Source organism: Rattus norvegicus, chromosome 9 (genome assembly GCF_036323735.1).
Source record: "Rattus norvegicus strain BN/NHsdMcwi chromosome 9, GRCr8, whole genome shotgun sequence".
NCBI classification, from domain to species: Eukaryota; Metazoa; Chordata; class Mammalia; order Rodentia; family Muridae; genus Rattus; species Rattus norvegicus.
In genome coordinates this window covers 56,264,389-56,408,567 of record NC_086027.1, presented here as the reverse complement: position 1 = coordinate 56,408,567, position 144,179 = coordinate 56,264,389, and the positions used below count along the sequence as shown (strand labels likewise).

At 42.0% G+C, this 144,179-nt stretch overlaps 2 protein-coding genes and 1 pseudogene across 8 annotated transcripts; 2 read left to right on the top strand and 1 right to left on the bottom strand.

Annotated features, from left to right (window-relative positions):
• Positions 1 to 33,198: 33,198 nt before the first annotated feature.
• Positions 33,199 to 33,873, top strand: LOC134480288 (developmental pluripotency-associated protein 3-like; annotated as a pseudogene).
• A 2,108-nt stretch (positions 33,874 to 35,981) lies between these two features.
• On the top strand, positions 35,982 to 55,335 carry Nemp2 (nuclear envelope integral membrane protein 2). 3 transcript variants are annotated; one of them, XM_039084132.2, is made up of 9 exons: positions 35,982 to 36,183; positions 42,654 to 42,769; positions 45,188 to 45,419; positions 45,536 to 45,608; positions 46,677 to 46,770; positions 47,457 to 47,571; positions 49,548 to 49,773; positions 52,523 to 52,699; positions 52,852 to 53,324. In XM_039084132.2, exons 1-9 carry the CDS (start codon positions 36,090 to 36,092, stop codon positions 53,108 to 53,110), a joined length of 1,386 nt encoding a protein of 461 aa, XP_038940060.1. In that variant the 5' UTR covers positions 35,982 to 36,089; the 3' UTR covers positions 53,111 to 53,324. The 3 variants fall into 3 exon arrangements, with proteins under 3 accessions (XP_038940060.1, XP_038940061.1, NP_001128114.1); NM_001134642.1 differs by having other exon boundaries at positions 36,075 to 36,183; positions 53,182 to 55,335; XM_039084133.2 differs by lacking the exons at positions 47,457 to 47,571; positions 52,523 to 52,699; positions 52,852 to 53,324 and having other exon boundaries at positions 49,548 to 49,767.
• A 2,783-nt stretch (positions 55,336 to 58,118) lies between these two features.
• Positions 58,119 to 143,416, bottom strand: Mfsd6 (major facilitator superfamily domain containing 6). 5 transcript variants are annotated; one of them, XM_006244898.5, is made up of 8 exons: positions 142,987 to 143,126; positions 121,720 to 123,311; positions 92,040 to 92,137; positions 64,910 to 65,071; positions 63,995 to 64,093; positions 62,544 to 62,824; positions 60,469 to 60,493; positions 58,119 to 60,323 (listed from the first exon to the last, which is right to left on the bottom strand). In XM_006244898.5, the coding sequence occupies exons 2-8, from the start codon at positions 123,258 to 123,260 to the stop codon at positions 60,313 to 60,315; spliced, it is 2,217 nt and encodes a 738-aa protein (XP_006244960.1). In that variant the 5' UTR covers positions 123,261 to 123,311; positions 142,987 to 143,126; the 3' UTR covers positions 58,119 to 60,312.
• Positions 143,417 to 144,179: the final 763 nt, after the last annotated feature.

The window sequence follows — 144,179 nt, the reverse complement described above, 5'->3', positions numbered from 1 at the left end:
CTCAAGGCCAGCCTGGTACAAAGCAAGTTCCAAGTAGAGAAAACCTTAAATTTAGGCATGGCATTACATGCCTTTAATCCAAGCATTCAGGAGACATAGCCATGTAGATCTCTGAGTTCAAGGACAATCTGCAGAGCAAATTCCAGGACAGCCAAGCTAGTCAGTGTGAAAGAGTTGGAAAAAAGAAAGCTGCTACTGATGTAATAGAAGAAGGAGGTATGTTTCAGCTCCAGCAATCAGCAGAACTTTGGCAACTTTGGCCATGTGACTCTGGACTTACAGTCAAGAGGAGAAGGAAACTACTGGGATAATTGATGCTGGCCAGCTGGAGCTAAGAAATTAGCAGTAATTAAGAAGAGACAAGAGCTGGTTTCCATCCGTGCCTGGAGACGACCCTGTGCCACAGTCAGGGTTTCTATTCCTGCATAAACATCAGGACAAAGTACCAAGATGGGGAGGAAAGGGTTATTCAGCTTACACTTCCACATTGTGGTTCATCACCAAAGGAAGTCAGGACTGGAAATCAAGCAGGTCAGGAAGCAGGAGCTGATGCAGAGGCTGTTACATAGTCCCCTGGCCTGCTCTGCTTGCTCTCTTGTAAAACCCAAGACCACCAGCCCAGGGATGGCACCACCCACAATGGACTGGGTCCTCTCCCCTTAATCAATAGTTTGGCAAAATGCCTTACAGCTGGGTCTCATGGAGGCATTTCCTCACCTGAGGCTCCTTTTTCTGTGATAACTCCAGCTTGTGTCAAGTTGACACAAAAAGCCAGACAGTACAATTATCCCCTTGTCAACTTGACACACAAACACATCACTATTAAGCTCCCACATTTACTTTCCTATTCATCCCCAAGATCTAAATAACTTTAAGAGTCTCATAATCTTTACATATTAAAAGCTCAATCCCTATAAAACATCTAATATCTTTAAAAGTTAAGTCTTTAAAATTCAGCCTTTTAACTGTGAACTGCACAGTCACAATCAAAAGCAAAATCGAACTCCAACTGTCCAATGTCTGGGATCCACTGACAATCTTCTAGGCTCTTCCAAGGGCTTAGGTCACTTCTGCAGCTCTACCCTTTTTTAGAACACACCTTGTCTTATAGGCTCCAGAGGCCTGTACTCCACTGCTGCTGCTGTTCTTGGTGGTCATCTCATGGAACTGGTATTTACAAAACACTGTTGCCTTCCACTGCAACTAGGCTTCACCAACAGCCTCTCGAAGGCTCTCTACATGGTGCCAAGCCTCAACTACTTTGCATGACTCCTTCAGTTCTGAGCCATCAACTGCAACTGAGATTCCACATTCACCAATGGCCTTCCTTGGCTTCTCACGGTGCCAAGCCTTAGCTTCTTTTCATGACCAATTCATGCCTTCAAAATCAGTACCACCTGGGTGACTCATACACATTACAAAGTCTAGCCACATCCCCAAAGTACAACCTTGGCTATCTCTGGAACAGACTCTTTGTGCTCTCAGAAAACACTTCCCAGAAGATTTCACTTCAATGGTTCTTGTCACTTATTAATCACCACTAATTTCTCAGCTCCGGCTGACCAGCATCAATTGTCCCAGTAATGCTAAGGTTTTGCTTTAGTAGGTCTGGTATCTTGTTAATCACAGCTGATTTTTCTTCCCCAACTAAGTAAAACTACAGAATCTTCACAATCAAAACTGCAATAGCCCTGATGATAGTCTCCAATCTTCCCTCTGATATTTCACAAACCAGGCCTCTATCTTCTGCACTGTTCTCAATGTTATCATCCAAGTTCTTAACATCCCAATGGCTCTTCTAGCTTAAAGTTCCAAAGTCTTTCCACAGTCTTCCCCAAAACATGGCAAGTTTGTCACAAGTATACCCCACTATGCTGGTACCAATTTGTCTTAGTGAGGGTTTCTATTCCTGCACAAACATCAGGACTAAGAAGCAAGTGGGGAGGAAAGAGTTTATTCAGCTTACACTTTCAAGTTGCTGTTCATCACAAAAGGAAATCAGGACTGGAACTCAAACAGGTGAGGAAACAGGAGCTGATACAGAGGCTATGGAGGGATGTTACTTACTGGCTTGCTTCCCCTGCCTTGCTCGTCTTGCTCTCTTATAGAACCCTAGACTACCAGCCTAGGGATGGCACCAACCACCATGGGCTGGGTCCTCCCCTCTTGAATACTTGTTGAGAAAAATGCCTTACAGCTGGGTTGCATGGAGGAATTTCCTCAACTGAGGCTTCTTTCTCTGTCATAACTCTAGCTTGTGTCAAGTTGACACACAAAACCAGTCTGTATGTTTCCTAACATAAAGAAAGAGATGCCTATAAATATACAAGAGGAGTACAGAACGCTAAATAGATTGAACCAGAAAAGAAATTCCTCCTGTCACATAATAGTCAAAACACCAAATGCAAAAAACAAAAAAATATTATAAGCAGTAAGGGAAAAAGGTAAAGTAACATATAAAGGCAGACCTATCAGAATTACACCAGACTTCTCACCAGAGACTATAAAGCCAGAAGATCCTGGACAGCTGTCATACAGACCCTAAGAGAACAAAAATGCCAGTCCAGGCTACTACATCCAGCAAAACTCTCAATTAATTCAGATGGAAAAACCAAAATATTATCCATGACAAAACTAAATTTACACAATATCTTTCTACAAATCCAGGTCTACAAAGGATAATACAAGGAAAACTCCAACATAGGGAGGGAAACTACACCCTAGAAAAAGCAAAAATATAGTCTTCTTGCAACTAATCCAAAACAAGATAGCCACCCAAACATAATTCCATCTCTAACAACAAAAATAATAGGAAACCACTATTGGTCCCTAATATTTCTAAATATCAATGGTCTCAATTCCCCAATAAAAAGACATAGACTAACAGACTGGATACGTAAACAGGACCCAGCATTTTGCTGCATATAGGAAACACAGTTCAGTGACAAAGACAGACACTACCTCAGAACAAAAGGCTGGAAAACAATTTTCCAAGCAAATGGTCCTGAGAAACAAGCTGGAGTAGACATTCTAATATTGAGTAAAATCGATATTCAACCAAAAGTTCTCAAAAAAGTTAAGGGAGGAAAGATAATCATCAAAGGAAAATCCACCAAGATGAACTCTCAATCCTGAATATCCAAATACACTCATAAAAGAAACTTTACTAAAGCTCAAAGCACACATTGCACCTCACACAATAATAATGGGAGACTTCAACACCCCACTCTCAGCAATGGACAGATCATGTAAACAGAAAATAAACAGAGACACAGTGAAACTAACAGAAGTTATGAACCAAATGAATTTAGCTATTAAAAACAATGACTTCATGAAATTCATAGGCAAATGGATGGATCATGAGCAAGGTAACCCAATCACAAAAGAACACATATGGTATGCACTCACTGATAAGTGGATATTAGCCCAAAAGCTTCAACTACCCAAGATACAATTCACACACAACATGAAGCTCAAGAAGAAGGAAATGCAAAATGTGGATGCTTCATTCCTTCTTAGAAGAGGGAACAAATATTTTCACAGCAAGAAATACGGAGACAAAAAAAAAAAAGAAATACGGAGACAAAGTGTGGAGCACAGACTGAAGGAAAAGCCATCCAGAGATTGCCCCAACTGGGGCAGACACAAAACCCAGACAATATTGAGGATGCCAAAAAGTGCGTGCTGACAGGAGCCTCATATAGCTCTCTCCTGAGAGGCTCTGCCAGAGCCTGACAAATAGAGGTGGATGCTCACAGCCAATCATTGAACTGAGAAGGGGATTCCCAATGGAGTTGTTAGAGAAAGGACTGAAGGAATTGAAGGGGGTTGTAACCCCATTAAAAATACAACAATATCAACCAACTAGACCTCTCCCCTCCCCCCAGAGCTCCCAGGAACTAAACCAACATCCAACGAGTACACAGGAATTGACCTATGGCTTCAGCCTTATATGTAGCAGAGGATGGTCTTGTCAGGCATCAATGGGAGGAGAGGTCCTTGGTCCTGTCAAGACTGGAGGCCCCAGTGTAGGAGAATTTCAGGGTGGGAAGGCAGGAGGGACTGAGTGGGTGGGTGGAGGAACACCTGCATAAAATCAGGAGAAGGGGAATGGGATAGTGGATTTCTGGAGGGGAAACTGGGAAAGGGTATAACATTTGAAATGTAAATAAAAAGAAATATTCAATAAGAATGTTAAAAAAAATAGAAGAGACCAGAATGACTGAAGTGAAATCTGGGATGCTGTGTTCCAGAGATATCCAAAGTTGTACCTTGTGCTACAGCTGTACTTGGTAAGAATCACTCAGGTGATATTTATTTTGAAGGCATGAAGTGGTCATGAAAAGAAGTTGAGGCTTGATACTGTACGAGGCCATGGAAAACCACTGGTGAAGGTGCAGACTCAGGTGTACTTCATGGCCCGGTACTGAAGGGGTCATGCAAAGAAGTTGAGGCTTGGCACCATGAAGAGAGCCTATGAGAGGTTATTTGTAAAGCCTAGATGCAGTTGAACACCCCAGTATACTGGAGATGCCAGTACTATGGGATGATCACCAAGAATAGCAGCGACAGTGGAATGGAGTCAACCAGAGACTAGATTGCTGCAGATAGCAGAGCTGGAGAAGTGACCCAACCTCTTTGGAGGAGCCCAGAAGATGATGTGTGGATCCCAGACATTGGAACAAGAAGCTGTGAAATTGAAGTTGACTTGGAGACAGTAAGATGTTAAAGATGTCAGAGCTGTGGTCTACCTGCCGAGGAAAGCTGCTAACAGAGGGTGGAACCAGTCCAGGAAAAAGAAGTTTGTTGCAGTCAACAAAGATGAAAAAAGAGTGGAAATCTGTAGACTACTTTGACATAAAACATCGCGATGCAGAGTTTGGTGTTTTCCCAGCTAGTTTCCTGTCTTGCTTTGGGGATTACAATTAAGTGATTGAATGAATCTCAAAAGAGAACTTTGTACTTTGTTGAGACTGCTATGGGGACTATGGAAGTTGGACTATGTTTTGCATCATGTTATATTTAGGTATGGCCTCCAATAGACTCATATGTTTGAACAAGACTATGTGCGACATGGAGTGGAATGTGGTGGTTTAAGTATGCCTAGCCCTGCGAGTTGCACTATTTGGAGGTGTGGCCTTGTTGGAGTAGGTGTGGCCTTGTTGGAGGAAGTATGTCATTGTGGGTGTGAACTTTAAAACCCTCCCCCTAGCTGCTTGGAAGCCAGTCTTATAGCAGCCTTCAGATAAAGATGTAGAACTCTCAGCTCTGCCTGTACCGTGCCTGCCTGGATGCTGCCATGCTCCCACCTTGATAATAATGAATCTCTGAACCTGTAAGCCAGCCCAAATTAAATATTGTCTAAGAGTTGCCTTGGTCATGGTGTCTGTTCACAGCAGTAAAACCCTAACTAAGATAGGCAATGACGTGCCCCTAGAACTGCTGATGAAGTGATCAAAAGAAAACCATCACAGGACACAAGGGCAAAAGATCATGTTCAAATGTGCACACAGAGTTTAAGGTGCTAGGAAAACTCAACAAGCAAGAGAGATCAAACTTTCTGCTTCATGAGAACTTCTACAGGGCTCTAGGAAATGCACGATGGGGCTAGATACGCATCTTTCTGTTTCTTCAATGCCTCAACGAGGGGGGTGCGGTGAAACCTCTCTCTCCTGAATAATCTTAAGACCCTTAGGGTTTCCAAGCTCAATTTCTTTTTCCAAAGAGCAGTACCCCACCACACACAAACTAAGAGGATTATCTTAAGAAGTAAATAAACTATAGTGTGTGCAAACAATATAAAAGCAAGCCCTTTCTTACACTGCAAGATTACTATTTTAAGATTCTTCTTATAAACTGTTTTACATCAATATCTAAGCAGAACATTGACTGAACACTTACTTAGGTTTTGTTGTTCGTTTGAACTAATTCTAGGAAACAGAATTTTCTGTCTTTAATCTACCAGAACTCGACTGAAGGAATACCAGTTAAACCTGTGTTTGCTTCCTTTCTGCTGGCACTGTGGCTTCAGTCTAGGGCCTCATATCTTCCTAGTCCTCTGTTACTGGCCTACAACCTTGGCCCTCCTTTTACTTTTTATCTTGATATGTGCTTTTACTAGGTGCCCCAGTCTGGGCTTGAACTCATTTGTATCTCAGGCAGACCCTTAAGTAGGCCCCTTTCACTTTATTTCCTAGTCACTATAATCACAGGCCTCCTGCTCACTGGGACAGATTTTGTTACATATGTTTGGAGGATTTCATAACATTGAGAATATATTCTCCAACTCCTGTTGGAGTGACATAAGCCCATCAGAGTTTAGGAAGTTAATAGCAAATCACCACTTCCATTTCTTATAGAAATACAGTTTTTTTGGAAAATATGGTTTCAAATCTGTTTAGATGGTCCTACAGAAATGAGGAACAAAACATTTTTAAATGACAAATCTTAAAATTAAAACACACATAATAATTAATTACTGATAAAAATTCTGACTCCCATTCCTGACCCAAGAGGAACCTGCCTAGTGTCCTCTGTGCCCTCTGGATACAGGAACCTAGGAGTAGTCAGGGGCAAGAAACTCCCAGTTTTTGCCTACACCTGAGCAGAACCAGTCCCACAGCTCTCTGTACCCAAATCCTTTGGGGAAGAGAGCTGGACTCTCAGAAGTGCATATAATCCTGAGAGCTCAGAGGAGACAACTACTTCTGCTAACATTCCTGGCCCAAGAGGAACCTGCCTAGTGCCCTCTGGGCACAGGAACCTAGGAGCAGTCAGGGGCAGGACCTTTCTGGTTTCTGCCTGTGCCCAAAGCTGAAAGCCAGTCACCAGGAGCACCAACGCACCTGAGAGCAGAGGAAAGACCAATTCTTCTGCTCCAAGCGACCTACATGAAGGCCTCAGAACACAAAAAACCAGGGGCAGTCTGGGACAGGCCCCTTCCAGTTTCTGCCTGTGACCGGAGCTGACCCGGTCCCACACCTCTCTGTACACAAATCAGACTGACAGAAAACAGGTCTATAGGAGTGCTGACACCCAGGCTTACAGGAGGGTTAAGCCACTGTCAGAAACAGCAAGACAAGCTAACAGAAGAGACAACATGATGATGAGAGGCAAGCACAGGAATCTGAACAACAGAAACCAAGACTACTGGGCATCATCAGAACCCAGTTCTCCCACCAAAGCAAATACTGGATATTCAAACACACAGGAAAAGCAAGATTTGGATTTAAAATTACAACTCATGTGGATATTAGAGGACTTTAAGAACAACATAAATAACTCCCTTAAAGAAATACAGGGCAACACAGGTTAAGAAATAAAAGGCCATAAAGAGGAAACACAAAAATCCCTTAAAGGATTACAGGAAAACAAAACCAAACAGGTGAAGGAATTGAAGAAAACCATCCAGGATCTAAAAATGGAAATAGAAACAATAAAGAAATCACAAAGGGAGACAATGCTGGAGATAGAAAACCTAGGAAAGAGTTCAGGAGTCACAGACACAAGCATTAATAACAGAATACAAGAGATAGAAGAGAGAATCTCAGGAACAGAAGATACCATAGAAAACTTTGATACAAAAGTCAAAAATAATGTAAAACGCAAAAAGCTCCTTAACCCAAAATATCCAGAAAATCCAAGACACAATGAGATCAAATCTAAGGGTGATAGGTGTGGAAGACAGTGAAGACTCCCAACTTAAAGGGCCAGTAAATATCTTCAACAAAATTATAGAAGAAAACTTCCCTAACCTAAAAAAAGAGATGCTCTTAAACATAGAAGAAGCCTACAGAACTCCAAATAGATTAGACCAGAAAAGAAATTTCTCCCATCACATAATAGTCAAAACCACAAATGAGCCAAACAAAGAAAAAATATTAAAAGCAGTATGGGGAAAAGGTCAAGTAACATATAAAGGCAGACTTATCAGAATTACACCAGACTTCTCACCAGAGACTGTGAAAGAAAGAAGATCCTGGACAGATGTCATACAAACACTAAGAGAAAACAAATGCCAGCCAAGGCTACTATAGCCAGCAAAATTCTCAATTAACATAGTTAGAGAAATCAAGATATTCCATGACAAAACCAAATTTACACAATATCTTTCCACAAATATAGCCCTACAAAGGATAATAGACAAAAAACTCCTGTACAAAGCTTATGTTCAAGTGAATCAAGGACCTCCACATAAAGCCAGATACATTCAAACTAATAGAAGAAAAAGTGGGGGAAGAACCTTGAACACATGGGCACTGGGGAAAATTTCCTAAACAAAACACCAATGGCTTATGCTCTAAGATCAAGAATCAACAAATGGGACCTCATAAAATTGCAAAGCTTCTGTAAGGCAAAGGACACTGTCATTAGGACAAAACAGCAACCATCAGATTGGGAAAAGATCTTTACCAATCCTACATCTGAGTAAGGGCTGATATCCAATATCTACAAGGAACTCAAGAAGTTAGACTTCAGAGAGCCAAATAACCCTATTAAAATGGCGTATAGAGCTAAAGAAAGAATTCTCAGGTCAGGAATATCGAATGACTGAGAAATTCCTAAAGAAATATTCAAAATTCTTAGTCATCAGGGAAATGCAAATCAAAACAACCCTGAGATTCCACCTCACACCAGTCAGAATGGCTAAGATCAAAAACTCAGGTGACAACAGATGCTGGTGAGGTTGTGTAGAAAGAGGAACACTCCTCCATTGTTGGTGGGATTGCAGACTGGTACAACCATTCTGGAAATCAGTCTGCAGTTTCCTCAGAAAATTGGACATTGCACTACCTGAGGACCCAGCTATACCACTCCTGGGCATATACTCAAAAGATGCCCCAACATACAGCAAAGACATATGCTCCACTATGTTCATAGAAGCCTTATTTATAGTAGCCAAAAGCCGGAAAGAACCCAGATGCCCTTCAATAGAGGAATGGATACAGAAAATGTGGTACATCTACACAATGGAGTACTATTTAGCTACCAAAACCAATGACTTCATGAAATTCATAGGCAACTGGATGGAACTAGAAAATATCATCCCGAGTGAGGTAACTGAACCACAAAAAAACAAAAGAAAGCAAAACAAAACAAAACAAAACAAAAAACATACATGGTATGTACTCACTGATAAGTGGATATTAACCCAAAAGCTCAAATTACCCAAGATACAATTCACAAACCATATGAAGCTTAAGAAGAAGGACGATCAAAAAAAAAAAAAAAAAAAAAAAAAAAAGGACTACCAAAGATTGGGTGCTTCAGACCTTCTTCTTAAAAGGGGGAACAAAAATATTCATAAGAGGCGCTATGGAGACAAAATTTGGAGCAGAGACTATATGATCATTCAGAGCCTGCCCCACCTGAGCATCCAGCCCATATATACACAGCCATCAAAGCTAGACAATATTGGTGAAGCCAAGAAGTATATGCTGACAGGAGCCTGATATGGCCGTCTCCTGAGAGGCTCAGCCAGAGCTTGACAAATACAGAGACAAATGCTAGCAGCAAACCATTGAACTGAGAATGGGGTCCCTATTGGCAGAGTTAAAGAAAGGATTGAAGGAGCTGAAGGGGCTTGCAACCCCATAAGAACAACAATGCCAACCAACCAGAGCTCCCAGGGACTAAACCATTATCCAAAGAGTACACATGGACAGACCCATGGCTCCAGCTGCATAAGTAGCACAGCATGGCCTTGTTGGGCACCAATGGGAGGAGAAGCCCTTAGTCCTGCCAAGGCTGGACCTCCCCAGTGTATGAGAATGTCAGGAGGGAGCAGAAAGGGGGTGATTTGGGACAGGGAACACCCTCTTAGAAGAAGGGTGAGGGGAAATATATATACATGTTGTACAGCAATTCTCCAAATGTATAAGGTGCAGGATATTCTAAAGGAAGACTGAAGTGGAAATACTTTTCTGGATGTGTCATATGATCCAGACTCATGTGATGTTTTACTGAAGCAGACCTGAGAGAGGTCACGTGATGTTTGTACAGAGTATAAGTAGGACTCAATACAGAGTGACAGGTGCTTGCATAGGTTGCGATGTAACACTTTCTTGGACTGGCTTATTAGCTGATCTTCCTTGATTGAAAGAGTCACAGCAGAGAACGTACCCTGGTATTCCTACTGGCTCCGGTGGCTCCCACCGACTCGTACGGATTTAGCAGAGGCCTAGCTATTTCTGCTGGATGCTGTCTCGTGCTGCCACTGCTGATTCATGTTTCATGACAGTATTTCAGCTGGACTACTCTTACCCTGACAATGGAATTTGGATGTGCCCCCCAAAGAACTACTTCTAAACAGATCCACACCCCCTTGTCCCATTTACCATCTTTTATCCCTTCCCTTTGGATGGTGCATTAGAAGAAGGGTTAAAGCATTTGGGAACCCTGAAAAGGTAGGTTTTGAAAAATCTAAGCCTACAGGAGATTCATGTAGACTCGGTGAGCAGACAACTGAGTAGTGTCAGGAAGTCCCTGAAAGGGACCAGATGCACAAGGCAACTCCTTTATCAAGGGTATAGTAAGCACAGCTAAGAGGACTGAGATCAGGGGACTGCCTGGGAGAGTCTCAGATAAGCTAAGCTACCAAGAAGAGACACTGTGCAGTTGAGCTGCCTGTAAACTGCAGTGAGCACCAGGGTTTCAGCTTTTGTGAGCTGTCCCCCATGATGGGTTGGGGTTTTGATGACGTGGTTGTCTTTGAGGTGTCCCTACTCCTAGATATAATTTTTTCACCCATACACTAGCCAGGACCCCCCAGAAAACTTATCGGGCCATGGAAATGGACTCCAGTAGGATTGTTACTTTGATTTGCTGTTGGTTCTATATCCATGGCGAGTAGTTCATGTCTCATCAAGAACCATATCACATAACATCATGGTCAGTATTTATGATAACTTGCTTACAAGTCATCCACACAAGCTTCAAAGTGCATGCCAGTGAATAAAAGCCACTGCAGCCACAGTGTGAGTTATGACTTGAGTCCCATCAGCCCCTGAGCAGAGAAAGTTGGCAACATAAGGAAGCTTGATAGAGTGACAGACTTGAGTACAAAAGAATGCCCAAATAGCAATTTTGAAACTTAGGCTTTAAAACCAAAGCATATGGGGTTTGCCCAACCCATCATTTGACGGTGCAAGCAGTCCTGTTGTGAAGACTGAAGGGATTTAAGCAATCTGAACGCCATGAGACCACCTTAGAAACTGACTCGCTAAATTCCTTCTTGAATGTTGCATGACGATCAGTGACCAACAATACTATAGGTGAACCATACAAAAATAAGAGAGCACTACTTAATGAAGTCCAGATCAAAATAAGAGAGGTAACTGGAACTATAGCTCAGGGGTAGAACAGAAACAGGGCATTTCATAGGAAGCAGCCAATAAAAGAGAGAATTGGTGAAGTTAGAAGAGTTATCAATAGCAGCGCATTTCCAATAGAAATTCCCAAGAACCATTTCCATATAAAAACAAGAAACAAAGTTAGAATTGAGAGCAAATCTTTTACAGCAAAGGTTTTTGCTGCGGGGATGGTGGTGGTCTGTTGTTTTTCTGTATTGGAGATAGGAACAGGGTTTCTATGTAGAAGAAGATCACTGAAGGAGACATGGAGAGTGCAAACTCATCTGAAGGTCAGCAACCAGTGACTTCTCTACTTCAGAACTGAGCGTTCTAACTTCTGGGAATACTCAGGACCATGGTGTGCCATCTTCTTACTTAGAAGCACAGCATGCCAGGTAGGCTGCCTACCAGGTCATGCCTGCTTTTTTTCCCCCTACAGATGGGCAAAAACTATGTTCACTGTATGAACACAAAGGGATCATAACAGCATGCACAAGATCATCACAAACTCAAGCCAGACAAATATCCCAGAATGAAGACGGTAAAGTGGACAAAGTCCTATCCGTAGCCAAAAAGCTATTTATAATCAGTACTTGTTAAAAAAGGGCCAGTCCCAAGCTAAGGAGTAGATGGCCAATGTAAATCAGATTTCATGTTTTCACTGTTGTTGTGCCTGCTTGCTTTTTGTTTTTGTTTTTGCCTTTTTTTTCTTATTTTTGACTTTGTTTAGTTTATTTTTATTTTTATGTGTCTTGGAATTTTGTCTGCATGTATGTCCACGTAAGGGTGTCATATCCCCGTATCCTGGGTTACAGGTGGGTGTGAGCTGCCATGTGGGTGCTGGGAATTGAACCCGCGTCCTCTGGAAGAACAGCCATTGCTCTTAACCACTCAGCCCTTTGTTTTAAGTTTGTTGACATGAAGTTGGATGGTTTGTGGGGGAGTATCTGGGAAGTGTTGGGGATAGGAAAAATATAATAAAAATATAGTATATGAAATGATCAAGAACAAAATTATTTAAGAAAAAAAGCAAAAACGGGGGGGGTATGTTTTCACATGATGCAGATCTAGTTCCTCAATAAAAGGTGGGGTGTGAGTGAAAAGTAGATGAGAAACTGAGGTGCCCCATGTAGTTATGCTGGGAGCAGTAATTTGTGTATTGTTATTTTGGCCCTTCTGCGTGAACAATGTGGCATAAATTCACTGAATCATTATGGAATATTCCATCTACTATGATTTGAGTGTTTGTTTCCACCAAATTTGTATGTTGACATAGTAACCTATGCAAAATGCCAACAAGCAGTGCCTTTCGGAGGCTGAGGACAGCTTGAGGGCAGAGTCATTAAGAACAGGATTAGTAGCCTCCATAGAAGCCCACGGGGACTTGCTTATCACTTCCACCACATGGAACACAGACTAAGCACCAGTAAAAAAATAGATGGGCCCTCACCATATACATAATCTATTGCCCTGCCTTCTTGGATTTGTCTCTAGAACTGTGAAAGGTGAGTTTTAATTGATTATAAACTAATCATTTTATGGCATTTTGTGATCAGAATCCAATCTGATTAGAATACTAATCTATGATGTCCTGGTTAAGTTAGATTCTTCATGTGGAGGCAGAGAGATTCAGATTTTAAAAGAGCAAAAAGACAAAAATAAAATAAAACCTGTAAAGGGGTTGGGGATTTAGCTCAGTGGTAGAGCATTTGCCTAGCAAGCGCAAGGCCCTGGGTTCGGTCCTCAGCTCCAAATAAATCAATAAATAAATAAATAAATAAATAAATAAATAAAAAATTAAAAATTAAAAATGTAAAACATACATACTCCTGAACTTTAATTAGAAATATCAGTCTATCCATTTTACCTGTAAAATTATATCTACATCCACTTAGTGACAGGCAGAGTCTCAGGTACAATAGCCAACCGAGCAGTTAAGAGTTAGCATCTGGACTGTAGACTTGGAATTGTATTAATATTGCTCACTACAAAAAGCAGAACTTTGGGAGAAAAGACTCACACATCTGAGGCAAGAAGCATACAATAAACTTGAGACAATTGATGTGAAAAAAGCCAGCAAAATGTCCTAAGCTATGCCTAACGGAACTGGAAACCAACTCAAAGGTAGCCCTTCAGCCCAAAGATGTGACATTTTGAACTTTATGGCAAAGCTGTTATTGAGAGAAACCTTACAAAATATGTCTTAATATGATTTTAAGAAACAAAGGATTGTTCAGCTTCTGTGGAGAAATGTTATTACCTAAAAAATGAGCATATATGAGTAAAGCAATATTCTGCTATTGAATTGTATCACTAGTATTCAAGTGATAGGAGATAGTCTCCACAGACTGATTCCAGCTCACAAGTAAAAAGAGACCGGAATTTTAATATCATGATTTTGCAGCACTCTGTAATGCATCACAGAAAGAATGTTAGCCAGGTGCACTTGTCTCCTGATCAAAGAACCCACCTTTGACATTCATCTGGATTCTCACCTTGGTGGGGTTTAGAAACACCAAGAAAACAAATCTCAGTGTGTGTCTATAAGGGGGGAAATATCTAGATCAGGTTAACTGAGATGGGAAGACATGCACCCTAAATCTAGGTAGTTCCACTCCCTGGTCCAGGGTCTCAGGCTGAATGAAGTCGACACAGTGAACTGAGCGTTCGCATTTCCCTCGTTCTGCTTCCTGGTGTAGATGCCCCATGGGCAGCAGCCCCTCCTGCCAGCACAACCTTCCCACCATCTTGGACTGTAATCTGCAAACTGTGAGCCAAAATAAGCTTGCCTTTCTATAAGCTACCTCTGTTGGGCATTCCGTCAGAGCAACCAGACCAAAAAAAAAAAAAAACAAAAAAACAAAAACAAAAAAAAAACAAAAACAAAAACAAAAACGTAGATAATAATTACCCTGTAGTTTTCAAAGAGGTAAACCCTAGATCTAAGCTCCAGTGTCCTGGGGAAGATGGACTTTAATTGCCTAGAAACTACACATATGGTGGCTGCAGATCTTCAAAATATAAAAGAAAAGGGAACAGAGAAAAAGTGGATGAAGAATGTGAGATGCTTGTAAACCATACAGATGTTTAATGCATAAAATGTGGTGTTTGTGGATGGACTAGGGTCAGCCAACTCTAAAGACATGTATAGAGGTGATGCCTAATTTCATCCAGCACCCCTCACGAGCCTTGCGGAATAAGGAAAGGTTTGCCACACAGCTCAAGGCATTCATGGGGATTCTGCAGGAGCTAGAAAACCCTGTTTCTTGATTCCACTGCTTCCTGCAAGAATGGCTGCCACACAGTAGCACATTGGAGTATATATTTGTTTTGTATAGCTTTCGAAACCTATTTATTTCACAGTAGATATAGAGATAAAACAGAATACAAAGCTGTTTAGCATAAATTATAGCTGTCACAATAACAGGAGAAAGTTTAACAAGATTCTCATGTGTATTACTCAAGATAGAAAGTGGTGAGGGCTGGGGGTGTAGCTCTGTGGCAAAGATCTTGCCTAATACCCTGTACGATGCTCTAAATTTAATCCCCAGCACCTATATTATAATGTGCGTGTAGCATAAGATAGAAAACTTTAAAACGACAAAAAGGGACCACGGAAAGCAATGAGGGCAGAAAGTATTGTAAAGCAATTCTAACATAAGCAATGTCTTTCCTTTCATGTGGCCTTAACTTTTTTTTTTTTATTAACTTTTACACAAAGGAATAAATACATCTTTACGAGATTCCATAACTTGCTCAGGATGTAATCTTTTCCTTTCTAGGGCTGTGGCTCAGAACTTGCCTCCCACAAATCTCTTGGTTCCATCCCCTGAGCCACTTACAAACACACAAGATCTCACCAACCATCATACTCAGAAGGATCACACAGAAGGGTCTTAGGTTTCTGGTCAGCCAGACTCTGCCTCAAAACAACAAAACAGAACAAAGAAACAGACAATTCTTTGACCCCTTTGTAAACTTGCTGGAATTATTGCTGAGAAAAATTGAGTCTTAATATTTAGATAGTTTGGTAGGCAAATGATGTTTGTGTGTGGGTGGGAGCTGGGGCGGAGTGCTACCAGAATCCGCAGTCAAGCTGTGTGAGCATGTTTCCAGGACACACCTGCCTGTGGTTAGGAGGGACAGATTCTAACATGCAGAATGTGTGTTTCCTTGTTATTTCTTCTGTCTTTGGCGTCTCAAGGGCTTCTTGCCAATATCATTTCAAGTGGAGAATGAGCCGGTTAGCCGAATGTGCTTGCGTTCAACAATCCATACTACTCTACCCTGCCTCTCCCCCCATTTCAATTTTCTTTTCTTTTCTCTTCTTTTCTTTCTTTTTTCCCCCACAAAATCTGCTTTTCCCCTTACTCTCCATTTTATAACATACCCTTGTTGGTCTATTTTCCCCCTTCTGTTCACTATAAGAATATAAAATATCTGCTACTTACAGGGTGGAATGATTCAGAATAAAGGTGTTATACTGACGACATACTAAAGCAGATCGACTAAAAGAAAACAATTCATGTAGGGGCAGCTCTATTTCGATCCAATTTGTAAATTTGAAAATAGAAAATACATTTGTTAAAGTTTAGTACCCTGAGTACAATTTACCCGTGAAATTTACACCAGAAAATTTCAGATTGCTGTTTTTTGAACATCTGTGCAAGCTTTTGGGAACTGTCAAAAAGTCAGCATAGGACCTGTTCCAGTTTTTTCTTCTACAAATTTACTTCCCACCGTGTGCCTAGTAACTATCTCCGTAACTGTTTGCAAGGATAAGGGCTGGTAACTTGCCAAAAGGAGGAGCAAAGGGAACCTGCTTAAATCAAGATGAAAGTTTCTTATTAACAAGATAGGCTAGAAGTTATTCTAGTTCTTTAACATCTGGCCACAGCTGAATGATGGATGACTCATTATCATCCCCTATGGAAGTAGTTTGCAATTAATGAAGAGAAAAATCTTAAGGACCCAGACCAACAGACTCAGTGGTTTGGACAAAGCTGGAAACATCCTGTCCTAAATATGGTACTTGAAAATTAAAAAGTCATCTTGCCTTAGAGCTGAAAGTAACTTCATTGTTTTAGATACTTTGTTGCAAAATATGTTACTGGTAGCTAGAAATATTCCTGATTCATGTAGATTTGGCTGATAGGTCAGAGTCACACCAGGAGACTGAAAGCAATTGAAATTATTAAATGTATTAAATGATAACTACCATTATTCCTTATCTAATTTCACAGACTTTGCTTAATGCTAACAAAATCTGTTTAATTTCAAGTAGGTAAGCATCATAGGGAAATGCAATTAAAAATATTAGAAGTATATTTGGAAAATTATACCGTCTATTTCCCATGAGTTCTTTGAAAACATGATTAATCTAGAAATTATTACTTTGTTACTAGAACAGCTAGAATAGATGGACTCTGCATTCAGTTTTCCTTACAGAAGAGTAGAAATATCATGGTTATAAATTTTTCCCAGTAGCTACTATTATTTTCTTTGACATTCCACTCCTACGATCAACAATAATGTAACAAAAGAAACGAGAGAGTACATTTGTAACAGCTCCGGGAACTAGCTTCATGCAGCACAGCAAGTGACAGCAATATTGGAAGTGGGGGCTCTTGAGGTCAGAATTTAGGAAGGGGAAAAAGGAAAGGAAGAGAAATACATGGGGTTAAAGTAATACAATCTGAGATGAATACATTGGTCTCTTTTCCCAGACTCTGCCTACTCCTCTTTAAAAATAGTTATTTTCCAAATATACATGAAAGAAAACAGAATTGTCTGCATAGATTGTGACCTCCAGGGATTTTCTAAAGTGAAGTGTCAGTGAGAGCTAAGACCGAAGATTTCAGTGTTTCAAATAATTTGAAAGGTTCTTGAATCACAGGCAAATATTCTTAATTGCAATGAATGTCAAATAAAGGCAGTTAAGAAAGGAAACTAAAGAATAACTGTTGTTTCTAGCGGATTCTGAAGGAAAACACGTTTGAAATATGATCCACCTACTTAAATATAAATCATTTAAGTGGAAGTTACCCAGTGGGAATGTACTAGGTTGAAGAAAATCATTAATTAAAAAAAAGGTTCCTAAGGGGATGTTGTTGGCAAAGAAAACTTCCCAAGTCTCCTTGGGAATTAAGCAAAGAGGACTGTGTATTGCCCAGGTAGAAACAATCTAGGACCCCAGGTCCAGGGAAAATATATTTTGTTTAGTGCAATCCTAAACGCACTGTAATGTACTGACATCTTAGCCCAGGAATGATTGGTGGACAGTTTTCTGTTTCCCAGTTCCTTAATTAGACTCACAAAATTGTAACAACTCAATCTTCTCCTGTTTGTTGCTAATGAACACATAATACTTTCCCCATAGATACCGGTTTCGGCCATCACTGTCTACTTGCCAATCGCTTTTTAAAGATTGCTTTCCTCAGAGTCTTAAATGTATGTAGACTGCCAGGCAATGCAGCTGAGCAGGATTTAGCACTCCCCCCACCCCCAAATGGCAGCCCCCTCTCCTGGGGCTATACAACTGCACATGCCCCCATCTCTCCTACACACACAGACACACAGACACACACACACACACACACACACACACACACACACACACGAGAGAGAGAGAGAGAGAGAGAGAGAGAGCGCAGTAATAAATACTTCCTTCGAATGCACAAGTGTATCACTCACACTGAAATTCCCACCCCTTTAGCTTTGATACAACTCTGTTGTTACAAAAACTACTGTTCAACTTCAAAATATTCTCCATTTTGTGTATCCAACAAACCAATGCCTTTTATTTTGTCTTTTTCTTTAGGGGCCTTGGGAAGTCTTTTCTCCTTTCTCCCAAAACTCCTCTGTGTAGCACGTGACCTCAGCCTTCTCACAGCCATCTCTGCAGAGGTCCAAGTCTTTCCTTATGGAATAACGCAGTGGGACTTTTCCTGCATACCTCTAGTTCTAGTTCTATTGAATTTTTTATAGAAGCTAAGTGCAGGCTTCTAAATGATTTCTGACATGAGTTAAAATTTTCTTCTGATTCATAGTGACTGATTAAAACCCTAAGGCAGTTATAGAAAATTAGTTATAAAGAACGAGAACTCTAGAAATAAAACTGCTGAGGTTGAAATTTTAATTATCTTTTTTCAATACCCATGAGAATAGTCTAACAAAATTAAAGAATGTAGGTCACCAACAATACTTTCAGATCTTTATTATTTGCTACTCTTGTCCATCCTTATGTGCCCTCTTAAAGCAACATTCATCACATAACTTGTAATGGTTTAGTTGTGGTTACTTTTAGTCTCAAATTCTCCTAATGCAGTCCAAAGATGAAATATCTCCTGATAAGTTCCGTCCTGAAGACTTGACTCTTGACACACTAGACAAGAGTCCATCTTGTCTCCAGTCCTTTCCTGTCAGCCTCGTTGGACTTCAGGGCTCCACAGCCAGTCCCACTGCTGTGATGCTCTGCCTCATCTCTGGTGCAAGCAGCTGATCTACAGACCTTTGACACCATGACCCAAAATGAAACCACCCCCCTTTACAATTGTTCCTCTCAGGCATGTGTCACAGATACCTATTGTCGTGCATGATACTTGCATGGCTTAAAGGTTAGCTTCTGACTTTGCATTCTTTGGGGAACTCAATCAAAATCACTGTCCATGGAGATCTGCTGGAGTTTATTACTCACACACCAACACCATTATTCTCAGTAGCATTCTAAGAAAGATGCCCACTTCATCTATAGGATTCAGATCTTCCAAAATGCCATCCTTCATTCTGGTTTACAGAAGGGAAAATGGTCACAGGTAGGACCCATGTGCACAAGCAGCCAATTTAAGAGGGATCTCTCTCTCTCTCTCTCTCTCTCTCTCTCTCTCTCTCTCTCTCTCTCTCTCTCTCTCTCTCTCTCTCACCCTTTCTTACCCTTCCTTGTCTCCACCATCCCAATAAACCTACTCCACATGAAAAAAAAGAGGGATATACTTTGTCCTGTAAGATAAATCTTTTTTGGATAACAACTTACAGGCTGGTGGTAACACCTAGTTACAATACAATGTGCTCTGGACAAGTTTGATGATGGCTGTAACTTCAGATTTCTAACCTTCTCTGAGGGGCAACCCTTTTGTGTTTTCTAGCCCAAGTCTAAAAGGTAGGTAAGCCTGTTCAACACCCCACAAGACTAACCAGAGGATTCTGCAGGTACCAAGATTTATTTTATTTTATTTTTGTTTGTTTGCTTTATTTAAACAACATAGCTCAACTCCTAGAAAGAAGAACAAAGTTAATTTTATTTTATTTTTTATCTAATTGCTTTTATTTATTTTTTTCATCTTTATTAACTTGGGCATTTATTATTTACATTTCTGTTGTTATTCCCGTTCCCGGTTTCCGGGTCAACATCCCCCCTAACCCCAACCCCACCCCTTCTCCATGGGTGTTCCCCTCCACATCCTCCGCCCATTACCGCCCTCCCCCCAATAATCACGTTCCCTGGGGTTCAGTATTGGCAGGACCAAGGGCTTTCCCTTCCACTGGTGCTCTTACTAGGCTATTCATTGCTACCTATGAGGTCAGAGTCTAGGGTCAGTCCATGTATAGTCTTTAGGTAGTGGCTTAGTCCCTGGAAGCTCTGGTTGGTTGGCATTGTTGTACATATGGGGTCTCGAGTCCCTTCAAGCTCTTTCAATCCTTTCTCTGATTCCTTCAATGGGGGTCCCATTCTCAGTTCAGTGGTTTAATGATGGCATTCACCTATGTATTTGCTGTATTCTGGCTGGGTCTCTCAGGAGAGATCTACATCCAGTTCCTGTAGGCCTGCACTTCCTTGCTTCATCCATCTTGTCTAGTTTGGTGGCTATATTTGTATGGGTCACATGTAGGGTAGACTCTGAATGGGTATTCCTTCTGCCTCTCTTCTAAACTTTGCCTCCCAATGTCCTCCCAAGGGTATTCTGGTTCCCCTTTTAAAAAAGGAGTGAGGCATTCACATTTTGGTCATCCTTCTTGAGTTTCATGTGTTCTGTGCATCTAGGGTAATTCAAGCATTTGGGCTAATAGCCACTTATCAATGAGTGCATACCATGTGTGTTTTTCTGTGATTGGGTTACCTCACACAGGATGATATTTTCCAGTTCCATCCATTTGCCTATGAATTTCTTAAAGTCATTGTTTTTGATAGCTGAGTAATATTCCATTGTGTAGATGTACCACATTTTCTGTATCCATTCCTCTGTTGAAGTGCATCTGGGTACTTTCCAGCTTCTGGTTATTATAAATAAGGCTGCGATGAACATAGTGGAGCACGTGTCTTTGTTATATGTTGGGGCATCTTTTGGGTATGTGCCCAAGAGAGGTATAGCTGGGTCCTCAGGTAGTTCAATGTCCAATTTTCTGAGGAACCTACAGACTGATTTCCAGAAAGGTTGTACCAGTCTGCAATCCCACCAACAATGGAGGAGTGTTCCTCTTTCTCCACATCCTTGCCAGCATCTGCTGTCACCTGAGTTTTTGATCTTAGCCATTCTGACTGATGTGAGGTGAAAGCTCAGGATTGTTTTGATTTGCATTTCCATTATGACTAAGGATGTTGAACATTTCTTTAGGTGTTTCTCAGCCATTCGGCATTCCTCAGCTGTGAATTCTTTGTTTAGCTCTGAACTCCATTTTTTAATAGGGTTATTTGTCTCCCTGCGGTCTAACTTCTTGAGTTCTTTGTATATTTTGGATATAAGTCCTTTATCAGTTGTAGGATTGGTTAAGATCTTTTCCTGATCTCTTGGTGGCCGTTTTGTCCTAACAACAGTGTCCTTTGCCTTACAGAAGCTTTGCAGTTTTATGAGATCCCATTTGTCGATTCTTGATCTTAGAGCAAAGGCCATTGGTGTTTTGTTCAGGAAATTTTCTCCAGTGCCCATGTGTTCGAGATGCTTCCCCACCTTTTCGTCTATTAGTTTGAGTATATCTGGTTTGATGTGGAGGTCCTTGATCCACTTGGACTTAAGCTTTGTACAGGGTGATAAGCATGGATCGATCTGCATTCTTCTACATGCTGACCTCAAGTTGAACCAGCACCATTTGCTGAAAATGCTATCTTTTTTCCATTGGATGGTTTTGCCTCCTTTGTCAAAAAATCAAGTGACCACAGGTGTGTGGGTTCATTCCTGGGTCTTCAATTCTATTCCATTGGTCTATCTGTCTGTCTCTGTACCAATACCATGCAGTTTTTATCACTATTGCTCTGTAATACTGCTTGAGTTCAGGGATAGTGATTCCCCTGGAAGTTCTTTTATTATTGAGTATAGTTTTAGCTATCCTGGGTTTTTTGTTATTCCAGATGAGATTGCAAATTGTTCTATCTAACTCTCTGAAGAATTGGATTGGTATTTTGATGGGGATTGCATTGAATCTGTAGATCACTTTTGGTAAAATGGCCATTTTTACTATATTAATCCTGCCAATCCATGAGCATGGGAGATCTTTCCATCTTCTGAGGTCTTCTTCAATTTCTTTCTTCAGAGACTTGGAGTTCTTATCCTACAGATCTTTCACTTGCTTGGTTAAAGTCACACCGAGGTACTTTATATTGTTTGGGTCTATTATGAAGGGTGTCATTTCCCTAATGTCTTTCTCGGTTTGTTTCTCTTTTGTGTAGAGGAAGGCAACTGATTTATTTGAGTTAATTTTATACCCAGCCACTTTGCTGAAGTTGTTTATCAACTTTAGTAGTTCTCTGGTGGAACTTTTGGGATCACTTAAATATACTATCATATCATCTGCAAATAGTGATATTTTGACTTCTTCTTTTCCAATCTGTATCCCTTTGATCTCCTTTTGTTGTCTGATTGCTCTAGCTAGAACTTTAAGAACTATATTGAATAAGTAGGGAGAGAGTGGGCAGCCTTGTCTAGTCCCTGATTTTAGTGGGATTGCTTCAAGTTTCTCTCCATTTAGTTTAATGTTAGCAACTGGTTTGCTGTATATGGCTTTTACTATGTTTAGGTATGGGCCTTGAATTCCTATTCTTTCCAGGACTTTTATCATGAAGGGGTGTTGAATTTTGTCAAATGCTTTCTCAGCATCTAATGAAATGATCATGTGGTTCTGTTCTTTCAGTTTGTTTATATAATGGATTATGTTGATGGTTTTCCGTATATTAAACCATCCTTGCATGCCTGGGATGAAGCCTACTTGATCATGGTGGATGATTGTTTTGGTGTGCTCTTGAATTCGGTTTGCCAGAATTTTATTGAGTATTTTTGCATCGATATTCATAAGGGAAATTGGTCTGAAGTTCTCTTTCTTTGTTGTGTCTTTGTGTGGTTTAGGTATAAGAGTAATTGTGGCTTCGTAGAAGGAATTCGGTAGTGCTCCATCTGTTTCAATTTTGTGGAATAGTTTGGATAATATTGGTATGAGGTCTTCTATGAAGGTTTGATAGAATTCTGCACTAAACCCGTCTGGACCTGGACTCTTTTTGGTTGGGAGACCTTTAATGACTGCTTCTATTTCCTTAGGAGTTATGGGGTTGTTTAACTGGTTTATCTGTTCCTGATTTAACTTCGATACCTGGTATCTGTCTAGGAAATTGTCCATTTCCTGAAGATTTTCAAGTTTTGTTGAATATAGGTTTTTATAGTAAGATCTGATGATTTTTTGAATTTCCTCTGAATCTGTAGTTATGTCTCCCTTTTCATTTCTGATTTTGTTAATTTGGACGCACTCTCTGTGTCCTCTCGTTAGTCTGGCTAAGGGTTTATCTATCTTGTTGATTTTCTCAAAGAACCAACTTTTGGTTCTGTTGATTCTTTCTATGGTCCTTTTTGTTTCTACTTGGTTGATTTCAGCTCTGAGTTTGATTATTTCCTGCCTTCTACTCCTCCTGGGTGTATTTGCTTTTTTTTGTTCTAGAGCTTTTAGGTGTGCTGTCAAGCTGCTGACATATGCTCTTTCCTGTTTCTTTCTGCAGGCACTCAGCGCTATGAGTTTTCCTCTTAGCACAGCTTTCATTGTGTCCCATAAGTTTGGGTATGTTGTATCTTCATTTTCATTAAATTCTAAAAAGTTTTTACTTTCTTTCTTTATTTCTTCCTTGACCAGGTTATCATTGAGTAGAGCATTGTTCAATTTCCACGTATATGTGGGCATTCTTCCCTTATTGTTATTGAAGACCAGTTTTAGGCCGTGGTGGTCCGATAGCACGCATGGGATTATTTCTATCTTTCTGTACCTGTTGAGGCCCGTTTTTTGACCAATTATATGGTCAATTTTGGAGAAAGTACCATGAGGAGCTGAGAAGAAGGTATATCCTTTTGCTTTAGGATAGAATGTTCTATAAATATCCGTTAAGTCCATTTGGCTCATGACTTCTCTTAGTTCTATAAATATCCGTTAAGTCCATTTGGCTCATGACTTCTCTTAGTCTGTCGACATCACTGTTTAATTTCTGTTTCCATGATCTGTCCATTGATGAGAGTGGTGTGTTGAAATCTCCCACTATTATTGTGTGAGGTGCAATGTGTGCTTTGAGCTTTAGTAAGGTTTCTTTTACGTATGTAGGTGCCCTTGTATTTGGGGCATAGATATTTAGGATTGAGAGTTCATCTTGGTGGATTTTTCCTTTGATGAATATGAAGTGTCCTTCCTTATCTTTTTTGATGACTTTTAGTTGGAAATTGATTTTATTTGATATTAGAATGGCTACTCCAGCTTGCTTCTTCTGACCATTTGCTTGGAAAGTTGTTTTCCAGCCGTTCACTCTGAGGTAGTGTCTGTCTTTGTCTCTGAGGTGTGTTTCCTGTAGGCAGCAGAATGCAGGGTCCTCGTTGTGTATCCAGTTTGTTAATCTATGTCTTTTTATTGGGAAATTGAGTCCATTGATGTTGAGAGATATTAAGGAATAGTGATTGTTGCTTCCTCTTATAGTCGTATTTCGATGTGAGATTATGTTTGTGTGCTTTTGTTCTCTTTGTTTTGTTGCCAAGACGATTAGTTTCTTGCTTTTTCTTGGGTGTAGCTTGCCTCCTTATGTTGGGCTTCAACATTTATTATTCTTCGTAGACCTGGATTTGCAGAAAGATAGTGTGTAAATTTGGTTTTGTCATGGAATATCTTGGTTTCTCCATCTATGTTAATTGAGAGTTTTGCTGGATACAGTAACCTGGGCTGGCATTTGTGTTCTCTTAGGGTCTGTATGGCATCTGTCCAGGATCTTCTTGCTTTCATAGTGTCTGGTGAGAAGTCTGGTGTAATTCTGATAGGTCTGCCTTTATATGTTACTTGACCTTTTTCCCTTACTGCTTTTAATATTCTTTCTTTGTTTTGTGCATTCGGTATTTTGACTATTATGTGACGGGAGGAGTTTCTTTTCTGGTCCAATCTATTTGGAGTTCTGTAGGCTTCTTGTATGTTCATGGGCATCTCTTTCTTTAGGTTAGGGAAGTTTTCTTCTAGATTTTGTTGAAGACGTTTACTGGTCCTTTGAGCTGGGAGTCTTTATTCTCTTCTATACCTATTATCCTTAGGTTTGATCTTCTCATTGAGTCCTGGATTTCCTGTATATTTTGGACCAGTAGCTTTTTCCCTTTTACATTATCTTTGACAGGTGTGTCGATGCTTTCTACGGAATCTTCTGCTCCTGAGATTCTCTCTTTAGAAAGAAGTTTTAACTTCAAACAATAGACAGCAACAATTCGTTTGTTAATTCCATTTAGTTCTTTTGAGAGGAAAGCAATTACGTGTCATTGTGATTTTAATTTTTCAAGCCTTATTTTTAATGATGGTTCTTAAATGTTTTACCATAGTGGAAAAGAGAGAATATGAAGGGAGCAGAGTGGACCTGTTTAGAAAGGTTCTTTGGAGCAACTCCCCTTTTGTTGTCTGGAAATCAGCAGTTCAGTTCACTCACAAACACTTCAGGAATACACCAGCAGGCCAGTTCAGTACAGTCCAGTTAGCAGGGACAGCCAGGCCCCAGCCTTGGCTTGAGTCAGCAGGAAGGACCCAGAAAGACACCAGGAGAAGTTCCCCACTGCTGTGCCTCTCTCAGGAAAGCGATGATCAGTGGAGATGCAAGACCCATAAGCATTGCAAAGCTAACTGTACCAGCAAGTCAAGTTCTGTCTCTGTCACTGTTCTTTGAGTCCTATTTATAGCCTCCTATTTCTGTCTTCCACGTGCCTTGCCTCGGCACCTGCATCCAATCAGCCTGAGTCTGCAGAGACTGCAATACACCACTAGAAGGTTTTTGGTGCACTTCTCTCTACGGCATCTCAACAAATGCAGCTCAACTATGCAATGTAAGGTCGATCAATACATGTGTGTTGTTAGCAAAGAATCCTTTATCACATGTCTTTTCTTTGTTGTAGCAGAACGTCCTCTCTCCTGTGCATGCTTCAATGAAATGTTCCTTCAGGAGTCCACTTTAGCCTTTCACACCTGTGTCCACCTTAATGAAACGTTCCTTCACATGTTTGTCTAAGCAAAACACACCATCCAACCGACTTTCCAAAGAACCCTTAAGTTTCCACTTTTACATGATGGTGCCGGGGAACCTCAGTGTCCTTCTGAATCATGATTCAATCTCTCTGTATTTCTTCCCTCTGTTTGGTTCACTGCCATTCCACAAAAGATTATTACGGAAACAGCATGGCATTAGTGAGAGAAGACTAGCCAAGCCTTGGGTACCAACACAGATAGAGCTGATTAAGTTAGATTTGTATTAGTTACTTACTATTATGTAACAAATAACTCTAAAATCTTGGCAGGTATAAATAAATGCTTATTGTCTCTCAGAGGAGCTTGGCTGGTTTCGAGCTTAGGATTTTTCAGAAGCTGCCATCAAGTTTCAGCCAGAGATGAGCTCACCTCATGCAAACTTTCCCAGAACTATGGACTTAGATAGGTTAGGTCTTTGTTCTTGTTTCGGCAGTTATTAGGGTCTACATGCTGCTGAATTTACAGCCTAAATAGTACTTCCCTCATGGAGTCAGTTGTGCTAAAGTCTGGGGCCTGTTATAAAAGCTTGATGTGCTGCACAGGTATTAAATACAGGACTTACTCAGTATGAAATTCGCTATTGTGAACATCTGGGTAGAATTATATAAATAATGTACCCATTGAGCCATCTTCTCCAGCCCTACTTACATGTCTGTTAAAAAACTTGCCCCAAGTGTAAGCCTTGCCCCAAGGCTTACAATATTTTTGTTAGCATACAAAAATAAGTTTCAATGTGACATTTTCATATATATAAATATATAAATATGTATATATTTCATATATGTAGCTATACTGTTTTTATTTCCCTTCAAGCTCCTCATTTCCCCTGATCCTTTCTTACTGTCCCCACCTTTCCTTTAATTCTTTCCTTTCTGCTTTAATCTCACATATATTCCACTGCTTGTTCTCTCCACCTTCAGCCTTTAGACCTCTTTCTCCTTTCTCATAGTCCAATTGTCCACTTCAGGTCATATATATGTTTATAAAAATTTCCATCTAGATTCTGCTCATCACAAAAAGAAGAGTTGTCTTTCTCAGTCTGGCTTCCTTCACTTAACATAATAATCTCCAGTTTCATCCATTATCCAGTGAATGATATGATGCCATTCTTTATTGCTGATGAAAATTCCATTGTGCATATGTAAATTTTATCCTTAATCACTCATCTGCTGATGGAAATTTAGACTGGTTTTACATCTTGGTTTTTGTGAATAGTGCAGCGATAAGCAGGGGTGTGGCTCACTAGTTTAGAGTTATTAATGTATATAAACAGGAGTGGTATCGTTGGATCATAAGGCAGTTTTATTTTAGATTTTCTTTTGAGGAACTCCATGCTGATACCTATGGTAGCCCACCAATTTACACTTCCACAGCAGTGAATAAATGCCCTTCTTTCCCTACACATTTACCAGCATTTTTTGGCATTTTGTTTTCAAAGACGGCCATTCTTGAAAGGATGAGATGGAATATTCAAGCTTTTGCTTGTAATTTTCTAATGGCTAATGTATTAGTTGGTGTTCTCTAGAAGAACAGGACTGAAAAGTGAATACACACACACACACACACACACACACACACACACACACAAGGTGGTGGGGAAAGAAGGGTTTATTAAAATGATATACAGACTGTGGTCAGCTAGTCCAACAATGCTCAATAGGAAGCCCAAGAATTCAGTAATTCCCTAATTCAAACAGAGGGGTCAGCAGCTTCTGTTCATTGGTTGGGTGCACATATCTGCATCTGACTCTTTCAGCTGCTTGTTGGGTCTTTCAGAGGGCAGTCATGCTAGGTCCCTTTTTGTGAGTGCTCCATAGCCTCAGTAATGGTGTCAGGTCTTGGGGCCTCCCATTGAGCTGGAATCCACTTTGGGCCTGTTGCTGGACTTTCTTTTCCTCAGGCTCTTCTCCATTTCCATCCCTGAAAGTTCTTTCAGACAGGAAGAATTATGGGTCAGAGTTTTGGCTGTGGGATAGCAACCCCACCCCTCACTTGATGCCCTGTCTTTCTGTTGGAGATGGGCTCAACAAGTTCCCTCTTCTCACTGTAGAGCATTTCATCTAGGGTGCCCCTTCCTTTGAGTCCTGAGAATCTCTCATTTTCCAGATCTGGTACATTCTGGAGGGTCCTCCCAACCTCCTTCTCAGAGTTTACCTGTTCTCATTCTTTCTGCTGGCCCTCAGGGCTTCAGTCCTTTTCCTCCCACCCAATACCAGATCATGCTCCCCTTTCCTCCCACCTCCATCCCTTTTCCCTCCCTTGTCCCTCCCTTCCTCCCCTTTTGTGGTTACATTTTCCTCCCTCCCAAGTGGGACTGAGGCATCCTCACTTGGGCCCTTCAGTTTGTTGACCTTTTTGAGTTCTGTGGACTGTATCTTGAGTATTCTGTACTTTTTTTTTGTCTAATACCCACTTATTAGTGAGAACATACCATGCATGTCCTTTTGGGTCTGAGTTACCTCACTCAGGATAATATTTTCTAGCACCATTCATTTGCCTGCAAGACTCAGGATGTCCGCATTCTTGATAGCTGAGTAGTATTCCATTGTGTAAATGGATCACATTTTCTGTATCCATCTTCTGTCATGGAACATCTGGGTTGTTTCCAGCTTCTGACTTTCACAAATAAGGCCGCTATGAACATAGTGGAACACGTGCCCCTGTGGCATGGTGGGGCATCTTTTGGGTATATTCCCAAGAGTGATATTTCTTGGTCTTTAGGTAGATCTATTTCCAATTTTCTGAGGAACCTCCAAATTGATTTCCAGAGTGGTTGTACCAGTTTGCAATCCCATCAGCAAAGGAGAAGTGTTCTGTAGTGAAAAGCTGGAGGAACCTGAGGAGGAGGGCAACCCTGTAGGAGGACCAGCAGTCTCAATTAACCTGACCATCAAGATCTCTCCAGACACTGGATCACCAACCAGGCAGCATACAGCAACTGAGCTGAGGCCCCCCATCATGGAGAAGGTATGGAATGTGAAACCGTCAGAGGGTGGACCGGTAGGGAAATAAAATCTGAAGTGTAAGAATAAATTAATGAATTAAGAAAAAATCCACCATCCTGTAAAATCATAATGCACATGACATGATAAATCATACATTATATAGTTACCCAATTTTTGTTCTTCAAAAGCTTAATTCAGTTTTGAAAAGTGGATTATTCCTGTTTTCCCAACCCAAACATCTGGTTTCCTCACCAACATAAATTTACAGCCTTGCACAGTGATGTTATGTTTTATAAAGGCTCCAGAATATGGGCTCCAGAGTGGTTAGGGGCACTTTAACACTTGCAAATGACCTGGCTTAGATTCCCAGCAAGGACATGTTGGGTCATGACCATCTGTAACTCTAGTATCCATTGCCTTCTCTGACGTGGCATGCTAGTGGTACACAGACACATAGGCAAGCAAAACATTCATATATGTATAATAAAATACATAAATCTTAAATGAAGAAACAAAGCTTAAAAAATAAATACATTTAAGGAAGTAATGGTTTAAAAATGCAGTAATTGTTCAGTCCATGAGGCTTGCTGTCTCAGCTTGTCTTTAGTATACACGGGAATCCAGAAGAAGTTACAATTTAATGCCAGTAAAGAGTGGACTTGCCATGGAGAGCAAGGAAAGAAAGCAAAACTTCCTCCTTTCATGTACTCTTTAAAGGCTGCCAAGAGAACTTGTGACCCAGATAAAAGGTGTATTTTCCCATCACAAAAGATCTGGATTAATACGTTATATTCTCACCTCAAACGATCTGGATTAGAAGTGGGTCTTCCCACTTCAAATAATTAATTAAGAAAAAATCCTTCACAGATGTACCCAGTTAACCCTGGACATAGTCAAGTTGATAACCAAGAACAGCTATCATAAGTCCACATCTTGTCAGCTTGACACACAACCACATCATTATGTCATAATTAATTTCCAAAAAAAAAAAGATCAATTGCGCCTAACATGATAGAACTATTCCACATACAATTGCAATGTGGAATACCAGCTCATCATTACACCTAACATGATGTTATACATGTAATATCCCTGGTACAAACACACACACACACACACACACACACACACACACACACACACAAATTTAGAATTGGTGGCTATAAACCACTGAACTGAGAACGGGACCCCCATTGAAGGAATCAGAGAAAGGACTGGAAGAGCTTGAAGGGGCTCGAGACCCCATATGAACAATAATGCCAAGCAACCAGAGCTTCCAGGGACTAAGCCACTACCCAAAGACTATACATGGACTGACCCTGGACTCCAACCTCATAGATAGCAATGAATAGCCTAGTAAGGGCACCAGTGGAAGGGGAAGCCCTTGGTCCTGCTAAGACTGAACCCCCAGTGAACGTGATTGTTGGGGGGAGGACAGTAATGGGGGGAGGGTGGGGAGGGGAACACCCAGAGAGAAGGGGAGGGGGAGGGATTAGGGGGATGTTGGCCCGGAAACCAGGAAAGGGAATAACAATTGAAATGTAAATAAGTTACATTTTTTTATCTTTATTAACTTGAAATACTCAAGTTAATAAAGATAAAAAAAAGAATTGGTGGCTATATCTTTTGAGGTACATTGTTTTAGTATGTCAAACTTATATATGATAACCACTGATGTTCTCTTAATTGATGCTGTATCACATGTTAAAGAAATAGACGAAACCCACAAATATCTGTACAAACACATTTTAATAAAATAAGACAAAATAATCATGTATATTTCTGCAACTGTTAGTGTGGCCTTGGCTGGTATTTATTAGTACTTTCCTCTACCAAGCATTTCCTCCAGAGATGTGACACTTTGTCATTCACTATTTTTCCTGGCAGGTATAACTTCTAAAGATTTCTGTTTAGCCTTTCCAACCATAATAGCCCTGACTCCACCAGTCAGGGAACCCCTGGGGGAATTCTGCCAACTCCATCTACTTCAATTATGCATTCTAGGACTGGAAAAATAATCACAGGATGAGTTCAAGGACCCACTGGACCTACTGCCGAAACCCCATTAATCACCTGCCCTCCATAAGCACTTACTTTAACTGGAGGGCCACAATGTTTCTTGGGGTCTCCTAGAAGAATGAGCATCAATTCAGAACCAGTATCCATTAGACCCTCCAGTGTACAGTTACTCTTGGAAAAGACCATAGTTCCCTCTAGGAAAGGACTGGGAAAAGTTAACAGTAAAACTCTCAGGTAGTGTATCAAGGTCCTTCCTCAGGGCAACCTAGTTGCAACTTTATTCAAGGAGTTCTGGGTTTGCAAACCGACTGAATTCTGAAAATTGGTTCAACAGGCTGAGAGTCCCTTTTGCCACAATCCAATGTAACCTTTCTTTTATTTGTTTGAGGTTTTTTTCCTACCTAAGTAGATTAAACAAAAGTGCAGTATGCTTACCTATTTCTTACCTGAAAACACCAGGACTGATTAAACAATACCAGATGTCCATACAACTCATGAACATACCGTAAAACTTATTCTGCCTGCGCTGACCATTATAGGTCAGGGCATTATGGGTAGCTCTTTTTCTATGCTGCCCATTACAATATAACTATGATCACTTTGACTTCGGCAATTCGGTGCTGCCACATGGCCCCTGCTATATTGGAGCCCGGTTAAACCCACCGCGTTTACATCATCCAACTGACCAACGGTGTCTCCAACTCTAAGGTCTGGCATAAGGAATAGAATGACGACAAAATGCTCCTAATGCGCCCCTCTCAGCATCTTTTGTCTTATAACATCAATGAATTGCATACCTTATGGGCCTTCCCATTGAGAAAGATTAGGATTTGCACAGCGTACCCACAGTACCATCACAATTTCCCAGGGCCTTCGAATCTCTTCAGTAAGCCAAAAGGAGTCAGACATTTCCAATTCCTTTTCAGTAGGCCATCTTTTGGCACTGGCTCGAGCCAACCATTTGAACAAACTTTTGACACTTTTTAAAAACTGTACACGCTTCCATATTAAACCTACAATCTCCACTCATATCAATAAACTCAGCCCAACCCAGTTTTACATTCCTTCCACCATTATCCCACAGCCTTAAAATCCATTCCCACACATATTCCCCAGACTTGTGAACGACTTGGCAAATCATTAAGCCCTTTGGTAGTATAGAGCACTTCCTCAAGAACTACCTTCTACTTCCCCTCTAGAAGCCTACTTTGCCTTAAGTCTAGTTATGTCTGGCTTAAGTCTAAAGGTGAGTTCCCAAGGGACATCAATATTGTCTTGGCTGGCATTTTCTTCAAGGAAAGTCACTGCTTGTTTAGCAGACAGTGGAGGATTAATTTCCCCAGTCAACAGCAGAAAAGGCAATGCTTCAGTGGTGGAGGTGGGAGTACATCATCCGCTTCCTCAAGTGATATAAACCCCTAAAAATCTGAGGGTCCAAAGTCCTCCCACACATTTCCATCCCACGTTACAGGATCCCATTCTTTACCAGTTAATGCCCCACTTTAATGGATGATGCTCTCCAAGGTCTGGAATTGAGTTATTGCTATAATTCAGCCCATCTTAAACTAAGGGTTTTGCATTTGAGATCTGTTGTTTCTGGAGAGAAGATTCTTTCCCAGGCTACACTTAGAAACCTTTAGACTATTTACACACCTCTCGAACTGATCATCTTTCCCACCAGTTCACTGTTGTCACAGTCCATACTCTGGTAAGGTAGAAGTTGCTTAACTTTATCATGAAGTGTATTTATGTCCTTTGTCTGTTTATCCAGAGATGTTAGGGGTAGCCAACCAGCATCTTCACTGCCAAAAGTTGTATATACAAAGTCACCAAATCCGTTGCCTCTCATAATTGGTGAATCAGGATAATCAAATGTGTTTGTCTCCTCAAGTTTGTAAATAGCTTACACCATGGGATTTCAGTTATTCTCCAAGCCACTAGGAGAAGCATCGATAACTGGAGATGCTTTGGTAACTATAGATGTTAGCAAATTGGAAAGCTTATTTCAGATACTTAAAAAATTTATGTTCATCCTTATATACTTGCTTTTGTTGCTTTATAACCATTTCTGGTACCAAAAATCTGTATTAGTCAGGGTTCTCTAGAGGAATACAATTGACAGAATGGCTCACTAGGTGGCGTCTAGTTCAACAATTGCTGTTTATTAATGGGAGGTCCAAGAATCCAGAAGTTATTCAGTCTATGGGGATGGATGTCTCAGTTGGTCTTCAGGTAAGCTCTAATAACAGTAAAGGAATGGACTTAGCAAGAGGAGTCAGGTAAAAAGCAAAAAACAAAAAACAAACAAACAAACAAACAAAAAAACAAGCTTCCTTCTTCTATGTCTTTTATATACCTTAAAGTCAAGGGTGTGGCCCAGATCAAAGTGGATCTTCTCACCTTGAAAGATCTGGAGTAGAAATATGTCTTCCCACTTCAAATGATTTAAGAAAAAGTCCTCATAAGTGTACACAGCCATTTGGATTTTAATTAATTTCCAATGTAGTCAATTGACAACCGAAAGTAGCTGCCATAGCCAGGGATATTAAATATTTATTGTCAATTTATATTTTTACCTTTCGAGACAACCTACAAGACTCACTTCATCTCTACTAGTTGGGGCTTGGGTTTAGGGCTTTTCAAACACTAAGCAGTTTTGTTCTGAGATAGTTTTTGGGTCTTCTGCCCACCACCATGGAGAAGCCATCAGAGAAAGTTGACTCAGCTGTGGACCCAGAAACCCCTCAGACGAAAATGAAGAGGACACATCCGCTGATTCAGAAGTCCTACAACCAGAAACACTAATAAAAGTCATGAAAACGCTAGCCCTGAACCCCAGTGCCAAGCGGTCAGCACATCGTCGCAGCCTCCGTCTCCGGATTCAGAGAAGACCTGTGGAGAACAGAAGTGAAAGAATTTCGAGGGAAGTTCAAAGCGCCTTTCCCAAGAGAAGGGTCCGCAAGTCTTTGTTGTCCGTTCTGAGAGATCCTATAGCAAGGATGAGAAGACTTGTTGGGATTGAGCAGAGACAACACAGGCTGGAAGGAAATGAGTAGAAAGGGAAGAGTGTGCCATTCAGACGTTACTGCACCTTCTGTTTGGATTCATGTGAATGATTAAATTTATCCAAAGATTGGAGAACTAGTCAAAGCATTCTGTGAACTTTAGAAGCCTCAAGCCCAGGGCTGAGAGGCAATGTAACTAGTATTTGGAGTAGTTTGGTTTAGAAGGTAATTGGAATAGATCTCTGAATTTTCTAGTTTGCAGAAACTTGTAATAAAGGCAAGTTTATTACCTTTAATAAATACCCAGACAGATTAGAATGAGCCGTTGGAGATGGGGGATTTTTTTTTTTTACGTATGTATGTGTGTGTGCACTTGTGATGTCCAGAGCTTGATGTGTGCTACCAGCCCTGCTTATTTCTGTTTGAGTCAGGTCTCCATGAGGCCTAGCTGGTCTCTTAACTCCTGGTCTCTTTACTCCTGGTCCTGCCTCTCTGTTTTCCAATTAGGCTTGTCAACAAGATCTGGAAAATGCTTGTCTTGATTTTGTATTTGTTCATGCTGTGTAATAAATAGAACAATTGGTTGATATATTCCTAAATTACACAAAAAAAGAAAACAACCTACTAAATTCATCTACCAATTTAGTAATTAGGTGGTTTTGTTTTTTAGAGAAGCCCTGTAAACAGTACATCTCTGCTTGTTCTCTGTCTACTGGAGACAGCTGTGAGAAAGTAAATAGTCATTTGGTCATGTGTTTCTTTCCGTTGCTTTCCTTAGCACTATCCCAAATTAACCAAACCAGATTGAACAAAATTGGGTCAAAAAGTTGTATACTGAAGGGACCCAGGGAAAATGGATAAAAGAAGGATTCAAATAATGATGGTTTGTTTTTAAAATCATCCCCTAGTAATTTCTTAAAGAGAAAATTCTGAGCTTTTACAGCCACATAGTAGGTATACATATATATGGGGCATTTGGTTAAAAACCTCCTTTAGAGAATTCAGACATTCTTTCCTATTTAAACCTTTAAGAAAAATTGAAGCTGGGCCATTAAAAAAAATGATTTCTATTACATTGAACTTATTGCTGTTAGTGAAAGACTGGAGGAATTAGCGAAAGGAACACAATTCTTATTCTAGCTTCGTGTGCTCAGAGGAAAGTTAAATAAGATCTCGTGTAGCCAGACTAGCTTTGGATTCCGTATGCCACTGAGGCTCGCCTTGACCCATGATTAACTATCTCTCAAATGGTGGGATTACAGTCCACTGCCACCACACCCTTCTTTCCTGTTTCATGTATAGAATAGTAAGTCACATTGAAAGGTTTCCAGAGACCAAAGAAGGCTTGTTTGTAACATAGAACTATCTTGATTGTCAGTATTCTGTGAGTCTCTTTCTAGGAGAGAATATGCTTTTGTGGTTGGTGGCGGCTGTCTCCTCTTCCAGGGTGGTTTCCTGTGGGGCATTCCAGTTTCTCGGATACTTCTGTTTCAGTAGGCTGGCTTCAGAGTATTGCCATCTCTGCCAGGCTGGTTATGCTTAGAACACTCACTGCATCTTTGAATTTTTTGAAATACAACCTCGTTTTTAAAAGAAGGTTTATCTTTTAATTGAAGTGTATGGGTGCTTAGCTTGTGGATATGTCTGTGTACCATATGCCTGCAGAAGTCAGAAGAGGACAGTGGATCCCCTGAAACTATAGTTGCAATATGGTTGGGGCTGCTGCCACGTAGATGCTGGGAACTAAAACATGGGTCCTCTGGAAGAGCAATAAGTGCTCTTAAGCACTGAACCATCTCTCCAGATCTCTTTTAAAGTGACCCTTTATTAATAGTGAACCCTTTTGCTTTTTGAAAGGTACTGTGTTCATGAGCTTAGATACAATTTATTTAAGCATCAAACTTCCCAATTTTTTGCTATTTTATAGAAAAGGGAGAAAGGGGAGGGACAAACAAACAAGCCAGGCTTTTATTTAAGTGGGGTTTGCTGGTCTTATTTCTGAGAGGCTGCTTGTGAAAGGCCTGCCTTTTTGGGTGGCTGGCACCAGAACTCTGAGAGCCCTGCCTCTGTTTTAAACTGCCCGCCAACTCTGCACGCGGGCGCTGGAGCAGGAAGCAGGAAAGCAAGTGAGTGCCCCCTGGAGGCCACTGGGCGAGTCGCGCGGAGGACCGCGGAAGGGCGGGGCCGAGGCCGGCTCCGCCCCCGCTACTCTTACCTCCGTTTTCCCGCCCAGGGTCCGCTGCGCCACTTCCGTTACACTGGCCGTGATGCCCCCCGGGTCGTGGTGGCTGGTGCTTTGGCTGCCGCCCCTGGCCACGCTGCCAGCGGGTGCGGTGCCCCAGGAGGAGGCGGCAATGTCAGGTAACCTCGGCTCCGGGCGGGTGGCCTCCCTTCGGGGCCGCAGGGTCACGCGTGGGCGCGGCCAGGTCCCGCCCCTGTCTGTGGGCATCCGGATGCTTCAGGATTTGATTTGTTCAGGATCACACCACTGGACACCCGCACAGTTGGCCACTTGGCTGCAGATTGTGTGTGAAACCTTACATTATCCGTCTCCAGTAATCTCATGAAGGATAGATAAAAGCTTCAGAATGAAACTGGGATTCTGTTTCTGATTGGCTGCTGTGACTTGGGTATCTGGTCATATGCAAAATACTGTTGCTGCCTCAGTATAGAACCCGGTGCTTAGGAAGCCTCTGGGAGCTGCTCAGACTGCTTGGAGGGCTTAAGATTCTGGCTTAGAAAGTTGTAACTGCAAAACGCAGTCTCCAGGAGTTTCACATTTATTTCTACCATTCATCATATCCTTTAAAAGATCACTTGTGTGTAGTCTTCATTACATGGGTCACTCATAGACTCAATGGAGACTGTCAAGATAAAAACTTAATTGGATAATCTCCGGACACCAACAAACCCAGTAGGGTGTCCAAGACTGAAACAGAGAATGGATGTTCAGTGAGCAGTTATTAGCTTCTCACATACCTTGCAGCGAGTTATACCGTAGGAGACTGTGGTCACCTTCTCGTTGGACAGGAATGTGTTGGTAACTATTCTGTGCTATGCAGGGCTGAATTGCTCGAAGTGGAGTGTCTTATACTGACTATCCATATATGTCCATTTTACATGCTACAAAGCAAAGACTTAGCAGTGACTATGATAGGTACTTGGGAAAATATAAAACCATTTGAGGAGGAGGACGCCTGGGCATGACAGCAGACTAGTAGAAGAGATGCATTGTTGTAGGGATGCATTTAGAGCCTTGGGCTGTTGGGCAGTTGTTGGATTTAACATATGGAGGCATATTCTCTATCGATAGGCAGGTATTCTTTATAGACCAGAGTTTTCTCATCAGTAAAATGAGATTTCAATATTTTCCTCTCCTTTTATTTGCTTCAAGGAACCCAGTTTTTCCAGTTTTACTGCTATTGAAATGGGTCACGTTATGGTCCTAGCTGGCTTGGAGCTTTCTATATAGACGAGGCTGGCCTTGACTGTTCAACAATCCTGCCTCCACCCACCCAGGGGAAGTGTTTACAGGCCTGTGCTGGTGCACCTCGCTCAATAGTCCTCAGTTGTGTTAAAGACACGTGTAAATGTTCACCAGGACTTTTCTCTCTGAGATGTGTAAGATACCCAAGTGATGATAAAATTGCAGTTTACAGCTGAGAAAAATGGCAACTTCTGCCTTGCCATTCCAGATATTCCTTAAATGCAGGTAGGAAGGGGTCACTGTCCTGTAGTGTTCGGTGATCAGCTAGGCCTAAGAACTGCTGTTACTGTGAAAGCTGTGGTTTTACAAGGAGCTTGTGATGAGACAGTTGGACAATAAATGTTCACACTCACAGGAAATGTATTTTTTTTTAAAAAAGCACTGCAGGTGACTGCCTGAAAGCCGTACATTTCCTGTGTGTGTGTGTGTGTGTGTGTGTGTGTGTGTGTGTGTGGTGTGCATATTATATATCAGAGCAAGAGATTTATAAGTCAGAACAAGAGCTAGACAATTATTAAAATTCAGTTATAATTAAATATTTTGGAAAAAATGATTTGAACTTGCATATTTCTACTTTGAGAGATGTTTTACTTAATATTTTCAGACCTTGGTTGAGCCCAAAAGCTTGTATCCTCAGCAAGTGAAACTGAGTGTAATGGAAGACTGTGGTCCTTTCTACCACAGAGTAGGAGCTGCGATAGCATGGGGTCAGGGGTTGCCTCTGATGATGCCAAAGACCCTTTCCAACTCTGAGAATGTGCTTTGGGCATGGACCCGCTGCCATGGCTTGAAGAGCCACCATTTTGAGGCCAGCCCTCTGCTACCCTATTTGTAGAAAAGGCAGATACTTGTCATAGGAAACAGGTAGTTGTCTGAGGAAGAGAAAGGACAAATCAAGCATGACCCTGAATTTGAAAGCAGCAGGTCAGATCCATGGGAAATGGCTTCCCATGTTTCCACTCCAGCAAGAGGTCATCTCAGAGTCACGGCCTGGAGTTCCTCTGCGGCAGAGAAAATGTCTGCTGAACGTAGAGTCAGACCTGTGTATGTGCGTTAGGATGTGCTAATTTCGGTTCCCTTCTCGAGATACTGGAGAAATAAAAATCAAGTGTTATATTTAGGTTAAAAACAGCAAACTGGTGCTGGTACAAGAGAGATGTTACCTTATCTAGTTTACAGCTTTGAAAAATGTGAATCTAACAAAATACCAAGAAAAATACTCCATCTGGACCCATTCATCGTACTTGAACTCCCACAAGGAAAAGGAGTGGTTCAGTGAGGACCGCTGCAGTGCTCTGTCATGTCTCATGTGTTCCAGTTCTCGCTGCATTAGCGGACTGTTTTCCCGGGGTGCAGACTGGAAGGCTAGGTTCCCGGGAGGAATGCCGATGAAGTACTTTTTTTGTATATGGGAAGTAGTTTACTCTCTGCTTGAGAAGTGCTTGTGGTTTTCAGTTCAGAAGACACGAGAAGTAGCCTTAAGTACTGCCTGCTCCTCAGGTTTTGACTGAATATGTCTGACTAAACTTTTAAAGCTAACTATACTGAGGCATTAAGAAGCTAATAATAAGGAAAGCATTAAAGGAGTCATTTGCTTCTTAACCAAGCAGGGAATGCGAGGCGTTTTTAAAGACGTGTACAGCAGAGCTCCTATGTCCCTTCTGTGTCCTCTCTCCCACACGGAAGCAGGACAGCTAAGGATTCACAGTGAGTAATAATACAGCAATAGGACAGTATGCTCAACAGCTACTTGAGGCTTATGAATCATTTATTTCCGGAAGTTTATACTTTAATAATTTGGATCATGGTCGACCCAAAGTAAATGAGATAGTAGAAAATAAAGCCACAGAAGTAGGGGTGGGGATACCACTGTAGTCCCCACACTACATTAGCTGAATTTTATAAGCCGCATGATATTTAAAGTGAACCGAGGGATCTGTCCCATTGGTTCACACAAACCTGACTTGAGGCCTTTAGTGAGGTAAGTAATTAATCCCATCTGCATGTTCCTTAATCTGTTGAAGACAGGGGAAATCCAGAACAAGTTCTAACCAGGAAGTGCCTTATATACCCATTGATGTCCAAACCAAGATTTGTGCCACTTTTTGGCCTCCTTAACTGGGAGGAACAAGAAAGATAGTCCTTAGCCAGAGGCTATTAAGTGTAGCCAGCGTTACTCTCTAGTTTAGGGTACACTGGTGATAAGAGGGAAGAGGGGTGTAGCCTATGCCCTGACACTTAGCTCCCTTGCTTCCTAGGCTCTGGATGGATGGCATGGGACAGGCTGAACACAGAGGGAACCGCAGGGGAGGTTTCAAGGCAGGGCTCAGTGCACCTCCTCTTGTGCTGGCAATTCTTCAGGGAAATTGGTTGTATTTTCTCTGGCTGGGCAGTGCTTGCTCAGGTAATCCTCCAATCCTCTCAGATTGCAACACACACGACAGTGACAGGCATTTTGAACGCTTCGGGATTTAGTAACGCCATAGAAAGTAAGATAAGAAGTGCATGCGTAAGGTGGATCCTGTGCAGTCAGCAGAAAGTAGAGAGGCGTACCTGGGTGTGCATGCTCAGGCACGGCTCAGACCAGGCCCTCCAGAGAAGGGTAGACAAACATCCCAGCCATTGACAGATGTGAGCCTTCACAGCATCTGGGGCGAGGAAACTGCAGTACAGGGAGACCTGAGGCAGGAGTAAGCTGGTCCTTTGAGGTGGGTTGGTGGGTTGGTCTGGCAGGAGCCATCGCAAGAGAGAGGAAGAAGAAGTCATAGAGGTGCTTGGGCCTGTCTAAAGGAGGGTAGATTGTGTCTTGGTGACAGAAGTGATTAGAGGAATGCAACGGACCCCAAGTGAAGTTTTCAAAAGATCTGCGTTCCCGTTCAGAAGAATGGTTGTGGAGGGAATAGTGGGGCTATTTCTGGAAGAAGGGAGACCACCTAGAAGGCCGTTAGAGGAATCTTAGGTGCCAAACAGACGTGACTTGCATTAACAGAAGCATTTGTTCCCAGATCCGTGCTATGGCACTGTATTCACGGGCACCATCCTGCTTTTAGGAGCTACAGGTACCCAGTGACTTAGAAAACGGCCTGTGAAAAGCCTTCCTTTGTCGATAGCCTTTGTTTTCAGTCCTCACAAAAAGATGCTTCTGCCGAGCACGGACACAAAGTTTTATGTGGGAGTTCAGCCCTTAAATAGTGGGGCTTAGGAGAGTTACAGGGAGAACCCTTGGCAGCATCTGAGAAAAGCCCTCCTAGCATGAAGCGCTCCTAGTGCTAGACTGCCAATGAGGATTTGTACAAAGTTCTGGGGCTGTGTTAAAGAGCTTGCGATGTGGGAAGGCCAGGCCTGATACCTTCCATTCTCTCCTCTGTGGCTCAACAGGTAGGGCTTCCAAGGCGTTTCATTGTATTCTCACAGCTGCTCAAGTACTTCCTGGTTTTACATTGCATTCTTTGACCTCTTTCTTTTCTATAGCTAACTGCTTGTATCAGACATCCCTAAGACCGTTCCTTTCAGCAAGCTGCCCTTGGCCTCGAGCTGCGTGCGTCTCAGTTGTACCCAAGAATGCCTCCAATGTGGCTGTCTCATGTGTTCATGGCACTGGTTATGCTGTCTTCTTTGGGTTCTTGTGTATAGGCATACCATGCAGGAATGCGTGGTTAATTTTTGGTATCCCATGTTTAATGATGAGTTTCTCAAGGGTTCTCTTACTGCTTTGCAATCTGCCTCCCGACCTAGATTCTTGTACTTTCGGTTCAGACTGTTGATGAATTTAAAGTGTACACATCTCGTCACTATGTGAAGAGGAAGAACAAAGGGACTCATCTGTCACAATAGAACATCCTGGGTCATTATATAACTGAACTGTCACTTTAGTACAGCTGTTTCAAGGAGGGACTGCACCTGTCCTCACTTCAGCCTGTCACAAAGGATATTTCAGGCCAGGGCAGGTACTTGTTGAGCTTTCTCAACCCTAATCTCCAAGTGGGTATACTGACCAACTAGTAGCTCCTGGTTACTTTGTCTTTCCCTGACTTGGTTATAACAGTTTGCCCTAACTTCAATTCAGGGTCGTCTACAGATTTCCTTCCTGTGCTTTGAATAGGGCAAAGGGCTCGTTTCTCTATGGACCTGTGAGTACTCCGAGCTCCTGCTTCCTATTCCTGAGTGGTATTTCCTGTTTGACACACTATCTTGGGTTCCAAAGAACTTAGTTCAAATTCAAACCCGGCAGCAGTCTGAGAAGAAAGATGAATCTTATTTTTAAGTCTTTGTTACATATTAAGTCTTGTAACATTTATCCTATTAAGCTGTAGTAGAGGACCTGCCCCTCCCCCATTGCATCGCTAAATACTACATTAATGTTGTTTGTGTACACACTAGTATTTACATACCCATATCCTGCTCCAGTCAAATGTCTTCTTGGCTGCAAACCTGTCCATCGTCTTTAGAACCACCAGTGAAAACTGGAGGGATGGGCATCTTTGCAGAATTGGACCCATCTCCCATTATTCTCACAAACTGACTTCTACATCAGCACTTGGATCTGGGTAAGTGCCTCACCATCTCCTCATTCACCAGATACCTTCATCTCCTGCATCCGCCGAAGCTCCAGAGCGTGTTGATTTGTCTTCCTGGGAGCTCTTGAATCTATTCTTCTTCCGTCCTCAGTTTATAGCCTAAGTCATTGGGTCCTCTTCGTACTGTGGGACCTGGAGTTGATAGAAGCCTCATCGTGTTGTGCCCCTGCCTGGTAATTGGTGCTTGTTCTGCCCACACTTTGCTAGGCAGCTTCGTTGAGCCCTTTTGAATGTCATCTGTTTCCTACCAAGTCCCTTATACTTACCTGAAGCCCTTCTGTGCTCTGTTCTCACGGTGAAGTGCGGATTCCTTATGAGGAAGGGTCTAGCTGGTTTACCTTGAGCTGCAGCTGTCCAGATGTCCCTCAGTGGAGCCACGATGGCTTTGCTCATCTTAACACTGTGCACACTTGTCATCTGTTAGTCCTGACACTGTCTTATGCTTGCAGCTTTCCTTGAGTCTTCTGCTCGAGTTTCTTTCCTAGGAAGCTTCCCTTAGCTCTTGCCATTACTTTAGGACGAAACATGTTTAGCACAAAACATCCGTGCACGTGTGCTGCTCAGTAGGTGACGTAACAGTGTTGACTCTGAATGGGACGTTTTCAGTAGACACCTGCTAGATGGGGAAGAGCAAAGGACCATAATCACCATGTAGAATTTCTGGTCATGAAATACTAAAAACTATGAAAATCTCCCTTTGAGCACATTAAAAAAAAGATTTTGGAAAACTAAATATTTAGGTAACCCTTTTATTTTTTATCTTTCAGTTCCAAGATGTAAATCTCTGAAGGAAACGGACTTAATTAAAACTTCTGTGTCAGACTGCTATTGCTACAATCAACATTCACAAATAGAGTGGACATATATGTGGTCAACTGTGCAGGTTAGGACCTGCTTTTTTATCATGACTTAAAAATATGGAATTAAAATGTACCACTCCGGGATTTAAAAATACATTTTATATGGCTTTATTTATCAAGTGAATTTATCAAGATAAAAGCTAATTTGATGGGCATGCGCTGGCTCAAGGTGGACTTATGTGGGAGAGGACATTAATTCCTTTTTATATCTACTCAGGCCCTCTCCTGACCATTCCAAATCAATATGCCATCTAAGTCACTTGTTGTAACCCCTTCAGGGGTCGCCTAAGAACTTCAGAAAACACAGATATTTACATTACTATTCATGACAGCAAAATTACAGTTATGAAGTAGCAACAAAAATAATTTTATGGCTGGGAGTTACCATAACATGAGGAACTATATTTAAGGGTAGCATCATTAGGAAATGTCTTGGTTAAAGTTACTATTACTGTGTTGAAATACTATGACCAAAAGGCAAGTTGGGAGGAAAGGGCTTGTTTATTCAGTTTATACTTCATAATTGCTGTCCACAGGAACTCAAACAGGGCAGGAACCTGGAGGCAGGAGCTGATGGAGGAGTGCTGCTTACTTGGCTTGCTCATCCTGCTTTTTTATAGAATCCAAGACCACCACCCAGAGATGGCACCACCCACAATACACTGGGCCCTCCCCCATTGATCACTAATTTAGAAAATGCTTTACAGCTGGATCTCACGGAGGCATTTCCTAAGCTGAGGCTTCTCCCTCTCTGATGTCTCTAGTGTGTCAAGTTGACACACAAAAGCAGGCAGTCCTTGAAGGCTGAGAACCTCTGAGCACATGATCTAAGGGAGTAATTAAAAGCGACAAGCAGCTCTCACTGAGAATGGGACACTTCAGACTTCAGAAATGGGAATCACCTAAAGGTTGGCTGGGGAAGGAGTGCTATATGCTGTCAGCCCATACTCTTCCTAGAAAATAAGATGTTTGAGGCTTATGTGGTTTCTTGTGCTACCTTGCCTGTATCTTGTACCTTTTCTCCAGGAGCTCTTGGGACATGAAAGCTGCAGTCCTTCATACCTCACATTTCTCCATTCATTCATTCATTCATTCATTCATTCATTCATTCATTCATTCTGCGTTCAACAAACGAGTTCATAACTCCAGCACCTGCTTCCCAGCTTTCTTCTTGCCTGATGCTCCTTCTACTTCTTTAAGATAGAAGTAATCTACTTTAAAATTGGGGAAAACATCCTCTGAGGAGGCAGAACAGGAGGCGGAAAGATTGTAAGGCCCACATGGGATAAAAGGCGCCATGGAAGCAAGGGCTTCTAGCCACAGCAGTATTGATGCACTCACAGACTGAGGCGGCACACACAGGGCCTGCACAGGGGAAGCGAAGTGAACACAGGCCCCCATGTCCAGCTGAGAAGCTGTCTCCAGTTGATAACGTCACAGAGGAGAAGTTAGTTCTCTCCAATGAAGGGTTACCAGATGTGCAAAGCACACTTAAGGGCAGGCCATGTCCAGCAGTCGGTGGGCAATGCAAAACAAAGCCAGTGGTATTTTTGGAGTTTTTAAAATTTTTTACAGGTCTTTTGCTTCTATGTCATGGTCTCCAGCTCTGTGTTTTTATGTGAATTTATGTCTCTGCATCTGATTGTATTTTGTGAGCTTTTTCTTGGGGCACTTTTTCTGTCTTTCTTTTTTTTAGTTAGTTATTATTACTTATTTTTTGCAGATGCCTGTTTTCTAACGAGAGGAAAAAAGGGTGTGGATTTGGGTAGGTGGAGAGGATGTGGGAGAAGTTAGGGGAGGAGAAACCATGATCAGAATATATTGGGTCAGAAAAAAAATATTTTCAATTTAAAGAAATGTAAAAACTAAGATTGAGGTCATAAAGAAAAAGAAAAAAAAAAGTAGAAACTATCGTGGCCCAGCTCTTTTCTCAAAAGCCACCCACGTGTGTGTCAGCACTGGTAGGCACACTCACTGTCTGTTAGGATGAAGTATCTGTGCCCTGGATTGCACACACTTCCAGCTGCTCGGGTCCAGCCAGCAGCGCTCCTCTCTGCACCAGATGACTCTGCAGCCTGCAGGTGTCCCATGCTCTGTAAACACTCCTTCAGTCAGGTGCTCACACTTACGGCTGCTCAGCCAGGGTCTCTAACACCTCCGTGTTGCTAACTGTGTGACCTCAGACTTGCAATCCATTGACTCAGACTTCCAAGAGTTGGGACTGCAGGCACATGCACCACCACACCTGGCAAACCATGCACTCACTCACTGTGAGCTGGACGCAGGTCCGTGACGTCCCAGCCACTGGGGACCACAGCCCAGTCCTGTGCACTGTGGTATTTTCCTCAGCCAACTCTGGCTTCTTACTCCTCTACTTGTGTCTTGAGGTGCCAAGGGGAAGGTTTTGAATCTTCCTGGATTGATCCATTCCTGTTTTGTAGGTGACGGTTACCAGCCCGGGCCTGCTCAGTATTGTGTATATCACAGGAAGACATACTTGCCAGCACACAGAAACCATTCTATCTTTTCTCAAATGTGTGACTCACAACTTTTGGACAGCAGAGGAGGCTAAGGAGGTGACCATAGTCTTCAGTCCATACGGAGAGACTGTGTGCTTCTCTGTAAAGCCTGTTGGGAGTTTACTTACCTATGCAGTAAGCGTGAATCGAAATGGTAAGTCTGTCTTCATCATAGTTGCTAGACATTTGATGAGTCGACGTCCCTATTCTTTCTGCAACTTTATATACTGACACAAAGCATTGGTTGTGTTTGTTTTTTCTATTTTCCAGTTGTGGATTTCAGACTCTTCCTTGTGTTTGCGACAGGCATTTTCCTTTTCTTTTATGCAAAGACCTTGAGCCAGTAAGTGCCCTTTGTTATATTTGTAGTGATTTAAATTTAAATTCTGATGTAAAAGTCTATAGGTTGCTTGTGACTCTGTGCTAAATATCTGCACATTGCTCTGCGTTTGTGGTTCTTCTAGGATTTACAACTGACAGGTCTGGAGGTAGCATTTGAATCAACTTTAGAGACAGTGGTAACTCTGTGACAGATAAGTGCATGGTACTTATTTGCACTTTTGTTTACATTATTTTACATATATACGCATAGGTGAACTTACCTTATTGCTATTATTTCTTGGTTACAGAACCCGTAGCCATTGCCACTGACTTGTTCTCCAGAGTGCCGGTGTTTGTGCCCATGTGCTCTGACACCAGTGCTAGCTGTCGATTGAATTAATTTGCCTCCTAGCTTGGTGGCTCTGGTGTAGGATATTGGCTATGACAAATACTTGCTTCCTGGATAAACACGTTACCCTGATACTTTGTTTCTTGTAACTTATCCTATAAAAACCACTCTCTTCTCAATATTTACTTTTTAATTTGCCCAGGCTACTTAATACCAATATTTCTGCATCATTCTTATCATTGTTCACTTTTGAGCTTTTCCTATGGCGTGGTCAGGTATGTGTAGTGTTACCTGTCTGCTTTTCTGACTGCATGATGGATGTGCAGCAGGAAGAGGGAAGCTCGGAATTCAGGCCCTACGTGCTGAGGAGCTGCTGCCCTGACTCCTCCCGGCTCACATGAGAGCGCTTTAACCTCTTAATATCTTATCTGAAACATTTAGCCGTGGGTATCTGGGAGTTCATGTGAAGCTCTCAGGCAAGTGCCTGACATGTGACAAGTACACGGTACTATTGGATGGCATTTTGACTACAGAAGACAACTTGACATTCCATAATAGTCATTTACTGAAACTTTCAAGTGCTGATTTCAATTTTAACTATATGAGATGTGATTTGAGCTTTTCTTTCTTAATATTCCGTACTGGCTACTGTTGCCACATTGAGCTTTATGAACCTTTTTCAGTGTTTATTGCTGAAAATGCTGTTTGATATTTATGTGGCTTTTTTCTCTGTCTCGACAGAAGCCCTGTTTTCTATTACTCTTCGGGTACCGTGTTAGGTATTCTAATGACTCTGGTCTTTGTCCTTCTGATGACTAAGAAACACATCCCGAAGGTAGGTCTCTTATATGCAAAACTGGATGCAAAACGGGAGCCAAGATTTTACGGATATGAAAAATTACCTAATTCAATTATGCTCCTCTGCTATATAAACTGACCTTAAAATGTGTCTGTTTCTGAAAAGTCACTTTTTACTTATTAGCAATATATAGGATTACATTAAGTTTGGTGACATTTTCAGAACTGTTTTGTGAAATGTATCTAGGCAGAATGACCCTGAGTCCCTGGGGCTTTATATTCTAGTGGTACTACATCTGGGCTTTTTGTTCTTGTAGTCCCTTCTCTATACCTTCAATAAAATAATGCTCCAAAGAATAAATAAATATTAATTCAACTTTAAGGTTACTCTGATTCCAACTCTAAGTAGCAGCGTTGTTTTGAGATAACGATGTCCTTTTTGGTAGAACTCTCCAACTTCAGTGTCCCCGATAGCCACCTAGGGTCTTGTCTCCATGTAGACTCTAGCGGTGAGGCCTGAGCCTACCATTAAGCTCTTGTGTGAACGTGGCTCTCCTCCTCCAAGGACCTCCCTAGAACAGTGAGACTCTGGTTTAGATAAGCACTTGGTTTAGGCTTGACGTAGACCTTTCAAGCACAGAGAGTGTATATGTTTGCTTGCTTCTGTTTTTATGAAAGTGAATGAATATGTATATTGTGTCGTTTATTTTCTTCCACACACAGTATAGCACATTTGGGGCGCTAATGATTGGTTGTTGGTTTGCTTCAGTTTATGTTTTGTGCCAGTTGATGGAAAATCTGAAGTGGCTGTGGTGTGGAAACAGAATATATGTATTAGGTAGGTAAACACACAGGAACTTCCTGTCCATCGGCCAGGCTGAGAAGTGCAAGCAGGGGCTCCTGACCGCACACATTTGCATTTGATTTAAGGAAAGGCGCTATTAGAATAATATTTTATTTCATTACCATAGTTGGTGTTTGAATTTGTTTAGATCTCATTTTACACTACTTTCCTTTATAACCGTTCTAATTTTTCTGTACAAATCATCAAAAGAGTAAAAATACTCGAGAATTGTGGCTGAATCTTAAGTCCATCTAAGCTGCAATATAAAAGGTCCTTTAAAAGCTGGCTCTCCTCATCTCTCAAATTTCTTTCTTTATGTATTCTGTATAAAAAGTGGAAAATTATTACTAACGAAACCGGACTTTCCAGAAACAGAGTGGATTAAAAATACCATTTAATTTCCTTGTTTTATGTTATAGTTTCTTTCATTTTGTCAGGAAATCATGGGAATTGCAGACCCATTAACATCAGATTTCACATATTAAGGGTAACGTTATTAAAACAAAAGCACTTCATTCTCGAACACTTTCTTTTTAGCCTATTTTCCTGTTATAGTAAATATTTATAATGTACTCGTAACATGGAATCGTCCTATAAGTTCTTTACTGTGTGTCTGAAAAATAAGATCATTTTACTATGTAGCCAAATAACTATTACTCATTGTTATTAGTGCTGGGGGTTGGACTCAGGGCCTCGTGTATACTGTGTATACTCAGCATGTGTTGAACACTGAGTCTATCCTTAACCGCACTCTTGGATGTTAAAGATTAATAATTGCATAGAATCACCTATGCCCAGGTCATAGGTTTCAAGTTACCTGTGCTGGCTGACTATATAACCTGGACGCTATGCTGAGCCTTCTGCTCCCAATCCATCATAATTCTCCCTCGCCCCAGTGCAGTTGAGTTTTATTACATATAACTTTTTTTTTTTTGGTTCTTTTTTCCGGAGCTGGGGACCGAACCCAGGGCCTTGCGCTTCCTAGGCAAGCGCTCTACCACTGAGCTAAATCCCCAACCCCTACATATAACTTTTTAAAAGTAATTATTTATTTACATTCCAAATGTTGCCCCCCATCCTGGTTTCCCCCTCCCAGAGTCCTTCACCCCTCCCTCTCCCCTTTGCCTCTAAGAGGGTTCCCCTCACCCCCCACATGTCTCTACAGGATTAGGTACATCCTCTTCCGCTGAGGCCAGACAAGAGAAATAGCCCCATCATAGCTTCTTTCATCACAGAGGTGTGCTGGAGAAGCCGAGTAAGACATCCTGTGAAAGTTCCAGATTGATGTGGGGCCCACTTTAAATTTAACATATCCCTCTTCAGTATCTACTGTAAATAAGAAACTGAATTTCAGATTTGCTTAGAAACAAATTGAGCACTTAGGGTGGAAATCAGAAGTGACTACACTTTCGATCTGGGAGCACTGGAAACAAAGTATCACATGTAACGATGGACGGGCATGGCTGGCAAAGGGTGACTGACTGGTCCTGGTAACATTGCATTCTCCTTTTGTGAGAATTAAAAATTATATACAGGGTTTATAAGCGAAGTATGCTATCCTTTGGCTTACTTTTAATCAAAGCGCCTGTCAGGCTGGACAGATAGCTCAGTGATTTAGGGTTCTTGCTGCTCTTTCAGAGGCCTCGAGTTTAGCTCCCAGCACCTGGATTGGTTAGCTTACAACTGCCTGTAAGCCAGTTCTGGGGTGCCTGACGTCTTCATCTGGCCTTACCACTTGTACATGAACACACAGAGAACGATAACAATAATGATTTGTCTTTAAAAGCCAGCCGGTGAGCTCAAGTCAGGAACTAATAAGCTGTAGATACTTTTTTCAAAAATCATTGAATAAAGGAAACATTTTGTTCGTTTTCTTAATTTTTGAAGTCAAAGTTAAGTGGTACTGTCAGGTTTTCCACCTCAGTTTTCAAGCTCAGGTTTAACCAGTTGCCCTTCTTCTGTGTCTCTAGGCTATGTCTTGGTTGTCGGACTTTGTAGCTTTTCCGCCTGTTACAGTCGCGGGCCTCCTGCTGATGAGGGGAGCAGAGACCTTCTGATGTGGGCACTGAGGTTCCTCTCCCTCGTTCTTGTCTACACTGGTATGGCCATCTCTCAGTTTGCCTATGCTGTTATGATCCTGCTCCTGCTCTCCTGGACTCGGCACTATCTACTGAGAGCATTCAGCTGTCTGAGGTGGTGGGTATCCTTTTTCTATGGCTAGCAAATCTGACATGTTGAGTTCTGGTTTAATTTATTGTTTTAAGAGATACTTTTGGTTACATCTTTACAAGTAATTATGGGTTTTTTTGGTTTTGGGAATTTGTTTTTGTCTTTGTTTTTTATTTGTTTGGTTTTGGTTTTTTGTTTGTTTGGTTGGTTTTCAAGACAGAATTTCTCTATGTAGCCTTGGCTGTTCTGGAACTCACTTTGTAGACCAGGATAGCCTCAAACTCAGAGATCCACCTGCCTCTGCCTCCTGAGCGCTGGGATCAGAGGTGTGCACCACCACTGCCCAGCCAAGTAATTATGTTTAGTCTGGAGGTTTCACTTTACAAGAACAGGCGGAAAAAGAACTGTAAGCATTTTCTCCGTCTCCCTTGAGTTACAACACCAATCACCCTGAGGTTAGAGCTCACTAAAATCACTGACAGAGTTGCTTGGGCCCTGGGTTGCATAACATTTCTACCTTTATTATATCTTTATTTCTTTTCATTGGAGCCAATATCGATATAATAGATTTAATTGTACTCACAAGATAAGAATTAGGAGGAAATGTATCCTGGATGATTGGAAGGAGTTAGTCAGTTCATTTTTATCAAAGGCTCGCTTTGTTTTAGGTTTTAAATGAAGGCTTTAGCCTCATGAAAATACAGAAAGAGCAATAAGGTAACCTCTGCTGACCCAGTACTGTTGTGTGTTTCCTTAGTCTATACGTCTGTGTCAGGTACACAGATGGAGATTGTCCTGCTCTTTCTGACGTATATTGTAGAGATGTGGGTGTGCAATTATATATCAGCTGCCTTTCAAAAGAAAAGAGAGAGAGAGAGAGAGAGAGAGTGTCTGCCATATGTTTGTGGGTACTCAGAGTGGCCAGAAGAGGGCGTCAGGTCCTGTGCGGCTGCAGTTACAGGCAGTCGAGAGCCACCTGACATGGGTGCTGAGACCTACACTGCAGTCCCCTGGAGAGCAGTCGGCATTCTTAGCCACAGAGTCATCTTTCCAGTGCCAACCTTAATGTATCTGTTAAGTATGAAAACAGCTCGCTCCAGTACTAACATGTTAATCCAGGAAGGACTTGCTTGAAGAGATATCATTGGGTTAATTCTTAAGTAATGACCCAGCATGGTCTTGAACAAATGTGGAGTGCTTTCCTGACAGAGAAAGGCCATGGAAAGCCATCATCAGGCAATAGTGCTGTCAATACAGTGCGTGAGGTGTGCTCTGGCCGCACTGGATGGGCTCACTGAGAAATCCAGCCTGGTTCTGCGCGTGGGGCTTTAACGTTGTGCATTTCCATTTGTTCTCTGACTCCCGTCCAGACAGAAGATATAAACCCGAAAGTTTGGACCCCAGCAGGAGCAAGGCAGTGGGTGGCCAATAGGACTATGGGAAAGTCTGCACTGCACTCCCATTACAAGGGCAGCATTTAAAACGAGCAGGAGCAGATTGTTGCTATTCGAAGATGTGGATTCTGCTTTCAGATTTGATAATCAAGGAAATCTGTAAATGTAGACTGGAGCGCAGATGTAATTCTTGCAGTGTAAATGTTGGCGGTTAATCTAATAAAAAATAAAAAATTCACCTGAGAGACACAGACCAGAGAAGGGATGTCTTGACTTTTGGATCACACTGTCTAGCTTGCAAAGAGCTGTGTATGTGTATGTTAATAATCTATAGGAGCCGTGCTTCTGATGAGGATACTGAGCAGTCTGTGTAACTACGTCGTCTCATCTGCTCAGTGACTAATGACGCAAGGATTCTGCTGTCCTGTCCATGTGACTCAGTGAGGTGGAACCAGGAAGGGATTGGCCGAGTTCAGGCAGTGGGGACACCCTCAAGCTGGGTTATGCTCCAGTGTTCTGGGTCAGAGCCTAGGTTTTCCCTGTAGGAGACCTGGCTAGTTGTTCAGAAGAGGAAAAAGAAGCAGCGTCACTGGTTCTTCAATCCAGTTTGTGTGTGTGTGTGTGTGTGTGTGTGTGTGTGTGTGTGTATATATATATATATATATATATTTGAAGTCAACTGCACACAATTTTAAGATTCACTGATGAATGTATGAATGTTGCACAAATGTTACTTGGAACCTTATCACAATATGTCTTTATTAGCATCCTTAATTTCTAAAGTACAGATTGCTCTAGTTTTATGATAACTTATCTCTTTCCTGACCAGAAAAACAACATCCAGTCTCTGGGTTCTTGATGTGTATGTAGCCAAGGAAGGACTAATTCGAGTTCTTTTCCTCAGCGGATCCTGTACATCGCCTCCTCTCCGTGTCTGGATAATTAGAGGCACCACCACTAGATGGGAGTGCTGTCCCACAATTCCAGGTTCTTAGCACTGTAGTAAGGGTTGTACATCCCCGTTGGTATTCATAAAAGGACACATTGAAAGCTTGCCAAAGGAAGTCAGCAGGCAAAGCAGGAAGTCAGTCTTCTTGTCTAATCGTTTGATTAGAAATCACTGATAAAAATATAATCACCTTTCAATTAAAAATTGATTCTCAAAGGCCTTAGGCCATTGCTATGGCGGTCAGAGAAGAGAAAAGCACAGTAGGCTCACCCAGCCCATTCCTTACCCCTCAGTCATAGAAGGACTGCGGGAAGTACAAGCTTCCCTACAAGGAGTTCGCAAGTATTACTGTTGGCATCTAAGAGGTGTATTTATGTATATTATAAGGATTGATCTGAGCAGGAAGCTGACAGCCACATGTCCTGTGTTTTAGGAAGGTGAGGCAGTGGTTTGCAACACGAGCACTGGTGGTGAGGTATCTCACTGATGATGAGTACAGGGAGCAAGCGGAGGCCGAAACAGCCAGCGCTCTGGAGGAACTGCGCCAAGCCTGCTGCCGGCCCGACTTCCCTTCCTGGCTAGCTGTCTCCAGACTCCAGGCTCCTAAAAAGTAAGTCCCGCCCTGGCCACGGCTCGTGTTTGAAGTGATTTGAAAACCATGCAGGGTCTGCAGCATACTTTTCCACTAGAAGCAACCATTCCCCTTGGTCACACCTTACACCAGAATTGGGGGAATTCTACTTCCTGGCTCTGGCGTGGCAGGAGAGGTGCCAAGGTCTTAGGTCTGTGTGGATCCGAGCAAGGCATTGACAGTGGAACTCGAAGAACCCACTACACTCAGAAGAAACAGGGAAGAGGTGAGGGAATGGCTCGGTATTCCCTCTGTCTGATGCGTAAACCTGCCCACGTTTCCACCTTCCCCCGGCTGTCCACAGGTAAATCGCATCAGCTATTCCCTGTACAGGTTCAAATGCCATCCTCGGCTGACACAAATTCAGATTTAATTAAAGGGGATAAGTAGGGAGGCACACATCATCTTTCAGATAAACCTTTGTGACAAAATTGACTGTTTTTAAAACAAAATTTTCTTAGGTTTGCAGAGTTTGTTCTTGGAGCGAGCCACCTGTCACCGGAAGAAGTCAGCACACACGAAAAGCAGTATGGCCTTGGAGGTGCCTTCCTGGAAGAGCAGCTCTTTAGCCTGCAGACTGAGAGTCTACCTGCAAGCTGACTTCATTCTGAACCGGAAAGCAAGTAAAAGGCCAGGCTCTGATTGCAGCTGGGTGGGGCCCAAGCACTTCAGAGAAAAGTAAACCATGCAAGTAAGGAAAAACTCATTTGCACAGGAGAGCCTTACCGTGGTGCTGTGAAGACTGAAAGCATCGTTGCCACAGGCCCTGGATGAAGACCTTCACAGGGACAGTGGAAACCTGTTCTTTAGGACCAGTAAACGGGACCTGATCCCTTCCCTTCGTCAGGCACTAACTCCCCTCTGGATGCCTGGGAGCTGGCTCAAGAGGCTGCATTATTGTCATCCCTCCCAAACCCCCAACCTGTTTCCTCAGTACCAATGCTTTCTACGGTGAGGTTCACGTGATAGTAGGAAGTGCTGTTGAAGGAATTCTGATGCTGGCTCTGGTTAACTCAGAGTCACATGTTCCCCAGGTTCCTCAGTCTCCAGGCAGTGTGGGTCTCCTAAAAGGCAGATGTCATGCACAGGACTTCTAACTTACTAACCACTTTTCATGAGACTAATAATCTTTAAAACACAGGTTTGGGAATGCTATCGATGGTAGAACTTAGGTTTGAGTCAGGACAGAAGTGTCATGAGCAGCCTTGGCAACACTGCAGCCCTGGTGAATCTGGGACTCACTTCTTCACATTTAGGTTCAGAGCCTTCTCCATTCAGCCTTGGTCTCATGGCCTTGGTGCCTCAAGTTTTGTTCGTTTTGGTTTGTTTTTTGTTTTTGTTTTTTTTTTAAGCAACACCCAATTAGCTATAACTGTGATTAAAAAGAAACATTTCTTAGGATTATATTTAATGTTTTGATAAGATTTTATATGCCGATGGATTAAAATTTTAATTACTTCTTGTACTTTTTATATACTGAAATTGAAGCATGGAGGCATTTGTGACATTTTTGAGATTTATTTTTTTAAAACTTATTATATATGTTTGCAATGATTCTCACAAAATAGATTTGTGATATTTCTGTTTTTTTAGAGAGAGCAATGTTTCTTGATCCAGGGTAAACTCCAGGATGAAATGAGCTACTGACTGTGCTTTGAGCCCGAGGAAAGGAGCAGAAACACAGCCGTAAGAGTTGACTGTAGCAGACAGACATTCTGTGATCCTCTGAGAATCAAAGTCAGGTTGTTTTATCTTTTGTAGTGTAATGATAAAACAACCACAAAAACAGAAAGCGTGAGAGGAAGTGGGACAAGACACAGTCTTGGTCTCTGTCATCCCCTGACAGTGGTGCTGACTTCGGTACTTTCTAGATTCACTCTCAAATGATGCTGTCTCTGTGAAGCTCTGTGTCAGTGTTTCTGCCCCTGCTTTTTGACAGATATAGAATATCCGGAGTCTTTTTCTTTTTCTTAGAAACTTCACTCAGTTCAATCTGTGCCTTTACATGTTGTTGGCTTTAAAATGTCAAAGAATGGGGTCTGGAGAGATGGCTCAGTGGTTAAGAAGAGCCTTGCAGAGGATCTGAGTTCAGTCCTCAGCATCTGAGTGGCATGGCAGCTTGCAGCCATGTATAACCGTAGTTCCAGGAGATCTGATACCTTCCTGTGACTTTGCTAGCACCAGTCATGTAAGTGTTGGACATACATACACACAAGACAAAAACACGTGTAAATAATGTGCTTCTGTTCATTTTGAGAACTATTCTGCCAAAATAGACAGGTGTTGTAACATTCTGTCACAGCGTAATCTGGTTTTCGTTTTTTAGTAACTGTATTTATTGGCGGTGTATCGGTGCTGTGCACAGCCATGCTCACCTCTCACTAAGCAGTTTGTTTAGAATGTGAGCCACCAGGACAGCCCCAGCCTTCCTGAGCTGGCAGGGACCGCACTGTGATTACAGCTCTCAGCAGCAAGCCAGTGTACCCACAGAAAACAGCGCAGTCTTTCGGGATGCCGTTTTCCATGCCTATCTTTGGAAGGAATCATGGATCTGTCAGATTGTTACATGACAACTGTGAAAAGTTAAACAATTAAAATATTTCTGGTAAAATGTTTGTTGGGTTTGTCGTTGGGCTCTGAGTCGGTGTGTATAACAAACACTAATCACAATTCTGATGCCCATCAAGCAGTGTCCAGTCCTTCCCTTCCGACCTTCCTCCTCTTTCTTAAGTTCTTTAAACTCATTGACCATTCAGTCAATGACTGCCCCTCTCAGTGGCCGCTGTGCCTCACGCCTTCATCGGCGTGCACGTACGCACAGCAGAGCCCTGTGTTGTGCCCTTGCTTACAGTAGATGCCTCTCAAAGGCATCCTGTTAAAAACAAGTTGAACTGTCTAACACCACATGTGTGGGTGGCCATACTTAAATGTTTAAAAATCACATCATTCAAATGTTATTCTTAAAGGGTTTTAAGACACAGTTTACAAGCACAGAGTCACTTTGTGGATTATAGTTATATCGTTTGCCAATAATACTCAGGGCTGGATAGAGAAGTGTCCATGTGATAGGAAAATATTGAATTTATGTCTTTTTAAAATATCTGGAAATTTAGGAGATTACATTTTTTGGAATATCTGATGGACTGCACACATACTGCACACGTATCTGAACACGTACACAGTTTAAGATCCAGAGACAATGTTGATAAAAAACAACCCAAATAGGGCCTCACACTACCCTCTAGTTGGTGATTCCCCACACTGGCTTTTCTGTCTAACCGGAAGTGGAATCCTACACAGAGATAACATGGGATGTTTGCCGAAGCCTGCAGCAAGACTGGAGTCTTCAGTTGGCCCTGTGAGCAAGCTACCTTCACAGACTCCCCACTGGGTGGCACTGCATGGTTGACTTTCATTCTCTAGACCTATCTCCCATTAGCCAATCTGCAGTCTGTTCAGTGTTTCCCAGCTGGCAGAAGATAAAGACACTGAGTCTCACATGACCCTCAGATTCTGTCTCCAAAGACAACACCTGGGCCTATCAAGTCTCTCACTGAAGCCTCAGCTTTATACAGGAGGCCTCAAGCCCATATAAACTGACAGACTTCTGACCCCAGGCCCACATTCTTGACCCTAGCACTATGAGGTTTCCAAGCTGCAGTGTTAAATCTGGGACTAAATTCAAGCCATAATGGGGCAAGTGTGTTAGTGGCCCAGAGCAGATGGGACTCAGGTGAGATGTTCACCTGGGCTGGCTCACATTTTCCCAGACAGCAGCAATTTACTCCCTTTTGTAAGCCACAGCTGGCTCTGCATAAGCTATGTGATTTCTGATTTGAAAAAATCTTTTCTTTCAACCCTAGATCCTATCCTCATATAAGCATCACTTTCCCAGACGTCCATTGGCTTAGAAGTTCTACGTCAGGGAGTTTTAAAGCTTGGTTTAAACAGTACAGGAGTGGTTTGGAGTTTCAAGGGTAGCCTGTGTCTTGTCTCAATGTACTGAGGGATGTCTGGACAGGAAATTGCCCTCTCCTGTAGTCATCTCTCATCATCATACCCTCACCTTCACAGAACTTAGGGAAACAGAGGCCCCGTGACTTCCCATAAGTGAGGTCTAGTATAACTGTTTGCACCACAGGAAGTAGTTTAAAGTTAGAAATCCAATTCCTCAGACAGTAGGCACAGAACAACTCTAAGAATCACAGGAGTTCACAACATTAATACTGGGACAGCAAAAGTAGTGAACCTACAATCTTCTCAGGGGGTTTTATTGGGAAGGCTATTGCCCAGGATGCTGATTTGAGGTTTTAGGGAATATCTAGAAACCAAGAATAGAAACACACATGGGGTTGAGGCACACACAGCTCAAGGCTGAGCTCTCTATGTCTTGTACTACAATGGAAGCCTTCCCTCCCATTAGGAAGGGAAGGTGGTAGGCAGGGCTCTGGTGTTAGCAAGATTTGAATCTGTGTCCTGTGACCATGATCCCATAACTTAAGTCCTATTGGCTTCAGAATCCTTATATTTTAAATGAGGAAGGTTATGTATACCAGGTAGGGCTTTTTTTTTACACAGTGTTTTGTCTTTTATTTCATTCAAAGCATTTTTATAATCTAAAAACACATCTTTGAAGAAATATAAAAAAGGAAAAGGAAAGATCCCCTATGATAGAATTTTCCAAAGGAAGATACCTATTAACATTGCTTGCAGAAATAGGACTGACTGAATAGGATATGAAGTATCCCCCAAAAGTTCATGTATTAAAGGCTTGCTGGACCCCTGATGGGCTTTAGAAAAGTGAACAGAGCCTTCTAGCTCTGACCTAATCAATGGCCTCTTTGATAATGTTTACAATATGATGATATCACTGTGAAGTAGGATCCAGTAAAACTAATAGATCATTAAAACTGTGCCCTAGATGGGCTTTCCCTTCTCCCACCCACTTCTCTGCTTCCTGTCAGGTAGGGCTTTTTTTAAGCCAAATGATGTAACCATGGATGAGCTTCCCCTTTTGTAGCTGTTCTACTTAACATATGCTGAGATGCATAGTGCTTAGGGGTTCCATGAGGAAGCTGCAAATCCCCTGGTGCTAGCTACCTGCCTACTTCCTGCCACCAAGGTCACTAGGATGACTAAGTAACAATTTCCTATCCCTCTGGCTCTTTAGGTGTGCTGGCCTTTGGAATGTACTATCGCTCTGCTTAAGGCTTAAGAATAGTCTAGTCATTAGAAGTGAGCCAGCTTGGGTCCGCACAGAACTCTAGGCAACATACTTACTGTTCCTGCAGGCAGAGGGGAACAGGACAAAGCATTGTGGGAATGATTGCCGGCTTCAGCTTTGACACCGGAGTGTTTCCAGGGATCTCAAGAGAGGTTATAAAATTCTCGAATCAAGTTTAATTGGAATTCACTTTAATAATTTTTAAGTGACATATGGCACTGTAAGGACAGGAAGGAAAAAGTCACAAAGTCCACAAACTCGTGAAGGTGTCAGCTCAAAAGGCTAGAAGTCACTGCACTGTTGGATCGACGCTCACAGTAAACGTTTTGTAACGAAGGCATGTTGAATTTAGTGTCATTCATTACAGAGCAGAGGGTGTTTCTCTTATTTGGTCACGTGTTTTTCACTTAAGAAATATTTTAAAAATGGTATTCACTTTTTATTTCAACACGTTCACTGGGCATCTCCAAAACCAGCAGCTTCTCAAAGAAATCAACCAGGATTGTAAACATAAGATACAAGGTTCTGACTCCCAACACTCAGGTTTCGCAATCCACATACTGTACATTCATAGGTGGGGCTCAGTCTGTCTCCCACTTCGTTTCTGTAATTACACGAGCATAATAAATACATCTGATTTTAAAGGTCACTTAAAATGAGACATGAGGATTGACAGTACAGTACCGTTCAAGTGCAAAAGTAACCATTTGCGCAACTGTTCCCATCGTTCTAAGCTGTGTTTTGTGGTGAAGCTAGACATCCAGATGTAGAACGATTCCTCCACATGCAGAGACAGGCAGCACTGTCGCACTGTACAGCTGATCCTGTCTCCTACGTCAGAGGCAAGGGTGACCTTCCGTTTTGAACCATTCTTGTGTTCACCCTCAATGTTCACCCACAGTATGACTGACCCTAGTTCAGCCACAGTAGCATCCACAGGAATCCCCAGGCTTCTTACAGCCTCTGCTTTCCTTCTAGGAGCAAGCTCTACATGCAATCACCCAGACCTCCTATGTCTGTGGTGTTAACTGGTGTAGTTGTAGCCCAAACCCGCAGGTTTTCAGTGTATGACTACGGTTCCAAGGAGAATGTGCTAAGATTCATTTCTTAAGTCTTTAGAAAGTCATTCTTATTCTCAGAATTCCCATTCCTGGCTTCCTATTTACTCCTTCACAATCAAAACAGACCTGCTATATAATTTTTAAACATCATGTCCCTCCCCCAGGCACTTAAATCTCATCCTGCTCTTTGTAAATAGTACTCTTTAGCTTAACGCTTAGGAATCCGATGAGTAGGTCTTTTTTTCCCCCTTAGCTAATTAGAACCCAAGTCACTGTAAAATATAGCTGCAGAGGTTGCTAAGGAGCTGCTTAGTAAAGCCTTGTCTGTCAAGTCTCAGGATACTGAGTTGGTTGGATTCTTTGAAATATTCTCTCACTTCTGCTCATTCTGCCAGCCCATTGCAACAAAGACATTTTAAAGCTCAACTCAATATGCAGTAGTCCATAACAGCTATGCTTCCCAAAGAACTATGCTCACCATATACTATATGCATATAAAAATATATTTGCTAGAGATGTGCAAAGCTCAGTGAAACTTTGAACTTTTCTAAACAACAACAACACAAAGCGTACATTCTACTAACTTCCATCCGGCTCCCTTTTCAATGCGTCTTATAATTTTTAAAATGCTTTTTCTTCAAGACAAAACTATAGATATACTTTTTTCTTCTCGCTTTTCACTAAGAACCCAATATTCAGAATAAATAATCAGAAGATGGGGAGGAAGTCCCTGTTTACCTTGAGGCCCTTTCATTCACCCAACTTGGTGTGAGTTCTGCTTCTCACCCTTTCACCTTGCCCAAGAAGTTAGGTCAGACCCAACTAACCAAGAGCGGGGGCTCCTTCTCAACATTGTTCTATGTCTCTGCAGGCCTGTGGAGGTTTCCGTTTTCCTTCGACACATACTACAGCTCACATGTGCAGGCACACTTGCAAGGTTGTGTGTGTGCGTGTGTGTGTGTGTGTGTGTGGTTCCGCAGTAATGAATGTAGATATTTAGAAGCATGTGCGTTACAGTGTTCCCCTTGCAGAGGCATGGTCAGGGTTGGGGTCTCGCCCTCTATCCTGGCTGAGGTGCCTGGTGCCATGCAGGGTATGAGATGACCGGGAGCCCTCAGTGTTCTCCCACAGTTGGCTGAGTCTGCTGTTGTCCACTCTCCTGTCCATGTGGGGTGGCACTAGGGTGAGCAGGGCTGGACTGCATTTGAGATGCTGCTGTGTCAGGGGATAGCTGGTTTCTAGGTGAGTCGGAGTGAGTTTCATGTGGAGCACATTGGGCTCCACCAGCTGGAGAGACTTGCCGATTCTCATGGATCCCCTGGAAGGGAAAACAGATGTTCTGTGGTATTTGAGGAAAAATAAACCCAATCATTATACAAATTTTCACACAGCAAATGTGGGGCGATCTCTCGAAGAGCCCATGTTAGGGACCGACGCATGAAGAAATAGGAGAGACATCTTACCTTTCATCTCCTTTCCCATGTGCAACTGCCAGAGCCGCATGAAAAGCACAAACACTGTAAGCAGACACACCTAAGGCTAAGGGAACATCTTTATCTGTGTTCTTATCACTGCTAGGTGAACAACTTTACATTTACACATACATCGCAAACATTTACTGAGTGCCCCAGCCCTGTGGCAAGTTACCCGGCAAAAGCCATGGGATACCTGATACTGGGAAGGCCATAATATTCAGGAGCCAGGAGTCACTGTACAATAATCAGTAAACAAGGACCCTCAGCCTCAAGATATCTAGGCAAAGAATGACTGTGACAGTGAGGCCTAATAGTTAGGCAAGATAGAGCAGGGGCTGCACACAGGTCCGTGAAGCCAATGGGTGGTGAACTGAGAATACCCACCAGCACAGTTAGTAAAATGCCACACTGATTGTACAAGTCAGGGAACACAATTTTAGGTTTTTTTTCCCTTCTGAATTGATGCTTGTTCCTATTCCCTATTAAAATTTTCTCTTTCATTCCTGTGACTCTGAAATGTAATTACCTCACGACAACACTATCCCATACCTGCTGCTAGCTATTAGTAATTTTAACTCCCACCAGAGGGAAGAAAAAGCAAACTTCAATGCTGCACAGGTATCTGTAAAAATGAGGAGGAACTCACAAAGTACGGAGCATTGCCTCTCCTAGGGCGCAGGGCATCCTTTCCCTGCATCCCCTTCCTCCTTTACACTACAGAAGCCTCTAGTGTTCCTCTGTCTCATCCCCAGTCCTGGCTCGACGACTGACTGTGCTGGATATGAACAGAGTGGCGTGCCTATGGCTAACGGTGAAGTGTCAGTTCAGTAACACTATGCAGAGACTTTACAGGTAGTTTATAAAGCCGAGATCAATGAAGATAGTTTGACAAAATTGCCTTTTCTTTTATGAAGCTTTGTTTTTAGTTGGACTTCTGTGTGTGCGTGTGTGTTGGTAGATGGATACCCGCGCATGAGTGCCATTAGATCCTCTGGGAATTGAACTCTGTGCATCTGCGAGCCGCCTGTCCTGGGTGCTGGGAAACCACCTCAGGTCCTTTGCGACAGTAGCAGACCACTCCTGGACCTCTCCGTAATCACCAGCAGTTTGTCAAATGTTTAAAAAAGAAATTACTCTTTATTTTCCCTCTTCTTTTTCCTTTTGAGACCCCTTTTAAAAATCACATTTGTTCGTTCGTTTCTTTTATTGTAGGTATAAGTGTGCATGGAGCGGGTATGGAAGTTATGAGGACAACTTGTGGGAGTTGGTTTTGTTTTTCAACTATTTGTGCTCAAACTCTGGCCACCAAGCTTGGTGACAGGTCTATTTACCAACGTTTTGCCTGCCCTCCTCTGGGTCCTTTTAAGCTACTGTAAATATAGAGATGACATTACTTATCAAGAAGATGGAAAGATTGATCTAACAAGGGAGTAGATTTATGGCTTTATCCAACCTGTTCACAGAAGGCACATTCCTTTTCCAAAGTCAGGGTACGACTTTATTTATATAATTGCTGATTTTATCAGTACCATTTGACTTTTTTTTTTTTCAGAAAAGCCTTTAGGAATAAAAAAGAACATGCCTTTACTTCCCAAGTGAGGCCTCTCAGAACCACACTTTACTAAGTAGGGCCAGACAGAGCCATATGAGACGTAGATTAGTGGGTTAATTTAGCAGCTGTTTACTGCACTCTGGGTACATGTAATGGTCTCCCTGGAATTCAGAATTATACAGATTAGTAAACACAGTTTCTGAAAGCAAGAGCTGCATATTCTGGCTACAAATAGTATTTTTCTACCCCTAAACCGTAAGAGAAGTATGCAAAGCTAGGATAGACCTACCTTTCTTTGTTTAAACAGAATTATAAACACCTTTGTGAAGCCTTGCAGAGCTCCACAAAGCACATTTTCTTCCTATGCTACCTGGGAAACACTCCTGGGACAGAGTGATCCCAGGCCATTGAAATCCTTTGCTTACGTGCCTGTTTTTCTGTTTTCCATGTGTTCTGATGAACAAGGTGGGAGTGACAGTGCAGGTGCCACCCTAGCCCAGCAGAGGGTTACCTGTAAAGGTTGTATCTCAGAAGCGCGGCTGTCTCTTGTCAGTCGCATCAGCTCTTTAACTTGGTAGAGCGCATAGACAAAGGTTACCCAAGGAGAAGAGCTGACCCCCCAGGCAGGTTTGTTCACATCTTCCTGCTCTTCCTGGTGCTTGGTTTTTTTGGGCGGAAGTCTGGCCTCAATGTGTGGCATGACATCTTCTGTCTGTTGCTGTACCAGGTCGATAGTTGCTATGGGAACAGGACTAGAGGGAACAGGAATCCTTTCTGCCAACATCGTCTTATCTAGAGAGAAAAATAATGTTAAAATGACTTTTGAGGGGTTGGGGATTTGGCTCAGTGGTAGAGCGCTTGCCTAGGAAGCGCAAGGTCCTGGGTTCGATCCCTAGCCCCGAAAAAAAGAAAAAAAATGACTTTTGAATTTTCTACCTTTAAAGGAGAAGATAATCCTGACATGGTAGTGCATACCTAGAACCCCATACTCCCAGCCGGAGACTGAGAACCACCACCACTGGCCTTTGTCCTGTGCCACTCAGTAAGATTGAGACTCTCCTCTGAGGTTCTATGACAAGCAATGTTCTCCCTTACTACAGCATCTCGGGCAGCATAGAGGGACCAAGAACATTTGCCTTCTATTGGTTTACACTTTTCACCAAAAGTTTCATGTCACCTGACCCATGTCATCTACAAATTACATTTGCTATAACCTCCCCTCTTTAGGTTTTTTTTTTTTTTAATCAGGATAGAGAGATGTTTTAGATGTTAAAGGCTAGGCTTACAACTAAGACGTCAGATAATTGTGTTATTTATTTATTTGGTGTGTGTATGGTGTTTGTGGGAGTGACACAGAACACACGTGAAGGCCTGAAAAGACAACTTGAAGGCATTGACTCTCCTTCCATGGTGTGGATCTGAGATTGTTGTCAGGCTTAGCAGCACCTGCTTCTACCTGCTGAGCTGTTCCCCTAGCCTGCCTTCCCCCTGTGCATGAGGGCTTTAACAAAGGCATTCCTGTCAGGAGAAACACTCATAGACATATTTTAACGAAGGTAAAGGCATACAGTTTACCCTATTCCTGAGAGTAAATTACCACAGCCTTATATGTATTTGCCTTAAATCTGCAATCTCTTAATAATTCCAGGGAGGTTTGAGGCCACCACTTCCATAACACTTGCACTCTTACAGAAAACAAAACCGAGAAACCGCAATCAGCTCGGCAGCCAGTCTTCTCATTATAGGAGGTGTGCCATCTCTATCATGAGTTCACGGGGACACCACTGAGGACATGTCACCTGCAGGCCAGCTGTTCACAGTACAGCAGGGTTCTTGGGAAACCACCGAGAAAGAGGCAGGATGGTAAACTAAAGCCAGTCAGGCCTGCACATTAGAAGCCTGGCCTCAAACCCTTAACCTCCTACGCTCACCTCCAAAGATGAAAAGAAAGGAAATGTTCACCTTCTTCCTCATCAGGCACTGCCAGCCACTGGATCAGGGCGAAGAGCAGGAGGATCACCAGGCAAGCCATGCCAATCCCTCGGAAGGTTGCAGCAGCCCCTTGAAAATAAGCAGAGCAGGTCAAATGGTTATTCCCAGAACTACAGAAACCTCCCGCCTTACACAGTCTAACACGGGGCAAAGGAAGCACAAGTTTGCTGAACAGAGTCAGTGCCCTTTTCTTAGCTGCCTGTATTGGGAGACTGAAGTACTGGTTCTGCTCGGCGAAGGACTGTCTCAGTCACAAGGACTGTCTCAGTCACGTCCATCCCTACACGATACTCAGTGCTGTCTTCATGATGCCTCTCTACCAGCTTGTTAAGGAACAGTGCTGTTCATCTGCAGTTGGGCAGCAGATCTTAAACAGTGCTATAAATTCACACAACCCTGGGTGCCTTGCACAGAGGACCAAGCAGTCAACAATCCCAGAATGATCTGACTGTCTCAGCCCGACTCAGATTTCCAACAAGAGGGCGAATGAGGCAGATTGACCGTGATGCAGAGACACGGTGACAAGAAGAGTGGATAGTGAGGTCTTTCTGAGTGAGGATGACGGATTTGGTTTCTTTCTTACCATTGCAGCAGGTGTGGGGTCCTGGACTCAGCTAAGCCATGTGAGTGTGCTGACTCATTAGTTTGGCTCCTCTGAGGTTGATGTAGCATTTCATCAAGCCATTTGCCAGAAGACTGAGCTGCGAATGTCTTCGCAACCTAATTTTCTGCAATTACCTAAATGGCTTTAAACCTCTTTACAACCTGAGCGTGTGCTTTACAATTATGATGACCACGCAATGTAAAGAGAGGACAGGAATACTGGTATAGTTGGGGGGGAAAAACCTACTTTTCCCAAAGGATCAAAAGAAAAATCATTCTTACCAAAATAATTGACCAACACGCCTCCGATCATGGCACCACATCCTCTCCCCAGACCCAGATGAAGGCCTTGCAGGATTCCTTGTGCAGAAGTCCTCAGCTCAGGGGGGACAGCAGCACTGAGGTAAGAGATGCACGCTGCCCAGATGGCTGCGTGCGTGACGCCTACGGAAGAAGAGCAGGCAGGCGTGAATGTCTGCTTGGCACTCCTTGGATCACACTTATTTTGTGACATGAATTATTTATTAGACTAGGGATCTATTATAATATATAGATATACTATGCATAAGTGTAAACATATAGGTCAGTAGCATTAGGGACAGTGACAGTGTTGCAGCATTAGGCACACCCACAGTGTTGAGCATCCATCACTGTTATCCATCTTTGAATTTATCATCCTAATGAAAAGCATCACCCTTTATCCCGCAGGCCATTCCCTAACAAACAGCCATCTTTCCATCCCTGTGACAATCACTGCTCTGGATCTCATACGAGTAGAATCAGAACAGTATCTGTCCTTTTTCTGTCTGGCTTGTTTCACTTAGTATGATGTCTCTAAGGTGTGTCCACATTGTAGTATGTGTTCTGCCTCTCCCTCCTTTGACACACACCTTGGATGTACGCATAGAGAAACCACGCTGTGATGGAGCTGGAAACATTCTCCCTGCCTTTTCAGGTCCCAAAGGGTGCTGTACAAGTTGCCTGGACAGGAACTGTTAATAGCTGTACCCAGCTGTGAACTCTGTGATCTACAAGTCCAACCTTTCAGGTAAGATGTGCCCACTTTTGCAACAGCGGTACCACTGTTGTGAGGATAACAACTGCTTTTGGTTTGAATTTAAGACCTTATCCAAAGGAGGAACCTGGTTAGAAAGAAAATGCAAACACATGGTTGGGAAGATCCCAGATCTTAGTGTTTAGCTAAACTGATACAGTGTCAACCTGGCTCTAAATATTTATATTTATACCAATAGAGAAATACCACTATGGTGCTTAATCAGAGAAACCTTTATCCAGTGAATGGTAGTGATTGAAGATTATGGCTGTAGGAAGTGCTGAGAATAAGTGATAAGTAAGCCCAAAATAAGACATTTATACCACCCTTGCCAAGGTTTAGGGAACACTACAGAAGAGGGGAAGGAAGGAAGGAATGTGGAAGCAGATGATAGGGGGCAGGGCCGCAGAATGCTCTCCTCTGGACAGGCCACAGCTATAATGATCATGAACTCACAGTGGTCATGAACACAATGCTTCTGCACAGGCATGAAACCTCTCATGGGTCAAGAACGGAAGGGAGGGCTCAGAGGGCCCACTCCTTACGCCTGAATGCTTGCTACGGGCAAGAATCTGGCAGAGGGGATCCTTGACTGCAGTTCTGCAGCTACTGATGAGCCTTCCAGGTCAACTACATAGTTCCAATCCAACCATAGGCCCCCTATTCCATCTCTCTCCCCACCAAAATAATTTCAGTAGGTCACAAAACCCAAACCGAAATTTGTGAACCTGGGAAAGGGGTAGTAGTAGTAGAGACAAGGTTTGATAGGAGGGGGTTGAGAGCCACAGGGGGGACAATGTAATCAGAATACATTCTATACATGCATGAAATTGTCAAAAACAAAAACTACTAATATAAAAATGATTTTCTGTCCCTTTAAAGACTGAATTATAGCCCATTGCACACATATACCACATTTTGTTCCTCTGTTGATTGCATCTGAGTTGTTTACACCTCCTGATTATTATGAATAATATTGTTTAAATATTGATATTTAAGTAACTTCAAGTAACTACTTACATGCTGGTGTTTATACAGCTAGAAGTGGACTTTCCAGTCGGGTGGCATTCATTATAGTTAATGTTTTGAGGGACAGCATTTACTACAGCAGCTGTACCATCACACACACACACACACACACACACACACACACACACACACACACACCAAAAATCTGCAAGTTCTCCTAACCAGAACTTTTTAAAACCCTTTTCTTCTAAGTAGCAATCCAAATTGCTGTGTAAAAACAGTGTCCGCTATGCTTTGGCTAACAACCCTGACAAGCAGTGCTAAGCACCATTAGGTGTTATTGGCTATCTGAATATTTTTTGAGAAATGTTGACTCCTCTTCTTGGCCCTACTAAATAAAAAACATACCATCCTTGGGATTAAAGGAATGTGCAATAGAGGGGTTTGTGGGGTCTTATGTAATATTTATCCCTCAACTGAGCCTGATCTGGCCTCATGTAAGCAACCTTAAAAGTAAAGCCCAGAATGACTTCACTGTTTCCAAGTAACTATATCTCAGAAATAAATTTGTATTTACAGGAACGCAATACATCCTGCCCTGGAAAGGTGAATCTTAATTCCGAGTCATCTGAGCTGAGAGTGATTAAGGAGGCCCATGGAAACAACAATGCCAACCAACCACAGCTTCCAGGGACTAAGCCACTACCTAAAGACTATACATGGACTGACCCTGGACTCTGACCTCATAGGTAGCAATGAATATCCTAGTAAGAGCACCAGTGGAAGGGGAAGCCCTGGGTCCTGCTAAGACTGAACCCCCAGTGAACGTGATTGTTGGGGGGAGGGCGGTAATGGGGGGAGGATGGGGAGGGAAACACCCATAAGGAAGGGGAGGGGGAGGGGCTAGGGGAATGTTGGCCCGGAAACCGGGAAAGGGAATAACAATCGAAATGTAAATAAGAAATAACCAAGTTAATAAAGATGGAGGAATAAATAAATAAATAAAGGTTTCAATATCCTATATGTTTTCAATATCCTAATGCTCACAATTCATAGGTCTAAGAAGTGTAAATCGAAGCCCCAAGTTTATAATTATCTTAGGTAGATCAAAGAAAACTAAATATTAAAAAGTACTTATCATAAATATATCTTAACACATTAAAGTTCCATTTTCTCAGACCCGGTGAGAGAGAGACCCAACCGCCTGGTCAGGTGGGCACTCCTGAGGCTGCAGAGCGGAAGAGACCACCAACACTGCTCACCCCTGCCCACATCCCTGGCCCAAGAGGAAACTGTATAAGGCCTCTGGGCTCCCGTGGGAGAGGGCCCAGGAGCGGCAGGACCCCTGTGCCTGAGACACCGCCAGAACCTGAAAGAAACAGACCGGATAAAGAGTTCTCTGCACCCAAATCCCATGGGAGGGAGAGCTAAACCTTCAGAGAGGCAGACAAGCCTGGGAAACCAGAAGAGACTGCTCCCTGCACACACATCACGGACGCCAGAGGAAAAAGCCAAAGATCATCTGAAACCCTGGTGCACTGAAGCTCCCGGAAGGGGCGGCACAGGTCTTCCTGGTTGCTGCCGCTGCAGAGAGCCCCTGGGCAGCACCCCAGGAGCGAACCTGAGCCTCGGGACCACATGTAAGACCAAATTTTCTGCTGCAAGAAAGCTGCCTGGTGAACTCAAGACACAGGCCCACAGGAACAGCTGAAGACCTGTAGAGAGGAAAAACTACACGCCCGAAAGCAGAACACTCTGTCCCCATAACTGACTGAAAGAGAGGAAAACAGGTCTACAGCACTCCTGACACACAGGCTTATAGGACAGTCTAGCCACTGTCAGAAATAGCAGAACAAAGTAACACTAGAGATAATCTGATGGCGAGAGGCAAGCGCAGGAACCCAAGCAACAGAAACCAAGACTACATGCCATCATCGGAGCCCAATTCTCCCACCAAAACAAACATGGAATATCCAAACACACCAGAAAAGCAAGATCTAGTTTCAAAATCATATTTGATCATGATGCTGGAGGACTTCAAGAAAGACATGAACACACTTAGGGAAACACAGAAAAACATTAATAAACAAGTAGAAGCCTACAGAGAGGAATCGCAAAAATCCCTGAAAGAATTCCAGGAAAACACAATCAAACAGTTGAAGGAATTAAAAATGGAAATAGAAGCAATCAAGAAAGAACACATGGAAACAACCCTGGATATAGAAAACCAAAAGAAGAGACAAGGAGCTGTAGATACAAGCTTCACCAACAGAATACAAGAGATGGAAGAGAGAATCTCAGGAGCAGAAGATTCCATAGAAATCATTGACTCAACTGTCAAAGATAATGTAAAGCGGAAAAAGCTACTGGTCCAAAACATACAGGAAATCCAGGACTCAATGAGAAGATCAAACCTAAGGATAATAGGTATAGAAGAGAGTGAAGACTCCCAGCTCAAAGGACCAGTAAATATCTTCAACAAAATCATAGAAGAAAACTTCCCTAACCTAAAAAAAGAGATACCCATAGACATACAAGAAGCCTACAGAACTCCAAATAGATTGGACCAGAAAAGAAACACCTCCCGTCACATAATTGTCAAAACACCAAACGCACAAAATAAAGAAAGAATATTAAAAGCAGTAAGGGAAAAAGGTCAAGTAACATATAAAGGGAGACCTATCAGAATCACACCAGACTTCTCGCCAGAAACTATGAAGGCCAGAAGATCCTGGACTGATGTCATACAGACCCTAAGAGAACACAAATGCCAGCCCAGGTTACTGTATCCAGCAAAACTCTCAATTAACATTGATGGAGAAACCAAGATATTCCATGACAAAACCAAATTTACACAATATCTTTCTACAAATCCAGCACTACAAAGGATAATAAATGGTAAAGCCCAACATAAGGAGGCAAGCTATACCCTAGAAGAAGCAAGAAACTAATCGTCTTGGCAACAAAACAAAGAGAATGAAAGCACACAAACATAACCTCACATCCAAATATGAATATAACGGGAAGCAATAATCACTATTCCTTAATATCTCTCAATATCAATGGCCTCAACTCCCCAATAAAAAGACATAGATTAACAAACTGGATACGCAACGAGGACCCTGCATTCTGCTGCCTACAGGAAACACACCTCAGAGACAAAGACAGACACTACCTCAGAGTGAAAGGCTGGAAAACAAGTTTCCAAGCAAATGGTCAGAAGAAGCAAGCTGGAGTAGCCATTCTAATATCAAATAAAATCAATTTCCAACTAAAAGTCATCAAAAAAGATAAGGAAGGACACTTCATATTCATCAAAGGAAAAATCCACCAAGATGAACTCTCAATCCTAAATATCTATGCCCCAAATACAAGGGCACCTACATACATAAAAGAAACCTTACTAAAGCTCAAAACACACATTGCACCTCACACAATAATAGTGGGAGATTTCAACACCCCACTCTCATCAATGGACAGATCATGGAAACAGAAATTAAACAGTGATGTCAACAGACTAAGAGAAGTCATGAGCCAAATGGACTTAACATATTTATAGAACATTCTATCCTAAAGCAAAAGGATATACCTTCTTCTCAGCTCCTCATGGTACTTTCTCCAAAATTGACCATATAATTGGTCAAAAAACGAGCCTCAACAGGTACAGAAAGATAGAAATAATCCCATGCGTGCTATCGGACCACCACGGCCTAAAACTGGTCTTCAATAACAGTAAGGGAAGAATGCCCACATATACGTGGAAATTGAACAATGCTCTACTCAATGATAACCTGGTCAAGGAAGAAATAAAGAAAGAAATTAAAAACTTTTTAGAATTTAATGAAAATGAAGATACAACATACTCAAACTTATGGGACACAATGAAAGCTGTGCTAAGATGAAAACTCATAGCGCTGAGTGCCTGCAGAAAGAAACAGGAAAGAGCATATGTCAGCAGCTTGACAGCACACCTAAAAGCTCTAGAACAAAAAGAAGCAAATACACCCAGGAATAGTAGAAGGCAGGAAATAATCAAACTCAGAGCTGAAATCAACCAAGTAGAAACAAAAAGTACCATAGAAAGAATCAACAGAACCAAAAGTTGGTTCTTTGAGAAAATCAACAAGATAGATAAACCCTTAACCAGACTAACGAGAGGACACAGAGAGTGCGTCCAAATTAACAAAATCAGAAATGAAAAGGGAGACATAACTACAGATTCAGAGGAAATTCAAAAAATCATCAGATCTTACTATAAAAACCTGTATTCAACAAAATTTGAAAATCTTCAGGAAATGGACAATTTCCTAGACAGATACCAGGTATCGAAGTTAAATCAGGAACAGATAAACCAGTTAAACAACCCCATAACTCCTAAGGAAATAGAAGCAGTCATTAAAGGTCTCCCAACCAAAAAGAGCCCAGGTCCAGACGGGTTTAGTGCAGAATTCTATCAAACCTTCATAGAAGACCTCATACCAATATTATCCAAACTATTCCACAAAATTGAAACAGATGGAGCCCTACCGAATTCCTTCTACGAATCTACAATTACTCTTATACCTAAACCACACAAAGACACAACAAAGAAAGAGAACTTCAGACCAATTTCCCTTATGAATATCGACGCAAAAATACTCAATAAAATTCTGGCAAACCGAATTCAAGAGCACATCAAAACAATCATCCACCATGATCAAGTAGGCTTCATCCCAGGCATGCAGGGATGGTTTAATATACGGAAAACCATCAACGTGATCCATTATATAAACAAACTGAAAGAACAGAACCACATGATCATTTCATTAGATGCTGAGAAAGCATTTGACAAAATTCAACACCCCTTCATGATAAAAGTCCTGGAAAGAATAGGAATTCAAGGCCCATACCTAAACATAGTAAAAGCCATATACAGCAAACCAGTTGCTAACATTAAACTAAATGGAGAGAAACTTGAAGCAATCCCACTAAAATCAGGGACTAGACAAGGCTGCCCACTCTCTCCCTACTTATTCAATATAGTTCTTGAAGTTCTAGCCAGAGCAATCAGACAACAAAAGGAGATCAAAGGGATACAGATCGGAAAAGAAGAGGTCAAAATATCACTATTTGCAGATGACATGATAGTATATTTAAGTGATCCCAAAAGTTCCACCAGAGAACTACTAAAGTTGATAAACAACTTCAGCAAAGTGGCTGGGTATAAAATTAACTCAAATAAATCAGTTGCCTTCCTCTATACAAAAGAGAAACAAGCCGAGAAAGAAATTAGGGAAACGACACCCTTCATAATAGACCCAAATAATATAAAGTACCTCGGTGTGACTTTAACCAAGCAAGTAAAAGATCTGTACAATAAGAACTTCAAGACACTGAGGAAAGAAATTGAAGAAGACCTCAGAAGATGGAAAGATCTCCCATGCTCATGGATTGGCAGGATTAATATAGTAAAAATGGCCATTTTACCAAAAGCAATCTACAGATTCAATGCAATCCCCATCAAAATACCAATCCAATTCTTCAAAGAGTTAGACAGAACAATTTGCCAATTCATCTGGAATAACAAAAAACCCAGGATAGCTAAAGCTATCCTCAACAATAAAAGGACTTCAGGGGGAATCACTATCCCTGAACTCAAGCAGTATTACAGAGCAATAGTGATAAAAACTGCATGGTATTGGTACAGAGACAGACAGATAGACCAATGGAATAGAATTGAAGACCCAGAAATGAACCCACACACCTATGGTCACTTGATTTTTGACAAAGGAGCCAAAACCATCCAATGGAAAAAAAGATAGCATTTTCAGCAAATGGTGCTGGTTCAACTGGAGAGCAACATGTAGAAGAATGCAGATCGATCCATGCTTATCACCCTGTACAAAGCTTAAGTCCAAGTGGATCAAGGACCTCCACATCAAACCAGACACACTCAAACTAATAGAAGAAAAACTAGGGAAACATCTGGAACACATGGGCACTGGAAAAAATTTCCTGAACAAAACACCAATGGCTTATGCTCTAACATCAAGAATCGACAAATGGGATCTCATAAAACTGCAAAGCTTCTGTAAGGCAAAGGACACTGTGGTTAGGACAAAACGGCAACCAACAGATTGGGAAAAGATCTTTACCAATCCTACAACAGATAGAGGCCTTATATCCAAAATATACAAAGAACTCAAGAAGTTAGACCGCAGGGAAACAAATAACCCTATTAAAAAATGGGGTTCAGAGCTAAACAAAGAATTCACAGCTGAGGAATGCCGAATGGCTGAGAAACACCTAAAGAAATGTTCAACATCTTTAGTCATAAGGGAAATGCAAATCAAAACAACCCTGAGATTTCACCTCACACCAGTGCGATTGGCTAAGATCAAAAACTCAGGTGACAGCAGATGCTGGCGAGGATGTGGAGAAAGAGGAACACTCCTCCATTGTTGGTGGGATTGCAGACTGGTAAAACCATTCTGGAAATCAGTCTGGAGGTTCCTCAGAAAATTGGACATTGAACTGCCTGAGGATCCAGCTATACCGCTCTTGGGCATATACCCAAAAGATGCCTCAACATATAAAAGAGACACGTGCTCCACTATGTTCATCGCAGCCTTATTTATAATAGCCAGAAAATGGAAAGAACCCAGATGCCCTTCAACAGAGGAATGGATACAGAAAATGTGGTACATCTACACAATGGAATATTACTCAGCTATCAAAAACAACGAGTTTATGAAATTCGTAGGCAAATGGTTGGAACTGGAAAATATCATCCTGAGTGAGCTAACCCAATCACAGAAAGACATACATGGTATGCACTCATTGATAAGTGGCTATTAGCCCAAATGCTTGAATTACCCTAGATCCCTAGAACAAACGAAACTCAAGACGGATGATCAAAGTGTGAATGCTTCACTCCTTCTTTAAATGAGGAAAAAGAATACCCTTGGCAGGAAGGGAGAGGCAAATATTAAAACAGAGACTTAAGGAACACCCATTCAGAGCCTGCCCCACATGTGGCCCATACATATACAGCTACCCAGTTAGACAAGATGGATGAAGCAAAGAAGTGCAGACCGACAGGAGCCGGATGTAGATCGCTCCTGAGAGACACAGCCAGAATACAGCAAATACAGAGGCGAATGCCAGCAGCAAACCACTGAACTGAGAATAGGTCCTCTATTGAAGGAATCAGAGAAAGAACTGGAAGAGCTTGAAGGGGCTTGAGACCCCAAAAGTACAACAATGCCAAGCAACCAGAGCTTCCAGGGACTAAGCCTCTACCTAAAGAATATACATGGACTGACCCTGGACTCTGACCCCATAGGTAGCAATGAATATCCTAGTAAGAGCACCAGTGGAAGGGGAAGCCCTGGGTCCTGCTAAGACTGAACCCCCAGTGAACTAGTCTATGGGGGGAGGGCGGCAATGGGGGGAGGGTTGGGAGGGGAACACCCATAAGGAAGGGGAGGTGGGAGGGGGATGTTTGCCCGGAAACCGGGAAAGGGAATAACACTCGAAATGTATATAAGAAATACTCAAGTTAATAAAAAAAAAAATACTGAAAATAAAAATCTGTTAATTCCCTCAGAAATACCAAAAAAAAAAAAAAGTTCCATTTTCTCATAGATTAAACCTCAACTTCACCCTCAAAACTTTACACTCTTCCCTGGTCCACCCTACCACCCTTCTACCCCAGATCTACTGCTCTTCAAAAGCTTTCCTTCAGAAAAGAGAGGCACTTAGAGAGATATCAAGATGACACTGTACAACGAGATCTGATAAGGTGATGCCCAAAACCTCACATCAAAGACGAGATACAACCCAGTAGAAGATTAGGTAAGAGTCAGAGGGACTCCCACTTTCACAGTTATGAGACCCACAAAAATCACAACCTAATTAGCCACAGCACTGTTAAAAAAAAAAAAAAAAAGGAGGCCCATGGAAGAACAAACCCTATCTTTACAGTGCACATCAGATTACATGCCTTACTAGTAACTTAGAAAGATCAAGTCCATCTTCCTGCTTCCCATATATGTTTCCGTCATCATTTTAAGGAAGTAGGGTGTTTGGGATTTGTTTGCCTTGTTTTGTCTTTGGTAGTACTGAGTTTAAATCCAGCCTCCTTACACACAGGGCAAGTATTACCACTAAGCTACATCCCTGAACCTATCTAAATTTTAACTAGAAATAACTGAATAGTTATTGATAGCATGCACAGTTAATTAATTTCCACAGATGTCAAATAAACTATTTGCTCTGTCTGGTTAAACAACCGCAGCACAGTGGATGTTGACAGTCTTTTCAGAATCAAATAATGCCTGGACAGAGACCTAGTTATGATGTTGACATAGTAGCATACAATGAGAACATTTTCATTTATCTTATTAAAAATGATATTAGTGGGGTTGGGGATTTAGCTCAGTGGTAGAGCACTTGCCTAGGAAGCGCAAGGCCCTGGGTTTTTTCCCCAGCCCCGAAAAAAAGAACCAAAAAAAAATGATATTAGCTTCTTTTTCAGATACCTATATTATTTTTATGAGTAACACTAGAATAAAATTCAAAAGTATACTGAGAAACAAAATTAGACTCACTAGTAGAATTCAAATTGACTTATCTTTAAGAAATGACTTCCAGGGGTTGGGGATTTAGCTCAGCGGTAGAGCGTTTGCCTAGGAAGCGCAAGGCCCTGGGTTCGGTCCCCAGCTCCGGAAAAAAAAAAAAATGACTTCCAATGAGTCAAAACCATATCAAATGGTCATATGCTAACTTTATTGATGGCTCTGTCTAAGCCATCAGTTGCAGGATTTATAAGTAGAGGCAGATAGGTGTGTCTATGTATGTGACCACAACATGACATTGTATTTGGGGTTGTGATTTTAGATCACATGTAAGTCCTAAATTATCCTGTGTATAAGGGTTTCGTTACACACAAAAGTATTTGAATAATGATGTGCACATATCTCTCTCACTGTCTCCTGCTCCCCATCTGTACCTCTTTTCTTCCTTCTTTCTCCATTCCCCTCCACCTCCAAAATTGTGTTTTCTGACATTTTATTTTCCAAGGAAATTAAAGCATTTTCCACCAGAATATCTTCAGCTAGATACTACATTATGCTTAGAATTTGTTGACTGGTATTGGGTGGCAGTTGTAAAAGAATCTGTGCAGTTAGATTTCTGTTTGGGGGTGATATTACTAGATTATTGTAAACTATGTTCTTTAAATCACCTGGGGGCAGTAATGAGGAGAAATCAGTGATGCACACAGTAAAGTTCCTGCCTCTATCCCCGAATATGGACTCTGCTAGAGCATGTGCTTGCCCTTCTCTGGCTACTCATCATAAATGTACTGAGGTTCCTTGGTAGTAATTATCACCAAGTCACATAATAGGTGTTTGACAAATGTGCTGAGTGGCAATGAATGACCCCCGAAGATCAGACAGGTATGAAGTCCGGTGTCTCAGCCCTCCCTAGCTTTACTGGGTTCAGTCAGGAATAACTTTGAGGATTCATGGAATGAAACATTTTTCGATACTATTCAGACTTTATCTACCCGGAGGCTCAATTAACAGTATTCATTAGCAGCATCCTTACAGCAACTTTCTCTACAAGGAACATAGCCTTCCACTTATTCCTCCAAACCACAGGAACTATCTCTTTTCTACATTTTCCAAAATGAAATTCAAGCACAGAGAGATTAGCCTTGTTCAAGGTCAGAGGGAGAACAGGAAGACAGAAGGGATCTGAAGCTCAGGTGTCTGTGCTGAGAACTGACGTGTGTAAATGGTGTATGGTGGGACTTCACAACTCCACTGCTTTGTGAGGTTTTCCTGACAGTACCACACATGACCAAAGGTCTATCTTCTTAAGAAATGAACATTATTACCTTGTTCCCTCCCTAAGGAACTGCATGTTCCAAAGTGTTCATGTGCCCAAGAAATCTTTACCTTATAATATTGCAAAACATGTATTTGAAAATTGTTCTCTCTTGGCCCATGGTAGTATTCTACTGCAATAAACAAAATATACAAACAATGGGGAGAGACCCCTTCTTAAGAGACATTTGTACAATGCTACTTGACTTGGGAAAATCCAATCACAATGGCCAGGAGGGGTGAGAAGTGACAAGGCACTGGGAGGTAGAGTTGTTTTGTTCTTGCTTCTGGCATCTGTGCATACACACTAAACAAGATACAGGCTCACCCTCAGTAACCTTCAGCACAGCAGCGGTGGCAGACCTTTGACTCTGAAAAATCAAAGCACCTGCTCAATCCAGAGTGCCTTTCAAATGTAGAGATGGGAAGAGCTTCTGAAAGATCAATCTGGTGAGCCTCAGTAAGAGAGGCTCCTCCTCCTAGGAAAGGCCTCCACCTGGCAGGCAGTAGAAGGTAATCATTATGGCTAAGGTAGTGAAACAGTTATAACAAACAGGCCTCAGACTCCTGACTTTGCATAGTAATATCCGTGCATACATGAAGTCCAATGGGGAGGAGACCAGAGGGTTGGCAGCTCTGCTCCACACAGACATTTACAGAGCCAGCTGCAGACGGCCCTCTTCAGTGCCCAACTTCCAGCATCCAACAAGCTAGGAAGGAGGGGTGACTTCATATGGGAAGTCTTGTGGATTGGGTTGAGAGGTAGTATTTTATTTTGTACTGGCCAGACATAGCTAACTGTAAGGGGTATGGGAAAAGCTGTACATCCATAAGGAAAAGAAAAACAAGTAAAGAGCAAGCCTGCCAGAGTTAGAGCCAACGACAACAACGGACTTTCTGAAGAAGGGGAAAGAGAAAAGAGGGGGGGAGAGGGAGAAGGGGGAGGAAGGAGAAAGGAGATGGGGAGAGGAGAAGAAGGGGAGAGGAGAAAATTATAAAGTGTAATTATTGCCAAGGGTCCAAGTCTCCACTTTGACAGCACTGTCAGAGGATCTTTTGTGTATCCATTCATCATTATCTTACTATGTGACAGACAGCATTTTACAGCTGACAAAAGACAAAAAATGGCTCCAGCCATCACTGCATGTAGTGTACTACACAGCAGGGGGTGAAGGGGGACAGGATTTACCTGAAAAAAGAGCCCACAAATGCCCTTAAGAATGTAGCACCCAGCACAGGGCTTCATACTTAGTAAAAGGCCAATGGCCTGAAGCTAGGCAGGTAGTGGGTCTCACGATGCAAGTGAAAAAGGAAGTGTTTGTGGGTAAAACACACTCTCTGAATGAAGCAGGAGAGAATGTCCCGATGTCATATACAAACAAAAGAGGGTTGGGAATAAAAAACACTAAATGTATCTCATTTATATACATAAAAGGAAACAGTGAGCTCTAAAAACCCCATCCAATATTTGAGAACTTCGTGTATCTTACATTATGCCTTCTGCCTATTTTAGAGCAGGTTTTAGTAGTGTAAATGAAAATTAAATGTGTTTAATGTCAAGACTTTGCAATTCTATGGTCTTCTGTGTTCTTCCATGCAGCCATGAAAATGACTTTTCTCAATGTAAGTAAAAATACCACATCATCAAAGGTCATTTAAAGACCAGTGTGCACTGACCGGTTATGATTCCCACATGCTTTGGTCATGAGGCCACAGTTGTAACCAGGTGTAACTGCAGTCAATTCTCTTGGAAAACAGTCTTGTTTAAAAACATATTTTTTAATTATTTTTAATATTGTGTGTGCAGGTGGGTTTGCTATGTGAGTGTGCCAGGCCAGCAGAAGCCAGAGACATCAGATGCCCTGAGGCTAGAGTTACAGGTGGTTGTGAACCACTAGACGTGGGGACAGAGAATCAAATTAGGATCCCCTTACTCTTAACCACGAAGCCATTTCTACAGCCCCTGGCAAGATAATCTTCTACAGTATCTTCTCATTGACATTGATTTTATCTTTGAATGACTGTGTTACCTTGCGCCAACTGGACAATAATTATGGTCATCCACTGCATTAACACTTTGCACTGATTGGTTGATTCTTGTGTATACTGTTGGTCTCTTCCTCTATCTCAAGGCTCTTGCACCAGGATGAGGAGCTTATTGGCAGGGGAAGAGGCAAGCAAATGGTTCTTTATGACTTCCAGATTAGTGCAGATTTTGAAAAATTCCCCAACTAACATAAAGATGAGTGTTTCGGTGAGTAAGTGCCACACACCAGTGTCCTCACAGGCATTGTCCATGGGGAAGAAGCAACACTGGCCAGGGCTTCAACATTTATTTGATCCATTCTTAAGAACTATTTCAGGGGCTCCCTCTGCACAGGGACCCAAGAGAAGGAGGGGCAGGCCCTTCTGGTTCCTGCCCACAGGGACAGCTGAAAGCCAGTGGACAGGAACGAGTACACGCCTGAAAGCAGAACACTCTGTTCCCATAACTGGCTGAAAGACAGCAGGAAAACAGGTCTGCAGCACTCCTGACACACAAGCCTATAGGATGATCAAGCCATTGTCAGAAATAGCAAAACAAGTAACACCAGAGACAACCTGATGGTGAGAGGCAAGCGCAGGAACCCAAGCAACAGAAACCAAGACTACATGGCATCATCAGAGCCCAATACTCCCACCAAAGCAAACACGGAATATCCAAACACACCAGAAAAGCATGATCTAGATTTAAAATTACATTTGATCATGATGATGAAGGACTTTAAGAGACAGCCAGAATACAGCAAATACAGAGGCAAATGCCAGCAGCAAACCACTGAACTGAGAATGGGACCCCCGTTGAACCAATCAGAGAAAGGATTGAAAGAGCTTGATGGGGCTCGAGACCCCATATGAACAACAATGCCAACCAACCAGAGCTTCCAGGGACTAAGCCACTACCCAAAGACTGTACATGGACTGACCCTGGGCTCCAACTGCATAGGTACTAATGAATAGCCTAGTAAGGGCACCAGTAGAAGGGGAAGACCTTGGTCCTGCCAAGGCTGGACCCCCAGTGAACAGTATTCTTGTGGGGAGGGTGGTAATGGTGGGAGGATGGGGAGGGGAACACCCACCTAGAAGGGGAGGGTGTTAGGGCGATGTTGGTCTGGAAACTGGGAAAGGAATAACATTTGAAATGTAAAGAAGAAATATCCAATTTAATAAAGATGGGGGAAAAAAGAAGCAAGATGACAAAAAAACTATTTCAGCTACTAATTAGGGAATTTTGAAGTCAGAAAATAGCAACCACAGTACAGGATATAGAGGGTAACAAAACCTGCATCTCTGTATATTCAGATGTCTTTGGAGAATTCAAACAGTAAAGGAATGGATTTTTTTTAATCAAGGGCTTACACTATGGAAACAAAACTAGTATTTCGAAACTAATGAGGAATCAATTAAGTCCTATATAACTATATAACTGAAATTACGGAAATTTATGTGACTGAAAGTATTATAGAAAAAGCTAAGTGTAGGATACAACTGTCAGAGGAGTGTCCTCAGACCAGAAAGCAGCCCAGATCAATACAAATGGACAAGGGGGCTTCTACTCTGAAGCAAACATTTTAAAAATCTTCTAATAACTGTAAAATACTTGACTTTCATAAGCCAGTTATTGACTGGTTTTGTCTATCATAGTTAGTCAGTTAATCACATAGCAAACTACACATGCTTCAATGATTAAGCCAGGCAGAGATTTTCCTATATGGGTGGTAACAGCTGGAATCATGTCTAGAATAGAATTTCTGCTGTCAGATAAAGCCTGGATGCCAAATGTCTTAGAAAGCTTCTCTGTGAGCTTCCAAAAGACAATGAGAAAGAAACAGGACTCTTACCCCCTTGACTAGCATACTTCATGGAATAGACTGAGACCACAAAGGTCAGCCCAAGTCCTGTGCTACTGACAGGAAAGCCGCCTCTCATGGAGTCTTAACCCTACTCCCACTTCTTAGAGCCCACAGAGGAGCCAGCCAATTCTCACTTTTCAGTACTGGAAACATTAGCTCAAGGAACTCTAAAGGACCTCCTTGGGGGCTGGGGAGATGGCTCAGCATTTAAGAACATTGGCTGTTTTCCCAGAGCACCTGTGATTGGCTCCCAACACCCACTGGGTGGCTGACAAGCACCTGTAGGGCAGTTCCAGGGGATCCGATGCCCTCTTCTAGCCATTGTGGGCACATGCACACACATGGTGCACATAAACACACATACACACATTCACATAAATAAAAATAAATTTTCAAAAGGAGCTCTTCCACCATACATTTTTTTTGTTTGTTTGTTTGTTCATGTATGTAGGTATTTTGCCTGAATGTGTGTGTGTGTGTGTGTGTGTGTGTGTGTGTGTGTGTGTGTGTGTGTGCATCATATGCACGCCTGATACCCATAGAAACCAAAAGAAGGCATTGGATCCCTTAGGCCTAGAGTTACAGATGGTTATGAACTCCCATGTGGGTTCTGGAAATTAAACCTGGGTGCTCTGAAAGAACAGACAGTGCCTTAAACTGCTAAGCCTCCAATAAAACAAACCAAACACGTACTTGTTTACTTTATATGCTGGACAGGGTGCGTGCATATGGCAGTGTGGAAATCAGGTGACAGTTTGCAAGAGATTCCTCCTTCTACCATGCGGGTCCCTGGAATTTAACTCAGGTCATCAACACATACTAATACCAAGAATACTTGTGATCACATCCACTACTGAGTCTTTCTGTGATTTACTACAACTAACACCTACACAGGAAAGGAGCACAGCCCATCTCATCTTGACCTTCACCAAATGTCACAAGGCCAGGTGTCTAAATGTTCCTTGTAAAAGTAATGGTGAAAAATAAAAATAATCTCGGCCAGTATTACCAACAGCACTGCCAGCACTCAGACCCGCTCGTAAGTCACTGCAGACTCAGCATAGCAGAAAGTCTGACTCTTGAACGGCACTGCCAGTTGCTTGCTGAAAACAGTAGCTGACCTTCTCAAAGAAGGCTCCAAGAGAGCACTGACCACCTCACAAGGAAAGAGCTGATGGAGAGAGTCAGTCACATGAACCCGAGGAGAGGTGACTAGCCGTATGGCAAGTCTTAGAATAGAATAAACAGGGTTAATTAAGTTACAAGCAAGTGGGAAGGAGCCAAAGCTTTAGGAATAGGCATTTATTCATAAATAACTCAGTCTCAGAGTCATTATTTCTGGAACTTGGGCCTGGGTAGAGAAGCCTGCAGCTATAGACAGACTTCCCTTATACTTTTTAAGAGGCTACTCTTGGGCCAGTGGGTGGATCAGCAGGTAAAAGTGCTTGCCACAAAAGCTTGGGAACCTGACTTTGATCCCTGCAACCTGCAATGGAAAGAGAGACTCAACTCCTGAAAGTTATGCTGTAACTTCTCAATGTGTGCTGCTAGCGCATGGACATGTGTGTACGCAAACATGCACATGTGTGGATGCAAACATGCACATGTGTGGACGCAAACATTTGCACACATGGGGAGGATATCCTTCTTTTCGATGCAGGGGCTTGATATATGTTAAGCAAATACTGTCCTTAAGCTCTATCCCTACTCTTAACAGGCATTCATGATGACGAGTGGCCTTGTCCCACAATCAGGATTTCCTTAAAATTATTTCCTGCCTTGACTACATCCTCAGATTGTGTCCTTGAAGGGTGGACCCTAAGGTCATTTGAACAAGCCTATACAGGCACAAGAATCAAGGATGTCCAGACAAAACTGTTTAGTAATGTGGTGTGGATTGGTTTCATCTGCATGAGCCTTCTGGGGATACCACAAATCACAGGACAGGGATGTGTGCAGCCAGAATACCAGCACTCCTGCATGAGTGCAGGATTGAAACCATGTCCTCCAGCATATAAACAGAGAGCTTGGGGGAAAGGCTGCAGACACTTCTGCTGGCCCAGGAGGCATGCAGCTATAGATCTTTCTTACTTGTGGTAGATCAGCACTGATTTGCATGGGTACAATGGAGAATAAAACGAAGTACAGAAGTTTAAGCCTCAGATAGAATTCCTGTTAGATGCTCAGCTCCCACACGACATACCCTGAGGGGAATACCATAGAAAAGTATGTCCCAGGTCAGCAGCTTATGATATCCACTCCATCTAACCCTGAGCATAGTAGAGTGTTTGTGGTCCCAAGTGTGGGTGGCTTTGCCATCTACTCTTTGGTCCATAGTGCTACTCTGCAGTAGGCGTCTGCACCCCAGAGGCCACAGGGGGCCATTCAGACGCCAGCTCAGATCAGACATTGAAGAATTTTTCAATAAAAGGTTCAGGCCTCTACTCTGTGTTTCACAAATCTAGTTAGTCTCTCCACTGATCTTCCCACTGCAAGTGCACACTTCCCTGTCTATCCATACGCTGTAGGAGTTATGTGCTATATGTCTGGCTTCCAGAGCCCAGGGCAAGACCTTAGCACCTGAGCCCATGTGAAAATGGCGTCTCAGTTCATCTTATACATCTGTGCTAAATAACAGGAAAGGATTTCTGAACTGACAACAAAGAACATTTGTTTTCTTTTCTTCTCTGCTAAAACCTCTTGTGTTGTTCTTTAATCGTGCGATGAACAGCTTCTGTTGTTTGTTTGTGTTGGTTTTTAAAGACAGGACCTCACACTGTATTCAAGCTAGCTTAAAACTCACAACAATCATCTTACCTCAACCTCTCAAGTGCTGGGGTTACAAGTATAACCCAGAATACCCAAATCCACCAAGGTTATTTTCTCTTCAGGCTTGTATGCAAACTGTCATTTTTAAAATCTAATTTAGATATAATTTAAAGAAAACATAGTATACTAGTGAATATATAATGTACATTTTTAAATTTTTATAGCAACATACATTTTAGTAGGCACATAGATCTCTTTATAGAGTCTAAATTCCCTTATATATCAACAAATATTGCAATTATGCAAGACGAGAGAAGAGACCCTTGAGGTGGGAAATGCCATAGATTTGGTTTTCCTTCTGTGAGAGCCCTTGCTCTTCATGCTTACTGCTTTATGATTCCTTCTCTTTTGAATTATATACTTGCAACTTTCTAAATATTTCCATGGATATGTAGAAATATGAGTGGTACAATGACTTAGGCTTTTGGTTTATCTAATAAGCAGACTGACACTGAATGAATCAAGTAATCACACAGCTGCTCAGACTGTACATTAATTGGCTTTTCCGTATCCTCATGTGAGCTTAACTCCCTCCCCCAACACACACACACTTTTTACTCTACCTCACCCCTGTTCTAGAGATGAAGCCTGGGTCCTTTCACATTCTCAACAGCCCACCCAACCCCATTGCCTTTTATAAAAAAGAACTATGTTACTACTCAAATTAGTGCTGTTGTAGGTGGACATAGTAGAACATAAATTCTTTTTTTTTTGTTGTTCTAGGCTTGGTAATTTTACTTTTTTTTTTATTCTTAATACTGTTTATGGACATTTCAAATGTTATTCCCTTTCCCGGTTTCGAGGCCATAAGCCACTCTCCCATCTCCCTCCCCTTCGTCTATGAGTGTTTTCCACTCCCCAACCACCCACCCCTTCCCACTCCCCCTGACATTTCCCTGGATTGGGTGATCCAGCCTTGGCAGGGCTTCTCCTCCCACTGGTGCCCAACAAGACCATCCTCTGCTATATATGCAGCTAGAGCCATGAGTCTGCCCATGGGTAGTCTTTGGAGGTGTGGTTTAGTCCCTGGGAGCTCTGGTTGGTTGGTATTGTTGTTCTTATGAGGTTATAAACCCCTTCATCTCTTTCGATCCTTTCTCTAATTCCCCCAATGGGGACCCCGTTCTCAGTTCAATGATTTGCTGCTAGCATCGCCTTTGTATTTGACATGCTCTGGCTGAGCCTCTCAGGAGACAGCTATATCAGGCTCCTGTTAGTATGCACTTCTTGGCTTCATTAATATTGTCCAGGTTTGGTGGCTAAATATAAATGGACTATATACCCAGGTGAGGCAGACTCTGAATGGCCTTTCCTTCAGTCTCTAATCCAAACTTTGTTTCCATATCCCCTCTTATGAATATTTTTGTTCCCCGTTTTAAGGACTGAAGCATCCACATGTTGGTCATCCTTCTTCTTGAGCTTGATGTGGTCTATGGATTGTATCTTGGGTAATTCAAGCATTGGGGATAATATCCACTTGTCAGTGAGTGCATAGCATGTGTGTTTTTCTGTGATTGGGTTACCTCACTCAGGATGATATTTTCTAGTTCAATCCATTTGCCTATGAATTTCATGAAGTCATCATTTTTGATAGCTGAGTAATATTCCATTGTGTAGATGTACCACATTTTCTGTATTCATTCCTCTGTTAAAGGGCATCTGGGTTCTTTCCAGCTTTTCGCTACTATAAATAAGGCTGCTATAAAAATAGTGCTATGAAAATATATATAACGTGTTCTTGTTATATGTTGGAGCAGCTTTTGGGTATATGCCCAGGAAAGGTATAGCTGGGTCCTCAGGTCCAATTTTCTGAGGAACCTCCAGACTGATTTCCAGAGTGGTTGTACCAGTCTGCAAACCCACTAACAATGGAGGAGTGTTCCTCTTTCTCCACATCCTTGACAGCATCTGTTGTCACCTGAGTTTTTGATCTTAGCTATTCTGACTGGTGTGAGATGAAATCTCACAGTTTTTTGATGAGCATTTCCATGATGGCTAAGGATGTTGAACATTTCTTTAGGGACTTCTCAGCCATTGGATATTCCGCAACTGAGAATTCTTTGTTTAGCTGTGTACCCCCATTTTTCATAGGGTTATTTGGCTCTCTGGAGTCTAATTTCTTGAGTTCTCTGTATATTTTGTGTATTAGTCCTCTATCAGATGTAGGGTTGATTGGTAAAGACCTTTTCCCAATCTGTCGGTTGCCCTTTTCTCCTAATGACAGTGTCCTTTGCCTTAAAAAAAGCTTTGCAGTTTTATGAGGTACCATTTGTAGATTCTTGATCTTAGAGCATAAACCATTGGTGTTTTGTTCAGGCAATTTTCTCCAGTGACCATGTGTTCAAGACTCTTCACCACCTTTTCTTCTATTAGTTTGAGTGTATCTGGTTTTATGTAGAGGTCACTGATCCACTTGGACTTAAGCTTTGTACAAGGTGATAAGAATGGATCGATCTGCCTTCTTCTTCATGCTGACCTCCAGTTAAACCGGCACCATTTGCTGAAAATGCTATCTTTTTTCCACTGGATGGTTTTAGCTACTTTGTCAAAGATCAAGTGACCAAAGGTGTGTGGTTTCATTTCTCGGTCTTCAGTTCTATTCCATTGATCTACTTGCCTTTCTCTGTACCGATGCCATACAGTTTTTTATCACTATTGCTCTGTAATACAGCTTGAAGTCCGGGATGGTGATTCCCCCAGAAGTTCTTTTATGGTTGAGGATAGTTTTCGCTATCCTGGGTTTTTAGTTATTCCAAATGAATTTGAGAATTGCTCTTTATATCTCTATAAAGAATTGAGATGGAATTTTGATTGGTGATGGTAATGAATCTGTACACTGCTTTTGGCAAAATGGCCATTTTTACTATATTAATCCTGCCATGAGCATGGGAGGTCTTTCCATCTTCTGAGGTCTTCTTCATTTTCTTTCTTCAGAGTCTAGAAGTTCTAGTCATACAGATATTTCACTTGGTTAGAGTCATACTGAGGTATTTAATGTTATTTGTGACTATTGTGAAGGGTGTCATTTCCCTAATTTTATTCTCAGCCTGTTTACCCTCTGAGTAGAGGCTACTTATTTGTTTCAGTTAATTTTATACCCAGCTACTTTGCAGAATTTGATTATAAGGCTTAGACGTTCTCTTGTGGAATTTTTGGGGTCACTTAAGTATACTATCATATCATCTGCAAATAGTTATAGTTTGACTTCTTCCTTTCCAATTCATATCCCTTTGACCATTTGTTGTCTGATTGCTCTGGCTAGGACTTCAAGAACTATATTGAATAAGTAGGGAGAGAGAGGATAGCCTTGTCTAGCCCCTGATTTTAGTGGGATTGCTTCAAGTTTCTTTCCATTTAGTGTTAAGGTTAGCTACTGGTTTGCTGTATATTGCTTTTACTATGTTTAGGTGTGGGTCTTGTACTCCTGATCTTTCCAAGACTTTTATCATGAAGGGGTGTTGAATTTTTTGAAATGCTTTCTCAGCATCTAATGAAATAATCAGGTGTGTTTTGTATTTGAGTTTGTTTACATAGTGGATTACATTGATGGATTTCCTTATATTGAACCATCCCGGCATCCCTGGGATGAAGCCTACTTGATCATGATAGATGATCATTTTGATGTGTTCTTGGATTCGGTTTGTGAGAATTTTATTGAGTATCTTTGCATCAATGTTCATAAGGGAAATCGGTCTGAAGTTCTCTTTCTCTGTTGTGTCTTTGTGTGGTTTAGGTATAAGTGCAATCGTGCCTTCACAGAAGAAATTTGATAGTGCTCTTTTTGTTTCAATTTTGTGGAATAGTTTGGACAGTATTGGTATGAGGTCTTCTATGAAGGTCTGATAGAATTCTGCACTAAACCCGTCTGGTCCTGGGCTCTTTTTGGTTGGGAGACTTTTAATAACTGCTTCTATTTTTTTTTTTAGGAGTTATGGGACTGTTTAGATGGTTTACCTGATCCTGATTTAACTTTGGTATCTGGTATCTATCTAGAAAATTGTCCACATCATTTTCCACTTTTGTTGATTATAGGCTTTTGTAGTACGATTTGATGATTTTTTGAATTTCTTTGGAATCTGTTGTTATGCCTCCCTTTTCATTTCTGATTTTGTTAATTTGGATACTTTCTCTGTGCCCTCTGGTTAGTTTGGCTAAGGGTTTATCTATCTTGTTGGTTTTCTCAAAGAACCAGCTCCTAGTTTTGTTGATTCTTTGTATAGTCCTTTTGGTTTCTACTTGGTTGATTTCAGCCCTGAGTTTGGTTACTTCCTGCCTTCCTGCCTTCTACTCCTCTTTGGTGTATTTGCTTTTTTTTTTTTTTTTTTGTTCTAGAGCTTTTAGGTGTGCTGTCAAGTTGCTCTCTCCTGTTTCTTTTTGGAAGCACTCAGAGCTATGAGTCTTCCTCTTAACACTGCTTTCATTGTGTCCCATAAGTTTGGGTATATTGTTCCTTCATTCTCATTAAATTCTAAAAAGTCTTTAATTTCTTTATTTCTTCCTTGACAAATTGATCATTGAGCAGAGCATCCTACAACTTCCATGTATATGTGGGATTTCTGTCGTTTTTGTTTTTATTGAAGACCAGCCTTAGTCCGTGATGATCTGATAGGACACATGGATTATTTCAATGTTCTTGTACCTGTTGAGGCCTGTTTTGTGACTTCTTATATGGTCAATTTTGGAGAAGGTACCATCAGGTGCTGAGAAGGTATATTCTTTTGTTTTAGGATGAAATGTTCTATAAATATTTGTTAAATCCATTTGTTTCATTACTTCTGTTAGTTCTATGTGTGTCTGTCTTTATTTTCTGTTTCCATGATCTGTCTATTGATGATAGTAGGGTGTTGAAATCTCCTACTATTATTGTGTGAGGTGAAATGTGTGCTTTGAGCTTTAGCAAATTTTCTTTTATGAATGTAGGTGCCCTTGCATTTGGAGCATAGATATTTAGGATTGAGAGTTTATCTTGGTGAATTTTTCGTTTGATGAATATAAAGTGTCTTTCCTTATCTTTTCTGATAATTTTGGTTGAAAGTCGATTTTTATTTGGTATTAGAATAGCTACCCCAGCTTGTTTCTTGGGACCATTTGCTGAGAAAACTGTTTTCCAGCCCTTTACTCTGAGGTAGTGTCTTTCTTTGTCACTGAGGTGCATTTCCTGTATGAAGCAAAATGCTGGGTCCTCTTTCTGTATCCAGTCTGTTAGTCTATGTCTTTTTATTGGTGAATCGAGTCCATCGTTGTTAAGAGATAGTTAGGAATATGATTGTTTTGTGTTATTTTTGTTGTTAGAGGTGGAATTATGTTTGTGTCTTCTTTTGGTTTTGTTGCAAGGAGATTATTTTCTTGCTTGTTCTAGGGTGTAGTTTCCTTCCTTGTGTTGGAGTTTTCCATCTATTATCCTTTGTAGGACTGGATTTGTAGAAGATATTGTGTAAATTTGGTTTTCTCATATATGTTAATTGAGAGTTTTGCTGGATATAATAGCCTGGGCTGGCACTTGTGTTCTATTAGAGTCTGTATGACATCTACCCAGGATCTTCTGCCTTTTTTAGTTGCTGGCAAGAAGTCTGGTGTGATTCTGATAGGTCTACCTTTATATGTTACTTGACCTTTTTCCCTTACTGCTTTTAATATTGTTTCTTTGTTTTGTGTGTTTGGTGTTTTGACTGTCATGTGACAGGAAGAATTTCTTTTCTGGTCCAATCTATTTGGAGTTCTGTAGGCTTCTTCTTTTTTTATGGGCATCTCTTTCTTTAGGTTAGGGAAGTTTTCTTCTATATGTTTGTTGAAGATATTTACTGGCCTTTTAAGTTGGGAGTCTTCACTCTCTTCTATACCTATTATCCTTAGGTTTGATCTTCTCATTGAGTCCTGGATTTCCTGGATGTTTTGGGTTTGGAGCTTTTTGAGTTTTACATTATCTCTGACAGTTGTGTCAATGTTTTCTATGGTATCTTCTGCCCCTGAGATTCTTTCTTCCATCTCTTGTATTCGTTAGTGATGCTTGCATCTATGACTCCTGATCTCTTCCCTAGGTTTTCTATCTCCAGGGTTGTCTCCCTTTGTGCTTTCCTTATTGTTTCTATTTCCATTTTTTTTTTTTTGGTTCTTTTTTTCGGAGCTGGGGACCGAACCCAGAGCCTTGCGCTTCCTAGGTAAGCGCTCTACCACTGAGCTAAATCCCCAGCCCTCTATTTCCATTTTTAAATCCTGGACAGTTTTGTTCAATTCCTTCACCTGTTTGGTTGTGTTTTCCTGTAATTCTTTAATGGGTTTTTGTTTTCTCTTTAAGGGCTTCTACTTATTATATTAACCTGTGTTTTCCTGTATTTCTTTAAGGGAGTTATCTATGTACTTAAAGTCCTCTATCATTATTAAGTGATGTCATTTTAAATCCAAATCTTGCTTTTCTGGTGTGTTTGGATATCCAGTATTTGCTTTGGTGGGAGAACTGAACTCAGATGATGCCAAGTAGTCCTGGTTTCTGTTGCTTTGGTTCCTGACATTGCCTCTCACCATCAGGTTGTCTCTGGTGTTAGCTTGTTTGCTGTCTCTGCCAGTGACTTGACTCTGCTGTAGGCCTGTGTGTCAGCACTCTTGTAGACCTCTTTTCTTTCAGCTGAATCTGGGAGCAGAGAGCTGCTCCTGGGTTTGTGTGACCTGAAGCCTCCAGGCGGGTTGCTTGGCACAGAAGAATTGATCTTACCTGCTCTCGGGTGTGTAGGCGCTCTTGGTGACTGGCTTTAAGCTCTAGGTTCAGGCATAAACCCAAAGGGCACAGGGGGCATTAGGAGGGTTCCTCTTGGGTCAGGGATGTTAGCAGAAGTGGCAGTTTCCCATGAGGTCTTAGGATTGTCCACACTTCTGAGGGTCCAGCTCTCTCTCCCAAGGAATTTGGGTGCAGGGACCTGTGGGACCGGTTCACCTCCAGGCACAGCCAGTAACTGGAAGAGTCCTGTTGCAGCCAACTTCTGCTTTTGTGTGTCCTGAGGCCATCAGTTGGGTGGCTTGGAGCAGAAAAGTTCGTCTTACTTCTGCTCTCAGGTGTGTAGGACCTCCTGGCAACTGGCTTTCAGCTCTTGGGCAGGCAGAAACCAGAAGATTCCTGCCCCTGACCGTTCCTAGGTCCCTGTGCCCAGAAAAAAATAAATGAGGGCACAGAGGGCACTAGGCAGGTTCCTCTTGGGTTGGGAATGTGGGGAGAAGTAGTTGTCTTCCTTGAGGTCTCAGGATTGTCCACACTTCTGAGCGTCCAGTTCTCTCCCCCAAGGGATTTGGGTGCAGGGAACTGTGAAACTGGTTCAGTTCAGTTCCGGTTACAGGCAGAAACCAGCAGGTTCCTGCTGCTGACTGATCCTATATTCCTGTATCCAGAGGCCACTAGGCAGGTTCCTCTTGGGCCAGGAATGTGAGCAGAAGTGGCAGTCTCCCCTGAGCTCTCAGGATTGTCTGCGCTTCTGAGGATCCAGCTCTCTCCCCTACTGCTTTATGATTCTTAAATGACACAATGCTGAGATTGCACTTCACTGTAAAACCCTTTCAGCCTTCTAATAGTTACAGACAACAGCTTTCCTTTTGACAAATAATAACTTGCTATTATATAACCCAACTTTGTGTGTATATACTTGTAAACACATTTTCTCCTACTGATGACACATTAGATCAGATCTGAGAAAAGCACCTTTAAGTCGTGCATATTTTTGAATTAAATAATTACGTGACTACAAATGATACATATTGGGCTAAAGCAATGGCTCAGGTGTTAAGAGCAACCACATGGTGGTTCACAACCATCTGTAATGGAATCTGATACCCTTGTCTGGTGTGTCTGAAGACAGTGACAGTGAACTCAGATATGTAATTAATTAATTAGTTAACTAAAAAAAACAAATGATATGTATTCTGTGGTTTAGCATGTTCTCTTTTTCACTGTGAGCAGGGACTATAATAAACGAGCAGTCTCCTTAGATAAGTAATTGTGAACCTGAGTCAGGACAGGGCATTTCCCTGGCTGAAGTCCACTCACATCCTTCAAGTTAGCAAATAATATAGCAACACCTAATGAGGCTAATGAAGTTATGCACTCGCAGACTGTTTGAACGTGATTTAGGAGCCCAGGTTGTCACAGGGCTTCTACTCCAGTATTCTCATCCTGAAAATCATAATCATAATACCAATCACTGTATAGGCTAGGAGAGCTTTTAGAATCTAGATAGGGTCATGTACACTAACATGGCAAGAGGCTTTGGACACAGATCAATGCTTTTTGTACTCTTAATCCACATGCTAAGAGCCTTTCATATTTATATCTTGGTGGGAAACAGTGCCCTGAGGCAACAGAAGGAAGTCAGGAGAATTTGTTGAGTAAAGACTTAGGTGGTTTATGGAGAAACAGTAACATGACTCGCAAGGCTTTGTTATAAATCACCAGATGCAATAATAATAACCAAAGAGATAAAATATTAGAGCCCTATTTTCTCATATATACAGTGAATATAAAAGGAACATCAGAAGAACCTGAGCCTTTGAAAGATACATCCTTTTATATTTTAAAACCAGCTGTGGAAGAATGTGCAACAGAATTTTTTCCTCTTTCCTTGTTTAAACGAGGGTGTGGAAGGCACCCAGCTTTGTTTGGCTCAACACAAGGGAGCATTCAAAGCAGCTGAAGAGCCAACACCCACAATCAGAGCAGTGGACCCTCCCTTCTGGGATAGAACCTGATGAAGAAGGTCAGGCCCAGGGCCACTGAGGTCACTTCAGGACAGTTCTCTTGCTAGCTGTCACCTCACCTTGAAGAACTTCCATAGGGAGGACAGTCCAGGCATTTTCCAGGTAGGAAATGTAAATGTAGCGAGCTGTATTACAGGCCAGGCCAATGTACAAAACCCTGGAAAAAATAAATGAGGGAGAGTAAAGTTGAGGGTCAAGTGTGAAACACAAATTTTGAGTACTACTTATTTTGCTTTCCAAACCATTCATGATTAAACAGATATGTTCCAAACTTAGGAACAGGGTAGCTCATGGTTCTAAGCCAGTGGAGGAAGGAGACTGTCCCTACACCTTATCTATCTACTGCCTTATGCTTAATGTCCCCAAATGCTTAACGTCAAAGCCAGCATCACCCTTCCTGAAACTTCATTACTGGAAAAACCGAAGCTTGTTCATATAGTCTGGGTGCACGGCCAGCTATATAATGACATTGCTGGCCTCCTTCCAGGTGGCTGGAGCCTAACCTTTGCTGGGACCATAGCCACTTCACAACAATGGGCAGAGAGGCTAAAATGGATGGGGGAAGTGTAAAAATGGGAACCTAAGCCTCGATTATATATGCAGGTCACCAAAGAGTTTCATAAAATTCACATCTTTGAAAGCCACAAATGCTACACAAATGAATTAAGTGTGGCCTTACCAACAGTTAGTTAGAAGCATTAGAATTTAAATTAATATAATTTTTATGAGTTAGTATAATTTCATGAAGAATAAAATGTTATTCTTCTTGTACCTTTTCTCAACCACTTCCAAAATGTAGAAATTTTCTTTGATTCATGGGCTATACAAAAAAACAGGATGTCATCCAGGTTTGGCCTTTAAGCCACAACCTTGACGACTGGTCTAGGTCATTCATTGCTAGCCTTAGCTATATATCAAATTTACTCTGATAATTTCCAAACACGCGTGTCAAGACCCATCTCAATAACAAGCATTCTGGCTAAAGCCCAGTTGTGGTACAATGAAAACCTCCAAAGCTGTTCGGAGACTGAGTCAGGGTGGAGAACCACAGTCACGCTTCTCCCAAGCTGTCTCCAGTGATATCCCATAAACCCGTCCTATGCAAAACTGTTAATCACCCTCTAACATTCATACCTTGAACATTCTCTACCATACCTAACATTCATATCTTTAAACATGCTTTTGAACTGAGAAACTTTATTTGATCCAGGACTCAGTTCAAATCCCTCAGCCTAAAGTAGCACAATGTCAGACTGCCAGATTAAAGGGTGCATCATACTGTGACTTCCAGATTGTCCACACGTGGAGCTCAGTCACAAGAGTGACTGGTGTGTGCCTTCTGGGACTCTTAGTTCTTCACTACAACCAACAAGCTTAGCTGCTAGGAATTTAATTTAACCATTACTTTGTGCCCTTGGTTCCAAAGTCACGACAGATAGTGTGCTAGATCAAAAAGAGTCCCATAAAGAAAAATGAGAATAGTCAGTCGCTTTAAGCAATTAGCAAAAGTTGAGCTAAAAGAAAAGTGGTACTTGAGTCTATGAAAAGGCAAAGACACAGACGTACTTACTGGTTGAAAAGTATTTCAGCAAAGCAAGAACCCCTTGAGTGTTTGAACGAGCAGGATATTTAAACTATAATATAATCTCCTTTATAGACCGAATGTGAATGTATTTGGTTGTCATCAAGGAAGCTCACATGAGTGGATCCTAATCCAATGTGACAGGTCTGGTATCTTCAGAAGAGGAGAGGAGGAATGAAGGGGCAGACAGTTGAAGAAGGCAAGTCAAAGAGTGGCCCTCAGAGAAGCTAACCCTGATGGTACTTTCATGTTAGACCTCCAGCTTCAAGAACTTTGAAGCAAAACAAGGTTCTAAGCCAGTGTTTTGTTAGGGTGACTCTGAAGTCAATGCATTTACTCTGAGTTTGTTAATAAAAGGAAGCTGCTGGGTATTTATTAGGCCTTCTTCCGAACAGACCAAGTCTTTACGCATAAAGTTATGTTCAGGGTCTTAGACTGTTCCTTGGTACCAGTGACCTGAAACACTTCTCAGGGAGAGCGTGGGTGGAAACCCATGAGCCATTGCTATGAGGGTAGTAACAACTTTCATCACTTTCCTATTTGTAGCATAAGTGACAAGAAAAGCAGACAAGAAAGAGGCAGGTTTGGAGGAGGTATTTGGTGTAAGCGACATTACCCACTAGGATGTGTGAGCAGAGAAAAAAGCCAACTGGCCAGATTAACCTAAATTGGAGCAAACTGTGAAGGTCGGAGAAGAGACCTTATGAGACTGTAACTTTTTGTATAACCACAGTTCATGGTAGCAGCAGTTTTGGGGTGAGTGGTAGGCACAATAAAGCTGGTATTATTTTCAATGGGTGGTGTTGAAGAAAGACAGAGAATTGTGAAGTCATTCGGGATTCCTGATACAGCAAATATGAGCAGGATACCGAGTGTAATGTGGTGGAGTGCCCAACCCCAAGAGCCAGACAAAGCCACATGTGCTTTGTTAATAAGAGGAATAAAAGGAAAACCACATGTGCATGTTTACCCAAACATCTCTGTGCACTCGGTACACTTCTGGGTTCAAGGAGAATAAAAACAAACAGAAAATGTTCCTTGTCTTAAACAAAACCCGACCATCCACTGGGAAGGAAGCAATGTAAATAAACAGTTAAAACAAGGACATACGCACAAAGATGCATGGGAGCACTTGCTACCCATATTAGGTCAGACACACCCAGGTTAAAGCCTGACGAAAGTAGAAACAGTTACGCACAGCAGGAGCAGAGGGAACAAGAATTAACCAGAAAGTGAAAGAGGGATAGAGACTGTGTTGAAAAGATACAAAAAGGGCAGAAAGTATAAGAGCAGAAGGGCATAAGGAAACCACTTCATCCTGACTTATTCCAGAAATTAGTCCAGAGACAGCACAGGTATAAACAGCGAGTCTAAGTAGGCTTATCCTATGATACTCAACCAATTCTCTACACAGCCCACCTGTAGCTCCAGGTTCCTGTGTTTTGTGAGCTGGGTTTCTATTTCAGCTTAAACTAGCAGGGACCAGAGAGATGGCTCAGTGGGCTGCTTTCCCAGAGGACTCAAGTTCAAGTTCTAGCACCTCTGTCAGGCGACACAACTGCTTGAAACTCCAGCCCTGGCCAAACGGACACTGTCTCTGGCTGCCACAAATATCCACACACCTGTGGTGCGCATGCATGCACACATGCACGAACACACACACACACACACACACACACACACACACACACACAAAACTAAAGAAAAATAGTAAAAATAAATTTAAAAAATAGCAGGCTCCTAGTTGAGATTCTACTGAATACCTTTGGTCTGTTGAGAGTCTGGGAGTAACGAAACCACTTAGTTGCCTAAAGAGTTGAAAAAAAATCACAAGAAATAGTATTTCCACAATCATTTTCTTTCTGAACCAAAGAGAAGGAGGGGGGGATCGGGGGGAGGGGGAGGGGAGAGGGAGGAGGAGGAAGAAGAAGACAAGAAAGTGATCTGTAGAGACAGCCCTAAGGAAACTACTTCCTTTCTTCAGAGTCATATATCAGAAAGCACATGGAATGAAGTGGGAACACTCAAATCAAACCAATATTCTTTTAAAAACCATTTCTCACGCAACCTACCTAGCCCAGCACTGTGCCCTCTAGCCCACATGCATGCTGAAGGAACACTGTCCTAGCACCACCCCATCCCTGTGTCCTGACGGTGCTCCTTCAGATGCTACTCATCTGTATGCCATACAAGAGCCATTCCCTTTTACAAACATCACCATGTGACTCTCTGCGCAACTCAGCTCAGTAACCACACATTATAAGCTGACCTTGTTGTCAGTGGAAGGCAAGGTCTCCGATATTATGTTCACCCCATCTTACATTTACTGCCTGATATAATGAGTACTCAATAAATATTTATGAACTGGTGGGAATTATGAATACTTGAAATCAAACACTGATTAAAATAAATATTTAATAAGCACATTTACACTATATGCTAGGGACACTGTGGCAAATAATATATATTCATTGCACATGTATTATGTGTATAAGTGTGCATTTTCAGATAGCTGGTTAGAGTACAGGAATACGTGAATGGTTTATGAAGAAGTTAATTAAGTTCTTAGAAACAGGAAGGTTAAAAAAGATGTCCATATTTGGCAACATTTTTGACAATGTCCATGACTAAGCTTGAAGATAAATGTGATCTCTGTAGAGATGTAAAGAGCTCAATGCATGGGGGTAAGATGTGGCTTTGGGGGACATCCTGAAATACTGTACAATGGAACCCAGCACATGTGCAGAAGCAGACAACAAGGCTCTGCTCACCATAGGCTTGTCTCTCTGAAAAACAGAATTGTTAACACGTAAGCCACAAAGTTACAAGAACCAGTAGTGTTCCCATAGCACAGCTGAAGGGACAACCAAGAACTCCTGTGGGACATCAGGCAGGTATCCTGGGCTACTGATACTGATATCAGTATATCCAGTATACCCTGCCTTGAACTACAGGACATAAGAACCACCCTGCATCAGAAAAGAAGATGGGAGAGAGGCGATGATCATCTTAGCTGCCTGTGTCTTGTTCAGATACCATAAAGGTTAAGTTGAAAAACTCTGAGGTTGCTGCTGGACCAAGTCATTCTGTGTTATTGTCAGATCTTTCTCCTCTTGGATGGCTAAGAAGATAGTAGGATGATGAAAACCACCATTAAAAAGGTCACTGTAGTGCCAGTCTCTGGTCATATTTACATTTCTTTATTTTTTTACCCGTCTATATATGTCCAGGAAGAAAATTAGAGTGTTCAAAACTGAATTGGACAATTAGACTGTCATTAATGAGATCCATCTACTTCTGTTCAGCTGTTATGTTTTCCAAATGGGTAAAAGCTAAGTGAACACACACACACACACACACACACACACACACACACACACACACACAAATATATATTACTTAGTTTTTCCTAGTAGGGCTGCGGTAGCCACATGGTATGAATGCTATAATTTCCAGAGCACAATCACTGGAATTTGACATGTTGGTTACTTTAGGAAAGGCTTCCAAAGTTTAGCTGACTCTAGGTAACATTTGAGAGAACTCAAAAAGTTAAATTAAAACTGAAGCTAAAGGAGACTTGTGACCAGGTTCAAAGACGCTCCTCTTGCTTTTGTCATTGCAAAGACATGACTTACAAATCAGATAAAAAGAGAAAAGCCAGAAAATGAAGGGGATGGAGAACCCCAGGTAAGATGATGTGCAAGAGTAGCCATGGGACCTGGAGAAGCAGGCTACAAGGACACTCAAGCAGGTTGATACCTCTTCTTTGGAAGGAGGGAATGCAAGGCAGACCAGGTATTGTCTGAGGCCTTCCTCAGTTTCCAACTGGACTTAACCCTAGAGCTGCCTGGGATCTCCAGCATCTGTCTGGATCAGCTTGTTCCCAAAGAACTAGTAGAAGAACCCAGGTTCTGATGACATCATTGGAGACCTACTTAAAACTACACCTGAGGCTGGGCTTTCCAGTTACACAATGCATCCTCCTCTTCACTTAAGTCTCTCTGAGTAAGGTTTTCTGCCACAACTGTGAGTCCCATGGGACACAAATGTTAGCTGCCTTGTGAGCTAGCAAGTTCTACATCTACAGATGGCTAAGCCAAGGCCAGGTAGAGATCTGTCAAGGACTAGAGGCCACAGCAGGATGAAGCCAGTCCTGTGTGTCTATTCCAGTATAAACTACAGAGTACTTGCTTAAGCAATAGACAGTTACTGTCTTGGGATTCCTGGGGCTTGGAGTTCAAGAAGAGGGTGCCGGTAGTGTCAGTTTCTTCAAATGCCTTCCACCCTAGTTTATCAGTGGCTGTCTTGTTCTGTCATTGTGAAGTATGTCTTCCCTCTTGTTTGTGTCCCAATCACTTCCCAGACAGCAGTCAGGATGGATAAAAGCCCCTACAAATGCCTTCAGGTTAATTTAACCACCTCTACAAACACTCCATACAGTCACTGAGGTCCCGGAAGTTAGCACCTCTAGGAATTTTCAGAGCACACAATGCAACTCAGAAAGAAACAGACATTTGCAATTCAAACAGGCAGAAAACCTTCACAGAGAATGTTGATCTTCCCGAGTGTGTCACTGAAGCCTCCTCATCAAGGAAGGGCCAGTGCTGCTGTCCCAGCGACTCTGTAGTTAGGTGGCAGAAAGAGATGGAAGGAAGCTGGGTCTATGAGAAGGGCTGTGAGCACTCGGTACAGCCTCATTCAGACATATTTGCTCACTTACTTTAGCTGGGGGATGGCATTTGCCTTTCCACTGGTTGATATAAAATGAAAGGCTTGTACAAACAATGTTAATTAGTGAGCTTTGCCAGTGCAGAGCACAGTGGGACATGTGGATTATGTTGGCCGCTCTTCTTGAGTAAGGCAGGCATACTTGAAGTAGCCTTTTCAATAAATTCACTTTTGAACAGACCAAATAAACCAGTAAAGAATAAGTGTAGGCCTAGAAAAACGGCTCAGTCAGCAAAGGTGCCTGCCACCAAGTCTAGCAACCTGCCTCAAAGCCCCAGAACCTACATGGTGGTCCGAGAGAAGTAACTCTGTGAGTTGTTCCCTGACCACCTCACATGTGCTGCAGCACCTCATGTATCCGTCCACCATGAAACACACGCAACATCTATGCTCTGACCATTCTGCCCAAACCCAGAAGACTCTAGGTTCCAAATTCCACTGAAGCCACATAGCTCTGGAGAGCACGAGGGTGCAGCAGCACTGCTCTAAGTCACACCCACATCCCCATCACTGGCTGGATGGACGGAGAAGAGTGTGTGAATGTCTCCTGCGTAGTTCTACTCCCATCTGAGCATCACGGAACATAAAGGATACGGGCATCCAGGGAGGGGAGGTCTGATGTGCGATTTCTTTCAAAACCACAGCTTAAGGTAGACCAGAGTTTGAACTAAGAGAAGCACAGTGGCTTCTCCAGCCATTTCACAGAGCAGGGAGAGGGTTGAGGGGATGGGATTCAGCACAGGGTCACTATTGGACTTGACAGGCACATATTGTTTTCCTCCTGCAGGGTGGGTCCCTGGGCCGTAGCCTGGCCATGTTAATGTTTTCACAGGACATGCTGAGCATTTAGATTAAAGAAGCTGGGTGTGTATTTGTGTTGGCTTTGGAAAATCTTTTGACATTTTAAACTTTCACGAATCAATGAGAAGAGCAGGCAGAAGAAAAGTAGAAAAGCAAATGCCACTCAGCAACGGTCCAAGATTCTGGATCGCAAACAAAGCTTATCCAGAGGCAAATGGTGTTCTGGGAAGAAAGGAGCCCAGAGGCCATCTCCACTGAGGAAGCTGGAGACACCACAGGCATCTGTCCAATGGAGGCAGGCTAGAGGGTGAGGAAGGGTTCCTTGCTTCCTGAAGGCCAAAAGGTGGCTGCCTTCAGACTTTGAGAGATGGTACTTAAAAGTCTCCTGTTAGCTATGTAACAGAAATCAAGGACAGGCTCATGGTGAGAGAAGAAGGGAGTTAAGAACAAGCCACAGAGAGCACAGAGCACTCAGCACAGAGCACTTGACCTGCTCTTTAAATCTAATCCCAGCCCTTCATTAACCTTTTAGGGAAATCACTCTCTCTCTCTCTCTCTCTCTCTCTCTCTCTCTCTCTCTCTCTCTCTCCTCCCTCCCTCCCTCTCTCTCTCTCTCTCTCTCTCTCTCTCTCTCTCTCACACACACACACACACACACACACACACACTTCTGCCTTGATCTTAAAATCTCATTTTACACGTATGTATTATCATGTTCTGCCTACATTTGAAATTGATTTCTAAAAGATCCTACACAACTCCAGAATAGTACAATTAGTAGTAATAACTTAGTAAGAAAATAGTCATAGACATTATCAGTGATTTCATTAATCACAATGAAGTCACGATATCATCTATAGTGGCAACACTGACAATAATGTCTGACATGTGTAAATGACCAGATGACCTGATCTGAAATCTCACTCTTCTCTCAAACAAGGGGAGATTATGGACAAATCTTGTTTGATGTTTGTTTGTTTGATTGATTGGTTGTTTTAGGCTTGCACAGTAGGTTTGCCAAACCAATGCACATGTCCTAAAGGATGTGTACACATGCAGAAGAAGAAAGGTTTGCCACTGCTGGACTCCTTCCTTGGCTATTTTGCTATGCTGAGCCATGAGTTCCTTTACAACATCCCCTGGCTGTGAGAGTATTTGGAAATTTCTTTACATACGGTTCAGGCTTTGTTCCTGACTCTATGTAGAGGCATAAAATTTAGTCCAGGCTGCCCCAAGAAGGTACCTGGGTTGTAAAAGAGCAGACATCCATTTCTAAGTTTTGGAGACCCATGATTATATTTGGTGGCAAGTCTCTTACTATCTGGCAGAAGACTGCCTTCCTATTCACAGTCTCCTCACATTCTAGGAAATGAGACAGAGAAATAAGGAAGGAAGGAGGAAGAAACAGGGAGGGAAAGGGAGAAATGGACAGAAAATGTAGGAGGAAGAGAGGGGGAGAGGAGGGGAGGGAGAGAGTCAGGGAGGAACTGAACCAACAAATTTGAAAAGAAATGAGCACAGAAGCACATGTCTAATAAGCACTAATCCCATGTGCTCATGACCTCATCGAAGCCTGATAACCTGAAAAGGTTTCATCCCCGGGCAGCATCCCAGTGACAGATCAAGTGTCAACAGGTCGGTTCATGGGAAGACACAGGCCAGCCCTCCACAGCACAACTCTGTCTCAAAGGCGCCTGAGACTTGAAAGTTGTAGCAGACATTGTTCAGTCTAAGAAGCAAAGATGACTAAGGCGTAAGAATGGGTTCCATAAGGAACAAAAGTCTTTTTTTTAATTTGCATTGGATATTTCTTTATTTACACTTCAAATGTCACTCTCAACTTCTTGTCCATAAGCTCCCTATCCTCTACCAGGAACAGAATTCTTGCCATGCTAACTTATAAATTGAGAGTTGAGAGTGAGGCTTTGAAGGCTGATGGTTTTCAGGGTGTCCAAACAATAATCCACCAGAAACCCAGAACCATCAGAGTGTCCCAACGCGAAGTCACAAAACCACAAACTTACTAAAAGTGTGACTGAGATTTCTTTTCAACTTTATTTTTAACACATACATACTGTCAATTTATTAACGAGCCGTGTCACCATGGGCCTTTAACAAACACAACTCTCTTCTTAAAATGGACACAGCAACACGTAACACCTGTTGGTAAAGCACTTAGTACATTTCTGCAAAGCACTGTACGTGTAATAAGCATGCAAATGGTAGCACAGCCACCGCTATTCTCATTTTCTTATCCTATAATTATATTTTATTGCAAGGAGAGATTGTTACCAAATTTTACTTATGCTCTAGATTACAGGGAAATTCAGAAATCTTGATGCTGTTTAAATAGGATAAAATTTTTTCAACTGAATTGAGAGCACTCAAAACTTACAGTTCAATAAAAAAGAGCAATTCATATGTTCTCTAAAATCCAAAGAATGCAGTAAAATGGACCTTTCTAGATGTATAGCACCATAAATACTTAAGTAATTTTTATTTTAAAAACAAACAAAAACAAGAAAAGAGGCTAGCGAGAAGGCTCAGAAGGTAAAGTGCCTGACACAAAAGCATGAGTTTGGATTCCCCAGCACCCTTGTAAAGTCCAAGAATGGTCCTGTGAGCTGTAACCCCAGCTCAAAGGTATGGTAGAGAGCCAAGAATCCTTGATGCTCATTGGCCAACCAGTCAGCCAATCACTGAGTAGCCCTAGCACCAGATGTCAACCTCTGGTCCCCAAATGCATACATGCACAGACACATACATATACACCAACATGCACCCAGATATACTGTTTTCCCATAAACATTTTTTCAAAGAAAGAAAAGACTGTTTATGTTATCCCCTGCTCAAATTCTATCCCTCTTAGAAGAACACTGTCACTGTTCCTGAGATCCTCGAGCCATGCAGGACTCCTGCCCACTTTGCTCACTTGGGCCATTCACATCCTATATTTTCTTTGTCCCCTAAATCTTAATGTGCAGGACTCAGAATGACTGACATTTCTTCGAAGAGAGCACCCCCACACATATACCCAGCCTACCCAAACTAAACCCACTCCCTTGCCTTAGCTGATTAGGGGTGGTTCATGAAATTGAAATAATGTTTACTCTTTATTGCCACTCCAACAGAACATTAGTCCAGGAAGCCTGTTCATCTGACATATTATATACTGCATATTTGCTCGCATCTACAAGAGTGCCTGCCAAGACTGTGTAGTTAATAAACATTTGCTCAAGGGGAGAACTTATAACCGTAATGATCCTACTTCCTATTCCTAGCTGAGCGCTTAGTCAATACTGTACATTATCTCACTGGCTTTTAAAAATGCAGTAAACTCAGGTACAGTTGCTCCAGTTTCACCAACAAGGAACTTGAAACTCACAAAACCAAGACAAGTAAGAGCAAACATGACGGCTGCCATACTACCCAACCACCTAGGGCTTGGACTGGCAGCTGTAGTGAGGCCTAGGCTGAACTACTTCACTCTGTCTCAGTTTCCGAAATGGAATAAAATGGCTAGCAATGGAGGTAACCCAGGACTGGACTACCGGTCTATCACCCACACTCTCAACCTCTACAGGCAACCACAACACACAGAGACATGGTGCAAAGACATGAAACCAGGGAGTATAAACAAAACACCAGTTCATCCTCTGCTGTTAATGCCTGAACCACATTCTGCGTGTGGTTTTCCAAGGAAAGCAAAGATTTAATAACTGGTGCATGTCACAGAGTCTTTCAGGCATGTTTTCAGTAGAAACTCATCAAAGAATAGCTCTTAATAGTTCAGAAATAAGAATGAATTATGCCCTTCCCTTCTCCATCTGCACCCAGAGCTAAGGCTGCCCAGACAGAGCTGGTCTCTCGGGAGTGTTCACACTCCTACGATCAAAGGCTCACGGGCCCAAAAGAAGGACAGGCTCCAGTCAGAAACAGCAAGACCAACTAACAACAGAGATATCCAGATGGTGAAAGGCAAGCTCAAGAACCTAAGCAACAGAAACCAAGACTACATGGCATCATCAGAACCCAGTTCTCCCACACAGAAAGTTCTCAATACCCAACACACTGGAAAAGCAAGATTTGGATTTAAAATCACATCTCATGATGGTGATACAGGACTTGAAGAAGGACATAAATAACTGTCTTAAAGAAATACAGGACAACACAGGTAAAGAAATAGAAGCCTTTAAAGAGGAAACCCAAAAATCCCTTAAAGAATCACTGGAAAACACAATCAAACAGGCGAAGGAATTGAACAAAATCATCCAGGATCTAAAAATGCAAATAGAAACAATAAAGAAATCACAAATGGAGAGAACCCTGGAGATAGAAAACCTAGGGAATAGATCAGGAGTCACAGATGCAAGCATCACTAACAGAATACAAGAGATTGAAGACAGAATTTCAGGAGCAGAAGATAGCATAGAAAATATTGGCACAAAAAAAAATTGGTCAAAGAAAATGAAAAATGCAAAAAGCTCCAAACTGCAAAATCCAGAAAATCCAGGACACGATGAGAAGAACAAACCTAAGGATAACAGGTACAGACGAGAGTGAAGACTCCCAACTTAAAGGACCAGTAAATATCTTGAAGAAAATTATAGAAGAAAACATCCCTAACCTAAAGAAAGAGGTGTACATGAACATACAAGAAGCCTACAAAACTCCAAATAGACTGGATCAGAAAAGAAACTCCTCCCATCACATAATAATGAAAAAGACAAAATGCGCAAAGCAAAGAAAGAATATTAAAAGCAGTAAGGGAAAAGGGTCAAGTAACATATAAAGGCAGACCTATCAGAATTACACCAGACTCCTCAACTAAGAATATGAAAGCTAGAAGGTCCTGGGCAGATGCCATACAGACCCTAAGAGAACACAAATGCCAGCACAGGCTACTATACCCAGCAAAACTTTCAATTGACATGGATGAAGAAACCAAGATATTCTATGACAAAACTAACTTACACAGTATCTTGCCACAAATCTACCTCTAAAAAGGATAATACATGAAAAACTACAACAAAATGAGGTAAACTATAACCTAGAAAAAGCAAGAAAGTAATCTTCTTTCAAAAAACCCAAAAGAAGAGAGCCACAAAAAACATAATTCCACCTCTAACAACAAAAACAACAGGAAGCAACAATCACTGTTTGTTCATATCTCTTAACATCAATGGATACAATTCCCCCAGTAAACAGACATAGGCAAACTGACTGGATACATAAACAGAACCCAGCATTTCTCTGCATGCAGGAAACGCACTTTAATAACAAAGTCAGACACTATCTCAGAGTAAAACGCTGGGGAAAAAAATTCCAAGCAAATGGTCACAAGAAACAAGCTGGAGGGGTTGGGGATTTAGCTCAGTGGTAGAGCGCTTGCCTAGCAAGTGCAAGGCCCTGGGTTAGGTCCCCAGCTCCGAAAAAAAAGAAAAGAAAAAAAGAAAGAAAGAAACAAGCTGGAGTACCCATATTAATATAGAATAAAATAGACTTTAAAGCAAAAGTTATCAAAAAAAGATAAGGAAGGACACATCATACTCATCAAAGAAAAATCTACCAAGACAAACTCTCAATTCTGAACATCTATGCTCCAGATACAAGTGCACCAATGTTCATAAAAGAAGGTTTACTAAAGGCCAAAGCATATATTGCACCACACACAATAATAGTATGAGATTTCAACTCCCCACTCTCATCAATGGACAGATCATGGAAACAGAAACTAAGCAGAGACATAGAGAAACTAAAAGAAGTGATGAACCAAATGAATATAACAAATATTTATAGAACATTTCATCCTAAAACAAAAGAATATGCCTTCTTCTCAGCACCTCATAGTACCTTCTCCAAAACTGACCATATAATCGGTCACAGAACAGACCTCAAGAGAGACAAGAAGACTGAAATACATACTATCAGATAACCATGGACTAAAACTGGTCTTCAATAACCAACAAAAGCGACAGAAAGCCCACAAACATGTGGAAGCTGATCAATGCTCTACGCAATGATAACTTGGTCAATTAAAACTAAAGACAGAAATTTAAAACTTCTTAGAATCTAACAAAAATGAAGGCACAACATACCTAAACTTATGGGACACAAGGAAAGCAGTGCTAAGACAAAAACAAATAGTTCTGAGGACCTCCAAAAAGAAACTGGAGAGAGCAAACACTAGCAGCTTTATAGAACACTTGAAAGCTCTAGAACAAAAAGAAGCAAATACACTGAAGAGGGGTAAAGAGCATGAAATAATTAAACACAGGGCTGATCTCAACCAAGTAGAAACAAAAAGAACTATACAAAGAATCAATAAAACCAGGAGCTGGGTCTATGAGAAAATCAACAAGATGGATTAACCCTGAGCCAGACTAACCAAAGGTCATAGGCAGTATCCAAATTAACAAAATCAGAAAAGAAAAAGTAGACATAACAATAGGAACCAAGGAAACTGCAAACATCATCAGATCCTACTATAAAAGACTACACTCAACAAAACTGAAAAATCTGGTGAAATGGTAATTTCCTAGACAGATACCAGGAACCAAAGTTAAATCAGGATCACATAAAGCATCTAAACTGTCCCATAACCCCTAAAGAAGTAGAAGCAGTCATTAAAAGTCTCCCAACCAAAAAAAAACCCAGGACCAGATGGGTTTAATGCAGAATTCTATCAGACCTTCATAGAAGACCTCATAATAATACTCTTCATACTATTCCACAAAATAGAAACGGAAGAGACACTACTCAATTCATTCTTTGAACTATAATTATGCTTATACCTACATCACACAAAGACCCTACACAGAAAGAGAAATTCAGACTAATTTCCCTCATGCATATCTATGCAAAAATACTCAATAAAATTCTTACAAACCAAATCCAAGAACACATCAAAACCATCATTCACCATGATCAAGTAGGCTTATTCCAGGGATGCAGGAGTGGTTCAATATACAGAAATCCATCAATGTAATCCACTACATAAACAAAATGAAAAGAAAAGCCTATATGATCATCTTTTTACATGCTGAGAAAGCATTTGACAAAAATTCAGCACCCCTTCATGGTAAAAGTCCTAGAAAGATCATGAATTCAAGGTCAATACCTAGACATAGTAAAAGCAATATATGACAAACTAGTAGCCAAGATCAAACTAAATGGAGGGAAACTTGAAGCAATCCCACAAAATCAGGGACTAGACAAGGGTGCCCACTCTCTCTACCTATTCAATATAGTACTCAAAGTCCTAGCCAAAGCAATTAAACATCAAAAGGAGGTCAAAGGGATACAAATTGGAAAGGAAGAAGTAAAAATATCACTATTTGCAGAGGATATGATAGTATACTTAAGTGACCCCGAAAATTTCACCAGAGAACTCCTCAACCTGATAAACAAATTGGCTGGGTATAAAATTAACTCAAACAAATCAGTAGTCTTCCTCTACTCAAAGGATAAACAGGCTGACAAAGAAATTAGGGAAACAACACCCTTCACAAGAGTTACAAATAATATAAAATACCTTGGTATGACTGTAACCAAGCAAGTAAAAGATCTGTATGACAAGAACTTCAAGTCTGTGAAGAAAAAAAAATCGAAGGAGATCTCAGAAAATGAAAAGAGCGTCCATGTTCATGGATTGGCAGAAATAATATAGTAAAATGGCCATTTTCCTCAAATAAATCTATAGATTCAATGCATCCAATCAAAATTCCAACTCAATTCAGAGTTGAAAAGAGCAATTTGCAAATGTATGTAGAATAACAAAAAAAAAAAAAAACAGGGTAGCTAAAAGTACTCTCAACAATAAAAGAACTGCCTGGGAAATATCAATCCTCAACCTCAAGCTGTATTGATAAAAACTGTATGGTATTGGTACACAGACAGGCAGGTAGATCAATGGAGTAGAATTGAAGACCCAGAAATGAACCCATATACTTAGGATCCCTTAATCTTTTACAAAGGAGCTAAAACCATCCAGTGGGGGAAAAAACAGCATTTTCAACAAATAGTGTTCCTTCAGTTGGCAGTCGGCTTGCAAAAGAATGCAAATTGATCCATTCTTACCACCTTGTACAAAGTTCAAGTCCAAGTGTATCAGTGATCTCCACATAAAACCAGATACACTGAAACAAATAAAAGAAAAAGTGGGGAAGAGCCTGGAACACATGGGCACAGGAAAATTTCCTGAACAGAGCACTAATAGCTTAAGCTCTAAGATCAAGAATCAACAAATGGGACCTCATAAAATTACAAAGCTTCTGTAAGGCAAAAGACATTGTCAATAGGACAAAAAGGCAACCAACAGATTATATAGATAAATGGTTTTCAAAAACTTCAGAAATCCACAAAATATGAGACTTAATGGTATCTTTTGTTGAGACATATCTTCCCCTTTGGTGGATTTAATGAAGAATGTGAACATCTCTACCTCCAGGTGAGGTAATACTTTGTGGCTAGGCAGCCACTGGACAAAACTGCCTGTTTCATCTGCAGACTAACACTGTCCAGAAAAGGACAAATTATGAAGAATAGCTGACTAATAGTTTTGGCAAGCCAGAAATACAAAATGATAATAGTTGTGCCCAGTTTATATTTGAGAGAAAAGTTTTGGTTTTTGTTTTTGTTTTTGTTTTTTTTAATTAGACGAAAAGGGTGAAATGTGGGATGATGTCATACAGGTAAGGCAGGCACAAGATAGAATGAGGCCTGTCATTGGATGAGAAGGAAGGATGGGCAGGAGAAAGTTTGAGGGAAGGGGAGGAGGCTGGAAGAGAAGTCTCGGAGAACATGGAGGCTGACGTTAAGATTCCATTCTGTATATTTACAGGTTGTTATGAATATTCTTAAGGGATGGATGTGTACAGGGCTTTGTATGTTTAGGTGGGCAGTTATACCTTTTCAATTACATCAGAGGTTGTTGTGTCGTGTGTTTATTCTTGTGGAGAATTTGGGAGAGTGTGTGGTGATGGAGACACTGGCCCAACATGGATGTGTGTTTCTGGCAAGATGTCTATCAGATATCTTGGGGCACTGCGGTGCTGGATCTAGAGGGGGTAAAAGAAAACCATTTTTTAATATAATTTTACAGCAACAATTAGTCTGGAGGTTCCTCAGAAAATTGGCCATAGTACTACCTGAGGATCCAGCTATACCTCTCTTGGGCATATACCCAAAAGATGCCCCAACATATAAAAAAGACACGTGCTCCACTATGTTCATCGCAGCCTTATTTATAATAGCCAGAAGCTGGAAAGAACCCAGATGCCCTTCAACAGAGGAATGGATACAGAAAATGTGGTACATTTACACAGTGGAATACTACTCAGTTATTAAAAAACAATGACTTCCTGAAATTCTTAGCCAAATGGATGGAACTAGAAAATATCATCCTGAGTGAGGTCACAAAAGAACACACATGGTATGTATTTACTGATAATTGGATATTATCCCAAAAGCTTGGAATACCCACGAAACATTTCACAGATCATATGAGGCTCAAGAAGAAGGAAGACCAAAGTGTGGATGCTTCAGTCCTTCTTAGAAAGGTGAACAAAATACTCCCAGGAGGAAATACAGGCACAATGAGTAGAGCACAGACTGAAGGAAATGCCATCTGTCCCAGATGCAGCCACCAAACCCAGACAATATTGCTAATGCCAAGAAGTGCTTGCTGACAGGAGCCTGAGAGGTTCTACCAGAGCCTTACTGATATAGATGAGGATGCTTGCAGCTAACCATCTGACTGAGCACTGGGACCCCAGTGGAGGAGATAAAGGACTATAGGAGCTGAAGGGATTTGCAACCCCATAGGAAGAATAACAGTATCAATCAACTAGACCACCCCTCCCCCAGAGCTCCTAGAGACTAAACCATGAAACAAAGATTACACAGGGAGGTAGCCATGGCTCCAGCCACATATGTAGCAGAGGGTGGCATTGTCTGGCATCAATAGGAGGAGAAGCTCGTGGTCCTGTGAAGGCTCTTTTCCCCAGTGTAGGGGAATTCTAGGGTCTTGAATTGGGAGTGGTCGAGTGGGAGGGGGAGCATCATATCATAGAAACAAAGGTAATGGGGGATGGGTGAGGGAGGAACTGGGAAAGGGAAAACATTTGAAATGTAAATACATAAACTATCTATAAAAAAGAGAATGAATTATGGTTTTATTTCTTCCTTAGGTGAAAAAGGCTTTGGAGAGAGATATTACAAATAAAAGGGTTCTAGGAATTTCTTCTCTTTTAAATTACATACTTGCAACTCTCTAAATCTTTCCATGGATATGTAGACATATGAGTAGTTAAATGACTTAGGCTTTTGGTTTATCTAATAAGCAGACTGACACTGAAGGAATCAAGTAATCACAGAGCTGTTCAGACTACATTAATTGGCTTTTTCCTATCCTCGTGTGAGCTTTACTCCCCCCCCACCTTCACCCCCCACATACACTTCTTACTCTACCTCACCCCTGTTCTGGAGATCAAGCCTGGGTCCTTTCACATTCTCAACAGCCCACCCAACCCCATTGCCTTTTATAAAAAAGAACTATAGTTACTACTCAAATTAGTGCTGTTGTTGGTGGACATAGTAGAACATAAATTCTTTTTGTTTTCTAGACTTGGTAATTTTCTTTTATTTTTTACTGGATATTGTTTTCTTTACATTTCAAATGTTATTCCCTTTCCTGATTTCCCATGCATAAGTCCCCTATCCCATCCCCTTCCCCCTTCTTCTATGAGGGTGTTCCCCCTCCCCAACCATCCCCCCTTCCCAAGCTGACATTCCTCTATACTAGGGGGTCCAGCCTTGGCAGGACCAAGGACTTCTCATCCCATGCTCAACAAGGCCTTCCTCTGCTACATATGCAGCTGGAGCCATGGGTCTGTCCATGTGTACTCCTTGCATAGTGGTTTAGTCCCTGGGAGCTCTGGTTGGTTGGTATTGTTGTTCTTACGGGATTGAAAGCCCGTTCACCTCCTTCAATCCTTTCTCTACTTCCTCCAGTGGGGACCCCATTCTCAGTTCAATGACTTGCTGCTAGCATTCACCTCTGTATTTGTCTTGCTTTGGCTGAGCTTCTCAGGAGACAGCTATATCAGGCTCCTGTCAGCATGCACTTCTTGGCTTCATAAATATCGTCTATGTTTGATGACTATATACATGTGGGCTGGATCCCCAGGTGGGGCAGGCTCTGAATGATCATTCCCTCAGACTCTGCTCCAAACTTTGTCACCATATCTCCTCCTATGAATATTTTTATTCCTCCTTTTGAGAAGGACTGAAGCATCTACACTTTGGTCATCCTTCTTCTTGAGCTTCATGTGGTTTATGGATTGTATCTTGGGTAATTCAAGCTTTTGGGATAATATCCACTAATCAGTGAGCATGTGTAGTTTTGTTTTGTTTTGTTTTGTTTTGTTTTGTTTTGTGATTGGGTTATCTCATTCAGGATGATATTTTCTAGTTCCAGCCATTTGTCTATGAATTTCATGAAGTCATTGTTTTTGATAGCTGAGTAGTATTCCATTGTGTAGATAGACATTTTCTGTATCCATTCCTCTGTTGAAGGGCATCTGGGTTCTTTCCAGCTTCTGGCTATTATAAATAAGGCTGCTATGAACACAGTGGAGCATGTGCCCTTCTTATATGTTAGAGTATCTCTTGGGTATATGCCCAGGAGAGGTATAGCTGGTTCCTCCATTAGTACAATGTCCAATTTTCTAAGGAACCTCCAGACTGATTTCCAGAGTGGTTGTACCAGCTTGCAATCCCACCAACAATGGAGGAGTGTTCCTCTTTCTCCACATCCTTGCTAGCATCTATTGTCACCTGAGTTTTTTATCTAAACCACTCTAACTGGTGTGAGGTGGAATCTCAGTGTTGTTTTGATTTGCATTTCCCTGATGACTAATGTATGCGCTCTCCAATTTCTTTCTGGAGGCACTCAGAACTATGAGTTTTCCTCTTAGCACTGTTTCCATTGGGTCTCATAAGTTTGAGTATGGTTTGCCTTCATTTTCATTAACTTCTAAAAAGCCTTTAGTTTCTTTATTTCTTCCTTGACCAAGTTACCGTTGAGTAGTGTTGTTCGGCTTCCATGTATAGGTGGGCTTGCTGTCTCTGACAGTGGCTTGATTCTCCTGTAAGCCTGTGTGTCAGCACTCTTGTACACCTGTTTTCTTACACTCATGGATCTGGGTAAAGACAGCTGTGGGACCGGGTCAGCTCTGGGTGCAGCCAGAAACCGGAAGGATCCTGTCCCAGACTGTTCCTGGGTTTGTGTGTCCTGAGGCCTCTAGGCAGGTTGCTCAGAGCAAAGGAGTTAGTCTTACGTCTGCTCTCCTTGGCAACTGGCTTTCAGTTCTCAGAACATAAATTCTTAATTAGATATGTAAGCATGACCAAGTCTCACCATTAAATAAAAGAAAATAGAGCCAGAGGCTATAGTAATAACAGAAAGCACATTTTAAATAATTTATGCTTATGTTATTTAGGGGAAATGTAGTAATAAACATAGTAAGTATAAAAATTCTTAGTGTGTACCTGATATATTTTGAAGGGTATGCCACTTTAAGACACAGCTACAATGACTTAGACACATATATTTGGGTATTCAATAGTAGAATGGTCATAGAAGTCCACTATAAGGTGACAAGGTATTCAAACTACTTTTCCAATAGGAAATACAAACAAAAGAAAATGCAAAGAACACTGAACATCAAGAAATGGAAACTCAGGACCCACTTCCCTCCTTCCTGTATTGTCATACAGCATGGGTTTTCTCTTCTCCCTTTTCCTCAAAAACAAATCCAAGTCTTATAACAACTAGAATATATTCTGCATCACTTCATTCAGTATTTTTCTAAATATGTTTGTTTATCCATAAAATGTTCAACCTTTAATATTTATGTGTTGTTAGAATCTATTAAATGTAGCAAAGCACATCATTCAGATATTTACCCACTTAATTTTGTCTCAGTATTTTGAGAGCCTTCTATACTGACATAGTCTACCTCTTGCACACAATTCCTTCTTATGACTACTACTGAATGCCATTGTTCTGCTTTTTACTGTAAGAAAAGGACAGTAAACATAAATGGCCCCCTGTTTCTTTCATATATGTGTATTTCTTTACCGTTTATGTAATTCTAGATGAGTCTCACTGTGATTGTGTAAACAGAGAACTTGTAGGCTTGTGCAGTCTTCATGCTTGTCTAGTGCACACCTTGGCTAACATCTTGGCATGTAGCCACAGTCAGAAAGCTTGGGTAGTGTAACAAGTCAATCCTGCTGTCATTAAGCCTCTGAGTGTCTCATCAACCCTGAAGGTGGAAGAGACTAGAACGCTAATAACTGTAAACCAAGGATTTGTTTTTGTTCTTGGAACAGTAGCCTTTTGTTGTGAGCTATGAATAGATGAGTTCCAAGTGGACCCTTATAATAAGTCAGCCTTGGGGCTAGGATATATTATACAAATACATATTTTTACAAAGATGCTCTTTCAAAGGACATGAGTCAAATTACTTCCTTTTGAGTCCCAATCACAAATTCTTCTACTTGTTTTCAGACTTTACTCCGTACACTTTAGTAGCAATATTCTAAACTTGAAATAACTCCAAGAAGCTTTTCTGATGTATACTGATTTCTTCGGAGGGAGAATAAAGAAGAAATTGAAAAACAGAAATCGACCCACATAAAAAAAATAATAGCTATAATTACAATCATGCTCTATGTAAGCTATCACAGAGATTCAATGTTTATATTATATACCCAAGGCCTTAAGGAATGGTACTAAGAAGGCTGGGTTGATAGCTTGATTGTTAAAAGGCTCTCCATGGAAACATGACCTAAATTTAATCCCCAGAACCCATATAAAAACAAAATACTAGGAGTGGCAACCCCCACTTCCAGTTATAATCCCAGCACTAGGGAGGCAGAGGCAAGCAGATTCTCTGCCACCAGTCAGCGAGACTGGTTTACCTGGTGAGTTCCAGGCTACAAGAAGAATCTGTCTCAAAAACAAACAAACAAACAAACAAACAAAAAAACTGGACAGCAACTGAGAACCAGCAGTAAAAGTTGCCCTCTAACCTACACGCATGTATACACACATACACACACACACACACACACACACACACCAAACACACACAACATACACACACACACAACACATACACACACACACACACACACACACACGAGAGGGGAGGCACTAAAGAGAATGTAAACAACGTCTTGTATTTTATTTCTTTCCCTTTTGATGCCTATCATTATGAACTGTACTTACAAAATATGGCTTATATGTCTTCCATGTATAGACTGGACTTGAAGAGACAAAACCAGCCAAGAATCGCTCTTATTTTAATTTCAAAATGCTCCAGTTTGCACAAGTAACAAAGAAGAGTCACTGGTGACGGACTTGTTCTGACTTAGCTTCTCTTTCTCACCCGTCAGCACAGATAAAAACAAATCTAAAAATCCCAAGTCACTAACTTTTGTTTTGTAATAAGAAAAGCTCTAATTTGCTCATTTTGTTAACCTACCTAATAATTCCATCTCAGACCCACCCAATTATAGTAATATTTTATACTCTACAAGTAAAAATACCTATTAACTCTTATGTGTCTGTAAGTCACAGACCGACACACAGACATGCACAGGATTGGGGAGTTCTGTTTAGTTTCTTAGAACCAGGACTGTATCAAACAGAGTGTCCTGGCAACTGGAGTAGCGATGTTACCTTCCTTAGTGGCTCACCCAGGCCAGCAAGGTGGGAGCATCATATCCTCATCCCCGAAATTTCCTAGCTTCTTACACCTCAGGTCTTCTAAACTCTGGTTCCTTTAAATCTAGAATTAATGGAGTCTTCTACTGTGTTGTGTTGTTTAATGTTGAAGCTCAATGTTAGAAACCAGCCATCATTGCTGAAGAACCAGGGACACACGTATCCCAGGAATCAAGTGCTGATCTCTGGTCTCCCCAGTCTTCAGTTCCAGGCTGTGCTGTCCCAGCATCAGTAACTGATACAGATTACCTCTCTTTGGTCACTGTGGAATACCTGATTCGATATGTGACTCACGGGATTCTTTTTAGGTAGAATGCATCCCACTGCCCTCTAAACGTTGGAAATATAACTGACAAATTTTCTTTCATGGTCATATCCTAAAGAGCTGCCTAGTCAGAATTTATAGCTGATATTGTTTTTATTGGTTAGGACTGCCTTTCTGTTAGCTTTTCTGGAATTAGAGGGAACTGTGACAATTGGAGCTGCAAGATTCTGCACAGTAAGGTACTTCTGGCTGTATCTCTGTTGGATGGAAGAATCTGCCAGGAGTTAGGAGGTCTACAGGGTCCCCACATGCATCCAGGAAGATTGCCTCAATCTGACTCTGTGAAGGTCATCACCAAAAAAAAAAAAAGTCAGACAAGGCACTTAACTCTATCACAGGCCAGGAAAATTCTAAACATTGTTTGGGGATGGAGTCTCTTTTAGAGAATGCTTGTGTGTGTGTGTGTGTGTGTGTGTGTGTGTGTGTGTGTGTGTGTGTGTGTGTGCATGCATGTAGGGTTAGCTGAATTTACAAAGACAATCTTAAAAATAATCAAGTTTGCATGCTGAAAGGGAACAGATATAGATCTCTCCTGAAAGACACAGCCAGAACATGACAAATACAGAGGAGAAAGCTAACAGCAAATCACTGAACCGAGAACGGGGACCCCCATTGGGGGAATTAGAGAAAGAATTGAAAGAGCAGAAGGGGCTTGCAACCCCATAAGAACAACAATGCCAATCAACCAGAGCTTCCAGGGACTAAACCACAACCAAAAGACTATACATGGACTGACCCAGGGCTCCAACTGCAAATGTAGCAGAGGATGGCCTTGTTGGGCCCCAGTGTAAGGGGAAGCCCTTGGTCCTGCCAAGGTTGGACCCCCAGGGCAGGGGAGTGTGGGGGTGGGGTTAAGGGGGGAACACCCTTATGGGGAGGGGGAGGGAATAGGGGGTTTATGGACAGGGAACCAGGAAAGGGAATAACATTCGAAATGTAAATAAAGAAATATATCCAATAAAAAAAGAGAAAAAATATTCAAGTGTATGCCCTTTGAGCAAGGGTGGAGATTGCATATCATTTTTTTTCTGACAATAGTGTCTTTAATACATGCTCTAAATCTCCTCTGAAAAATTATCTCCCTTCTAAAAGAGAAGCCTGTTTTGAAATCAGCAGTTCTGCAATCTGGGGCTCAAAGAAAAACCGGTAAAACCACCTCCCTGTGCTCCACACAGTCAGTCAGTGGTGGAAGTCACAGGCTCCTTCCCTAGAGTAACTCGAAAATGGTCACAGTGAAAACAGAATTGCTTCCCGACTTATGCTGCCAATGGGTTTTTTAAGTGAAGATACTGGGATAGAAATGTGATTTTATGCAGTAAGTGGTGACAAGAAATAAATTACTTTCTCTTTTATACAACTAGGATCATGCTAGTCATGACATCAACCTTGGGGGAACTGAGAACCATTTCTCATTCTTGTGTTCAATGATGATGGTGGAACATACCTCCCCGACGCCCTGTCTGTCTGTCTGTCTGTCTCTGTCTCTGTGTCTCTCTGTCTGTCTGTCTCTGTCTCTGTGTCTCTCTCGGTCTCTGTCTCTGTGTGTGGGGGGGGTGTTTTTATATATGCATTTCCATATGAAATACTGTCCTGTGTGTGATTATGCATGCATTTCCATATGAATGAATATTGGTGTGTGTGTGTGTGTGTGTGTGTGTGTGTGTGTGTGTGTGTGTGTGTGTGTTGGCACAGGTGTGGAAATCAGAGGGACAGTCTTGGTGTCAGTCATTGTCTTTCACCATGAGACAGGGTCTCTTGTCTCCACTGCACACACCAGGCTGGGTGGCCCAGGAGCTTCCAGGGATTCCCACTTTGCCTTCCATCTCGCTGTGGAAATGTCAAGGGCACAGATACGTGCTATCATTCCAGCTTTGTATGGTTTCTGGGGATCTGAACTCAAGTCATCCACTTGCACAGCAAGCACTTTAACCAACAGGATGTGTCCCCATGGTTCTAAAGAGCACCGGCTAACAAAGTCAGTTAACAACCCCCCACATACACACACACTGGGCACAATGTACCAATGTTTCTATAAAAGACGATATCTTAGAAAAAGGCACCTAGGGTCAGCAAGACGCTCACGTCAGCACGCATGATGGGCATGAGTCTCTTTTCAAGGACTCACATGGTGAAGGAAAGAACTCACTTCCATAAGCCAACTCCACTTGCCCTCCGGACATGTGCTATGGTAGTCATGCACAGCCCCACACTGAATACCTAAGCAGGAAACCTAGAACCAGCCATATTTGAGTCTACTTTCTAGTATGCAAACAGTGTGATTCATGTATTCTCTTAACTACTCTGATAAATTGAAAATAAGTTACTTGGGGTAGCAGATGACCCAGCAGGCAGCACCCCCAGCAGCACAGCCAGCACCACACCCAGCCGGACACCCAGTACCACAGCCAGCAGGCAGCCATATTGAGTCTACCCCCAGCAGCACAGCCAGCACTGTCTAGTTAGGGACAGAGCTGACACAGGATGGAAGCCAGCGCAGGCTCCAAGGCCAAAGGTGCCAGGCAACATCTTTAAATGAGGGACCTGAACGATTTTATCTCTAGCCTAGTTCATTTTAGAATGTGAGAATTAATATATCTAAATATAGTGTAAAATTGGGAAAATAATGTCATGCAGAGCTTAGAACTTAATAATTGAAGAGACAGAGTTCGAAACCGCACAAAGTCATGGTCTGTATGAAACTGCTTCTGGAAAAACTGGGCTTCTTGCCACACCCAAATACTTCAAAACTGTAACAAAGGCACAAAGCAATGTAAAAAATTAACAGAAGCGTTTGGATGACTGACCAATTTCAAGAGTTAGAGGGCGACTGTACATTTGTCCTCTTCACCACACTTTTTTCGTGGTACGAGCAATATGAAAAGCAATAACAAAACCGAGCCCTGTGAAATGGAGGCTTCCAGGGTGATTATGGTCTTCTTTCCATAATCAAAGGATTATGTTTCCTTTGCAGAAGGCAAAGGACACAGTCATTTTGACTGCAATCTGCCTGCCTCAGATCTTGGGGTAAACATCTAATTCCCACAGCAGACCACTCATCATTCCACATTATCCACACTGATGCTGACATGGGAGCAAGACTGTGGCTCTGACTCCACTGTGACAATGAAAAACAGTCAACCACTCAGCCTGTTCTGGTAGAGGAAACAGGGCATCACTTTCCCATCTCCAAGTTAGTATACTTTATCTGATCAACTAGCGAGACTCCATCAACTCACCAAGGGCAAAGGTACTTGGTTGTTTGGAATTAATTAATTTTAATTAGCCTAGTGCTAAATGGGCTGGGAAGATAATTTAATTGTCAGTGTCCTTGCTGAGTTTGATCCCCACACCCATGTAAGATGTGGTGGCATGTTCTTGCAGTCTGGGTGCTTGAGAGGTAGAGACAACCTCTCACTGGGCAGCTGGTCTAGCTACTGGCAAAGTCAAGGGCAGAGACAACCTGCCTTCTCCACAAGGTGAATGCCACCAAAGAAAGGTCACATTGCTCATGCCAGCATCAGTTTGACCTTCAGTAGTCTTTGTCTTTCCCAACCCATTTAGTTTGCATTCAGTTAATCTGAGATTCTCAAGGCCCAGGTAATTATTCAAGTAAATTGCACAATTACCCTGATTATTTTAAATACTACAAGCAATACTTGATCATTTAGAGCGCATAGAACAAAATTACAAACTTAATGATGTCATTTAAGACATTTTACTATGATCAAATACTTTAATAAGTGCTTCCTATTTATTAGCTCTGTGGGGGCAGGGGTGGTGTGCATAGGCAGCTATGTGTGTGGAGGGCAGAGGACAGCGCAGAGAACTGGCTTTCTCCTAAAGTATGTTCCAGTGATTAAAGTATGGCCATCAGGCATGGTGGCAGACACCTGCTGAGTCATCTGATCAGCCCAGGAGGAAATGCTTGATAAAAAGAACTGCTCCTCCTTTAAGTTGGAAGAGACGCAAAGGTTGTTTAAGGCCCACCATTGTCTTGCTTTTTAAATCAAGAAGTGAGTTAGTCAGGTGTGGTGGACACACCTTTAGCCCCAGCATACAGGAGGCAGAGGCAGCAGATGAGCCTGGTCTATACAGAGAGTTCCAGGCCATCGAGGGTGACACAGTGAGACTCTGTCTAGGAGGGAAAAAAGGACATTGTTGGTTTGCATTCTATTTCATCACAGTGGCTGCCACTGTCACTGGGCTGTCGGGTGCTGTATGAGTCAGCATCTAATCAGGGAGACAGGCACCAATCTGTCTTATTCTGAGTACTTTAAGGGAGAGAATGGAGAAGTTAACTGGTTACTACGAGCAGGAGGGAAAGGCCGGAGAAGTAAAGGAAGGAGACACCCACACAGCTGATGGGCCCGTCGGTTAGACAGCAGGTGGGCTCCACAGTGGCACCTGATGCAGCACAGAGACATCTTGGGTAGAAAAGCCTGCTGCCCAGAGCAGAGCAGTGCAATGACCTAATACAAGACCAGTTTCCCTGAGTACCACTTACCACAGGTGATTAACACTCCTGGGCTCTCAGGCCTGCTGGACTAATAGGCAAATCCCAGACCAGAGGCAGATCCTGTTCTAAGAGAAACAAGGAGAGCTAGGCATGGTGGCTTTAATCCCATCACTCAGGAGGGAAAGGCAGGTGGGTTTATGTGAGTTTGAGGCCAGCCTCGGTCTGCATTAAAGGCTTCCAAATCAGCCAGAGCTACACAGTGAGATCTTACTCCAAGCCCAAACCTCCCAAAAGTAAAGACAAAAAAAAAAAAAAAAAAAAAAGGAAAAGAAAAACAAGGTAAATGGCATCTAATATAGCCTCTACATGCATGCAAACACACGCACACTTCACACACGTGCACAATTATTTTATGAAGACATGGTTGCTGTGTTAGGATATTTTCAAAGTTTTACAGTAGCATTAACTCCAAAAGGTCTCAATAGGAACCAAACAACAACAAAATGCACAGAAATACACCAGGAGCTTAGATATATGATCTGTATAAAGTCTACAATTCTCAGAAAGACAATTCCCTAGGCCTTTTCATGTACTGATATTTTTCTAACGAAAAGCTGAGTGGCCCTCTTTACACATTTCAACTCCCACAGCTCAACAACCACCACCTGACTGGGTTCTCAAAGTTGATACCGAAAGAGCCCTCTGTCTCTGAGTGCAAGGGTGGGCGTTATCTTATGGGAACTATTAGAATTTTTCATTAGTAACATGTTTTGTGTATCTGTGTATGACGTGTGTGACTCTATGCGAATGGTCATGTTTGCGACTGCAGACACACACATACTAGGCATGTGTGTGAAGTCGAAGACTGTCCTAGGTGACCATCCCCACCATCCACCATGTTTGGGATGCGGCTCTACGTTGTTTCCATGCCATGTGCCACAGACTAGCTGGCCTGTGAACTCACCCCTCCTCCCACCTCCACCAGAATGCTGGAATTTCAGACACACTACCACATCCAGGTTACCTGTGGAGTCTAGGAATTCAGACTCAGGTGCTTGTGCTTTTGTGGAAAACATTTTTACCAACTCAGCTATCCCTCAAGAGTCTACTTAATATTTTAATGGAGAAAATTGAAAAGCAAAATGGGAGAATAACCTTACATGGATGGAATCCTCAGAGCTCTCTCTAGAGAGCAGCTGTGAAACAGAGAAGCCACCTTCTTGATTACATCACTAAGCAGAAAAAGGGAGGTGGGGTTTGGTACATAAAACCAGGGAATTAAGTTTATGTAGCCACAGTAGTTACTGATACTGCTTAGAAAGGAAGGCTACGAAAGTTCACTGAATTGTCAAACACAGAAGTAAATCGACTATGATTTTGTTATAGAAGGTATGTATTTAAGGCCTGGGGAGATAGCTCAATGGCAGAGTGCTTACCTAGCATGCATGGGACCCTGGGCTCAATCCCCAGTACTAGAAAATAAATCAACAAAAAGAAAATATATATTTCATATAGCCAGAAAGTGTCTTTTTCTAGATGTAAGGAGGGCCTATTTGAAAATGTACATATATTTTATACTGTTTTCACTATACTGTTGGCTGATGAAATTACTGTTTTGGAATTCCACTCATTGTTGACACCTAACTGGACACATCCTTTGAAATAAAATACTGATTCAAAAGATACTTTGAGCAGAGAGGCCCACTCCCACATCCAGGGTGCAGAGAACAAATTCATCAAGGGCAATGCACTAGGCATGGCTTACACAAGACTGAGAAGCGCTCTCAAAGATCCCAAATATTTAAGTCCCCTTTCTGAGTGGTTCAGTTGCTTGTGCCATGGGGGCTCAAACTCTGTGAACCATCCATACACTGCCTGGCTTTTAGTGACAGCGCACAGTCAAAGATGTGTGCAATAAAAGGAACAGGGTGCAACCTTATGAAGAAAACCAAACAAGAAAAACTCTTCACAATGACTACGGGGAAAGTGTGATTCCCGCTGAAACTTTAGATTAGAAAACATTCTCTTCAGCTTAATGAATAATGAATAAACACCAGTGTTTTCCAAGGCTTCCCACTGTTGATGCCCGCAAAATTTCATATGGCAATGCAAGATCTGAAAAGTACCACAGACACACAACACACAGGTGTTTAGAGAGATCAACTTAGTAGTTTGTGGACAGATTTGTTGCACCTTCCTACAGCATCGGTGTTAAATGTAGTTCTCTCCCCACTTTAGAGCAGAAAGGCTATATAACCAGGTACTTTTCAATCTGCTTCACACAGGTGCTAATGGTCAAAGATGACTCTACAGAAAAGGTAGACAGCTGTCTAGTTTATTCTAACTAAAAGGATGACATAAGAAACTTCAGGTAAAAGATCATCAAGGCATACGAAACTTCAAAAACTAAGCTAATTCAGGGGAAATGTTATATGAAAATCTCTTCCATATAAAATCATGGATTAGAGGACTATGGTACGTTACATCACAATTTTAATGATATATAACAGTTATTTTTTTCTACCTTTCTTTCTTTTTATTTTCCTGGCAGTTCCAGGTATCATGTTCACAAGGGCTCTGTTGCTGGGCTACATGTCCAGTCTCTGGCATTCTTTATATGCCATGGTGCCTAGCTCTATATTATTAGTAGGAATTTGAGACTGTAGAGAGGCTGGAGAAAGACAACCATTATCCACTATAGCAATCCTTCATAAGTGCCACAGACAGGTAAGCCCTTGAGATTCAGGGCATAAGAGAATTCACTATGTTGATACTTGGAAACATTAGTTGTCAAAGTCCCTTAACACACAACCTCATACCTATACGTCTTTTTTTGGGGGGAGGGGGGGGTAATAGCCTCCTGTTTATTTCACTTAGATAATCCAGCTAAGCCCATGTCTTGCTTCCTTTTATTTCTGTTTGGAGAAGGAGGAGGAACGGCAGAAAGCTCCACCCCCAACGTAGCCCCACGTAAAGCATAACACTCTAAGGAAGCTATACAATGGAGAATTCAGTTGCCGAGGACCAGCCAATAGAAAGCATTCTCTTACCTGATGTGGCCAATCAACTCAATAAGCTTGTGGCTGAAGAAGTAAGCAGTCAACTCGGACACGTGACTCAGGACTGAACAGACCCCAAAAAGGGTAGTAGTTCCATTTAGATCTTCCAGATGCCAGTAGAGAAAGGTGAACACAAAGCCGTAGCCAAAACCCATGAACCAGGCCACAAACAGCACCGAGCCATACTGCACACTACACAGCAGCTTGATCAAGTCCCAGAAGTTGAAAGCCTGCGAGTGAGTGGCAGCAGTTGGAGTCTCTTCGGAAGACTCTGTGGAGTTGTCCCTTTCCACCTGTGGGATCTCCATCTCTTTCCCTTTGCCATCACTATTGTTGAAGTGGTTGTAGCGGAACCGGAACTGAGTGGCAACGATCAGGGCCATGGTCATGAGAACTCCAAAGACGATGAAGACGATCTGGTAGTTTCGGTATTCGGGGGGCTTACACCCCTTCCCATCAATGAGAACATCTATATGAGTGTAGTCAATCCCAATGCCCACAGACAGCATGGCCAGGCCCCAGCCCAGGGAGCCCCACATGCGCTGGAGCCCATAGCGATCTCGGTGTTTTCCCAGGTACTGGAGGGTTACTGTGTCTACGATCGTGACAGAAGAGGCACTGAAAAATTCTCCTATTATGACAACTACCAAGATGACCAAGAATATTGCCTCAACTTCCTGTTGGTCATACACAAGGGTGACTTGATCAGACGGTAAAGATTTGGTGGTGGTGACCACAGCAATGGTTGTCTCCCTGGTGACATTTCCTGTGGGGGGCAGAGTCACTGTGCTTGTGTTCAAAATCAAGTCTGTAACGTGGTGGGTAATTCCCTCTGTCTGGGGCCGTAGTGTGGGTTCGGTGGTCAAGGTCAATGCTGTTGACAAGAGATCTATGTTTGAGATATTGGGCTCTGTTGCAGAGAACAGCAGGCTCCTTTTCTCGAGTGATTTTGGTGGTGTGGTAAAGAAAGCGACAGTGGAGGAGTTCATTGGCAGGATGGTTACTGGGTGACTTACATTGGTGGGGTGAGCTGTTGGGGGGATCTTTGGTATACATCTCAAGGTAGCAGGTTTGACGAATCCAATGCCCAGGTTAAACAAAACCCAACACAAAAGCGAAAAGAGGAGGACAATTTTGCCCTTTTTGAAACGATCTGCAACTACACCCCAGAAGGGAGCGCTGCAAAACTCAATGAAGTACCGAATGCCCACCAGCAGTCCACTCTGGCTTGGCGACATTCCCAGCTGCTTATAATACACGGGCAGGAGAGGGTAAAGAGAGCCGTAGGCGGAGTAAAAGAAGAAATAAAACACCTTGGAGATGAGAAGATCATTGTTGATTTTCACACAATGTTTCTCTATCCAGTCTATTTCCTCCTCGGGAATGGCGGAAGTCTCTGTGGAGGAGGGGGTTTCGTTAGAAGGTGGCTCTGATTCCCTGCAGATGCCGTTGAAAGGATCAGCAAGCACATATTTTCTCTTCTGCTCCTCTTCATCGTCAGTTAGGATAGCAACTTTATCATCAGCAGCCATGGCTTACCACCACCATCCGGGTCAGTGACCTTCAAAATCCTGAGTGGTGATCTGTAAAATGAAGTGTAAAAGACACTTAGCAATGACAATCAGAACCTCAGTCCGCAGAGACATGAGGAACTTCAAGCTGCAGAAAAAATCACTACTGGGGAGAAAGATCTTATCACAGCCACAGGGTCTTGACCAAGGAGAAGAGCCTGAAAAACTAAACACAACGATGGAGGAATAGCTCAGTGGTTAAAGGCACTTTCTGTTCCTATAGAACCCAAGTTCAGCTCTCAGTACCCACATCTTGTGGCTCACAACCCTTCCAACTTTAACTCCAACTCCAGGGCTCTAATGACCTCTTCTGGTTTCCACAGACAAAGGCACATATACAAGTTTACATATACATACATACATACATACATACTGGAGGAGTACATACATATACATAAATAAAAGGAAAATAAAATCTCTTTTGAAAATTAAGTACTCTTCTGTCCACTGATTGAGAACCATTACTCTAACTAGTCACTTAGGAATTGAGTTTAAGAGATTAGAGCCAAAAACAGGTACTATCTTTTTGTTGTTGTTGTTGTTCTTTTTTTTTGGAGCTGGGGACCGAACCCAGGGCCTTGCGCTTCCTAGGCAAGCGCTCTACCACTGAGCTAAATCCCCAACCCCAGGTACTATCTTTTGAAGGCTGCAATATTGCTCCATAGTAGAGCATTTGACCTCTGCATGTGAGACCTTGGGTTTAGTCTCTAGCAAGACACACATATAGAAATAGATGTGAATTCAATCTCTAGCTGGGAGTACACACACACAAAAAAGGAAAGAAAACATTTATTGAGTTTTTACTACACCAAGCAATACCTAAAGACTTTTACATGTATTAATCGCATTAATGACAACAAGCCTACTCTTCTGTCCACATTACAGATAAGAAAAATGAGGCCTAGCAAGCTTAACTAATAGGTGGCAGGGCCTGGATTTGAACCCTGCTCTATTGCTTGGGTACATAATCTGATGCAGTACTCAGTTTGCACAGCCTAGAGCTTATGGGCTACATGTATCCTTGGATAGTTATAAATGTAGTCCAACACATTTGTAAATAGCAAGAGTCATGTTGTAGCATTGAAAGGTTGGATATTTCTGCCACCAAAACATCAGATACCATATGTTATATAATAAACTGAAAGAAGGGGTGTTTTCTGTATAAAAGATTAGCACTACACCAATAGTATAAATTTATAGGAACCATGCCACGCCCCATAACTTTCTCTTACAGAAATGATTAGAGTCAAAGGGTTGTGTTTGTATCACTTTGTCCTCTCTGGCTGCAGTAAAGACTTCCGGATGCTAAGAGCCTTGTTCATTACATCCATTTCAAAGCCTTGAACGTCCTCTTGCAGAGAGAAGCATCAACTCCACTTGCGACTCCAGACCATGACCTTAACTTCTTTTTCCCCACTATGAATTGACACTCAAAAAATGCAGAATCATGCATGTAAATTTCTACAAGTCTCCTAGAAAAACAACAGAAACTTTTTTTGAGCCAGCATCCCACTATGTAGAACTTGCTCTGGAGACCAGGCTGGACCTCTGGATTAAATGCATTTACCATCGTGTACAGCTGGAAACACAAGCTAATGGGACCTGTTTAGTAAACTCGGTTATCTTCTAGACCCCAAAATGATGTAGCACATAGTCACTGGCTTCTAACTTCAGAATATTTAGGTTAAAATGGTTCATAAATCGAGGTAAAATTAATATGAGTTATATTTAAATGAATAGGCCATTGGCACTTTATTAGATAACGTGCCCCTTCACTTCATTTCCAATTTTTTAAATATGAAAATGTATTATCACAGCATTTCCTTCACAAAATGTCTGATCATTGTCTTTCCTTCTTGCCTTTCTTCAGAGCCAAGTGAGATACACAGGCTACTTAATGACCTTAAACTGGATTCCAGGATAATTACCAACTATCAAGCAAATTGACCAAATCAAGCAGCCAGAACACTATTGCTTTCTCAGTGACGTATAAGCAGCCATCACTGGGTACCAAAGCTGTGGTTTTCTTGCTGTTCTTGATCAGCCGGACTCTGCCACACTTCCTGATAGCTGCATTTAACTCTGAACCCTGCCTTTTCCAGCACAGTTCCCTTTGATTTAAGAAACACTTCCAAAATAGTTGGCCTTCAGAGCTATGCCCAACTAGGCATCTGGGATTGTGTATTAAGCCATACCCGGTCCCATCCATAACTATGGAGATTCCTAGCATTAAGATGATGAATACATTTGCCCATCCTGTGGGCTTCACAAGCTTGAGCAAAATAATTCATTTCTCAGTCTCATTTTCCCATTCCCCCCCCCCCCGGGTTTTTTCCCTTTTGTGGAGCTGATATAGAATCTGGGTCCTTGAGCATGCCCAGCAAGCACTCTATCACCAGGCTACATTCCCAGCCCTAAATAAGCCCTATTTATCTTCGTAGCAAGAGAAAACACTGTTTTCCCCAGACAAAAAGCTCTTACTGCCTGGTTATGACAGACTTTCTACAAGGTTCTGTTGTTATTTTTCTGTGGCCATTAAAATCTTCTTCTGTTCAACTCAGCAGTTAAGCTGGCAACTCTGCTGGCCAAAGGACATTAGGACATTAGTCAAACACCGATACATCTCCCCAGGTCCTCAGAGGAAGTGTGGACATTAGTCAAACACCGATACATCTCCCCAGGTCCTCAGAGGAAGTGTGGACATTAGTCAAACACCGATACATCTCCCCAGGTCCTCAGAGGAAGTGTGGGTAACCGAGGAAGAGCCTGGGATGAGCTGGTGCGAAGTACAGAGAAAACAAAGGTTGCACGGGCCAGAGAAGACATTCATAATTCACTCTGTGTCCCCACGGTGACCAGTCACACTGACAAAGACAGCAAAAAATTACCTCTACTAGGGAGCAAGAGGGCACAGACAGCAAGGCGGCTCCACACCTCCTACAGCTGGAGACACACTCAAAAGTCCACAAACCAGAATACCCAAAGAGTCACCTCAAACACAGAAAGGAAGGGGGAAAAAATGCATCTCCGAGGAGAAAGGAGCAAGGAAACCAAGGCCCAAGCAGTTTGTTATTTTTGTCAAAACATAAAACAGGGGATCTTGTATGTGTTCACTTTTAAAGCTATATACACACACAGCTTTTATTTAAAGGATTAAAAATCCAGGGGTCATCCATTAAGGAAATCCAAAGACAGAATATCAAATTTTTTTTTTACTATGAAGAAATGATACATATTTAAAAAGGCAAAAATCATTACAAAATATCCAGGACACAGAAAAGCATGTCAGAGTATCTGCTCCGGTTAGTTTACTGGCTACAATTTCCAAAGTAGAGAAAACAGGAAGCGATGGCTGGAATTCCACGGGAGGGCCTGCCCAGCAGAGCTGCAGCCCTTCACTCTGTCAGCGAACAGAATCTGATGGGCTGTGCTGGCTTGAAGGAAAATGGCCCCATAGGTTCATATATCTGAATACTCAGTCCCTAACACTCAGCCTGCTTGGGAAGGATGAGGAGATATCATATCGTTGGTGATGTGTCACTGGGGGCCGGCTTGAGGTTCTGTGTCACTCCCATTGTGTTCTCAGCCTCCGGCTTGTGGCTCCAGATGTGAGCGCTCAGCTCTTTTACCTCCATACCTTCACTCGACTCTAATGTCTCCAGCACTCTGGAACCATTAACCTAATTAAATGCTTTCTTTTTATTAAAAAAAATACTAACAAATGTATACATGCCAAAATATAGTCCAACCCACAGGTACAATGTTTACATTATTATGGATCGATCAGTTGAAAATAACATTATTTTTTGAAGTGGAATCGGGATTTTAGACTTTTCAAGTGATAAGTAAGCCACCTCTGTCACTGACCAGAGCCACCTCTGTCACTGACCAGAGCCACCTCTGTCACTGACCAGAGCCACCTCTGTCACTGACCAGAGCCACCTCTGTCACACTCACCAGAGCCACCTCTGTCACTCACCAGAGCCACCTCTGTCACACTCACCAGAGCCACCTCTGTCACTGACCAGAGCCACCTCTGTCACTGACCAAAGCCACCTCTGTCACTCACCAGAGCCATCTCTAGACTTGTACAAAATATTTGACTGCTTGACTTTTAACAATGTCAGATACCTTTAATGACCTGTCCTCCACAAAGACTGCTGAGACTTTAGCAAGTAAGTCAGAGGAGGGCACCGAGTCCTCTTGAGAGAGACAAAGAGGACCTGATGCCCAGGTGCGACTCTTATGTCAGGACGCAGACCTCAGCCCTGAAGAGTGACTCCCAAGCCAATCTTTCCTCTTGATTCCAATGACTTTTACTATAGTTCTCTAAGTTTCCCCACTAGTTCCCAAGCATTAACAAACGGACAAGGTGTCAACAAACACAAGTAACTAAGGAAATGTTCTGTAAGTGCAGAACCGCTCTTTTTGTCTATATGGAAGACACGCTTGGAAATGTCAATCTAAAAATATAAGGAATAACTACTTTAAATTCAGGACAGTTTTTTTTTGTTGTTGTTGTTGTTCATTTGGTTTTGTTTTTGAAACATGGTCTCACAATATAACCCTGGGAAGTCCTAGAACTCACTTCGTAGACCAGGTTAGCCTCAAACTCAGAGTTCTGTCTGACTCTATCTTCAGAGTGCTCGGGTTGAAGACATACAGCACTAGGCTGGCCCAGGACGTTCATTTTTAGACAACATTTTCATGTCCTATTTGGATTTTGAGGAAACAGAACCCAACTACTGAAACAACGAGAAAGCAAGGTAGAAATGAAGTCACCTCTGTCACCTCAGGACCAAGGGAAAGAAACAAGCCAGAAAGGATGCCTGCATGTTAATGAAATTAAGATGTATCTGAGCCGATGTACCTTTGTTGAATTGGATTGCATCTGAGTGTCACAAATGCAGACCAGACAAACACCAGACTCTGAGCAATGCCTGAGGTGTAGGTGCTCAGAGTGAGCAGCAGCTCAGTCAGCCAGACACTGAGGTCCACGGCTGTTTCCATATCCCTGCCTAGTGCCACAGGCACCACTAGGATGTCTTTGGACAAAGGTCCGGAGAGAAGAACCTTTGAGATAGGATTAGATCCCTCGCAGACAACAAAACAGGTTTCTCTGTTCCCAAATGCACCTGCTGAGAAAAGGCCCTGTAAGAACACAGTGAGAGGCAGCTGAGGTAAAGGCAGTCGTCACTGGGCACTGTGACCTGGGAGTTCCCTGTCTCCAGATCCACGAGAAATTAAACTTTGTCTCGGTGCACACATGGGGCATTGTCACAGCAGCTTGTGAAGACTGGGACAGCAGTCGCCAACACAGACCCGTCCAGCACATCTTGGTCAAAGCTTCTGGTCTTACTGTTTCCTTAGATGTTGTACACAGAAATGTCTGAGCTTCTCTAGGACAGGTCTACTGCTGGTTCAACTGGATAAGAATGGCCTTTTGTTTATTTTGTAGAAAGCGAAACATTCTGTCACCAAGTAGATTCTAATGTCAGTAATCAACAGCATGGCCCTAAAAGGCCTCCATCCAGTATGTACACTGAGATGTTCCCACAGCAGGGGTTTCTGAATTATTGATGTGAGACAGTGAAATTCCTTGCTAAAATAGATAGCTTTTTCCTTTGGTATTTATATTAACAAGGCTTAAATGTTGCCCACAAACACATGCTAAAAGGATGGAAAGTAATAGTAAAACTCTGAGAGGAAATCAGCTTCAGGTCTGAGGGATAATCTGGCCTAATTGCAAGGTCAGACTCATACACATGACGACCAAGTATGCCTTAGTGTAGCAGTGGCCCAGCTATCAAAGAGGAGCATGAACAATCCCTGGTTAGCACAGGGAGCACTTTAAAGTGCAGCTGTGAAACAGAGACATCTATTTCCCGAATCGTGGAGCCAGTTCTGCCTTGTGAACCGTCATTGATCATTCAGAATGTCCTTAAGAAATGTGAATCCTAAACCAGCACTTGGCCTCTGACTGCTGCAATTTATTGCCAGCAGAGACAGCAGGAAACCAGTAGGAGCCGGGCTCAGAGTCCTTGCGTTTGTATACCACACTCTCCAGCAGTCAGTTCAGCCCTAGCACGTTCCAGAAGAGCTGTGTTCAGAAGCATACACACAGTGTCCATCCAGCAGATCTTTTTTGTGGGGGTGGTGTGGGAGGGTACAAACTGACAGGCAATTTTTAAGGTTTGAAGTTGTTTTTCTCTTTCTGTCTCTGTCTTTCTCTCTCAGCTTGAAGCAGGGTGTACTTTCCCTCTCTTCAGGCTGAGGGTTGTGCTCTCTCGTTCCCTCCCTTTCTCACACTCACACACCCACTCTCCACACCACACACTCTACACTCACCTCATGCACACCTCACTCTCACCTCACTCTCTCGCCTTTTCCTCGCCCCAGTCTTTTATTGATAGTCCAAAAACCAGGTAGAAAAAAAAGACAGTGTATAATCGTTGTCAAGTCAAATTCAAAAGAATGACCACATTCCCACAAAGAATCAAGAATTATGATTGTTCCCCAAAGTTTCAAGCTTCCCCTATTTGCAGGCCTGTGGTCAAAATAATAGTAATTGCAAACTTGTCATTATTTGAACTTTAGCTTTTGACTTATATACTTCAGAGCTCAGAGCTCCAAGATCAGCTACATGCATTTTCCCATGAAGCTCTAATGAAAAATGACATGGGCAAAGCTGCCAGGCAGTGGCCAGAAAGAATCAAGAACAGAAGCAGAAGCTAGCGGAACGACTGACTTGATTCTTTCCAACAGATCTTCTAAGATCAGGATTGCTTTAATATCTGTACTCACTCAGCCAGTGTCATGAAAAACACATGCAAATGTGGCTGTGGAGCAGCCCACAGTGCAAACGCACTGAAGCACACCACAGGGAATGACTGGCTTTGGAATCTTCCTCTTCCTTCTCAGGCGTTGGGACATCGAAGGCTGAGACAAGCTGAGAGTCAACGCTCATCCTCACGACAGTGCTCATCCTCATTGTTAACCCAGTTTCCAGCTAGGCTCTCCAGATCCTCAGCACTGTGCCCAGTCCCACAGGGCTGCCCCACAGCCTTGCACAGCAATTGAGCCTCGCCTCAGAACTTGACACCTAGGAAAGCCCTTCCCGGACCCCTGACCAAACTTGTCTGTAAGAGATCCATAATTTGTGGTCGCGTATTTATGTTAATTAACTCATAGTGGTGTGTTTACATGTTAATTAGATGCACAGTGCTTTGTCACCATTATTATTTCTAACCTGTCATGGCTTCATAAGGATTAACTCAATCTTCACCATTATTCCCAGGATACACATGACCACTTTCCTACGGTACAGATGAGGAAACTGGGGCACAGCAGAGAGCTAGCCCCAACTCATATCCAGAATAAACTGAGAAAATGGGATTTAATGTCAGACAGTCTGTGCTCTTAGCGGTGGCTACAATAAGATGTCAAATGCATGCTCTTTTGCCTCAAAGTCATGCTTCATTGTACATAAAATAATCCTCTAACTCAAAGAGAGATTAAATAACGTGAAAGTATTCAGTGGCAATAGAGAAGAGTAATGAAATAGAAGCCACGTCATGCTGCATAATAAATTAACAATAGCAAATTATAGACAATAGGAGTTCTGGGTAAAGAGTTCACAAGCTTTTGAGAAAACGAAGGACTTTCAAGGTACCCTTACTTGCAGACTGTATGATTCTCTACATCAGCGACCCTAAAGACATCATCGGAAAACTCTTAAGTCTGACAAACAGCAGCAGGAGAAAATAAAATCAGCACCCAAAACTCAGCAGATTTCCTACACACCAATAAATAACAAACATATAGAGAAAGATACCAGGGTGTGGCAAGATGGCTCGGTGAGTAATACTTGCTCTACAAGCCTGGTGACTTAAGTCTAATCCCTGAAACCCATGTAAATAAAGAAGAAGTTACTCCAAAGAGCTGTCCCCCAGCCTCCATTTGTATGCAGTGGTATACTTGCCCCATAGCATGCATCTGTCTACACAAGAACACACACAGGTTTAATTTTAAAGATTCTTTTTGAGATTTCATTTATTTGTATGTCATGCCTGAATATATGCACATGCATGCAGTACCCACGGAGATCAGAAAAGGGAATCAGATCCCCCAAAGGAAAGAGAGCTATGTTGGTGATGGGAATTGAACCCTAAAAGTGCTCTTAATGGCTAAGCCATCACTCCAGCCCCCACAAACAAATATTTCAAGAATTAAAAGAAAGAAACCAGAAAAACAATCCATTTTACAATGGCTTTTTTTAAAAATCTTAGACTAAACCTAACTAACGAAATCAAAGACTACTTCAACAAAAAGTTTAAAACACTGGAAAAAGAAACTGAAGAAGTAGAAGACAGAAGACCTCCCATGATTATGGGTTGAAGGAATTAGCATTGTAGAGGTGATTATGCTACTCAAAGCAATGTAGATATTCACAATAAATTTCCCACGAAAATCCCAGGCCATTCCTTGCAGAAACCAGAAAAGTTCTTAAAACCAATATGAAAGCACAGAAGAGCACAGAAACTAAAGCAACCCTGAACGAAAAGAATAATATTGGAGGCTTCACCTTACTAATTTCAAGTTATACTACAGAGCTACAGAATTAAAAAGTGTGGTATTGGCTAGCATGTGTACCCAAAGACATATACAGACACGAACAGACACACACACACCACAACAAAACCCAGACACACAGATCAATGGAATGTAGCTCAGGATTCAGATATAACCCAGAGAACTACAGCCACCTGAGTTTTGATAAACACACCAACATAGTGCTGAAAAAACTAAACATCAGAAGAATCAAACTGGATCTCAGAACCCACCCTAAACAAGAGCCAACTATCAGTGGAACATAGACCATATGCAGGACCTGAACTCTGAATTCCTGGAGGAAAAAGTGGGGACAATACCTCAAGATAACAAGTACCAAACAAGAACTTCCTGAATTAGAGCAGAGCTACTTCATAAACAATTCCACCAATAAACAAGTGGATTCTGGTGAAATTAAGAAGCTGTACAACAGAACAAATAATAGGGTGTGAGAAAACAGCCTCTTGAGTAGGGGAGTCCTCTCTAGCCACAATCTGACAGGCTGGAACTTGGACATACGAACAGCTCAAAATCCTAAACAAGAAATCAAACAACCCAGTCAGTAAATGGGCTGATGAAAAGAACAGACAATTAAAAGATTAAGTTCAAATGATCAATAAATACTGAAAAGTATTTAGTGATCAGAGAAGATGTAAATTAAAACCACATTGATAGCCCATCTTACCCCTAACCAGCAGAGCAGTCATTAAGAAAACAAGAGCTAAAGAGATGGCTCATCAGTTAAGAGCACAGACCACTCTTCCAGAGGTCTCAAGTTCAATTCCTAGCAACCACACAGTGGCTCACAGCCATCAGTAATGGGATCTGATGCCTTGTTCTGGTGTGTCTGAAGACAGCCACACTGCACTCACTTATGTAAAATAAATAAATCTTTAAAAATGTAAATAAAGTATGTTTTAAAGAAAGAAAACAAGAGTTGAGGCATGATGGCACTAAAACACTTAATCCCAGTACCAGAAGGCAGATGCTGGTAAACGTCCATGCGTTCAAGGCCAGCCTGCTCTGCATAGTGAGTTCTAGGACATCCATAACTTAATAGAGAAACCCTGTCTCAAACAAACAAACAAACAAACAAACAAACAAACAACAAACGCATGGATGGATATGGGCAAAAGGAAACCTTTATATCCTGCTGGTGGGAATATAAACTAGCCCAGCTACAAGGGAAATCGGTGTGGAGTTCCTCATAAAACTGTAGGTAGATTTACCGTACGGCCTATTGCTACCACTCCCAAAGGACTCAAGGCAACCATTACAGAGACACTGGCACGTCAACGTCTACTACATCACAACTCATAATAGCTAAGCTGTGGAACCGTCACAGAGAATGAATGAAGAAAATGTGGGATAAATACACAAGGAAAAAGTTCTCAGCAATAAGGAAGGATGAAGTCATGTCATTGTCAGGCAAATGGGCTCAGAAGAGATAACAGAATGAAGTAAATTAATTAAGCCAGCCTGCGAGATAAATACCATGTTTACTCTTTGTGGCTCCTACATTTTATATAAACACATAAAATTGCGTGTGTCCAAATGACATAAACTATGGCCAAGGGGAAGAGGGAAGAAGTGAAAAGGGAAGGTACAGAGGTTAGGAGGAGGTGTGGCCAAAGTACATTGTACATAATATTCACACAAAATGTCCTATGTGATCCAGTCCCATGAATAATACCAACACACACACACACACACACACACACACACACACACACACACACAAAACAAAGGAGCAGATTAGTTGAAGAAAAAGAAATAAAACAAGGGACTTAAATTGAACTTTGAAAGTCAGGGTTTATCTCAGGGAAAGATGAGACTTAAATTGAACCTTGAGTGACAGGATTTATCTCAGCAAAGGTGAGAGAGAAAAGTCTTCCAGGATAGGAAATGAAAGGAGAACCCTGGTTCTTCAAAGAATTTCCAGCAGGACTATGGAGCATGTGAGGTTGCCAGAGAGAACAGATTACAAAATACTTGACTACCAGGCTGAAGGACAAAACAACACAAAACACTAAAGGCTAAAAACACATTCATTTTCTTTTTAACCTAACCACCAACCCTTAGATGGCAGGAACTTTGTGGCCCATGGTTCGCACAGTGAAAATCATAGAGTCTGTGCTTTCTAGTCCAGTAATGAGAGACAACAGAGGTTCTCCATGGGTCCCAATACACTGCTTCAAATGCTAAAACACAAAATGCACAAGCACAGGAGAGGAAGTCCCTGTGAGGGAACTCCTTCAGGCAGCTGAAAGAGATACAGCCATTCAGGAGAGAGGAAGGATTCTGATCTGGGGGCCTGAGACCAGCAGGGACTAGAATCACAGCTGTCGAAACTCTGGGAACAGTTTAACTTATCAGTCTTAGTCTCTTCAGCTGCCAAAGAGCAAGGGGGCATTGTGTCTTGGTAGTTGTGAGAGTGAAAAAGTGCACACTGGGCCTTAGCACAGCACTGGGTGCCTGTAGGAACCTGTGGGCATTATTTATGCTGAGAGCAGTGACGGGCCTCTGTGGGGGTGAAGCAGGGAGTAGAATGCCCACATCTGGATTTTACAAACATCCTATCATCTGAATTTATATTTTAATGTAGGAGCTTTTCACAGAGTATGATGTAAAAGATGTGACAGTAAGCTTTAGGACAAAGGACACTTTGCAAACTGTATCTGATGCAGCCATTGTTAATACCTGGAGCCTGATTCATCTTGTAACACCGTATGTCTCACCTCCCTCCACTTCCATTTCACACACTGTCCTCACACCTGACTTGTAGGATTTATTACAGGGCTTACAGGTAATCCTATTTTCATCTTTTTCACAGATCTCTCCTCCACAAGATTACAGACAGCTGAGAAGGGATCACACCGTTCTCATAATGTTCTTTACTCTGTCACTTGGCAATTCACAGTAGCAGTAGGTGACTTAAATTTATATGATAAATTTATAAAATTTAATATGATCAGAGATTAATTTTAGAAAAGAGCATGGTGAAGTCATAAATGCCTCTTTAACCCTCCTTGTCCTCTCAGTAAAAGGAGGATAAAAATATCAACCCCAAGGGGGCCAGTCAGTGATGACACATGGCCTTAATCCTGGAATTCAGGAGGCAGAGGCAGGTGGATCTCTGTGAGTTCAAGGCCAGCCTGGTCTACAAAAATCTCCAATTCAGCCAGGGCTACAAAGAGAAACCCTGTCTTGAAAAAAAACAAAACAAGGCAAGACAAAGAAATCCAAAAACCGAACCAAACCAACCCAAGAAAGCAAACCAACCTGAGCCAACTCCTCCCAGAGGATTTTACGACTGCAGTGGAACTGTGCATGAAAAGCACCAATCATTTTCATTTGAAAACAAAATACGAACATTTAGTGGAGGTGGAGGTGCTGTTTTATTCCATAATACTCTTCTTTTTTTGCAATTATTCTAAAAGTATGGGTCTCAGGTAAATGTTCTAGAACTGTTTGCCATCCCCCACCTAGACTAGGCTGGCACTTTACCCATGATGCTCACAGATTACGCTGTGTCAGCATCCTAGACCACTGCCTAGAAGAGGGTGGGAATGGGGCTCTGGCTCTGAGAAAACACCCTTGAATTCCAGACTGGAGTAATAAGGCTTATCTCTAGGCACCGGTCATATTTGCAAGTAACATCACAAATCTGAAAGGGATTAAAGTCTTTACCGTGTCTCTCCATTCTGTTAAGAAGGTAACAGGAACAAACTAATTTCATTTCTTCAAAATAGAGAATAGCTCTATCCTTAACAAGGAACCAGGTACGGGGGTCAGCATGTTTGCTTCATGCAGAGAAACAAATGTCAATTAAAGAGAAATTATATTTCAGGCCTTTTAGACTATATTAATCACCAGATTGATATATGTGTTTTAGATGGCTGACAGTCTATGGGTAGCTTATCTAAGAATAATTTAGAATAGAAGTTTGAGGCTGGTTCCAGAATCTTATCATCTTCTTTCAAATAAACATCCCATCGTCAAACACGCCCAGTGGGAAGGACAAGTAGCATGAAAAGGCTTTTAAACAAAACATATGTTTTCCATTTCTCCAATAAAAAAATTTCATAGATGCTCAAGAGAATTAAATGTGCCACTGAAGCTGTGTATTTATTTGTTAAGAAGAAATACAATGTAGGGATAAAAGGGATTCCAGAAGTTTCTGTGACATAGAAGTAAATTTTACTGATCTCTTCCTCAACCATAGCCCCTAGGCCAGATGGCAATGACATTATTTGTGTAGGAATAGGCAGGGGTAGCAATAACCACTCTACTTCAGTTCCTGGAGCTCAGAAAGCATTTCCTCAAGGAAGTAACATTACAAATAGGAGCACCCAGATTACTCAGCAAACTAAGGACCAAAGATTATAGAATACACATTTTTAAGGAAAAATCATTCCTACTTTATAACCCAGGATGCCAGCAACACATCTCACTGGAATCCACACAGATTCAAGATTCTACTCATCCCCTTAGCAGGGACCTGCAACTCTACCATTTGCCTCCTCCTGGCAACAATATTATGGCCAGGGGTCTCTGAAGGTCTTAAATAATATATTACACACTGCTGGCCATGGGGTCAATGGGGTCCCATTTCTTCATGGCAACAGCAAGAGGGAAGACAGGGAAGATGAGGTCTAACCATCATGGTCAGTCATGACTACATGGCCATTTGACCGCTGTCTCCAGTAGAATCACACCTCTGTCACAACGACCATAACTTTGGCTGTCAGTAAACTGGCAATAAAATGATTTTTAAAATCTTTTTATAGAAATAAAAGACTTTTAAGAGTTGACATTGAAAGAAATTATTTGTTTGAAGTTTTATAGAAGACTTTTCTTCAATAAAAAATTGTTATACCGTTGAGGTAATTCATAAAGTAAAAGTCAGTTTTTAAAAAGACTGTCCAATTTGAGTGGCTTAGAGGTTGCTTTTGAAAACTAGCATAATGAATTCTTTCAGCCAGATTTACACAAAGAGTTCCCATCCCAATATGTTCAAAAAGGAATGAGTTTGGTCAATATAATTATGGTAAAAATATAGGGCCAAGAAAACACACACACACACACACACACACACACACACACAGAGAGAGAGAGAGAGAGAGAGAGAGAGAGAGAGAGAGAGAGAGAGAGAAACATTGAAAAATAAAAGCATAACTTCAGGTATAGTAGAATAACCTATTCATATAGCACTATGGTAGGTGTAGACTGATAGCATACTTAGAATGGATCCTTAATAAATAATTATTCAATAAAAGACTGATTCTTACCATGGCTATGCTTATAACTGACACACAGAAGTGAGGGGGTTAACGGAAGTACATCTCTCACAGAAAACACAGGCATTTTGTTTAAGCCCTCTTGTTATATTTATAATTTAGCCAGAATACAGATATCAAGATTTAAACTACATTTTTCTATAGCCATGAACTTACTACCAAATTTTTAACTGATTCCACTAAATACTGTATAATCTTAAAAAAAAAAGAAAGAAAACAGTTTGTGTACTTTTAGCACATTCCACATGTCATTAAAAATTGCTTAGCTGCTTCTTGTGCTTTAAGGTTCTGATGATTGAGAACTATCACATGCTATCAATAAAAATAAATGACTACCTTCAGTAAAAGTGTATTGCTTAACATGCTAATGAAAGAAGTTTGAATATATAATCCTAGCAGAACCCTGTAGAATGTCAGTGAGGTGTCAAGCGCTCTCATTCACTGAAAACAGAACTATAGACTTTCTGGAAAGCAAAGATTTAAGTGTAGAGAGTTCAATCCTTTTCAGAGTTAGCAATGGAAAGCAAGAATAATATGTGCAGCTAAATAAATTATGGTATATCCTTATGAAAGAAACATTAGCATCATATACCCATATGATGGGAAAACATAACTTAAAATATAACATAGAGAAACAGAACAAATGTCTACATTTGTCAGGTTTTATCTGTGAGTTTGTGATCTTCACATGAAATACATTTTAGAATCAGATGTGAAGAAATAACACCAAATTATTACAAGGATTTATTTGTAGGTAACAAAATTAGGACCTAAAAGATAATCTCCCCCTTATAAATGGCTAGATCTTTCTTTGACAAATATTTATCTAATACACTCTTCTAATTATAAAGCTTTAAACCCAAGTCGTCTAAGGGATGTTTGCAGCACCCCTAATTCTGGAGCTCATGGATGATCGCAGGGAATGACCACACTGATCTTAGGTCTATCAGTCAGAAGTGGCTCTCCTCTCACGGAAACTGATCATCAAAGCACCTGTCACAGCACTTGCTCTGCACCTGGGCAAGATTTTACACCTTTAATAGGGAGCATCAGTGTAAGAAAATAGTAAAATGTCTTTTTTCAAGTATGAAAATAAAGTCTTGTGATTAAATTTCCTTAACAATGGTGGCTTTCAGGCACAGCTGTCCATTAACACAGTATGACATCATTGGGAAAAGAACCCAGAAGAAGCTTTACAGTAGGAGTCTTCAGGAGCAAACATGCTCACCAAGAACAGTGAACTTTTTCAGAGTCATAGAGAGTATGGTTAACACTATATCCACTCTGGACTTCTGTGGTTAGTATAGGGAATGTGTGTTTGGCTGTGTGTGAGCAACCTCATTTGTCTTGGGCCCTATCAAAGGTGCTCAGCTGAACACATGGAGTGTAGACAGTGCCCAACTGAGGAGGGAAAGCTTCTCACACTGGAAGGAACAACCACGAGTCCAGACTTGTCATTCACTTTCCCTTGGCATGGTTAAGCCACAAATCAGGCTCGTCCAGGCAGCAACAGTTCCTCTTTCTAGTTCTCATTTGTCTCCCCCTCAAAGCCACAGTAGGCCTCCCTCTAGCCACAGATGACTCATGGGATTCCCAGCTTCCTTCTTAGTCTCCAGTTTGCTCTGCATCCCAGGTCAAAATACTTTCATGCATTTCTTCAGTCATTCAAAGTTGGAGTCTCCTGTTTTCTAATTAAAGATATTCCCTGGATCATTCTCTCTTCTCAAACAAACCAAGAACAAATGGCAAGAATGGCATCTATGCCACCTAATTTCCCTTTTCACGTCTCTTGAATGTGACTTTTCTAACACACTGAATTCTTCCACCTCTGCTGTTATTTCGTTTCATCCCACCTCATCCTAAAATGCAGCAGAGCCACGTGTGAGCAACATTTTAATCTCATTCATGCTTCCGAACTTGGACACGCCCTCAACTCTACCATCAGGTTACCTGTAGCCCAGCCACCCCTACACTTCACTGAACCAAAGCAGAAAGCTATGTAGACAACATACAACTGGCTCTGCAGGCTTAATTCCTCTGCGGCTAAGACAGAGAGGCATACAGACACACGGATACATACTATTTAGAGATACAAAGTAGCAACTAGGAGTGTAACATCTATAGTTAAAAACAACTTCAAGGCTGGGGTTCCACATTTTAAATATTTATTTTGGTTTTCTCCTGTTTGCCTTTGTACCAACAAACCAAGATCATTGACCATTTGTCATGGCAAAGGACATGGGGAGTTTCCAAAAGTTACCCAATGAATTGAGACTATGTTGTTTTATAAAATAATAAACACCTTTCAAATATAGAGACCAAAGCAGCTACAAAGAAAGGGCAGTGAATCATTTTTGTCTAAATACTGGGTAACATGCTATTCAGGAATCTAGAAATCTATTAAGATAAACAAATGCTGTATTCACCCACTGAAGGTCAGAGCAGTGAACGCAACTAACTCTGGGAAGCTAAACATGGAGGATTGCAAAAACCCAGAGGCAATGTCCCAAGTGGAAGCACTAAGGTGTGTTTACTGCCCCAAATTCACATTGATCCATTGAAACCTAAAAGTACTGTGCCCTAGGAAATGCTGTGGGAGTTCCACTTAAAGAGAAAAACTTTAACCCAACTGTTCTTAACCAGGGTAGTTCTTTGCAGTTGATCATCCCCAAATCAGGCAGATTTCTACCGACTGAAATATATGAAAACCTTAAATGGAATGTTACATGATACCTAAACTGTCAGAAAACCTTCTCTACAAAGGAACTTTACAAGGACCTCTTCTGCCACATTGCATTATAATAGCATTGCATTCTAATGGACCAAGACAATTCGGATTCTCTTCACATATGAAGTGGTGTGTTGTCTTGTATCTTAAGTCTGAATGTACTTTGCTTTGAGTTTCTAATTCTGAGCAGAAAAATGTATTGACTTTTTAAAATTCTACACATTAATTTTGGTTATGTTTACACAGAAATAGAAAGACTTGTGGAACTGTACTTAGTGTTACTAAATACATGTGTACATCAGACTAAACTTAATGATAATGTGCTGCTCCTGAAATGACACAACATAAACCTGAAGTCATCTATAATGCTATATTTTCCTGAGATGACACAGCAAGTAAGCTAATTCCTATCAACTTACTCTACCGAGAAAAAAAATGTCTCCCTGCTTGCAGTTATAAGCAAGACCAGACAGAAAAAAATGAATTCTGGCATCCCAGCCTAGACTTAGTGGAAAGCCTGTGCACTAAAGTATTCTTGCAGGAAACCCAGCAAGCTGTAGATTATGTCACAGTTATGGCCAGAAAAGGGAACAGTAGGTCATCTGACTCTGCACCTACCCCTGACCCCCTCTTACTTTCCAAATAAAAAACAAAAACAAAACAACAACAACAAAAATAAAACAAAAACCCCACTGTATATTGTGGTTAGACACCCCCAGTTTTCTCTTCAGTAAATATTTTCCTTTCTTCTTTTCCATTTTTAGTTTATATAATAAAAGAACATATACTTTTCCAATTTTTTAACCTAAATCTAACTTTCTAAAGTCAAAAGAAAAATTATCCCTGTATCTCTAGCCCTCCCACTTTCTTAAGGTAACTACAGTCAACAGAGAACAAGGACCTAGATATGTGTCCATCCTGGTGTTTAAGTAAATGTATATAAGTCTGGTCTGCAGCCTTTTCACTTAATGTCCTTTGAGTTTTCTTAAGCCAGCTAGCACACACAGGCATTGCACTTCATTATTTCTCTGCAGTGAGAACTCGAAAGGTTTACAAAAGACCAGAAGTAATCATAAGAACCTATTGGTCTAACACTCAATTCATATTTTACATTTCCTGTAAGTTCAAAATGGTAAAAATATTAAACATTCACTAATTTATATACATCATCAATATATATAGATCATTCTGCATGGTAAATGCTACCATGTGTAATACATACACGTTGACTTTCAAAGGCAAGAAGCAAAGGAAAGCTTCAGTGTAGGTGGAATAGGTCCCCGTCTGGGAGGAATGCCATCTGGAAGTTCCCTGTGCTTTGTCTGGGGCCAGAGGGGCAGGTCAGTTCTAACTCCACCTCTTATTGAATGTGTGGTTGGTCGAAGCTGCATAACTTCTCTGAGCTTCTTTTTCATGGTGCATAAAATTAGACATTAGTACAGAGATTTGGAAACTAACTTCAGAATGGTGCCTTTAAAAACATAAGAATTCCAAAATTGCCATATTACTATATGATAATGCAGAAGTTATATATGATATGCTATGTATACAAACATGTGTAAACATATATGTACATGTATGTATATATGATGAATAGAATTGGTGATTCAATACCCAGACCACCAAACATGTGCTGTTTTGTTTTTTTAGTCTGCCTTCTTGTTTTATATTTACCTTGAGAAAGAGACAGCCTGGGAAACAAGCTACTGTAAAATATTTAATAGTTTTGATTCATTCTTAAAATTAGACCCTTTTTTTCTTTCCAGGTGTGGTTAGCACTCAGCTCACTAACAATGTTCTCAACCTTTTCCTAAGCAATCTTTTTAAGTGTTGTGAATTTTTACTCACACCCAGTGAAAAGGCCCATTCACCCTTATTCATCACCAATTAAATGAAAAAATCTTCCACCTATGCTAATGACAAGCATTGGGTGTCAAGAGTCAGGCTTCTCAATGCGAAGGATTCTATCCTCCTCCTTTTCTTCATAGACCATCAATAATGCATACACCCTTAGCTGGCTAGTGCCTGGGCTCAACGAAGCGATGCTCTCAAGGACCTACCAAATAGCTTATAGCGTGCTGCTGCTATCACACCAACTGTATGCCGCTTACTTTCAACACAATTAATGTCACACAATATCGTGAACTTCCAGAAAGGTTGAAGATTTGACTTACTATCCGCCCATCTCTTTACTATGTGTGAGAAAACTGCAGCCTGGGATGATGTAACAACAAACCAAGGACACAAAACTATTTAGGCACAGACTGGGAGTTGAAACTTCAACTCCACAAGGCTATTTCTACGATGGATTGACAGGTATCATACATCCCAGAGGGTGTAGGAGTGCTTATTAAATGTTTTTTGATGAAAGGAAATGTTTGTGGTTTCGCAGGCATAGGAGAAGCAAAATGCACAGCGAGCCAGGCTTAAGGATGATATTCCACCTGCAAGACCACGTGGGGAGGGGCAAAGAGAGGAGGAGGGGCTACATCTGAATTCTTCAGGTACCTGGTAGTCTCCGTGAAGCAAGGGACCCATCCCTGAGTTGAAGCTCAGTGCTCAGCCCACGCGTGCCGTGAGGCATTTCTCTAAGGAGGTAGCAGCCGGGGAAAGAGGTGTACCACTCCCCGTGTTTGTTTCCGTGGGAGGCTGACAATGTCAGTTTCCTCCTGCTACACAGGGGGTCACATCCCAGGCATGGGCCCTGGGGACACCCTAGCCTCCCCCTTTGTCCCAGGGATGTTTACCTCCAAGGCGACGGTGGGATCGGATTCAGACGGGCGCCCGCGGAGCCCACCCGCGCCCCCACCACCACCTTCTGCAGCAGCTGCGGGCGGCGGCCGAGGGCTCCCGGGCAGCGCCTTTGTTTTCCCCGACTCCAATTACGTTTACGGAAGTGCTGCGGGCACGGGGAACGCCGCTGCCCTGCACCCCGAGATGACAGGCGGCGCCCGGGAGGGCGAGATAGGCGCTGAGGCTCCGGGCCCGGGCGGCGTCCACCCCGCGGCAGGTGCACGGAAGAGGATCCGGGGGCCTCCGGCCCACTCACCTAGCGGCGCTCAGCTGCGGGGAGCGCGAGGAGCCCTGTCCCCGGGGTGCGGAGCGGCTGCTCGGGGCGCCGGGGCGGCGGCGGGCGGGTCAGAACGCTGCATGTCGGTTGGGTCGCTTGCTCCTCTCCTGGGGTTGCGGCGGGCGCGGCGGCTGGATGCAGGTCGGGTGGGGCGAGCGACCGCGGTGACAGTCGCCGCGCGACCTTCGGTTCTCACCTCCTCACCGCTTTAGTCCCAGGCCTGGCTTCGCCGCCTCCCTCGCTCCGGACCGGCTGGACCCGTTTCAGGGCTGAGCTGGAGGACCGGGCGCCAGGTGCAGCGCTCCGCCTCCTGCGGCGGCGGATGCGTCCGCCGCCTCCTCCCGGCCTCCCGCCCTCTGGGGCCGCCCCGGGGGACCCGGGATCCAGCCGGGCTGGAGTGGCAAATCCTGAAGAGTGAAGAGGTGGGCGATGTCCCATCCCAGTTCCACTACACCCCATTGAGCTCTGGCTGAGAATTGCTTTACTCCCTAATCACTGCAGGCCTGAGATAGACTCAGGGTGTCAGAGGGAACTTGAGGCCCAAAGTAAATGGCAACCTGGTCTAGAAGTGGTGACAGCCATCACTTCTACAGCATTTAATAGGTGCCACCCTCGAAGCTAACACTGCCGATGATCTCATGCATGGTGCCTGGTTCTAGGCACAGCCTTGGTAAACTATCCTCGGATGACCTCGCAGACAAAAGCTGGGAGACAGACAGTACTCGCTCTAGGAGCTTCTGGAACCTAGGCAGCATCTGCACATGGAACCTTACTGAAGAGTGACCTGACCACAGGTGCTACACTAGAAATTAAGCTGTATTATTTGTTAAATACTGAAAGCGAGTGGGTTGTATACAGGTTTGGTTTGGCAAGCGTATGTGCGTGCCTGGGATAGGGAGCAAAGAATTCAGATCCTGTTCTCACAAAGCAAAGTAATAACGACAACTAACACTTAGGGACGTTTGCTTCTTGTATGGAAAGCATTGTTCACATACCATCAAATCCTATGGATGTAAGCGATGTTAATCTGTTGTTACAGCAACAAAACAAGACCTAACGTTAGCTAGATTCAAAATCTCTAACAAGTAGAAGAAAATCCAGGTTCTGCATCGCATCATGAGACATTACTAAAGAGAATTTTATAGGCACTGACACTTCAAAATGTGAAGCCC

Coding starts and splice junctions, on each gene's coding strand:
- Mfsd6 (XM_017596349.3), bottom strand. CDS start 123,260: ATGGCTGCTGATGATAAAGTTGCTATCCTAACTGACGATGAAGAGGAG. Junction 64,094..64,909: donor CGTGTTGGTCAATTATTTTG/GTAAGAATGATT, acceptor CTTATTTTCAAG/GGGCTGCTGCAACCTTCCGA. Junction 60,324..62,543: donor CTGAGATACAACCTTTACAG/GTAACCCTCTGC, acceptor TTTCCCTTCCAG/GGGATCCATGAGAATCGGCA.
- Nemp2 (XM_039084132.2), top strand. CDS start 36,090: ATGCCCCCCGGGTCGTGGTGGCTGGTGCTTTGGCTGCCGCCCCTGGCC. Junction 42,770..45,187: donor ATATGTGGTCAACTGTGCAG/GTTAGGACCTGC, acceptor CCTGTTTTGTAG/GTGACGGTTACCAGCCCGGG. Junction 47,572..49,547: donor AAACAGAATATATGTATTAG/GTAGGTAAACAC, acceptor CTGTGTCTCTAG/GCTATGTCTTGGTTGTCGGA.